Source organism: Arachis hypogaea, chromosome 7 (genome assembly GCF_003086295.3).
Source record: "Arachis hypogaea cultivar Tifrunner chromosome 7, arahy.Tifrunner.gnm2.J5K5, whole genome shotgun sequence".
Classification (NCBI taxonomy): domain Eukaryota; kingdom Viridiplantae; phylum Streptophyta; class Magnoliopsida; order Fabales; family Fabaceae; genus Arachis; species Arachis hypogaea.
In genome coordinates, this window is record NC_092042.1 from 36,060,456 (window position 1) to 36,204,634 (window position 144,179).

Below are 144,179 nucleotides of genomic sequence, written 5' to 3' on the forward strand. Positions count from 1 at the left end.
TAGCTACACCTTGCTATGGTTAGATATGGAATTAGCCACAAAGTGGCAACTCCATATCATCCACAGACAAATGGGCAAGCTGAGGTCTCTAACAGAGAGCTAAAAAGAATCCTGGAACGGACTGTGATGGCCCGAAGAAAGGATTGGGCAAAGAGCTTGGATGATGCTCTGTGGGCATACAGAACAGCATTCAAGACTCCTATAGGAACCTCTCCATACCAACTGGTGTATGGGAAGGCCTGTCATTTGCCTGTGGAACTGGAACATAAAGCCTACTGGGCAACCAGATTCCTAAACATGGATGCACAATTAGCTGGTGAAAAAAGATTGCTCCAGCTAAATGAGCTAGAGGAGTTCAGACTCAATGCCTTTGAAAATGCAAAAATCTATAAGGAAAAGGCAAAGAAATGGCATGACAAGAAGTTGTCAACCAGAGTCTTTGAGCCATGACAAAAAGTTCTGCTCTTCAACTCTAGGCTCAGACTGTTTCCAGGAAAACTCAAATCCCGGTGGAGGGGTCCGTATGTGATTACAGGAGTGTCACCATATGGATATGTTGAGCTTCAGGATATTGATTCTGACAAGAAGTTCATTGTTAATGGACAGAGAATCAAGCATTATCTTGAAGGAAACTTTGAGCAGGAGTGCTCAAAACTGAGGCTTGAGTGATTCTCAGTGAAAGTCCAGCTAAAGACAGTAAAGAAGCGCTTGCTGGGAGGCAACCCAGTCATTAGGAGGTTATATGATTAGTTCTTACAGAGGCAAATATCAAAAATGAAGGAATTCACAGAGTTACAGAAGGATTCAGCTCAAAAAGCAGAGAAAATGAGCTTACTGGCGAAAAAACGCCAGTAAGGGGCATTTTGGGCGTTAAACGCCAGAATGGGTACCATTCTGGGCGTTTAACGCCAGGAATGGTGCCATTTTGGGCGTTAAACGCCAGAATGGGCACCATTCTGGGCGTTTAACGCCAGGTGTGCAGCATCCTGGGCGTTCAGAAAAACGCCCAATGCTAAAGGCTTTCTGGCGTTTAACGCCAGCCAGGGCACCTGGCTGGGCGTTAAACGCCCAAAAGGGGTGCCATATGGGCGTTAAACGCCAGAATGAGTGCCATTCTGGGCGTTTAACTCCAGAAAGGTGGGGGGACCACAATTTTGTTTTCAAATCAGATTTTTTCAAATTTTCCTTTTCTTACCCATATTTTTCTACAAAAATACATTTCAATCTCTCATCATTCACTTTCAAACTTTCAAATATCTTAAATCATTCTTCAAATCTCTCAAATCATTCTCAAATTTTGTTCAAAAAATTCACCCTTTTTCTCAATTTCTTTCCATATCTCCTCAAATCTCCTTTCAAATTTTTCTTTTTTTTCGAAAATCTCTTCCCCCACTCTATAAATAAACGTTTGGCTCCCTCTTCCCACCACACCATTCGAATTTCCTCTTCCTCTCTCTCTCTTCTTTCTTTTCTTTTGCTTGAGGACAAGCAAACCTCTAAGTTTGGTGTGCTTTTTCGTGATCACTAAGCCAATATTCATCAAGATCATGGCTCCTAAGGGAAAACAAACCAACTCAAGAGGAAAGAAAGAGACTAATCCAAAGAATCTTTGGAATCAAGAGAAGTTCTTAACCAAAGAACATGAAGACCATTATCACAAAATAATGGGTCTGAGGTCAGTGATCCCGGAAGTTAAATTTGATCTGAAAGAAGATGAATATCCGGAGATCCAAGAGCAAATTCGAAACAGAGGATGGGAAGTTCTGACCAATCCTGAAATAAAGGTTGGAAGGAACATGGTTCAGGAATTCTACTCTAATCTGTGGCTAACAGATAAGCAAAGAATGACTGGAACTGCTTACCATACCTACAGAACCATGGTCAGAGGGCAAGTTATGTACTTCCATCTGGACAAAATAAGAGAAATCTTCAAACTACCTCAACTGCAAGATGATCCTGATTCCTTCAATAGGAGGATGGTGAGAGTAGATAAAGGGTTGGATCAAGTTCTAGAGGACATATGCCTCCCTGGGACTAAGTGGATAACCAATTCAAAGGGTGTCCCAAACCAACTCAAGAGGGGAGACCTCAAACCAATTGCAAGAGGTTGGCTAGACTTTATTGGGCGTTCCATATTGCCCACTAGCAACCGTTCTGAGGTCACCATCAAGAGAGCAGTGATGATTCATTGCATCATGCTTGGAAAAGAAGTGGAGGTCCATCATGTGATTGCTTGTGAGATCTACACAATTGCAAATAAGAATTCCACTGAAGCCAAACTGGCTTACTCAAGCTTGATTTCCTTGCTCTGTAAAGAGGCTGGGGTGAAGATGGGAGTAGATGAGTTCATACCCATTGAACACCCAATCACCAAGAAGTCAATGGAAGGAACAAGAGAAGCAGGGGCGTGAACTCCAAGAGTTGAAACGCCAAAAGCTCTCCTCTCAAGTTGAGGGAGCATCCACTTCTCAAAATCAAGGTTGTTGAGTCCTAACTCTGTGAAAACCTCTATCATTAGGAGCCTATTTTACGTTCTTATTTTGTTTTCTATTTTTATTTTTCTGTTTGGTTTCATCTTATATCTATTTTTGAGTTTTGTTCTTAATTCATAATTAATAAAATTTAGAGTTTATGCCTTAAAGATATGAATGTCCTATGAATCCATCACCTCTCTTAAATGAAAAATGCTTTAATCACAAAAGAACAAGAAGTACAGGATTTCGAAACTTATCATTGAAACTAGCTGAATTAGTTTGATGTGGTGACAATACTTTTTGCTTTTTGAATGAATGCTTGAACAGTGTATATGTCTCTTGAATTTGTTGTTTTGAGAATGTTAAAAACTGTTGGCTCTTGAAAGAATGAGGATAAAGAGAACTCTTATTGAGGATCTAAAAAATCATTAGATTGATTCTTGAAGCAAGAAAAAGCAGTGGATACAAAAAAAAAATTGTATGCTTTTTGGCATTATTTTTAGTATGTTTTTAGTATGATTTAGTTAGTTTTTAGTATATTTTTATTAGTTTTTAGCTAAAATTCACTTTTCTGGACTTTACTATGAGTTTGTGTGTTTTTCTGTGATTTCAGGTATTTTCTGGCTGAAATTGAGGGCCCGGAGCAAAAACCTGATTCTGAGACTGAAATGGACTGCAGATGCTGTTGGATTCTGACCTCCCTGCACTCGAAGTGGATTTTCTGGAGTTACAGAAGCCCAATTGGCGCGCTCTCAACGGGGTTGAAAAGTAGACATCCTGGGCTTTCCAGCAATATATGATAGTCCATACTTTGCCCAAGATTTGATGGCCCAAACCGGCGTGGCAAAACAGCCTCAGAAATTCCAGCGTTAAACGCCGGAACTGGCATAAAACTTGGAGTTAAACGCCCAAACTGGCATGAAAGCTGGCGTTTAACTCCAGAAAAGGTCTCTACACGAAAATGCTTCATTGCTCAGCCCAAGCACACACCAAGTGGACCCAGAAGTGGATTTTTACGTCATTTACTCATTTCTGTACACCCTAGGTTACTAGTTTACTATTAATAGGATCTTTTGACATTGTATCAGTACCTGATGACCTCATGACACTTTACACGTTTTCTTTGTGTACTTTCCACGGCATGAGTCTCTAAACCCCATGGTTGGGGGTGAGGAGCTCTGCTGTGTCTTGATGGATTAATGCAATTACTACTGTTTCTCATTCAATCATGCTTGCTTCCATTCTAAGATAATACTTGTTCTTAATCCGGATGAATGTGATGATCCGTGACAATCATCATCATTCTCAACTATGAATGTGTGCCTGACAACCACCTCCGTTCTACCTTAGATTAAGTAGTTATCTCTTGGGTTCTTTAACCGGAATCTTCGTGGTATAAGCTAGAACTGATGGCGGCATTCAAGAGAATCCGGAAGGTCTAAACCTTGTCTGTGGTATACTGAGTAGGATTCAATGATTGAATGACTGTGACGTGCTTCAGACTCCTGAAGGCGGGGCGTTAGTGACAGACGCAAAAAAATCACTGGATTCTATTCCGGCCTGATTGAGAACCGACAGATGAATTCCGCTATGCTGTGACAGAGCATATGCAATCGCTTTCACTGAGAGGATGGGAGGTAGCCATTGACAACGGTGAAACCCTACACACAGCTTGCCATGGAAGGAGACTTGCGTGTTTGAAGAAGAAGACAGTAGGAAGGCAGAGATTCAGAAGATGGAGCATCTCCAAACCTCAACCTGTTCTCCATTACTGAAAAACAAGTAACCATTTCATGTTCTTTTGCTTTTTACAATCAATCCTGATAATTTCTGATATCCTGACTAAGATTTACAAGATAACCATAGCTTGCTTCAAGCCGACAATCTCCGTGGGATCGACCCTTGCTCACGCAAGGTATTACTTGGATGACCCAGTGCACTTGCTGGTTAGTTGTGCGGGATTGCAAAAGTGTGATTGCAATTTCGTGCACCAGTCGTCCAAGTAATACCTTATGTGAGTAAGGGTCGATCCCACGGAGATTGTCGGCTTGAAGCAAGCTATGGTTATCTTGTAACTCTTAGTCAGGATATCAGAAATTATCAAGATTGATTGTGAAAAGCAAAAGAACATGAAATAAGTACTTGTTTTGCAGTAAGGAGAATAGTTGAGGTTTTGGAGATGCTCTGTCTTCTGAATCTCTGCTTTCCTACTGTCTTCTTCTTCAAGCACGCAAGGCTCCTTCCATGGCAAGCTGTATGCAAGGGTTTCACCGTTGTCAATGGCTACCTCCCATCCTCTCAGTGGAAATGTTCAACGCACCCTGTCACGGCACGGCTATCCATCTGTCGGTTCTCAATCAGGTTGGAATAGAATCCAGTGATTCTTTTGCGTCTGTCACTAACGCCCAGCCCTCAGGAGTTTGAAGCTCGTCACAGTCATTCAATCATTGAATCCTACTCAGAATACCACAGACAAGGTTTAGACCTTCCGGATTCTCTTGAATGCCGCCATCAGTTCTAGCCTATACCACGAAGATTCTGATTAAAGAATCCAAGAGATATCTACTTAATCTAAGGTAGAATGGAGGTGGTTGTCAGGCACACGTTCATAGTTGAGAATGATGATGAGTGTCACGGATCATCACATTCATCCGGTTTAAGAACAAGTAATATCTTAGAATGGAAGCAAGCATGATTGAATGAAAAACAGTAGTAATTGCATTAATCCATCAAGACACAGCATAGCTCCTCACCACCAACCATGGGGTTTAGAGACTCATGCCGCGGAAGGTACACAAAGAAACGTGTAAAGTGTCATCAGGTGCAGATACAATGTCAAAAGATCCTATTAATAGTAAGCTAGTAACCTAGGGTATACAGAACTGAGTAAATGACGTAAAAATCCACTTCTGGGCCCACTTGGTGTGTGCTTGGGCTGAGCAATGAAGCATTTTCGTGTAGAGACTCTTCCTGGAGTTAAACGCCAGCTTTTATGCCAGTTTGGGCGTTTAACTCCAATTTTTATGCCAGTTCCAGCGTTAAACGCTGGGAATTCTGAAGCTGACTTTGAATGCCGGTTTGGGCCATCAAATCTTGAGCAAAGTATAGACTATCATATATTGCTGGAAAGCCCAGGATGTCTACTTTCCAACGCCGTTGAGAGCGCGCCAATTGGGTATCTGTAGCTCCAGAAAATTTACTTCGAGTGCAGGGAGGTCAGAATCCAACAGCATCTGCAGTCCTTTTCAGCCTCTGAATCAGATTTTTGCTCAGGACCCTCAATTTCAGCCAGAAAATACCTGAAATCACAGAAAAACACACAAACTCATAGCAAAGTCCAGAAAAGTGAATTTTAACTAAAAACTAATAAAAATATACTAAAAACTAACTAGATCATACTAAAAACATACTAAAAACAATGCCAAAAAGCGTACAAATTATCCGCTCATCAATCACATAAAGCTTGCTTGGTACAAGTACCCTCTAATGTGCATGGTATCGTAAAGCTTCCGGGATCTTTAAGCTTCTTAGGTAAGCTTTTCAGAATGATTGCACTGCATTCTTCAGTGAGGTAAACTTTTTCAGTTTCCCTCAAATCCTTCTTATGACTTAAGATCTCTTTCATGAACTTAGCATAAGAGGCTACTTGCTCAAGTGCCTCTGCAAACGGAATCTTTATTTCAAGAGTTCTAAGATAGTCTACAAAGTGGGCAAATTACTTATCGTGTTTCGCTTGGCGGAGTTTCTGAGGATAAGGCATTTTGGCTTTGTATTCCTCAACCTTAGTTGCTACAGGTTTATTACCTACAGATGTGGGTTGAGGAGCCTTTTTAGAGGGGTTGCTATTAGCGCTTGTATGTGTCTGATCTCCCACTGGCATTTGAATGCCAGGGGTGGAAGCTAGAGTGGCGTTAGACGCCAACTCCTTACCGGTTTCTGGCGTCTGAACGCCAGAACTGTGCTTCATTTGGGTGTTCAACGCCAATTCCTTGCCTGTTTCTGGCGTTGAACGCCAGAACTGAGCATGGGTTGGGCATTCAACGCCAGCTCTCCACCCCTTTTCTGGCGTTTGAGCGCCAGAATTATTCCTCTCTGTGCTCTGAATGCCCTTAGAGGGATTTTGGGTAGCAGTTTGTTCATTTCTTGGCTTCCTGCTGCCTTGAAGTGAGGTATCTAATGTTTTCTCACTTCTTAATTGAACTGCTTGGCACTCTTCTGTTATTTGTTTTGACAATTGCTGTTCTGTTTGCTTCAACTGCACTTCCATATTCATATTAGCCATTCTTGTTTCTTGCAATATCTCTTTGAATTTGGCTAGCTGTTTTGTTAGAAAATCTAATTGCTGATTGAATTCAGTAACTTGTTCTGCAGGACTTAGTTCAGTAGTTACTGTTTTAGCCCTTCTTTCATGGAAGGTTCACTACTTAGATACAGATGCTGATTTATGCAAATGTATCAATGAGCTCTTGAGCTTCTTCAATTGTCTTTCTCATGTGTATAGATCCACCAGATGAGTGGTCTAGAGAAATCTGATCTTTCTCTGTAAGCCCATAATAAAAGATGTCTAACTGCACCCACTCTGAAAACATTTCAGAGGGGCATTTTCTTAGCACCTCTCTGTATCTCTCCCAAGTATCATAAAGGGATTCATTATCTCCTTGTTTGAAGCCTTGGATGCTCAGCCTTAGCTGTGTCATCCGTTTTGGAGAAAAATAGTGATTCAGGAATTTTTCTGACAACTGTTTCCATGTCTTTATGCTGTCCTTAGGTTGGTTATTTAACCACCTCTTAGCTTGGTCTTTTATAGCAAATAGAAATAGTAACAATCTGTAGACATCCTAATCTACTTCCTTACAATGTACTGTGTCAGCAATTTGTAAAACTGTGCCAGAAACTCTGTAGGTTCTTCTTGTGGAAGATCGGAATATTGACAACTTTGTTGCACCATGATAATGAGTTGAGGGTTCAACTCAAAACTACTGACTCCGATGGAGGGTATACAGATACTACTCCCGTATAAAGCAGTAGTGGGGTTAGCATATGACCTCAAAGTCCTTCTGGACTGTTCATTTCCACTTAGGTCCATAATGGAGAAAGCGAGATGATGTGGATTTATTTTATTATATTAAAAAAAATTATTTTCGAAATAATAAAATAGAATAAAATAAAAACCAAAATAAAAAAACAAAAAATAAAAATAAAAAAATAAAAAATTTGAAAATATTTTATAAAGATTTTCGAAAAAAGTGAGGAAAGAGAAAGTGGTTAGGATATTTTTGAAAAAGATATGATTTGAAAAATTTTGACCAAGTCAACCTAAGTAATTCGAAAATTATGAAAAATTAAAGGAAAAGATATATTTTTTATTTTTGAATTTTATGATGAAAGAGAAAAACACACAAAAGACACAAGACTTAAAATTTTTAGATCTAATGCTCCTTGTTTTTTGAAAATTTTGGAGGAAAAATACCAAGGGACACCAAACTTAAAAATTTTAAGATCAAAACACAAAGAAGACTCAAGAACACTTTGAAGACTCACAAGCACAACAAGAACAAAAGATAGAACACCAAACTTAAAATTTTTAGAAAACCACAATAAATTTTCAAAAATTAAAGAAAATTAACAAGAGAACACCAAACTTAAAATTTAGCACAAGATTTAATCAAAGAAAAATTATTTTTGAAAAATATTTTAAAAAGAAGATACCCAATTACCAAGAACACAAACCAACACTCTAACCAATTGAGCTATAAATGTAACGTATTTTAAAGAGGTATTTTTAATAATAAAAATATTTTTTGAAAACTAATATTTTGAAAAAGCACAAGAAAAACAAGAAGAGACACAAAACAAGACAAACCAAAGATCAAACAAAAAAAATTGACAAGAACAATTTGAAGATCAAGGAAAAACAAAGAACATGCAATTCGAAAATTGGAAGACAAAGAAAAGCATGCAATTGACACCAAACTTAAAATATGAAACTAAACTCAAACGAAAGACTCCAAGAAAAATTAAAAACTGATAGAGAAAAATAATATTTTTGAAAGATTTTTAAAAGGAATAATAGAAGATGCAATCCTAGTGACTCTAAACAAAAAGACAAAGTTTTCCTAATCTAAGTAACAAGATAAACCGTCAGTTGTTCAAACTCGAACAATCCCCGGCAACGGTGCCAAAAACTTGGTGCACGAAATTGCAATCACACTTTTGCAATTTGCACAACTAACCAGCAAGTGCACTGGGTCGTCCAAGTAATACCTTACGTGAGTAAGGGTCGAATCCCACGGAGATTGTTGGCTTGAAGCAAGCTATGGTTATCTTATTATTCTTAGTCAGGATATAATATCAATAATAATTTTTAGTTTTAATTGTAAAAAGTAAAAGAGCATGAAATAAATACTTATTATGCAGTAATGGAGAATATATTGGAGTTTTGGAGATGCTTTGTCCTCTGAATTCCTGCAACATAATGCTTTCTCACTTTCATAAATGCAAGGCTCCTTCCATGGCAAGTTGTATGTAGGGCATCACTGTTGTCAATGGCTACTTCCCATCCTCTCAGTGAAAATGGTCCAAATGCTCTGTCACAGCATGGCTAATCATCTGTCGGTTCTCGATCATGTCGGAATAAGATCCATTGATCCTTTTGCGTCTGTCACTACACCCAACACTCACGAGTTTTAAGCTCATCACAGTCATCCAATCCCAGAATCCTACTCGGAATACCACAGACAAGGTTTAGACTTTCCTGATTCTCAAGGATGCTGCCAATGGATTCTAGCTTATACCACTAAGATTCTGATTAAGGAATCTAAGAGATACTCATTCAATCTAATGTAGAACGGAGGTGGTTGTCAGGCACACGTTCATGGATTGAGGAAGGTGATGAGTGTCACGGATCATGACCTTCTTCATAGTGAAGCGCGAATGAACATCTTAGATAGGAACATGCGTGTTTGAATGGAAAACAGAAATAATTGCATTAATTCATCGAGACGCTGCAGAGCTCCTCACCCCCAACAATGGAGTTTAGAGACTCATGCCGTCAAAAGATACAAAATTCAAATCTAAAAATGTCATGAGATACAAAATAAGACTCTAAAAGTTGTTTAAATACTAAACTAGTAGCCTAGGTTTACAAAAAATGAGTAAACTAAAATGAATAGTGCAGAAATCCATTTCTGGGGCCCACTTGGTATGTGCTAGGGCTGAGACTTAATCTTCTCACGTGCCTGGGCTGTTTTTGGAGTCAAACGCCAGGTTGTAACCTGTTTTTGGCGTTGAACTCCAACTTGCAACCTGTTTCTGGCGCTGAACGCCAGACTACAACATGGAACTGGTGTTGAACGCCAGTTTATGTCATCTATCTTTGCACAAAGTATGGACTATTATATATTGCTGGAAAGCCCTGGATGTCTACTTTCCAACCCAATTGAGAGCGCGTCAATTGGACTCCTGTAGCTTCAAAAAAACCATTCCGAGTATCAGGGAGGTCAGAATCCAACAACATCAGCAGTCCTTTTTCAGCCTAATTCAGATTTTTTCTCAACTCCCTCAATTTCAGCCAGAAAATACCTGAAATTATAGAAAAACACAGAGACTCATAGTAAAGTCCAGAAATATAAATTTTGCTTACAAACTAATAAAAATATACTAAAAACTAACTAAAACACACTAAAATCTACATGAAATTACCCCAAAAGTGTATAAAATATCCGCTCATCAGAGTTATAACGGGGGGCGCCATGGTGGCTACAATTGCGGTGGCGCCATGGCTGGACGCAATGCATATGGCGGAAATAGCGGGCTGTTTCAGAATTTCCAATAAAAATTAAGGGTACTTCGGGTAATTTAATAAACCTAGGTCAGATCCCACTAACCACTAACCCTAATTTTCATCCCCTCGTTCATAACTCCCTTCTCTACCTCTTGTTTAAAAAAAACCCCTCTTCGTCTCTGTTCTCTCATCTCTGCAACCCAGATTTCTTCACCACACTGCCATCCATCACCGCCAGTCATCTAGCCGCCCGTCGCGCCACCCAACGCGCCGCCCGTCTCTGTGCTCTCAACACTGCTGCTCATCACCTTTTCACACTGCTGGTTTGTGCCCCTTCTTCTTTGCTCCTATCTTTTTCTTTCTTCTCTTCCCTGCTGCCCATTCTTTCTCTGCCCATTCTTTCTCAATAATCAGTGACAGTGTTAAAACTTTTCCTCCTCCATTTTTTTTTCATTCAGTATACAATGTCCACTTCTAGACATGCCCTTGATTCTAATGCTCCTACCCCTGCCTCAGCTGGTTCTACAGTTGGTGCTGCCCCTGTTGGTCCCGCTCCCACAGCTCCTATCCGTTCTAATAGAGTTGACCCAAGTTGAAAATATATTAATACGATAGAAGAAAGAAATACCAATGACACCGTATGTACTTTTTGTGGAAAAATTATGAAAGGAGGCATCACAAGGGCAAAAGAGCACTTAATGATCAAGCCTGGAAATGTTGTTGGATGTAAAATAGTTCCAAAAGATGTTATTGCTGAATTATGGGAGTATTACCATCAGAAAAAAAATCGAGGAAGACAAACTGCCACCCCGGGAAGCACCGAAGAACATAATGTCAATGTTAGGGAACTTGACTTAGAGAGTTTGGGGTTCGGATTGTCAGAGAAAGATGCTCAAGGAATTGATGAACCTCATAATCCAGCTCCAATGGCAGCAGCTAGAGGGGGTACAAGTATTACTAGAGGGGGTACAACTAGCATGAGAGGTCCAATGGACTTGTTTATTAGAAAACCTGAAACTTCCATTGCAAGAAACAAAAGAGAGAAATTGAGGCAGCTGAACATCAAGGAAGCATGTAATAAGGAAGCAGCTCGTAGAGTTCATCAATACATAGAATGGTGGTTCTACCAAGCTGGGATTCCATTGAACCCGGTAAAGTTGAAGAGTTTTCAAGAAATGTTGTGGGCTGTTGGAAGCTTTGGTCACAATTTACCTGCTCCCAGTTATCAAGCTCTAAGGGTTCCGTTGCTTAATGAGGAGTTGGATTACACCAAAGAATTGTTGAAGGGTCATAAGAACAATGAAAAAAGTATGGTTGCTCTATTATGTCAGATGCTTGGACGGATAAAAGGCAAAAGAGCATTATTAATTTTCTTGTAAACTCTCCAGCTGGGGCAACGTTTTTGAAGTCTATTGATGCTTCTGATTATGTGAAGACTGGTGAGAAATTATTTGAACTTCTTGATGATGTGGTCGAGGAAATTGATGAGCACAACGTTGTTCAAGTTGTAACTGATAATGGGAGTAATTATGTTCTTGCTGGTAAGTTGTTGATGGAGAAAAGGCCAAATTTGTTTTGGACTCCTTGTGCTACCCACTATTTGGATTTGATGCTTGAGGACATTGGGAAGTTACCATTAATTAAAAAAACCATAAAAAGGGCCATCTCGTTGGTTAGCTTCACTTATAGTCACTCTAGCACGTTAGCTATGTTGAGACACTTCACAAATGGCAAGGAGTTGGTAAGGCATGCAGTCACCCGATTTGCCACTTCATTTCTCTCTTTGGAAAGGCTTTATGAGGAGAAAGGAAATTTGAGAAGAATGTTCACCTCGGATGAATGGGCAAAGAATAAGTTGTCAAAGGAGGCAAAGGGGAGGGAGGTAACAAAGATTGTTATCATGCTATCTTTTTGTAATCATGTCAAGTACACCCTTAAGATCGTGGGCCCTCTTGTTCGGGTGCTTAGACTTGTTGATGGAGAGAAAAAGTCACAAATGGGATATATTTATGAAGCAATGGAGAAGGCAATGGAATGCATCATGAAAATATTTCTTAATGATGAGAGCAAGTACAATAATGTTTTTAAAATCATTGACAACAGATGGAATTGCCAACTTCATCGTCCGTTGCATGCAGCCGGTCATTTTCTAAATCCCGAGTTGTTTTATGACAACCCACGGATTGAGCTGGATTTAGAAGTTACAAAGGGGTGGTTTGAATGCATCACTAGATTAGTGCCAAGTCAAGCTGTGCAACAGAAGATATTGGAGGAGCAATCACTATATAAGGCCGGCTATGGACTTTTTGGATTAAATTTTGCAAAATCTCAAAGGAAAAAGATTTCACCCGATAAGATTGTTATAAATTTTACAAAGCTTTATAAATTTAGTTCGATTAAAGGCTTAGACAAATTTATTTTAATTTTATAGCATTTTGGTGGCGGACATATGGGCATGAAGCTCAAAACATGCGAGACCTTGCTATCAAGATCTTGAGCTTGACTTGTAGTGCTTCTGGATGTGAGCGCAATTGGAGTATATTTGAGCACATTCATACTAAGAAAAGAAATAGACTTGATCATGAAAGGATGGAGAGTTTGGTCTTCATAAAGTATAACCAACAACTCATCGAGAGGTACAACCTTAAAGATGAAGTTGACCCTATTGCACTCAATGATATTGATGAGTGTAATGAGTGGTTAGTGGGAGAAATTGGGACTGTCACCTTTTGAGATGATAGTGTGGATGATGCTGATTTGGTTAATCAAGATGACAATACTTTGAGTTGGAACCATATTTTTGAAGCAATGGGAGGACATGAGCCTACAACAAATACTAGAAGACAACAAAATAGAAAAAGAAAAGAACCTGCAACTACAAGAGGTGGTGCAAAAGGTGGACCAAGTGGGTTTAGGGCTGCAACTACAAGAGGTGGTGCAAAGGGTAGACCAAGTGGGTTTAGGGCTTCAAAAAAAGGAAAAGGAAAGGCAGTAATTATAGAAGAAGAAGAACCAAAATTTGAAGATGAAGAGGATTCTGAAAATGAAGAAGAATAAGAAGAAGAGATTCAATTCAATGATACCGAATCAGAGGATAATAAGGGTGCAGAAGGACATGATAATCGTGTTAATTTGGATAAATTTGATGAGAACTAAAATCTAGATATTCTATAATTTTTATGTTTTGTGTCTTATATTTTGACTTGTTTATGACTTTTGATTTACGATTTGAACTTGATGTTATGTTTATTTGCTAAATTTGCTACTATATTTGCTATATTAATTTGATATTTTATGACTAAAAAATTGCTTATATGAATAGATTTTATACTTTATTATATTTGAAATTTTTCTACATATTTTTTTGTACCTATATGTGTATTTTTTAGGTAATCTGCCATTGCCGCCATTTTCTGCAACGCCATCCGCTATAACTTTATGGCGAATTTTTGACTACCGCCATGAGCCGCCATCCACGATAAAAAACTATTATACAATTTTGTCCTTTCGATTATCAAACTTTACAAGGACACTTACAATAGAGCTAGTTCTCACGAGCCCCAAGATTTACAAGAAATCGGATGTACCAACTTTTCTACAACTACTACTATTTAGAATTTCCCATGTCCAAATGCTGTATAATCTATGTCCAGATGCTGTATAATCTCTTCACCGCTTTTTTGAATGGTAGTGGTGTTGAATGACAGTTTGGCACCGTACATATAACATGATTGAATCCTCACCTCTTCACGCTTGAACCTATACATTCAATTTTTCACAAACAAACTGCATCAATTCATTGACTACTTCTGAAAACTCACCTAGACTAAGGCATATTTTTATAAGAGAAATTTAAAAAATTGAAAAGTTTATATCAAATTAAAGGGTTGAATTAAACAAACTAGTAGAATCATCGTCGCAAAACAAGTTCAGATCATATCATGTTAATAATAATATACATGGACAGATACTTAGCACGTTCTGCTTCATCCCAAGCCAATGCTCAACTTTCAAGAGGACTCAACTTCCTTGCATGATCTTTAGCCTTCTTCTCAGACACCTTGCAATAAAAATTTATAATCAACAACCATCACCAATACAAACTTGCACAAATCAAATACAGTTAACAACACCAACAACACATCAACCTGGATTTATACAATTTCTAGTCATATCAACAAACCAACAACACATGCAACATCAGAAATTCAGAACACAATCAACAGAAGTTCAGAAGACAAACTCAGAAATTAAAATCCATTACAATTAGACAATAAAATCAGAAATCAACACAAAATTAACAAAATACCATCAACAATCAACCATATTATTTCAAAAAAAAAAAAACTCAAATCCAGAAAAATTAACTCAAAGTCAGAAGAGCAGTGGACTTGAACAACCGTCGGAAGATGAAGGTGAAAGCAAGGGTTGCTACTGTGAGTAAGCAACCATGGGAGGGAGACAGAGAGCTTGAAGAGAGAGACACGACGGCGACGAGAAGAGCTCCGAGCAGAGACGGCTTGATGATGAGGGAAGGGGCGGGCTTGATGACGAGGGCAGAGACGTTGGTGACGAGAGTAGCTCCGAGCAGATCTACCGAGGGAGGAACGTCGCCAGAGGAGAATCGAGCAACCACGAGCAGACGACGATAATAGGGTGAGGAGAAGAGGAACGTTGAGCGACGACAGCACCCTCCTGCCGAGGAGAAGAGTTCGGCGACGAAGAGTGGATGGTGGCTGGGTGCTGCTCCAAGGAGGTCTGGGGCTGGGTTCTTCACTTCAGTCTCCAGAGTTTTCAGAGAGAAAGAGAGGGGTAGGATGGTGGTATGGAGCGGCTAGGGTTTTCTCATTGTTCAGAGGGGTTTTTTTTCATATATATAAAGTTAAAACGGCAACGTTTTGAGTGTAGCTTTGAACCGGAAATTCTTAAAAAACCTGGCCGGTTCCGACGGTTCACCGGTTAACCACCAGTTTTTTACTAAACGGTTTTTGGAGTCAACCATACCGATCATATGACCGATTTTCGGTTAATTCGGTTGAATTGACCGATCTATGCTCAAAAGTATAGATGAATCATAATTAATTTTAGAAAAAAAATTAGGACCGAAGAAGTAATGGAGGAGTGCTCACTAGAGAAGACAAGGCAGCCGAGTAACAGAGACGTCCGTGAGGAGGTGATGGCTGAGCAGTTAAACGGAGGTGACGGCAAGGAGGACAAGCGAGCAGAGCGTGTTTCGCGTGAGACAGAGTGAGATCGGAGAGGGAGAGAGAGCGAGCTTGAAGAGAGAGAAGCCAAGCAGAGACATCCAGGACGGCAACAAGAACAAGACCGACGATGGTACCGTCTGTCATTACCGTCGCCGACAATCACAGAGGCAGGCTTCACGATGAACACAATACGGTAAGGAAGAGAAGAGTAGCAGCGGCTGGTGGGCTTCGCGATGAGCACAGAGAAGGTGAGGAAGAAAAGAGTGGCGGTGGCTGGGGGCCGACGGTGGCTGGTGGGGCTGGGTTCTGATAGTGGCGGCGATGTTTGTTCTGATAGGGTTTCCCTAGTGAAGGAATTGGGACTAGGTGCTAATGGGTTGAAAGGGAACCGGGACCGAGTGTTAGTTAGGGTTTCTTTTCTTCTTTTTTTTCCTTCCTAACGTCAAAACGACATAGTTTTTTATGCAAGTCACAAAACCGGATCTTTAAAAAATCCAGCCGGTTTGACCGGTTCACTGATTAACCGTCGATTTGACCTATTTTTAACCAATTTTTTGCAGAACAGTTTTGTGGATCAACCAAAACGGCCGGTCCGGTTTTCACAAAAATAAATCATGTTTCTACCCTCTTATTATTCTAAAAACTGAACAACGTTATCTTCTATGTTCAGTTTTCAGAATAATAAGAGTGTAGGATATGACAGGCACAAGAATTTGAGGATCCAATACAGCATTACTAATTTACTACTATATTCTTCATAGTTCCATTCTAGCCACAAACTTCATGACAATCTAAGACAGAATCCCCTTTTATGAACCCACTTAGCTATTCATCACGGCATCATCACCATGTTCATTAATTTCTATCAGAACTAAAAAATAAATGAACAAATTTAGGCTCTTAAAAACTTGGTCCCTTGTGGAAAATTACAATTTACAACCCAGTAAATCTAAAAGGATCACACAAACAATAAACATACTAATAAAATATTATATTTTGTAGCTAATTGTTCATCTTCATGACAATCTGCAATTCAAAAATTTCTGCTATCAATCTAATTATTAACACATCATGCCAGAGAATCAAAAGAAAGGTTATATATTTAATTAGGGCCGTTTTGGGGGCACCGAACGCTATATTATAACAAGTGCAAAAACTATAAGATGACAACAATTAAGTTGAAAGAAGCATACAGTTGGAAAGATGCATACATATATACACAAAATTGAATCAGAGAAAAACAGATCTAGAGAGAAAAAGAGAGGAACTGACTGAAGCCATTATCGACGAGGAAGTTGAAGGTGTGGTTGTCGCAGTTGTAGGTGAACTTGTTGTTGGAGGAAGGAAGCTTCTGGAGGCACTGGAATGATGGCGAGGAGAACAGGGCTGAGTAGACGTTCGCGACGTCAGAAGCTTCAGAGTTCAGAGTTCAAGACAACGCACAACTGCTTCAATCTGCGACGGTGACATCTGCTTCGATCCGTTGACAGCAGCTCCAATCCGGCATCGATTGTGGTAGTGACGGTAGAATTTGGTGCAGAAAGCTGGAAGAGAAGATTAGGGTTGAGGAGGTGTGGTGACCGCTGTGTTGTGTGGTGGGTGCTCTTCAAAATGAGTTGGGTAGGGTTCACCTTCAGTTTTTATTTTTATTTTTTTCTTTGCGCCAAAACCACGATGTTTGATGGATTTTGAGAAACCGGCACTTTCAAAAACCCGGTCGGTTCATCCGGTTTAATAATTAACCACCAGTTCAACCGATTTTTTTGTTAATTTTTTGTAGAATGGTTTTAAAAATGGACCAGACTAGCTAGATAACCGATTTTCAATTAATCCGGTTGAACCGGTAGATTCAGTCCGATTTTCATAACCTTAGTAATTATATATTATATTATATAGATTTAAATATTTTTTTCATAGCAAAATAAATCCAATATTTGTCTTCTTTCTTAAAATAAGAAGTACAACATCCCATAAAAATTAACTTGATATTAAAAGTAAAAAAAAAATTAAATTGTAAACTCTGAATTTTAAATTTAAATTATTGATATAAATTATAAAATATAATAAATAGAGAATTAAAACTTATTTAATTAACAAGAAGAACAATAATTTGTATTTAATAAAAAGTGTTTAAAGATGAGTTATAAAAATAAGTGATAATATTATCCAAATACTTCACGCGTGTATGTGCTTATATATACATACCTTCATTGTGCATACTAAAAATTAATTATGTCATTTAAGATATAACTCATTGACCAATGTATTGTTTAACTTATTTTTATTATGTACTTCTTATTATATGTATTTTATATCAATGATTAGGCCATACTTGATATATATACATATACACACTAGTTAAGGAATAATGATAAAAAAATCTTTAAGAGGAGAGTGATGAGGCTAATTGTAATTTTTTTGTTCCATTTTTTTGTAAGTTGTTCTATTTGCTGGATGCTAATTGCTGTAAGATTTTTTTTCAAATTTACTGATGGCTTGATGGCTGTAAGATTTTTTTGTTAGTCTGTTACTCTGTTTTAGTATTTTCTAATTGCTTGATGGCTCTGATAGTGCTTTACACTTTTACTGTTTTACTAGTTGCTGATGATTCCTAATTTTTTTGTTCAAATTTGCTAATGGCTTTGTTTTGTAGTTGTTGGTTTTGCTGGGTTTAGTGTTTTGGAATGTTTTTTAATGGGCTAAAGATTGTAATTGCTGCCACCGTCCGTCCATGGATCTCAGCCGCCGTCCGTGCTCTCCAACTCCTGTCTTCTTATTCTTTTTACCTGGGTTCATTGAAGATAAGATTGCTTGAATTTTTTTATTTATTTTCTAAAGCAGCTATAGATATGCTACAATTTCTTATACTTCTATTAATTAGTTCTAATTCCAAGGTCTTTGTTCTACCAACAACAGAAAACATAAACAAAAAAGAAAAAAATGGACCCTTTTTCATCCTTTGATGGAATTTTGAGACTTGAACATGAAAATTTCTGTTTTTGTGGCTTTTGTTGAAAAAAATGAGGTTCTTTATATCTGGGTCTTTTTGTATGCCATTTATGGCTGAATGTATGGTATCTGTGTTGATAACTCAGATGTTCATGTTTTTTTAGTATCAAGGCATGTTTAGCTTCTTATTTGAAAGTTTTTTATTAACTTAGATAGATAAATAAATAGATAAGAATAGAGGAAGTTGAACAAGCTAATAGATTAGCTGTTGAAAGATGTCATAGAGTTCTTAGTATTTTGTCTCAGCTAAGGGATCAAGTTCAGAATAGGAATTTAATGGTGGAAACTGGTGAAGCTGTGTTAAGGTTTAAGAAAGTTGTTTCTTTGCTTCACAATGGTTTTGGATCATGTAAGAGTGAGGAAGCTTATAAAGCTTCAAGTACCCTTCTCTCAAAGCATACTCTTAGATAACCCGAATTGCTTCAAGAACAACCATCACCTTAATCACGATCAATCAAAGAAAGTAGTATGCTACCTGAAATTTTGATAATCTTTGTTAATCTTTAAAAAAGTTTGTTGTTCTTGTGTAACTTATTATTGTGTTATTGTGATTTAATTATTGGTGTTGTTGCTGTGTAATTGTTATTGTGATTTAATTATTTTTTCTGACATTAAAGATTGATTGTTAATATTTTGATGTTTGTACTTTTTTAGAATATTGATTTATAATTTATTTAATATTTTATTATAAATGATTTTTTCGGTTGAACCATGGTTGGACCGGTTAAACTAATAAACTAATAAATCAGTGACTAGAACGGTTCGATGACCGGTCCGGTTTTCAAAACCATGCTAAAAATAGAACTTTGAGTCAGATTGATCATTTTGATGGTTAGATAACAACACATTAGCAATCAATTCAAAGCGTTTGATCTTAGATACCATTTTCACTATTAATCCATAATTATATACCCAATATTCAGTGAGAAAGCAACATAAATCACAAAATTATACTATGCTGTGATGCTGTCATAAATCATTTCATGTGACAAACAAATAGAACAATAATACAGCGTACCAAGCTCCAAAAGGCCAAAAGAAACTACCAATGAATGAAGACTTTCCTCGATTCCAAAATATTATTGATCAATAATAATTCGCACATAAATGTAATTTACACTTTAAAAACAAAGGCTCTCAAATCTGAATGGTACTTCATGAGTTCAAAAATGCATATCTTCAGGTTTTAACAAAGATTTTTGATAAAACTCGGATGACATTTTAAATGAAGCTGGATATTTTATGGCTTGCACAGTTTCAGGCAGTGCAACATCATCTTCAAACTTTGTGTTGCAGCCCCATAACCGAGTGAGAAGTCGCTGGCACTTCGGAGACGACTGTCTGAAATATGTCCGGTACCCCTCAACAACATCTTGCTTGCTTATTATGTTCTTCAATTCTTCGGCTTCCTTCTTTGATATATCAAAGATATACCTGAAAAACAATATCCTTTGTTATCATTTTCTTCAAGGTTGGTCTTCCTTACTCATCATCCACAAACTTATTATATAACTAAACGTAAAATCACCTTTTATCAAGTATCAACAATCTGACTCCACAATCGATTGCTCTCGTAGTTAAGCGAATGATCTTTCTCGAGCAGTTTTGCCAGTAACCCACTTTTGTAATTCTCAAAGGAATCATCATCAAGCCCATCCTGCAGTCAACATATAATTCCTTAGAACACAAGTCTTTTAATTTGGAAAAGAGTGGGGTGTGCCTACAATTTCTTGAGCACCCAAATCATGTCAAATTTAATGCAATTCATGAGGGAGACATTAATCTCAGAACAATGAGATAGAAGGAATCAGGAATACTAACCAACATTTCTTCAACGCCATCTATGAAGTTGTCGATTCTATCTTGCACGTAAATTGGGTCGTACTCAGATGATTGAACACAGAAACAAAACCCAAAAACACTGTACGTTAACCGTAGGCTACATTCGACAACATATCCAAGCTGCTCTTTTGTCCTGTATCCAGATACACACAAATAAATAAACAAATAAAGAAATAAAAATTAATACAACCCATAAAAAGCCATGGAAAGTGAAAACAAATTTTCATTAACAAATGTTAGACGCTCAAATGCAAGAAACTAAAATAGCATTCAATAGTCACCTCAGCTGATTGAAAAGCGGCTCATCCACAACTTCCTCAAAAAGATCAATTAAAGCTTTCAATTTGATTGATCCCAACCCAAGATCTTGCTCAATTTGAAAATATAGCTGCATGAATATTGAATACCAAATTAAGAAACAGGAGAAGTTTGTTAGAAATTTCAAAAAAACAATTATCCATGAAAAGTGACAAACAAAAATAATCCAACTGAAATTACCTCAACCACAGAATTCTTTTCTGACTTGTTCTTTACACAAACATCTCTAACTAGATTGGCACTGGATGAAAGGCAAATAACGTGCTCAGCGTGCCTCAGCTCAACGGGAAGTGGATTTACTATAAAGTTCGTCTTAAATATATTTGATATGTCAATTACTTCTTCTGAAATATTTCCATGGCATAGACCCTCAATGTATAGCTGTCCAAGGTTGATGTAAAGGAATAAATTTCAAACAATTTATTGATATAAACTAGAGAACTATAATATATCATGGAACTTATGTTTAAAAACCAAGTAATTAAAAACTAAAAAACAAAGAACAAGCTACCAAGAAGTAGCTACTTTCTTGTAAATGTAAGCATTATCAAGCTGAGACAGCAGATTCTCATACACACAAACAGAACAAGTGCATCAAACAAAGTAGTTATATTAAGTTTAGGGTTTAGGGTTTAAGGATATAACACTTCCCATGCATGTATTTTTTGAAAACATTATTCTTTTTTTTTTTTACAGAAAATAAAATAAAACTTGACAATAAAAGACTGCAAAATAGTCCAAACAATAACATATAAGATTAAATATTTCATGCCTACCTTGGAGCGAAGTTCGGGGATAAATGCAATCAAATCATCAAGAAACAAATCATTTAGATGATGCAGCTTTTCCTCAATGTCATAAAAGCTCGGCACAAAACTTGCAATCTCAAATATGACGAATGACTTAAAGGCTTCATGTTGGTATTCTTCAAAGTTCTCTTCATGTCTTCTTTTATAACCTGAACGATAATGATTGGTTCATTACAATCAACAAAGCAAACAGAACTATGGAACCGGGCAAAAAGGATAACATAGACATTTTGATAAGAGATAAAAGGAAATATGTGATGTACCTCAAATCGATTGCCAGCAGGAATAAAGGATCTAGCTACCGATAAAACTTTAGATAAGAGAACGGGAAGCTTCTCATTGAAACCATAGACCTTCAGTTCCAGTTTGTCGCCAACATAGGAGACAGAAGTTTCTAACATTGCAATACTAGCTTGCACAGATAGACACATGTTGTATGAAGTCCTTTAAAAATAAGATTTAAGGTACTACATTCACCAACAGTTTCTTAGATTGCCTAAGATGATTTAATTTTAACTCAAGCCAGATCTTATGATACAAAATTTTGTACATATAAACTAGCAGATGATATTTTGGAAAGCTGGAATGAAAAAAAAAAGTAATTAGTTGGGAGTTTGAATAGTCAGTTAAGAGTGGAAGCCCCTCTCTCTAAAAGATACCTTTCTCAATTAATCAGTTTACAAGCTTAAGGTATGAAGCTATGTAGTAAATAGAATTACCTAGTGAATCTGTTCAGAAACAAAACGTATGAAGGACAGGAAATCCTCCAAACAAGAGAGAAGTAAATAAATAACAGAAACAACAAAAAATTTCTAACTGAGCAACATCTTTTAATGGAGGATATATAATATAGACGAATGACTCTACTTTTAGTGTCAAGCAAGACAGACGATTTACCAGATATATGATTCATTCAACTCATCTTTAAGGAGGAGAATGAACAATTCAAACAATACACAACTCTGGGCATTAGCATATCCACCCTTCAAGTTAATCCGAAAATATGTCAACAGAACGTACAGAAAAATCACTTGGAATGAACTCATTTTTTGATGGAAGATGTAGCGAGGCCTCAATTTCTGGAGGATTTCTCCATAACTCCATTAAATCTTGAGCAACGTCTTCTTCAACATAACGTGAACCAAACTAAGGTTCACATTGGACACCTGAAAAGTAGCACCATCAAGTTGTTCAATCATCATGATGGAAATATAACTTCCAGATATATTTTGTTAACAATTGAGTTTAGTTATCAATTCCCAATGGTTCAACATAACAGATTAACAGTGAAAGAAATAAATAAAAGTGCCAACTAGCCAAAGGTGAAAAGATAACTCATGTTCCGACTTAAGGAACAACTTCGAAACAACCTCTACTCTCATGTTTTCTGGAATGAAAAAACCAAGAAGTTGCTTTATCAATTGCTCATCCCAAGTCTGGTAGACATAGTCACCATACATGACATGCTCTGGCGGATAAAAGAGTAAATTTTCTGCACAAGAAAATAATTCAAATAAGCCAGAAAGATATAACAAATCTGCATAGGAAGTATCTAAAATTTCAAAATATATTGCAATTGGGTTGAAAGCATAATAAATAAATGTTCAGTTTTTGCTATAAACACAAACTGATAACAATTTTTTTTTTAATCTCTATCATATGTTGCATGTTCTCCATATCCTATTGATTAACAAATAACTTAAGAAAACAACTCCAAGCAGATAAATTAGAAACCTGAGAGTTCAGCAGCATAATCATCTTGCCGTTGCTCTTCTGCAAATCTAAAATCCATTTTCCCGATGCTTTGAAGTTCTCTGAATATCCATTCTTGTGGAGGAATTTGATGCAATAACTTCAGGTATTGATAGACAAAGCCAATGATATCAAAGATCTGGGAAGTGAAATCAAAGTTAAGCCATATTGAAGAGAAGTAATTTGTAGAAATTGGAAAGCATAAGCTGATCTGAATGATCACACAAGTTAATTTACCCATCAACTAGTCAATACTGTTTTCACACTTGTCTATTGACTGAAAAATTTTAATCCAATATAATAATAATAATAATAAAGCTGAAATTGAAATAAAAATCTTATGTTTGAGGTCCCACTAAACACACTACTTGCTCTTACTCTCTTCTATCTGAAAGGCCATACAAGTGAAGAGATTATGATCACCTTTTCAACACCAGAGACAGTGAGGACCCTTTCTGATAGCTCCAAATAATTCCGCAACCCAACTCTCAAGCACATCAAGAGGGTCTACACATTTATACATAAAGCACATCACTATAAAGTACATACCAGTTTATATTGGTCTCAATCCTAATCCTGGCGTGAGCTGTTAAAACAAATAAATCTCATTTTTGTAGAAGATAAATCTATGATGAACCTAATCTTGAGACTAGTATAATTATTTCTCAACTATTAATAAATGTATAAGTGGCTGCAAACCTGCATACCCTGGTTGGCATATTGGGAATGGGAAAAAAAAAAAACTAAGCACCTTATTATTGCTGGAAGAAAAACATGACTAAAATAAAATTGTAAAACTTTAAATTGAATAATGGTGTAGGGAAGTAGGAATTCACCTCCACCAATAACAACAAGCTTCATTAATCCACCATGGTAATAATCTTTGTATAGTTTGAATATTTGCTCCCGCAAATTAACACCTTCTCCATAGCATCAACCAAGCTCTTTTTATTCCCGTCATGTACATGGAAAAGAAATGAAATAGTAATTTAATTATACAGAGAAATCTAAATATCTAATTGACCATGTAATAGCAACACTTTTATGGCATACCCCAAAAGAATCTGTTTAAAGGATGACTAATAGCAGAAGTATGGCGTTGAAGTTGTTGAAGACGGCAAGCTTCGCTTTGCAAAGCCTGGTTAAATTCTATGCTCAGTTTTGTATACCATTATGGTATACCAAAAACATTATCAGCAAACTGACCTAAGACATGAATAATGTTCTTTTTTTTCCCTTCGAAATGGAAATATGAAGTATGAACAATATTCTAATAGCAGCTATTTCAAACAAGTTCTTCCTCCAGTCCCAACACAAATTGACCCTTGCCATACAATCTTATAAGTAAGCCCAAAGAGCCCAACAAGCAGCTGGATAGAGACAACCCAAAGAAATCCCGTTACACGGAAAGAAAAGCCGCCTAAGCCGAACCTCTACCAAGCCTTGCAGATGTAACATTGCTATCAACCTGCTCCCTGACACCACACATCCACAACACGTGTTGGTGAACCATACATCTCTGTATATCTACAATCTGTACACTAGAGTGACCCTATCTTAATTCAATTATACATAAATATACACAAACAAATCATCCAAATCCAATGATCCAATTATTCAAACAGCATGAGATACACAGTTTCACAGAATCACATTATCACAATAATTATTCAATTATTCAAATTCTTATTTCTAAATTGATAAAATCAATTCTCACCGGAGAGTGGAGAGGCGAGAACGCGAGAGAGAGACGCAGAGGCAGAGTGGCACGGAGTGGCAAGAGGCGAGTGGCGAGACTGCGAGAGGCGATGACTGAGCAACGAGCCAGGCAGCCAGCGACGAGCAGCGAAGCAAGCGAGCAGGGCAGGTCAGGTCAGGAGACACCGAGACAGCAAGCCAGCGACAAGCCAGCGAAAGACTGAGAAGTACTCACTAATTTTTTTACTGAGAAGTACTCAGTAATTTTTCAAATTCTACAACTGGAAGCTATGAATCCATCCGTCCAGCAATCTTGTATTCAACCACAACTGGAAGCTCCTTTGAAAGACTGATGGTAACTAGGTTAGACAATCGTGCTGCCTTTGTGAAAGAGTTCATGTACCGCAATGCAAATGTCAAGGACACAGGCTCATTCATCTCTACAGTAGTGGCTTCTTCAGGCTGCAATATCAACCAAATACCATGCAAAACCATCAATTAGTATGTATTTCAAATTATACGAGAACTAAATTGTACAAACAATAAAGTTATGATTAAAAAAGAACAAATAAATCTCTGTTACCTTGTCCACAGAAGAGTTATGCCTGCAGACAATGTTTGCAGTTCCAATATCATCTTTTGTGGAAAACTTTACACCTTCCTTAGTAACGGAAATGACAACTACAATATTCATCGCACACTGAACAAATTGTATCAGCTAGACTATTAACTTCCAAAAGAGAACCATAAAACCCCCGAAAATTCAGAGCAAAGCAAATTACCAGTGTCACCAATACTGCAAATCCTAGCAGACTCAGTAGACGGCATTCTAACAATGGCATGGTACTCTGCCTCAGGAATTCCAAGGTGCTCACTGTCGATATCCATCAACTTCATCTCAAAATCAGAAATTTATCTTGTGCTTCAGGACATAAACAGAAAAAAAAAAAAAGAATAGTCAGATTACAAATCTTTTCAATATCCAAAACTTCATAATTCAGATCTTGAATCAAAATGTAATATTAACAGCTGCACTACCAGAAACAGATTCCAATACATGAACAAAACACAGCTGAACACTATCTTGCTTGAAATTAAACACTAAAGCTTAATTCCTGCATATAAATTTTTACAATCCTAGAAATCCAATCACCAAACACTAAATTTTGTAGCAATTCATTAACAACTGAACTCATATCAACTACAGAATCAAGATCATGCCTCTCATCCCCTTGCAGAATACTAAACTTTCAAACACACAAGAAACAATGTAATAGGTCTTCCCTTTCCAGTACAGTTTTCTAGCAAGAAAGAATCCTAAGCGTCAATAAAAAAGTTTAACGAATTAAAATAATACCATATCAAAATTAGCAACTAAAGATCAAACAGAAACAGGAAAAATGAACCATGCAGATATAAAACCCTAGAAATAATCGGACAAAATTAAAATGAAAATTGAAATCAAGATTTTTTGGGAAAATGAATAGTACTTGGGCTCTCGAATATGAAAGTGACGGTGTCGCTGCCGTCATCGCCCTTGACAGTGATGATTGTCATCATTTCCGGCGCACCGTAGCATCTTGGCCATGTTGAGATTCATCCCCATCGAGATGTTGCGGTCGCACCGTAGTGCTCGAACCCTTCAGACCGCAGTAGGAGCGCCACGAGAGCAACGTGGCTCGAGTCCATGGCCTGGAGTGAGAACCCAGTCGCAGAGCAATCGAAGTTCGCATTGTTCACGAGCTCCCTGATTGCTTCTAGAACCTTCTTCAGCAAAGAGCCTTGCACCAAACAGAGTTCCAGCCAGCATCTTGAAAATGGGGGTGTTGCAGCTTTGCAGGTTTTCTTGCTTTCTGATTTTTTATTATGTCTGAACAGAATCAGTAATCTTTTAGCTGAATTGTTACTTTAGAATTATGCAAACATGATACACAACCAAAGATGCAATTCAAAATTCAAAGTGTTATAGAGACATATCACTGAATAATTAGAACAGTCCAATCAAATCAAATGCACGTAATTCTTTAATTTTAGACCCAACAAATCAAAATCAATAAAAAATTATTATCCAAATTATCAACGATATCAACCTCAAAAATTAAAATAACATATTTAAAGTTTACTAACTAAAATTAATTTTAATTTAAATTAAATTTAAAAATTTAGGTCCAATTAAATTTAAATTAAATTCTAACAATAAAATTAAAATTAAAAAAAATTGAGTATTAAATTATAAATACATACCTTCTACTTAAGTGAACTTAACCATTTAATTCTTCAATTATCGAATTTGTCTCGTATATATCACTACGAGATGCACCTGAATACGATAAAAGAGGGAATGTAGGAGAAGAAGACATGACAAATCTCTCAGGACGTGATATTGCTTTAAGATCTCCCCCTAACATTTCCACCACTTTTTTCATTGTTGGTCTTTTTGGGGCACGGATTCAGTACGCCAACGTCTTTTGGGCACTGAAACGCCAAAAGTTTGTTTGGTTTATTGGTGCGCATTTTTATTGAGGAGTCATTAGATCTTTTATATTTTTTTAGTCCAACAGTCAAGATCATCTTAAATGTAATTTAATGTGATTGGCTAGTTAGTATTTTTTTGTAGCTTTTAAATCAGTGGAGTTACTTTGAAAATATTATTTTTTTCATAGTTATTGTTGTTATATCAAAAATATAGTGGGTTAATATTCAAAGATTAATAATATATAAATTTAAATTAATTAGAGTTAAGTATTCCCTGTTATGTTAAATGTCACCTTCACCTCCCTCTTCACCCTCAACTCCTCCCTCTTTTTCCTAATCTCCGCCACAACCTCGCGCACCCCAGCATCAACCATCTGATCGGAGACGAGCTTGAAAGAAACACAATCTAGATCTGCGCTGCGGCCGCCATCATAGTGCCCCCATCGTCAACTACTAGGCAACATTTTCATTTGCCCAGATCTGCACCGTCCCGTGCGGCGCCTTCTCTACCTTACTCTCACGTAACTATATATAAAACATTCATTAAATACCTCCATGTGAAAGTAACACAACCACTTCGAATGACAAACTATTTTCTGGCACTGACTCATCCAACAATGGCGGCACAGCCGTGGAAGAGTGTCAGGGCATGATTCAAGAGAGCTTCAAAGGTTTAAGACTTCAGTTTCTTTTCATTTAGCATCCTAAATCTTATTTTTAGATTGGGAGAAATAAAAATGGAGATTAAAAGAAAATGTAGATAAGAAGCATAAGGTTCAGCTATAAGAACTCTATTATCTAATGAGTAAACTGTAAAACTAAAACTAAAGGTGTAAGTTAATAAATTATAATATGACCCCTCTTTTTTAATATGCTTACCAAATAAACCCCAATAAAAAGTAAAATTTTTATTTGTAGATGCCTTGGCGCACCAATAAGCCAAACAAATTTTTGGCGTTTCGGTGCTCAAAGGAAACCGGCATACCGAATCCTTGCCCGTCTTTTTGATGGATCCGTTTGAATACAGTGTAAGCCCACTAACAAAATCTTTTGTATTATAATTTCATCATCTTTATCGAAAGCAAAACTTCTGTAATAAATAAAATCTTCATCTTGATCCTTATAAAGCCAATCAGGAAAGTAGGATTCACTATTATGAGATCTTCTAATATGTGGATCATCTTTTGCCCCCATCATTTCAAGAATTAACATTCCATAACTATACACATCTGACTTGCAAGAAATTCCACCATATGCTCGTCGATTAAACATTTCTGGTGCAATATAACCCGGAGTCCCTCTTATGCTAAATGTTCGCCTACTACTTTTATTATTTTTGCATATTTTAGCTAATCCAAAATCTGCAATTTTTGGACAAAACTTTTCATCAAGAAGCACATTTTGAGGTTTGATATCAAGATACAAAATTTTTGTATTACATCTTTCATGTAAGTAGTCTAATCCTTGAGCAATGCTATTTACAATATTGTACAGTTCTTTCCAATGTAAATTAGAAAAGAGAGAACTGAGAGAGGAACGTCCATGTTTATATTTATATTTGTCCAAAGAGCCATTGGACATAAATTCATAAATAAGGGTTTGTTTATTCATTTCGTAACAAAATCCCCAAAGTGAAACAATGTTCACATGAGATGTTCTGCTGATAGTAACAACTTCATTTACGAATTCTTCCACACTTCCTTTTGACTTTTTAAGTATTTTCACTGCCACTTGACTACCATCATTTAAATTTCCTTTATATACAATACCATATCTTCCTTGTTCCAATTTCTCACAAAATAAATTTGTCATCTGTTTTACTTCTGCATAAGTATATCTTTTTACCGGTGTTATAGTACGATAACTTGCTATCAAACTATCAACTTGCTTATCAATAGAAAATTTTTTTTGTCTCTTATAATAATAAACAATCACAACAAAGATGATTATAATAACACCAACACCAGCAATTGAAATACCTGCATGTATACATTGAAGTAAAAAATAATCACAAAATAGAAATTTAGATTAAAATACTATTTAAGTATCATCTTATTAAATAATTAACTGTATATTATTTATAAATTTTTAGAAAATAGGTAACAAATTAACTAATTTTACTAATCTACCAAAAAATATTAAATATATTATTTTTATACAATGATAATAAAATTTTATTATCTCCTAATAATATTATTTTAGTTAATTATAACATGTTACTTGAGAAACTTAATTAAGACTTAAACCTAATTATAAAGTTACAAAACTATTATTATTTATTTTATATTTAACAACCGAATAAACATAAAAAAAAACTATAAAGTAATTACTTTAGAGTTAAAAACACTAATGTATGGGTATTTAATAATTAATTATTTCTAAATGTATCATGTAATTTTGTAGAGAGTAAAAATATAAAATAAATATATATTATATTCAAAAGTGAAAATAATAATTTTAGTGAATAATTTTTTTTTCATAACTCAACGAATACTGTATACGGACAAATGAAATTTATATTTGTTTGGTAATGCAAATTTGCATACTAGTTAAATAAAATTTTAAAATATTTTAATTTAAAAGCACCATATTTAACAAAAAAAATATATATAGCAAACGGTAAAACTAAATACCACATCACTCGTGACAACTACATGTATTTTTAGTTTTATAATAGGACAAATTTTATTTTCCAATACTTTACTACTTTTGTATGCAATCTCTTATTTGTATAAATTTATAAGTTTAACATGTTAATTTTGTTTTGTTTTTTATTTTTGTAACTTTACCATTATTCAATATAGAAATAATAATGAGCGTACCTATGATGAAAGCAGAAGATAGCAAAATTTTAGATGAGTGAAACTGTTGAAGAAAAATATTGCCCGTTGTAATGACCATGATCTTTTTTGAAAATGGTGGAAGATTTCCCGATAGATTGTTGTTGGACACATCCAAAAACTTGAGTTGTTGTAAGCTTGTCAAACTTTCTGGTATGGACCCATTCAGTCTGTTTCCACCAAGATATAATTGACACAGATCCGTTAAATTTTTGAATGAAGGGGATATTGACCCAGTCAAATTCAAATTTGTTAAATTAACGGTTCTGATATTGCCATTATCATCACATGTAATGAAATTCCAAGCTTCAAGGCCCAGGATGATCTAAACAGAATCCATTAGACGTAAGATTTACTTCTGGAGTCCGAACTTTATTAAATAAAGGAAGAGGACCCTGCAACCAGTTGTTTTCCAACGAAACTTGATAGATTTCATTGAGCAATCCCAGAGAAGGTAGAACTACACCTGTTAATCTATTATTTGCCAGGGACAGATATTTCAAATGTTTGCAATTGGATAGGTCTGGAATAGAACCCTCAAATGAGTTCCCCTCAAGATTCACTTGAAACAATTGTGGCATAGAGGAAAGAAATTGAATTGTACCCGACAATTTATTATCCTTCGGGTGGTTGAGTTTCAATATAGTTAACCTGGTTAGTTTTGAAAAAGATTTAGGCAACACTCCTGTGAGATTATTTTCAGAGAGATCAAAATTTTGCAATACGGGAAAAGAATCAAAGATATCCGGCAAGGAGCCCTATGAGGTTTGTATTCTCGAGGTTGATGATGGTAAGGCGTGAGTTGGTGTTCAAGTTGGTGGGAAAAGTCCAAGATGAGAGGTTAGTATTGTACCTCAAGTCAAAGAGTTCCAAATTTTCTAAACCACATAAGCAATCGTGAGGAATGGAGATGAAGTTGTTGTAGGACAAATACAGATATTGGAGGTAAGAGAGATTCGAAAAAGAAGGCAAATGACCACTTAGAGAGTTGTTTCCAAGATCAAAATAGCGTAAATTAACAAGAGACTTGTTAATATCCGAAGGAATTGTTCCGTTGAGGTGCCTTGAATTGAGCTGGATCTTTTCTATATATCGAAAATTAGTGGCGGGAAAGTAACCACAAACCACACCAACCCAATCGCACATAACAGTATCATTATCGAACCAATTAGAGGGAAGATTGTGTACGGCTTCTTTAAACTTCAACAAGTACTCAGCTTCTTTGTGACTAATTTCACTATCATTATTATTAGATAATACCCGCACACACATGATAAAAAAAGGAAAGTTGCAAACATTTTGAGATGAGCCATGGGATTCACTCTCTGTTTTTTTGTTCTCTCACTCTCTGCTTTTTTTTGTTCTCTCACTCTCTGCTTTTTTTTGTTCTCTCGCAATGAAAGAGGAAGAATGCTCCTCTCCTTTTATTTTCGATTAGTTTCCATAATAGAATAAACATGCGTTTGAATGTTAAAGTTTGTTCGGCCTAAATAAACTATAATCCAATCTTGTCCTTTGGATGATTAGACTTTACAAGGACACTTAGAGCTAGTACTCACATAATGGAAATGAAGAAAACGGAGTAACAACTTTCCTGCAACTACTACTATTTAGAATTTCCCAGGTCCAAATGCTGTATAATCTCTTCACCGCTTTTTTGAATGGTAGTGGTGTTGAATGGCAGTTTGGCACCGTACATATAACATGATTGAATCCTCACCTCTTCATGCCTGAACCTATACATTCAATTTTTCACAAACAAACTGCATCAATTCATTGACTACTTCTGAAAACTCACCTAGACTAAGGCATATTTTTATAAGAGAAATTTAAAAAATTGAAAAGTTTATATCAAGTTAAAGGCTTGACATATTAAACAAACTAGTAGAATCATCGTCGCAAAACAAGTTCAGATCATATCATGTAAATAATAATATACCTGGGCATATACTTGGCACATTCTGCTTCATCCCAAGCCAATGCTCAGCTTTCAAGAGGCTCAACTTCCTTGCATGATCTTCAGCCTTCTTCTCAGACACCTTGCAAGAAGGATTCCATGATCCTTGATGACCCTCGCCAGAATGAGATTCCAATTTCCATCCCACCATTTCGGGGCATCACCGGAGTTGAAGCCCCAGAGTGAATTAGACTCCTAGTTGCCGGAGTATTGGCTCGAATCCGCGTACCGGTTCTTGAAGGCTCTTGGCTAGCATTGGTGATGCCCCGAAATGGTGGTATTTTCTTTGAAATAATATGGTTGATTGTTGATGGTATTTTGTTAATTGTGTTGATTTCTGATTTTATTGTCTAATTGTAATGGATTTTAATTTCTGAGTTTGTCATCTGAACTTCTGTTGATTGTGTTCTAAATTTCTGATGTTGCATGTGTTGTTGGTTTGTTGATAAGATAGAAATTGTATAAATACCGGTTGATGTGTTGTTGGTATTGTTAACTGTATTTGATTTGTGCATGTTTGTATTGGTGATGGTTGCTGATTATAAATTTTTATTGCAAGGTGTCTGAGAAGAAGGCTGAAGAAAGTTGAGCCCTCTTGAAAGCTGAGCATTAGCTTGGGATGAAGCAAAACGTGGTAAGTATCTGCCCAGGTATATTATTATTATTTCAGAATAATAGAGTGTAGGAACATGATTGATTTTTGTGACAGAGAGAGAAATAATAGAGATGATTGATTTTGTGACAGAGATTAAGATTTGAGAGAAAGCAAAGCTGAAAACATAAGATCTTGTGACAGAGATTAAGATTTGAGAGAAAGCAAAGCTGAAAAAATAATAGAGATCATTGATTTTGTGACAGAGATTAAGATTTGAGAGAGAAAGCAAAGCTGAAAAAATAATAGAGATGATTGTCAGAAATTAAGATTTGAGAGAAAGCAAAACTGAAACTTGCATGTGCTTGTTACATGGTATGCCCCTCCAATAAGTTAAAGAGTGAATTGTGAATATAATTATAATCAATATATTGTCCGGTTGTTACATTATTTTTTTCTCCATAATTAGTTATAAATTATTATGTTGTCTTTATTTATTTCTATTTTATTTCATCTTGCAAATTTAATTTAATATTAAACTAAAAAAGTAATAAATAATAATAATATATTTTTGAAATTAACAAATTAATTAATTATCTAACTAAAGATTAATTTTTAACCATAAGTGAAATTATTAATACCTTTTTTCTGTTATAAAAAATAAACAGAGATAAGAAATGACATTATCTAATTTATTTATATAATAGAATTTTGCAGATGGTTCAGGTTACAGTAGTCCTTGTGTCAGTTGTGTGAGGGTGAGGCACATGTTTGAGAATGAGATGACACCAATGCTAGCCAAGAGCCTTCAAGAACCGGTACGCGGATTCGAGCCAATACTCCGGCAACTAGGAGTCTAATTCATTCTGGGCTTCAACTCCGGTGAAAAAAATAATGTAACAACCGGACAATGATATATTGATTATAATTATATTCACAATTCACTCTTTAACTTATTGGAGGGGCATACCATGTAACAAGCACATGCAAGTTTCAGTTTTGCTTCCTCTCAAATCTTAAATCTTAATCTCTGACAATCATCTCTATTATTTTTTCAGCTTTGTTTTCTCTCTCAAATCTTAATCTCTGTCACAAAATCAATGATCTCTATTATTTTTTCAGCTTTGCTTTCTCTCAAATCTTAATCTCTGTCACAAGATCTTATGTTTTCAGCTTTGCTTTCTCTCAAATCTTAATCTCTGTCACAAAATCAATCATCTCTATTATTTCTCTGTCACAAAAATCAATCATGTTCCTACACTCTATTATTCTGAAATAATAATAATATACCTGGGCAGATACTTACCACGTTTTGCTTCATCCCAAGCTAATGCTCAGCTTTCAAGAGGGCTCAACTTTCTTCAGCCTTTTTCTCAGACACCTTGCAATAAAAATTTGTAATCAGCAACCATCACCAATACAAACTTGCACAAATCAAATACAGTTAACAACACCAACAACACATCAACCGGGATTTATACAATTTCTATCTTATCAACAAACCAACAACACATGCAACATCAGAAATTCAGAACACAATCAACAGAAGTTCAGATGACAAACTCAGAAATTAAAATCCATTACAATTAGACAATAAAATCAAAAATCAACACAATTAACAAAATACCATCAACAATCAACCATATTATTTCAAAAAAAAAATAACTCAAATCCAGAAAAATTAACTCAAAGTCAGAAGAGCAGTGGACTTGAACAACCGTCGGAGGATGAAGGTGAAAGCAAGGGTTGCTACTGTGAGTAAGCAACCGTGGGAGGGAGACAGAGAGCTTGAAGAGAGAGACACGATGGCGACGAGAAGAGCTCCGAGCAGAGACGGGCTTGATGATGAGGGAAGAGGCGGGCTTCATGACGAGGGCAGAGACGTTGATGACGAGAGTAGCTCCCAGCAGATCTGCCGAGGGAGGAACGTCGCCAGAGGAGGATCGAGCAACCACGAGCAGACGACGAGAATAGGGCGAGGAGAAGAGGAACGTTGAGCGACGACAGCACCCTCCTGCCGAGGAGAAGAGTTCGGCGACGAAGAGTGGATGGTGGCTGGGTGCTGCTCCAAGGAGGTTTGGGGCTGGGTTCTTCACTCCAGTCTCCAGAGTTTTTAGAGAGAAAGAGAGGGGTAGGATGGTGGTATGGAGCGGCTAGGGTTTCCTCATTGTTCATAGGGTTTTTTTTTTTCATATATATCTAAAGTTAAAACGACGACGTTTTGAGTGTAGCTTTGAACCGGAAATTCTTAAAAAACCCGGCCGGTTCCGACGGTTCACCGGTTAACTACCGGTTCAGCCGGTTCTTTTACCGGTTTTTTGCTAAACGGTTTTTGGAGTTAACTGAACCGACCATATGATCGATTTTCGGTTAATTCAGTTGAACTGGCTGATTCGGTTCGATTTTTAAAACTATGCTCAGAAGTATATATTAATCATAATTAATTTCAGAAAAAAATTAGGACTGAAGAAGTAATGGAGGAGTGCTCACTGGAGAAGACAAGGCAGCCGAGTAACAGAGACGTTCACGAGGAGGTGATGGCCGAGCAATTAAACGGAGGTGACGGCGAGGAGGACAAGCGAGCAGAGACGTTCGCGTTTCGCGTGAGACAGAGTGAGATCGGAGAGGGAGAGAGAGCGAGCTTGAAGAGAGAGAAGCCAAGCAGAGACATCCAGGACGGCAACGAGAACAAGACCGACGATGGTACCCTCTGTCACTGCCGCCGCCGACGATCACAAAGGCGGGCTTCACGAGCACATATACGGTGAGGAGGAGAAGAGTAGCGGCAGCTGGTAGGCTTCGCGACGAGCACAGAGAAGGTGAGGAAGAAGAGAGTGGCGGTGACTGGGGGGCTGACGGTGGCTGGTGGGGCTGGGGCCTAACAGTGGCGGCGGTGTTTGCTCTGATAGGGTTTGCCTAGTGAAGGAATTGGGACTAGGTGCTAATGGGTTGAAAGGGAATTGGAACTGTGTGTTAGTTAGGGTTTCTTTTCTTTTTTTTTTCTTCCTAACGTCAAAACGACGTAGTTTTTTATGCAAGTCACAAAACTGGATCTTTAAAAAATTCGGCCAGTTTGGTCGGTTCACCGGTTAACCGCCGATTTTACCTATTTTTTAACCAGGTTTTTGCAAAACGGTTTTGTAGATCAGCCGAACCGGCCGGTCTGGTCCGATTTTCACAAAAATCAATTATGTTTCTACACACTTATTATTCTGAAAACTGAACATCGTTTCTTCTATGTTCAGTTTTCAAAATAATAAGAGTGTAGGATATCACAGGCACAAGAATTTGAGAATCCAATACAGCATTACTAATTTACTATTATATTCTTCCATAGTTCCATTCTAGCCACAAACTTCACCTTCAGTTTTTGTTTTTATTTTTTATTTTTTCCGTCAAAACCACGACGTTTGATGGATTTTGAGAAACCGGCACTTTCAAAAATCCGGTCGATTCGTCCGGTTCGACAATTAACCGTCGGTTCAATCGATTTTTTTGCTAATTTGTTGTAGGATGGTTTTAGAAGTGGACCGGATTGGCTAGATGACCGATTTTCAGTTAATCCGGTAATCCGGTTGAACCGATCGATCCGATCCGATTTTCATAACCTTAGTAATTATATATTATATTATATTATATAGATTTAACTATTTTTTCCATAGCAAAATAAATCCAATATTTGTCTTCTTTCTTAAAATAAGAAGTGCAACATCCCATAAAAATTAACTTAATATTAAAAGTTAAAAAAATCCAATATTTGTCTTCTTTCTTAAAATAAGAAGTGCAAGATCCCATAAAAATTAACTTGATATTAAAAGTTAAAAAAAATTAAATTATAAACTCTGAATTTTAAATTTAAATTATTGATATAAATTATAAAATATAATAAATAGAGAATTAAAACGTATTTAATTAACAAGAAGAACAATAATTTGTATTTAATAAAAAGTGTTTAAAGAGAGTTATAAAAATAAGTGATAATATTATCCAAATACTTCACGCGTGTATGTGCTTTTAGATATATATACACATTTTCATTGTGCATACTAAAAATTAACTATGTCATTTAAGATATAACTCGTTGACAAATAATTAACTATGTCATTTAAGATATAACTCGTTCACCAATGTATTGTTTAACTTATTTTTATTATGTACTTCATATCATAGTTGTCAGAAACGAATCGGTGATCGAACCGGTCAGGTCACTGGGTCATTGGGTCACTGGTTTAACCGGTGGGTTACTGGTTGAACCGTTTGACCCGGTCCTATGTAAATAAAAAATAAAAAATAGTCAAAAGTTCAAAATTAAAATTTAAATTACATATTTTTACTAACATTTTAAAAATATAAAGTTATTTTAAAACAATATGGAACATGAATAATAAATATTTTGTTATTTTTACTCTATCATAAATATTTTAATTTTGTTTTTATATTAAAATAACTATTATTTTTAAATTTTAATCATTTATTAATTAGTTTATATCTATTATACTATTATATACTACAAATATTTATTAAAAAATAATATTAATAGATATTATATAGTTACAAAAAAATAAATGAGTGAGTTTATAATTAAAATTAAAATAAATTAAACAAAAGTAAACTATTTGATAAAAGATATCTATATGTAATATAATTTGCATTTATTTTAATAGAAAGCACGTTAGCCTGGTGGTTGTGGAGTATTTTAGTTCCTTTGAGGGTAGGGGTTCGAACCCCACCTCAAACATTTTAAAAAATTTTCACTCCCAAACGATTCGGTCGGACCGATTTTACCGAGTTTGACCGGTTCTTTTCAGATTTAACCGGTTCACACCGGTTCAACTCCTTGTGCGGTCTAAATACCGGACCGAATTGGTATAGGATCCGGTTTTCCGGTTGAACCGGCCGGTCCGGTCCGGTTCTGCTAACAATGCTTCGTATTATATGTATTTTATATCAATAATTAGGCCATACTTGATATATATACATATACACACTAGTTAAGGAATAATGATAAAAAATCTTTAAAAATTTACAAGTGTATTAATTTGATCTCCAAAAGATTCACACCTCTAATTAGTATCTAAAAATAGAACTTTGAGTCAGATTGATCATTTTGAAGGTTAGAAAACAACACATTAGCAATCAATTCAAAGCCTTTGATCTTAGATACCATTTTCACTATTAATCCATAATTATATACCCAATATTCAGTGAGAAAGCAACATAAATCACAAAATTATACTATGCTGTGATGCTGTCATAAATCATTTCATGTGACAAACAAATAGAACAATAATACAGCGTACCAAGCTCCAAAAGGCCAAACGAAACTACCAATGAATGAAGACTTTCCTCGATTCCAAAATATTATTGATCAATAATAATTCGCACATAAATGTAATTTACACTTTAAAAACAAAGGCTCTCAAATCTGAATGGTACTTCATGAGTTCAAAAATGCATATCTTCAGGTTTTAACAAAGATTTTTGATAAAACTCGGATGACATTTTAAATGAAGCTGGATATTTTATGGCTTGCACAGTTTCAGGCAGTGCAACATCATCTTCAAACTTTGTGTTGCAGCCCCATAACCGAGTGAGAAGTCGCTGGCACTTCGGAGACGACTGTCTGAAATATGTCCGGTACCCCTCAACAACATCTTGCTTGCTTATTATGTTCTTCAATTCTTCGGCTTCCTTCTTTGATATATCAAAGATATACCTGAAAAACAATATCCTTTGTTATCATTTTCTTCAAGGTTGGTCTTCCTTACTCATCATCCACAAACTTATTATATAACTAAACGTAAAATCACCTTTTATCAAGTATCAACAATCTGACTCCACAATCGATTGCTCTCGTAGTTAAGCGAATGATCTTTCTCGAGCAGTTTTGCCAGTAACCCACTTTTGTAATTCTCAAAGGAATCATCATCAAGCCCATCCTGCAGTCAACATATAATTCCTTAGAACACAAGTCTTTTAATTTGGAAAAGAGTGGGGTGTGCCTACAATTTCTTGAGCACCCAAATCATGTCAAATTTAATGCAATTCATGAGGGAGACATTAATCTCAGAACAATGAGATAGAAGGAATCAGGAATACTAACCAACATTTCTTCAACGCCATCTATGAAGTTGTCGATTCTATCTTGCACGTAAATTGGGTCGTACTCAGATGATTGAACACAGAAACAAAACCCAAAAACACTGTACGTTAACCGTAGGCTACATTCGACAACATATCCAAGCTGCTCTTTTGTCCTGTATCCAGATACACACAAATAAATAAACAAATAAAGAAATAAAAATTAATACAACCCATAAAAAGCCATGGAAAGTGAAAACAAATTTTCATTAACAAATGTTAGACGCTCAAATGCAAGAAACTAAAATAGCATTCAATAGTCACCTCAGCTGATTGAAAAGCGGCTCATCCACAACTTCCTCAAAAAGATCAATTAAAGCTTTCAATTTGATTGATCCCAACCCAAGATCTTGCTCAATTTGAAAATATAGCTGCATGAATATTGAATACCAAATTAAGAAACAGGAGAAGTTTGTTAGAAATTTCAAAAAAACAATTATCCATGAAAAGTGACAAACAAAAATAATCCAACTGAAATTACCTCAACCACAGAATTCTTTTCTGACTTGTTCTTTACACAAACATCTCTAACTAGATTGGCACTGGATGAAAGGCAAATAACGTGCTCAGCGTGCCTCAGCTCAACGGGAAGTGGATTTACTATAAAGTTCGTCTTAAATATATTTGATATGTCAATTACTTCTTCTGAAATATTTCCATGGCATAGACCCTCAATGTATAGCTGTCCAAGGTTGATGTAAAGGAATAAATTTCAAACAATTTATTGATATAAACTAGAGAACTATAATATATCATGGAACTTATGTTTAAAAACCAAGTAATTAAAAACTAAAAAACAAAGAACAAGCTACCAAGAAGTAGCTACTTTCTTGTAAATGTAAGCATTATCAAGCTGAGACAGCAGATTCTCATACACACAAACAGAACAAGTGCATCAAACAAAGTAGTTATATTAAGTTTAGGGTTTAGGGTTTAAGGATATAACACTTCCCATGCATGTATTTTTTGAAAACATTATTCTTTTTTTTTTTTACAGAAAATAAAATAAAACTTGACAATAAAAGACTGCAAAATAGTCCAAACAATAACATATAAGATTAAATATTTCATGCCTACCTTGGAGCGAAGTTCGGGGATAAATGCAATCAAATCATCAAGAAACAAATCATTTAGATGATGCAGCTTTTCCTCAATGTCATAAAAGCTCGGCACAAAACTTGCAATCTCAAATATGACGAATGACTTAAAGGCTTCATGTTGGTATTCTTCAAAGTTCTCTTCATGTCTTCTTTTATAACCTGAACGATAATGATTGGTTCATTACAATCAACAAAGCAAACAGAACTATGGAACCGGGCAAAAAGGATAACATAGACATTTTGATAAGAGATAAAAGGAAATATGTGATGTACCTCAAATCGATTGCCAGCAGGAATAAAGGATCTAGCTACCGATAAAACTTTAGATAAGAGAACGGGAAGCTTCTCATTGAAACCATAGACCTTCAGTTCCAGTTTGTCGCCAACATAGGAGACAGAAGTTTCTAACATTGCAATACTAGCTTGCACAGATAGACACATGTTGTATGAAGTCCTTTAAAAATAAGATTTAAGGTACTACATTCACCAACAGTTTCTTAGATTGCCTAAGATGATTTAATTTTAACTCAAGCCAGATCTTATGATACAAAATTTTGTACATATAAACTAGCAGATGATATTTTGGAAAGCTGGAATGAAAAAAAAAAGTAATTAGTTGGGAGTTTGAATAGTCAGTTAAGAGTGGAAGCCCCTCTCTCTAAAAGATACCTTTCTCAATTAATCAGTTTACAAGCTTAAGGTATGAAGCTATGTAGTAAATAGAATTACCTAGTGAATCTGTTCAGAAACAAAACGTATGAAGGACAGGAAATCCTCCAAACAAGAGAGAAGTAAATAAATAACAGAAACAACAAAAAATTTCTAACTGAGCAACATCTTTTAATGGAGGATATATAATATAGACGAATGACTCTACTTTTAGTGTCAAGCAAGACAGACGATTTACCAGATATATGATTCATTCAACTCATCTTTAAGGAGGAGAATGAACAATTCAAACAATACACAACTCTGGGCATTAGCATATCCACCCTTCAAGTTAATCCGAAAATATGTCAACAGAACGTACAGAAAAATCACTTGGAATGAACTCATTTTTTGATGGAAGATGTAGCGAGGCCTCAATTTCTGGAGGATTTCTCCATAACTCCATTAAATCTTGAGCAACGTCTTCTTCAACATAACGTGAACCAAACTAAGGTTCACATTGGACACCTGAAAAGTAGCACCATCAAGTTGTTCAATCATCATGATGGAAATATAACTTCCAGATATATTTTGTTAACAATTGAGTTTAGTTATCAATTCCCAATGGTTCAACATAACAGATTAACAGTGAAAGAAATAAATAAAAGTGCCAACTAGCCAAAGGTGAAAAGATAACTCATGTTCCGACTTAAGGAACAACTTCGAAACAACCTCTACTCTCATGTTTTCTGGAATGAAAAAACCAAGAAGTTGCTTTATCAATTGCTCATCCCAAGTCTGGTAGACATAGTCACCATACATGACATGCTCTGGCGGATAAAAGAGTAAATTTTCTGCACAAGAAAATAATTCAAATAAGCCAGAAAGATATAACAAATCTGCATAGGAAGTATCTAAAATTTCAAAATATATTGCAATTGGGTTGAAAGCATAATAAATAAATGTTCAGTTTTTGCTATAAACACAAACTGATAACAATTTTTTTTTTAATCTCTATCATATGTTGCATGTTCTCCATATCCTATTGATTAACAAATAACTTAAGAAAACAACTCCAAGCAGATAAATTAGAAACCTGAGAGTTCAGCAGCATAATCATCTTGCCGTTGCTCTTCTGCAAATCTAAAATCCATTTTCCCGATGCTTTGAAGTTCTCTGAATATCCATTCTTGTGGAGGAATTTGATGCAATAACTTCAGGTATTGATAGACAAAGCCAATGATATCAAAGATCTGGGAAGTGAAATCAAAGTTAAGCCATATTGAAGAGAAGTAATTTGTAGAAATTGGAAAGCATAAGCTGATCTGAATGATCACACAAGTTAATTTACCCATCAACTAGTCAATACTGTTTTCACACTTGTCTATTGACTGAAAAATTTTAATCCAATATAATAATAATAATAATAAAGCTGAAATTGAAATAAAAATCTTATGTTTGAGGTCCCACTAAACACACTACTTGCTCTTACTCTCTTCTATCTGAAAGGCCATACAAGTGAAGAGATTATGATCACCTTTTCAACACCAGAGACAGTGAGGACCCTTTCTGATAGCTCCAAATAATTCCGCAACCCAACTCTCAAGCACATCAAGAGGGTCTACACATTTATACATAAAGCACATCACTATAAAGTACATACCAGTTTATATTGGTCTCAATCCTAATCCTGGCGTGAGCTGTTAAAACAAATAAATCTCATTTTTGTAGAAGATAAATCTATGATGAACCTAATCTTGAGACTAGTATAATTATTTCTCAACTATTAATAAATGTATAAGTGGCTGCAAACCTGCATACCCTGGTTGGCATATTGGGAATGGGAAAAAAAAAAAACTAAGCACCTTATTATTGCTGGAAGAAAAACATGACTAAAATAAAATTGTAAAACTTTAAATTGAATAATGGTGTAGGGAAGTAGGAATTCACCTCCACCAATAACAACAAGCTTCATTAATCCACCATGGTAATAATCTTTGTATAGTTTGAATATTTGCTCCCGCAAATTAACACCTTCTCCATAGCATCAACCAAGCTCTTTTTATTCCCGTCATGTACATGGAAAAGAAATGAAATAGTAATTTAATTATACAGAGAAATCTAAATATCTAATTGACCATGTAATAGCAACACTTTTATGGCATACCCCAAAAGAATCTGTTTAAAGGATGACTAATAGCAGAAGTATGGCGTTGAAGTTGTTGAAGACGGCAAGCTTCGCTTTGCAAAGCCTGGTTAAATTCTATGCTCAGTTTTGTATACCATTATGGTATACCAAAAACATTATCAGCAAACTGACCTAAGACATGAATAATGTTCTTTTTTTTCCCTTCGAAATGGAAATATGAAGTATGAACAATATTCTAATAGCAGCTATTTCAAACAAGTTCTTCCTCCAGTCCCAACACAAATTGACCCTTGCCATACAATCTTATAAGTAAGCCCAAAGAGCCCAACAAGCAGCTGGATAGAGACAACCCAAAGAAATCCCGTTACACGGAAAGAAAAGCCGCCTAAGCCGAACCTCTACCAAGCCTTGCAGATGTAACATTGCTATCAACCTGCTCCCTGACACCACACATCCACAACACGTGTTGGTGAACCATACATCTCTGTATATCTACAATCTGTACACTAGAGTGACCCTATCTTAATTCAATTATACATAAATATACACAAACAAATCATCCAAATCCAATGATCCAATTATTCAAACAGCATGAGATACACAGTTTCACAGAATCACATTATCACAATAATTATTCAATTATTCAAATTCTTATTTCTAAATTGATAAAATCAATTCTCACCGGAGAGTGGAGAGGCGAGAACGCGAGAGAGAGACGCAGAGGCAGAGTGGCACGGAGTGGCAAGAGGCGAGTGGCGAGACTGCGAGAGGCGATGACTGAGCAACGAGCCAGGCAGCCAGCGACGAGCAGCGAAGCAAGCGAGCAGGGCAGGTCAGGTCAGGAGACACCGAGACAGCAAGCCAGCGACAAGCCAGCGAAAGACTGAGAAGTACTCACTAATTTTTTTACTGAGAAGTACTCAGTAATTTTTCAAATTCTACAACTGGAAGCTATGAATCCATCCGTCCAGCAATCTTGTATTCAACCACAACTGGAAGCTCCTTTGAAAGACTGATGGTAACTAGGTTAGACAATCGTGCTGCCTTTGTGAAAGAGTTCATGTACCGCAATGCAAATGTCAAGGACACAGGCTCATTCATCTCTACAGTAGTGGCTTCTTCAGGCTGCAATATCAACCAAATACCATGCAAAACCATCAATTAGTATGTATTTCAAATTATACGAGAACTAAATTGTACAAACAATAAAGTTATGATTAAAAAAGAACAAATAAATCTCTGTTACCTTGTCCACAGAAGAGTTATGCCTGCAGACAATGTTTGCAGTTCCAATATCATCTTTTGTGGAAAACTTTACACCTTCCTTAGTAACGGAAATGACAACTACAATATTCATCGCACACTGAACAAATTGTATCAGCTAGACTATTAACTTCCAAAAGAGAACCATAAAACCCCCGAAAATTCAGAGCAAAGCAAATTACCAGTGTCACCAATACTGCAAATCCTAGCAGACTCAGTAGACGGCATTCTAACAATGGCATGGTACTCTGCCTCAGGAATTCCAAGGTGCTCACTGTCGATATCCATCAACTTCATCTCAAAATCAGAAATTTATCTTGTGCTTCAGGACATAAACAGAAAAAAAAAAAAAGAATAGTCAGATTACAAATCTTTTCAATATCCAAAACTTCATAATTCAGATCTTGAATCAAAATGTAATATTAACAGCTGCACTACCAGAAACAGATTCCAATACATGAACAAAACACAGCTGAACACTATCTTGCTTGAAATTAAACACTAAAGCTTAATTCCTGCATATAAATTTTTACAATCCTAGAAATCCAATCACCAAACACTAAATTTTGTAGCAATTCATTAACAACTGAACTCATATCAACTACAGAATCAAGATCATGCCTCTCATCCCCTTGCAGAATACTAAACTTTCAAACACACAAGAAACAATGTAATAGGTCTTCCCTTTCCAGTACAGTTTTCTAGCAAGAAAGAATCCTAAGCGTCAATAAAAAAGTTTAACGAATTAAAATAATACCATATCAAAATTAGCAACTAAAGATCAAACAGAAACAGGAAAAATGAACCATGCAGATATAAAACCCTAGAAATAATCGGACAAAATTAAAATGAAAATTGAAATCAAGATTTTTTGGGAAAATGAATAGTACTTGGGCTCTCGAATATGAAAGTGACGGTGTCGCTGCCGTCATCGCCCTTGACAGTGATGATTGTCATCATTTCCGGCGCACCGTAGCATCTTGGCCATGTTGAGATTCATCCCCATCGAGATGTTGCGGTCGCACCGTAGTGCTCGAACCCTTCAGACCGCAGTAGGAGCGCCACGAGAGCAACGTGGCTCGAGTCCATGGCCTGGAGTGAGAACCCAGTCGCAGAGCAATCGAAGTTCGCATTGTTCACGAGCTCCCTGATTGCTTCTAGAACCTTCTTCAGCAAAGAGCCTTGCACCAAACAGAGTTCCAGCCAGCATCTTGAAAATGGGGGTGTTGCAGCTTTGCAGGTTTTCTTGCTTTCTGATTTTTTATTATGTCTGAACAGAATCAGTAATCTTTTAGCTGAATTGTTACTTTAGAATTATGCAAACATGATACACAACCAAAGATGCAATTCAAAATTCAAAGTGTTATAGAGACATATCACTGAATAATTAGAACAGTCCAATCAAATCAAATGCACGTAATTCTTTAATTTTAGACCCAACAAATCAAAATCAATAAAAAATTATTATCCAAATTATCAACGATATCAACCTCAAAAATTAAAATAACATATTTAAAGTTTACTAACTAAAATTAATTTTAATTTAAATTAAATTTAAAAATTTAGGTCCAATTAAATTTAAATTAAATTCTAACAATAAAATTAAAATTAAAAAAAATTGAGTATTAAATTATAAATACATACCTTCTACTTAAGTGAACTTAACCATTTAATTCTTCAATTATCGAATTTGTCTCGTATATATCACTACGAGATGCACCTGAATACGATAAAAGAGGGAATGTAGGAGAAGAAGACATGACAAATCTCTCAGGACGTGATATTGCTTTAAGATCTCCCCCTAACATTTCCACCACTTTTTTCATTGTTGGTCTTTTTGGGGCACGGATTCAGTACGCCAACGTCTTTTGGGCACTGAAACGCCAAAAGTTTGTTTGGTTTATTGGTGCGCATTTTTATTGAGGAGTCATTAGATCTTTTATATTTTTTTAGTCCAACAGTCAAGATCATCTTAAATGTAATTTAATGTGATTGGCTAGTTAGTATTTTTTTGTAGCTTTTAAATCAGTGGAGTTACTTTGAAAATATTATTTTTTTCATAGTTATTGTTGTTATATCAAAAATATAGTGGGTTAATATTCAAAGATTAATAATATATAAATTTAAATTAATTAGAGTTAAGTATTCCCTGTTATGTTAAATGTCACCTTCACCTCCCTCTTCACCCTCAACTCCTCCCTCTTTTTCCTAATCTCCGCCACAACCTCGCGCACCCCAGCATCAACCATCTGATCGGAGACGAGCTTGAAAGAAACACAATCTAGATCTGCGCTGCGGCCGCCATCATAGTGCCCCCATCGTCAACTACTAGGCAACATTTTCATTTGCCCAGATCTGCACCGTCCCGTGCGGCGCCTTCTCTACCTTACTCTCACGTAACTATATATAAAACATTCATTAAATACCTCCATGTGAAAGTAACACAACCACTTCGAATGACAAACTATTTTCTGGCACTGACTCATCCAACAATGGCGGCACAGCCGTGGAAGAGTGTCAGGGCATGATTCAAGAGAGCTTCAAAGGTTTAAGACTTCAGTTTCTTTTCATTTAGCATCCTAAATCTTATTTTTAGATTGGGAGAAATAAAAATGGAGATTAAAAGAAAATGTAGATAAGAAGCATAAGGTTCAGCTATAAGAACTCTATTATCTAATGAGTAAACTGTAAAACTAAAACTAAAGGTGTAAGTTAATAAATTATAATATGACCCCTCTTTTTTAATATGCTTACCAAATAAACCCCAATAAAAAGTAAAATTTTTATTTGTAGATGCCTTGGCGCACCAATAAGCCAAACAAATTTTTGGCGTTTCGGTGCTCAAAGGAAACCGGCATACCGAATCCTTGCCCGTCTTTTTGATGGATCCGTTTGAATACAGTGTAAGCCCACTAACAAAATCTTTTGTATTATAATTTTATCATCTTTATCGAAAGCAAAACTTCTGTAATAAATAAAATCTTCATCTTGATCCTTATAAAGCCAATCAGGAAAGTAGGATTCACTATTATGAGATCTTCTAATATGTGGATCATCTTTTGCCCCCATCATTTCAAGAATTAACATTCCATAACTATACACATCTGACTTGCAAGAAATTCCACCATATGCTCGTCGATTAAACATTTCTGGTGCAATATAACCCGGAGTCCCTCTTATGCTAAATGTTCGCCTACTACTTTTATTATTTTTGCATATTTTAGCTAATCCAAAATCTGCAATTTTTGGACAAAACTTTTCATCAAGAAGCACATTTTGAGGTTTGATATCAAGATACAAAATTTTTGTATTACATCTTTCATGTAAGTAGTCTAATCCTTGAGCAATGCTATTTACAATATTGTACAGTTCTTTCCAATGTAAATTAGAAAAGAGAGAACTGAGAGAGGAACGTCCATGTTTATATTTATATTTGTCCAAAGAGCCATTGGACATAAATTCATAAATAAGGGTTTGTTTATTCATTTCGTAACAAAATCCCCAAAGTGAAACAATGTTCACATGAGATGTTCTGCTGATAGTAACAACTTCATTTACGAATTCTTCCACACTTCCTTTTGACTTTTTAAGTATTTTCACTGCCACTTGACTACCATCATTTAAATTTCCTTTATATACAATACCATATCTTCCTTGTTCCAATTTCTCACAAAATAAATTTGTCATCTGTTTTACTTCTGCATAAGTATATCTTTTTACCGGTGTTATAGTACGATAACTTGCTATCAAACTATCAACTTGCTTATCAATAGAAAATTTTTTTTGTCTCTTATAATAATAAACAATCACAACAAAGATGATTATAATAACACCAACACCAGCAATTGAAATACCTGCATGTATACATTGAAGTAAAAAATAATCACAAAATAGAAATTTAGATTAAAATACTATTTAAGTATCATCTTATTAAATAATTAACTGTATATTATTTATAAATTTTTAGAAAATAGGTAACAAATTAACTAATTTTACTAATCTACCAAAAAATATTAAATATATTATTTTTATACAATGATAATAAAATTTTATTATCTCCTAATAATATTATTTTAGTTAATTATAACATGTTACTTGAGAAACTTAATTAAGACTTAAACCTAATTATAAAGTTACAAAACTATTATTATTTATTTTATATTTAACAACCGAATAAACATAAAAAAAAACTATAAAGTAATTACTTTAGAGTTAAAAACACTAATGTATGGGTATTTAATAATTAATTATTTCTAAATGTATCATGTAATTTTGTAGAGAGTAAAAATATAAAATAAATATATATTATATTCAAAAGTGAAAATAATAATTTTAGTGAATAATTTTTTTTTCATAACTCAACGAATACTGTATACGGACAAATGAAATTTATATTTGTTTGGTAATGCAAATTTGCATACTAGTTAAATAAAATTTTAAAATATTTTAATTTAAAAGCACCATATTTAACAAAAAAAATATATATAGCAAACGGTAAAACTAAATACCACATCACTCGTGACAACTACATGTATTTTTAGTTTTATAATAGGACAAATTTTATTTTCCAATACTTTACTACTTTTGTATGCAATCTCTTATTTGTATAAATTTATAAGTTTAACATGTTAATTTTGTTTTGTTTTTTATTTTTGTAACTTTACCATTATTCAATATAGAAATAATAATGAGCGTACCTATGATGAAAGCAGAAGATAGCAAAATTTTAGATGAGTGAAACTGTTGAAGAAAAATATTGCCCGTTGTAATGACCATGATCTTTTTTGAAAATGGTGGAAGATTTCCCGATAGATTGTTGTTGGACACATCCAAAAACTTGAGTTGTTGTAAGCTTGTCAAACTTTCTGGTATGGACCCATTCAGTCTGTTTCCACCAAGATATAATTGACACAGATCCGTTAAATTTTTGAATGAAGGGGATATTGACCCAGTCAAATTCAAATTTGTTAAATTAACGGTTCTGATATTGCCATTATCATCACATGTAATGAAATTCCAAGCTTCAAGGCCCAGGATGATCTAAACAGAATCCATTAGACGTAAGATTTACTTCTGGAGTCCGAACTTTATTAAATAAAGGAAGAGGACCCTGCAACCAGTTGTTTTCCAACGAAACTTGATAGATTTCATTGAGCAATCCCAGAGAAGGTAGAACTACACCTGTTAATCTATTATTTGCCAGGGACAGATATTTCAAATGTTTGCAATTGGATAGGTCTGGAATAGAACCCTCAAATGAGTTCCCCTCAAGATTCACTTGAAACAATTGTGGCATAGAGGAAAGAAATTGAATTGTACCCGACAATTTATTATCCTTCGGGTGGTTGAGTTTCAATATAGTTAACCTGGTTAGTTTTGAAAAAGATTTAGGCAACACTCCTGTGAGATTATTTTCAGAGAGATCAAAATTTTGCAATACGGGAAAAGAATCAAAGATATCCGGCAAGGAGCCCTATGAGGTTTGTATTCTCGAGGTTGATGATGGTAAGGCGTGAGTTGGTGTTCAAGTTGGTGGGAAAAGTCCAAGATGAGAGGTTAGTATTGTACCTCAAGTCAAAGAGTTCCAAATTTTCTAAACCACATAAGCAATCGTGAGGAATGGAGATGAAGTTGTTGTAGGACAAATACAGATATTGGAGGTAAGAGAGATTCGAAAAAGAAGGCAAATGACCACTTAGAGAGTTGTTTCCAAGATCAAAATAGCGTAAATTAACAAGAGACTTGTTAATATCCGAAGGAATTGTTCCGTTGAGGTGCCTTGAATTGAGCTGGATCTTTTCTATATATCGAAAATTAGTGGCGGGAAAGTAACCACAAACCACACCAACCCAATCGCACATAACAGTATCATTATCGAACCAATTAGAGGGAAGATTGTGTACGGCTTCTTTAAACTTCAACAAGTACTCAGCTTCTTTGTGACTAATTTCACTATCATTATTATTAGATAATACCCGCACACACATGATAAAAAAAGGAAAGTTGCAAACATTTTGAGATGAGCCATGGGATTCACTCTCTGTTTTTTTGTTCTCTCACTCTCTGCTTTTTTTTGTTCTCTCACTCTCTGCTTTTTTTTGTTCTCTCGCAATGAAAGAGGAAGAATGCTCCTCTCCTTTTATTTTCGATTAGTTTCCATAATAGAATAAACATGCGTTTGAATGTTAAAGTTTGTTCGGCCTAAATAAACTATAATCCAATCTTGTCCTTTGGATGATTAGACTTTACAAGGACACTTAGAGCTAGTACTCACATAATGGAAATGAAGAAAACGGAGTAACAACTTTCCTGCAACTACTACTATTTAGAATTTCCCAGGTCCAAATGCTGTATAATCTCTTCACCGCTTTTTTGAATGGTAGTGGTGTTGAATGGCAGTTTGGCACCGTACATATAACATGATTGAATCCTCACCTCTTCATGCCTGAACCTATACATTCAATTTTTCACAAACAAACTGCATCAATTCATTGACTACTTCTGAAAACTCACCTAGACTAAGGCATATTTTTATAAGAGAAATTTAAAAAATTGAAAAGTTTATATCAAGTTAAAGGCTTGACATATTAAACAAACTAGTAGAATCATCGTCGCAAAACAAGTTCAGATCATATCATGTAAATAATAATATACCTGGGCATATACTTGGCACATTCTGCTTCATCCCAAGCCAATGCTCAGCTTTCAAGAGGCTCAACTTCCTTGCATGATCTTCAGCCTTCTTCTCAGACACCTTGCAAGAAGGATTCCATGATCCTTGATGACCCTCGCCAGAATGAGATTCCAATTTCCATCCCACCATTTCGGGGCATCACCGGAGTTGAAGCCCCAGAGTGAATTAGACTCCTAGTTGCCGGAGTATTGGCTCGAATCCGCGTACCGGTTCTTGAAGGCTCTTGGCTAGCATTGGTGATGCCCCGAAATGGTGGTATTTTCTTTGAAATAATATGGTTGATTGTTGATGGTATTTTGTTAATTGTGTTGATTTCTGATTTTATTGTCTAATTGTAATGGATTTTAATTTCTGAGTTTGTCATCTGAACTTCTGTTGATTGTGTTCTAAATTTCTGATGTTGCATGTGTTGTTGGTTTGTTGATAAGATAGAAATTGTATAAATACCGGTTGATGTGTTGTTGGTATTGTTAACTGTATTTGATTTGTGCATGTTTGTATTGGTGATGGTTGCTGATTATAAATTTTTATTGCAAGGTGTCTGAGAAGAAGGCTGAAGAAAGTTGAGCCCTCTTGAAAGCTGAGCATTAGCTTGGGATGAAGCAAAACGTGGTAAGTATCTGCCCAGGTATATTATTATTATTTCAGAATAATAGAGTGTAGGAACATGATTGATTTTTGTGACAGAGAGAGAAATAATAGAGATGATTGATTTTGTGACAGAGATTAAGATTTGAGAGAAAGCAAAGCTGAAAACATAAGATCTTGTGACAGAGATTAAGATTTGAGAGAAAGCAAAGCTGAAAAAATAATAGAGATCATTGATTTTGTGACAGAGATTAAGATTTGAGAGAGAAAGCAAAGCTGAAAAAATAATAGAGATGATTGTCAGAAATTAAGATTTGAGAGAAAGCAAAACTGAAACTTGCATGTGCTTGTTACATGGTATGCCCCTCCAATAAGTTAAAGAGTGAATTGTGAATATAATTATAATCAATATATTGTCCGGTTGTTACATTATTTTTTTCTCCATAATTAGTTATAAATTATTATGTTGTCTTTATTTATTTCTATTTTATTTCATCTTGCAAATTTAATTTAATATTAAACTAAAAAAGTAATAAATAATAATAATATATTTTTTGAAATTAACAAATTAATTAATTATCTAACTAAAGATTAATTTTTAACCATAAGTGAAATTATTAATACCTTTTTTCTGTTATAAAAAATAAACAGAGATAAGAAATGACATTATCTAATTTATTTATATAATAGAATTTTGCAGATGGTTCAGGTTACAGTAGTCCTTGTGTCAGTTGTGTGAGGGTGAGGCACATGTTTGAGAATGAGATGACACCAATGCTAGCCAAGAGCCTTCAAGAACCGGTACGCGGATTCGAGCCAATACTCCGGCAACTAGGAGTCTAATTCATTCTGGGCTTCAACTCCGGTGAAAAAAATAATGTAACAACCGGACAATGATATATTGATTATAATTATATTCACAATTCACTCTTTAACTTATTGGAGGGGCATACCATGTAACAAGCACATGCAAGTTTCAGTTTTGCTTCCTCTCAAATCTTAAATCTTAATCTCTGACAATCATCTCTATTATTTTTTCAGCTTTGTTTTCTCTCTCAAATCTTAATCTCTGTCACAAAATCAATGATCTCTATTATTTTTTCAGCTTTGCTTTCTCTCAAATCTTAATCTCTGTCACAAGATCTTATGTTTTCAGCTTTGCTTTCTCTCAAATCTTAATCTCTGTCACAAAATCAATCATCTCTATTATTTCTCTGTCACAAAAATCAATCATGTTCCTACACTCTATTATTCTGAAATAATAATAATATACCTGGGCAGATACTTACCACGTTTTGCTTCATCCCAAGCTAATGCTCAGCTTTCAAGAGGGCTCAACTTTCTTCAGCCTTTTTCTCAGACACCTTGCAATAAAAATTTGTAATCAGCAACCATCACCAATACAAACTTGCACAAATCAAATACAGTTAACAACACCAACAACACATCAACCGGGATTTATACAATTTCTATCTTATCAACAAACCAACAACACATGCAACATCAGAAATTCAGAACACAATCAACAGAAGTTCAGATGACAAACTCAGAAATTAAAATCCATTACAATTAGACAATAAAATCAAAAATCAACACAATTAACAAAATACCATCAACAATCAACCATATTATTTCAAAAAAAAAATAACTCAAATCCAGAAAAATTAACTCAAAGTCAGAAGAGCAGTGGACTTGAACAACCGTCGGAGGATGAAGGTGAAAGCAAGGGTTGCTACTGTGAGTAAGCAACCGTGGGAGGGAGACAGAGAGCTTGAAGAGAGAGACACGATGGCGACGAGAAGAGCTCCGAGCAGAGACGGGCTTGATGATGAGGGAAGAGGCGGGCTTCATGACGAGGGCAGAGACGTTGATGACGAGAGTAGCTCCCAGCAGATCTGCCGAGGGAGGAACGTCGCCAGAGGAGGATCGAGCAACCACGAGCAGACGACGAGAATAGGGCGAGGAGAAGAGGAACGTTGAGCGACGACAGCACCCTCCTGCCGAGGAGAAGAGTTCGGCGACGAAGAGTGGATGGTGGCTGGGTGCTGCTCCAAGGAGGTTTGGGGCTGGGTTCTTCACTCCAGTCTCCAGAGTTTTTAGAGAGAAAGAGAGGGGTAGGATGGTGGTATGGAGCGGCTAGGGTTTCCTCATTGTTCATAGGGTTTTTTTTTTCATATATATCTAAAGTTAAAACGACGACGTTTTGAGTGTAGCTTTGAACCGGAAATTCTTAAAAAACCCGGCCGGTTCCGACGGTTCACCGGTTAACTACCGGTTCAGCCGGTTCTTTTACCGGTTTTTTGCTAAACGGTTTTTGGAGTTAACTGAACCGACCATATGATCGATTTTCGGTTAATTCAGTTGAACTGGCTGATTCGGTTCGATTTTTAAAACTATGCTCAGAAGTATATATTAATCATAATTAATTTCAGAAAAAAATTAGGACTGAAGAAGTAATGGAGGAGTGCTCACTGGAGAAGACAAGGCAGCCGAGTAACAGAGACGTTCACGAGGAGGTGATGGCCGAGCAATTAAACGGAGGTGACGGCGAGGAGGACAAGCGAGCAGAGACGTTCGCGTTTCGCGTGAGACAGAGTGAGATCGGAGAGGGAGAGAGAGCGAGCTTGAAGAGAGAGAAGCCAAGCAGAGACATCCAGGACGGCAACGAGAACAAGACCGACGATGGTACCCTCTGTCACTGCCGCCGCCGACGATCACAAAGGCGGGCTTCACGAGCACATATACGGTGAGGAGGAGAAGAGTAGCGGCAGCTGGTAGGCTTCGCGACGAGCACAGAGAAGGTGAGGAAGAAGAGAGTGGCGGTGACTGGGGGGCTGACGGTGGCTGGTGGGGCTGGGGCCTAACAGTGGCGGCGGTGTTTGCTCTGATAGGGTTTGCCTAGTGAAGGAATTGGGACTAGGTGCTAATGGGTTGAAAGGGAATTGGAACTGTGTGTTAGTTAGGGTTTCTTTTCTTTTTTTTTTCTTCCTAACGTCAAAACGACGTAGTTTTTTATGCAAGTCACAAAACTGGATCTTTAAAAAATTCGGCCAGTTTGGTCGGTTCACCGGTTAACCGCCGATTTTACCTATTTTTTAACCAGGTTTTTGCAAAACGGTTTTGTAGATCAGCCGAACCGGCCGGTCTGGTCCGATTTTCACAAAAATCAATTATGTTTCTACACACTTATTATTCTGAAAACTGAACATCGTTTCTTCTATGTTCAGTTTTCAAAATAATAAGAGTGTAGGATATCACAGGCACAAGAATTTGAGAATCCAATACAGCATTACTAATTTACTATTATATTCTTCCATAGTTCCATTCTAGCCACAAACTTCACCTTCAGTTTTTGTTTTTATTTTTTATTTTTTCCGTCAAAACCACGACGTTTGATGGATTTTGAGAAACCGGCACTTTCAAAAATCCGGTCGATTCGTCCGGTTCGACAATTAACCGTCGGTTCAATCGATTTTTTTGCTAATTTGTTGTAGGATGGTTTTAGAAGTGGACCGGATTGGCTAGATGACCGATTTTCAGTTAATCCGGTAATCCGGTTGAACCGATCGGTCCGATCCGATTTTCATAACCTTAGTAATTATATATTATATTATATTATATAGATTTAACTATTTTTTCCATAGCAAAATAAATCCAATATTTGTCTTCTTTCTTAAAATAAGAAGTGCAACATCCCATAAAAATTAACTTAATATTAAAAGTTAAAAAAATCCAATATTTGTCTTCTTTCTTAAAATAAGAAGTGCAAGATCCCATAAAAATTAACTTGATATTAAAAGTTAAAAAAAATTAAATTATAAACTCTGAATTTTAAATTTAAATTATTGATATAAATTATAAAATATAATAAATAGAGAATTAAAACTTATTTAATTAACAAGAAGAACAATAATTTGTATTTAATAAAAAGTGTTTAAAGAGAGTTATAAAAATAAGTGATAATATTATCCAAATACTTCACGCGTGTATGTGCTTTTAGATATATATACACATTTTCATTGTGCATACTAAAAATTAACTATGTCATTTAAGATATAACTCGTTGACAAATAATTAACTATGTCATTTAAGATATAACTCGTTCACCAATGTATTGTTTAACTTATTTTTATTATGTACTTCATATCATAGTTGTCAGAAACGAATCGGTGATCGAACCGGTCAGGTCACTGGGTCATTGGGTCACTGGTTTAACCGGTGGGTTACTGGTTGAACCGTTTGACCCGGTCCTATGTAAATAAAAAATAAAAAATAGTCAAAAGTTCAAAATTAAAATTTAAATTACATATTTTTACTAACATTTTAAAAATATAAAGTTATTTTAAAACAATATGGAACATGAATAATAAATATTTTGTTATTTTTACTCTATCATAAATATTTTAATTTTGTTTTTATATTAAAATAACTATTATTTTTAAATTTTAATCATTTATTAATTAGTTTATATCTATTATACTATTATATACTACAAATATTTATTAAAAAATAATATTAATAGATATTATATAGTTACAAAAAAATAAATGAGTGAGTTTATAATTAAAATTAAAATAAATTAAACAAAAGTAAACTATTTGATAAAAGATATCTATATGTAATATAATTTGCATTTATTTTAATAGAAAGCACGTTAGCCTGGTGGTTGTGGAGTATTTTAGTTCCTTTGAGGGTAGGGGTTCGAACCCCACCTCAAACATTTTAAAAAATTTTCACTCCCAAACGATTCGGTCGGACCGATTTTACCGAGTTTGACCGGTTCTTTCCAGATTTAACCGGTTCACACCGGTTCAACTCCTTGTGCGGTCTAAATACCGGACCGAATTGGTATAGGATCCGGTTTTCCGGTTGAACCGGCCGGTCCGGTCCGGTTCTGCTAACAATGCTTCGTATTATATGTATTTTATATCAATAATTAGGCCATACTTGATATATATACATATACACACTAGTTAAGGAATAATGATAAAAAATCTTTAAAAATTTACAAGTGTATTAATTTGATCTCCAAAAGATTCACACCTCTAATTAGTATCTAAAAATAGAACTTTGAGTCAGATTGATCATTTTGAAGGTTAGAAAACAACACATTAGCAATCAATTCAAAGCCTTTGATCTTAGATACCATTTTCACTATTAATCCATAATTATATACCCAATATTCAGTGAGAAAGCAACATAAATCACAAAATTATACTATGCTGTGATGCTGTCATAAATCATTTCATGTGACAAACAAATAGAACAATAATACAGCGTACCAAGCTCCAAAAGGCCAAACGAAACTACCAATGAATGAAGACTTTCCTCGATTCCAAAATATTATTGATCAATAATAATTCGCACATAAATGTAATTTACACTTTAAAAACAAAGGCTCTCAAATCTGAATGGTACTTCATGAGTTCAAAAATGCATATCTTCAGGTTTTAACAAAGATTTTTGATAAAACTCGGATGACATTTTAAATGAAGCTGGATATTTTATGGCTTGCACAGTTTCAGGCAGTGCAACATCATCTTCAAACTTTGTGTTGCAGCCCCATAACCGAGTGAGAAGTCGCTGGCACTTCGGAGACGACTGTCTGAAATATGTCCGGTACCCCTCAACAACATCTTGCTTGCTTATTATGTTCTTCAATTCTTCGGCTTCCTTCTTTGATATATCAAAGATATACCTGAAAAACAATATCCTTTGTTATCATTTTCTTCAAGGTTGGTCTTCCTTACTCATCATCCACAAACTTATTATATAACTAAACGTAAAATCACCTTTTATCAAGTATCAACAATCTGACTCCACAATCGATTGCTCTCGTAGTTAAGCGAATGATCTTTCTCGAGCAGTTTTGCCAGTAACCCACTTTTGTAATTCTCAAAGGAATCATCATCAAGCCCATCCTGCAGTCAACATATAATTCCTTAGAACACAAGTCTTTTAATTTGGAAAAGAGTGGGGTGTGCCTACAATTTCTTGAGCACCCAAATCATGTCAAATTTAATGCAATTCATGAGGGAGACATTAATCTCAGAACAATGAGATAGAAGGAATCAGGAATACTAACCAACATTTCTTCAACGCCATCTATGAAGTTGTCGATTCTATCTTGCACGTAAATTGGGTCGTACTCAGATGATTGAACACAGAAACAAAACCCAAAAACACTGTACGTTAACCGTAGGCTACATTCGACAACATATCCAAGCTGCTCTTTTGTCCTGTATCCAGATACACACAAATAAATAAACAAATAAAGAAATAAAAATTAATACAACCCATAAAAAGCCATGGAAAGTGAAAACAAATTTTCATTAACAAATGTTAGACGCTCAAATGCAAGAAACTAAAATAGCATTCAATAGTCACCTCAGCTGATTGAAAAGCGGCTCATCCACAACTTCCTCAAAAAGATCAATTAAAGCTTTCAATTTGATTGATCCCAACCCAAGATCTTGCTCAATTTGAAAATATAGCTGCATGAATATTGAATACCAAATTAAGAAACAGGAGAAGTTTGTTAGAAATTTCAAAAAAACAATTATCCATGAAAAGTGACAAACAAAAATAATCCAACTGAAATTACCTCAACCACAGAATTCTTTTCTGACTTGTTCTTTACACAAACATCTCTAACTAGATTGGCACTGGATGAAAGGCAAATAACGTGCTCAGCGTGCCTCAGCTCAACGGGAAGTGGATTTACTATAAAGTTCGTCTTAAATATATTTGATATGTCAATTACTTCTTCTGAAATATTTCCATGGCATAGACCCTCAATGTATAGCTGTCCAAGGTTGATGTAAAGGAATAAATTTCAAACAATTTATTGATATAAACTAGAGAACTATAATATATCATGGAACTTATGTTTAAAAACCAAGTAATTAAAAACTAAAAAACAAAGAACAAGCTACCAAGAAGTAGCTACTTTCTTGTAAATGTAAGCATTATCAAGCTGAGACAGCAGATTCTCATACACACAAACAGAACAAGTGCATCAAACAAAGTAGTTATATTAAGTTTAGGGTTTAGGGTTTAAGGATATAACACTTCCCATGCATGTATTTTTTGAAAACATTATTCTTTTTTTTTTTTACAGAAAATAAAATAAAACTTGACAATAAAAGACTGCAAAATAGTCCAAACAATAACATATAAGATTAAATATTTCATGCCTACCTTGGAGCGAAGTTCGGGGATAAATGCAATCAAATCATCAAGAAACAAATCATTTAGATGATGCAGCTTTTCCTCAATGTCATAAAAGCTCGGCACAAAACTTGCAATCTCAAATATGACGAATGACTTAAAGGCTTCATGTTGGTATTCTTCAAAGTTCTCTTCATGTCTTCTTTTATAACCTGAACGATAATGATTGGTTCATTACAATCAACAAAGCAAACAGAACTATGGAACCGGGCAAAAAGGATAACATAGACATTTTGATAAGAGATAAAAGGAAATATGTGATGTACCTCAAATCGATTGCCAGCAGGAATAAAGGATCTAGCTACCGATAAAACTTTAGATAAGAGAACGGGAAGCTTCTCATTGAAACCATAGACCTTCAGTTCCAGTTTGTCGCCAACATAGGAGACAGAAGTTTCTAACATTGCAATACTAGCTTGCACAGATAGACACATGTTGTATGAAGTCCTTTAAAAATAAGATTTAAGGTACTACATTCACCAACAGTTTCTTAGATTGCCTAAGATGATTTAATTTTAACTCAAGCCAGATCTTATGATACAAAATTTTGTACATATAAACTAGCAGATGATATTTTGGAAAGCTGGAATGAAAAAAAAAAGTAATTAGTTGGGAGTTTGAATAGTCAGTTAAGAGTGGAAGCCCCTCTCTCTAAAAGATACCTTTCTCAATTAATCAGTTTACAAGCTTAAGGTATGAAGCTATGTAGTAAATAGAATTACCTAGTGAATCTGTTCAGAAACAAAACGTATGAAGGACAGGAAATCCTCCAAACAAGAGAGAAGTAAATAAATAACAGAAACAACAAAAAATTTCTAACTGAGCAACATCTTTTAATGGAGGATATATAATATAGACGAATGACTCTACTTTTAGTGTCAAGCAAGACAGACGATTTACCAGATATATGATTCATTCAACTCATCTTTAAGGAGGAGAATGAACAATTCAAACAATACACAACTCTGGGCATTAGCATATCCACCCTTCAAGTTAATCCGAAAATATGTCAACAGAACGTACAGAAAAATCACTTGGAATGAACTCATTTTTTGATGGAAGATGTAGCGAGGCCTCAATTTCTGGAGGATTTCTCCATAACTCCATTAAATCTTGAGCAATGTCTTCTTCAACATAACGTGAACCAAACTAAGGTTCACATTGGACACCTGAAAAGTAGCACCATCAAGTTGTTCAATCATCATGATGGAAATATAACTTCCAGATATATTTTGTTAACAATTGAGTTTAGTTATCAATTCCCAATGGTTCAACATAACAGATTAACAGTGAAAGAAATAAATAAAAGTGCCAACTAGCCAAAGGTGAAAAGATAACTCATGTTCCGACTTAAGGAACAACTTCGAAACAACCTCTACTCTCATGTTTTCTGGAATGAAGAAACCAAGAAGTTGCTTTATCAATTGCTCATCCCAAGTCTGGTAGACATAGTCACCATACATGACATGCTCTGGCGGATAAAAGAGTAAATTTTCTGCACAAGAAAATAATTCAAATAAGCCAGAAAGATATAACAAATCTGCATAGGAAGTATCTAAAATTTCAAAATATATTGTAATTGGGTTGAAAGCATAATAAATAAATGTTCAGTTTTTGCTATAAACACAAACTGACAACAATTTTTTTTTTAATCTCTATCATATGTTGCATGTTCTCCATATCCTATTGATTAACAAATAACTTAAGAAAACAACTCCAAGCAGATAAATTAGAAACCTGAGAGTTCAGCAGCATAATCATCTTGCCGTTGCTCTTCTGCAAATCTAAAATCCATTTTCCCGATGCTTTGAAGTTCTCTGAATATCCATTCTTGTGGAGGAATTTGATGCAATAACTTCAGGTATTGATAGACAAAGCCAATGATATCAAAGATCTGGGAAGTGAAATCAAAGTTAAGCCATATTGAAGAGAAGTAATTTGTAGAAATTGGAAAGCATAAGCTGATCTGAATGATCACACAAGTTAATTTACCCATCAACTAGTCAATACTGTTTTCACACTTGTCTATTGACTGAAAAATTTTAATCCAATATAATAATAATAATAAGAAAGCTGAAATTGAAATAAAAATCTTATGTTTGAGGTCCCACTAAACACACTACTTGCTCTTACTCTCTTCTATCTGAAAGGCCATACAAGTGAAGAGATTATGATCACCTTTTCAACACCAGAGACAGTGAGGACCCTTTCTGATAGCTCCAAATAATTCCGCAACCCAACTCTCAAGCACATCAAGAGGGTCTACACATTTATACATAAAGCACATCACTATAAAGTATAAACATACCAGTTTATATTGGTCTCAATCCTAATCCTGGCGTGAGCTGTTAAAACAAATAAATCTCATTTTTGTAGAAGATAAATCTATGATGAACCTAATCTTGAGACTAGTATAATTATTTCTCAACTATTAATAAATGTATAAGTGGCTGCAAACCTGCATACCCTGGTTGGCATATTGGGAATGGGAAAAAAAAAAAAACTAAGCACCTTATTATTGCTGGAAGAAAAACATGACTAAAATAAAATTGTAAAACTTTAAATTGAATAATGGTGTAGGGAAGTAGGAATTCACCTCCACCAATAACAACAAGCTTCATTAATCCACCATGGTAATAATCTTTGTATAGTTTGAATATTTGCTTCCGCAAATTAACACCCTTCTCCATAGCATCAACCAAGCTCTTCTTATTCCCTTCATGTACATGGAAAAGAATGAAATAGTAATTTAATTATACAGAGAAATCTAGATATCTAATTGACCATGTAATAGCAACACTTTTATGGCATACCCCAAAAGAATCTGTTTAAAGGATGACCAATAGCAGAAGTATGGCGTTGAAGTTGTTGAAGACGGCAAGCTTCGCTTTGCAAAGCCTGGTTAAATTCTATGCTCAGTTTTGTATACCATTATGGTATACCAAAAACATTATCAGCAAACTGCAGATAAGGAGATCTGAGCGCTTTCTAAAATCATAATTAAAGTGGAAATCTGCATTATTCGACTATGATGAGACATACCTGAATCTACTGCCTGTACTTCTCGCTCCATGGCCTCCATTTTTACAAGAGGCGAGATAAAGAACTGAGAAAATCTGATAAGAGAAGAAAGACCAAAATATAAGTTTGAAAAGAAGTCTTAGCATACTTATCAAGAGGATTGGAAATTCCAAGGGCCTCTTAATATTATCAAAATTGAATCATTAGATTCATTTAGCTATGTTTAAGTGCAATAAAAACAACAAATATTGATAATAAAAATATAACCCAAATCACCAGAAAATATTTTACCGAGAAAAATGAAATGAATAAAATAATCAATATGTAGAATAAATATCACTAGATTTTATGTCTCTGGTCTTGTATTTTAACAAACATCGAGGAGGGATAATTAATTCTTATGTCCGTCTATAGGAAGTATTGTGGCATAGAATTTAGGTGTTTTGTTTAGAGAGGTAATCTCTTTGATATGTAGAGAGTAGAGTAGAGAACTTTGTACTTTTGATGCACTTTGTTAGTCCCACTTTTACAGGTGCAGAAATATTCTCTTTTTTTTTTTATTGAGTAATACCCCAAATAGGTCCCCAAGGAATTGGTCGTACGACTGATTTGTCCCCCAAAAAAATTAACTAAGTTCCCAGTCCCCAAAATTATTAAATATGTGCCATATACGTCCCTGCTCCAGGTTTAGCCGGTTAACTGAACACTCTTTCTCCTACGTGGAGGTGATAAGTATGACGTGTCAGGTTAAAGGCTTCTAGGACACGTTGGTCCTTGTACACGTGGCCAAAACGACGTCGTTTAAAGCCTTATCAAAACGACGTCGTTTTAAGTTTGACAGATTAATCCCCAAACTTTATGAAATGAATGTGTTAAAACGCAGCGTTTGAATAGGGTCCTAGGATAAAAATGCATGTCCTTCTCCCTTGGCTCTGTTAAATGACCTGAAACCCCAAACCCTTATCCAAATTTTACAAGGCAACTCTTCATCTTCCTCAACTCCGTTAACATTGAGTGTAGTCTGTAACAGTCGTTTGACGAGGCTGACGGCGACTGTGTGGTGGCGATGGACTGTCGTGCATATCGCCATTGTTGGAGGTAAGTCTTTTAATTTATTTTTTGAATTAATTCAGAGGCGAAGATTCATGTATGATGAACATGCATGTCATGTGTAGGGTAGATTAAAGATATTATTTTGCTAGTGTTGGTTAAGTCAGAGTTCTAAATTGATTTATTCTGTGACGTTTCATAGTAACATTACCGATGTAGGTGTTAAAAAATTGAATTCTGTTTTAATGCTCTTGTAATGGCTTCGTTGCTTGTTTAAGTTGTGATAGATTTTTATTTTGTTAGATTAGATGAGTGAAGACGTGATGCCCGTATTTCACCACGGTGGAAGCTTTGTGAGAGACAACACGGGAGTACTTGTGTACATCAATGGAGAAGTCAAGAAGTTTCCCCCAATGGACATTGATCTGATATGTTTCTTTGACCTGAAGAAACTTTTTTTGGACTTGGGTTACCATGACTATAAGGCAATATTTTGGTATGATCCGACTGCTACTGACCTGAAGTCTGGTCTTCACCCAGTTCATGGAGAAGAGATCAGAGATCTTCAAAAGAATAAAATGCTAAATGAGGACACTGATGAATTCTACATCTACTTTGACCATCCAATCATAGAAGATACAGAGTTCATTGATGATGATGGTGTTAGTGTTGAGGAAGTGGAAGTGCAAGAGGCTAGTGTTGAGGATGATGGTGTTGACAATGATGCAGATGTTGAGAGTTCAGATAGTGATGATGGGTATGAGTCAACAGAAGATGCATTATACAAGCCCCCACCTTCAGGATATGGTTTTTCAGATTCAAGTTCAGAGGAAGAGTTAGTTGGAGCTGGTAAGAAAGGAAAGAATAATGGGAAGAAGAAATCCAAAGTTAGTAAGCCTGTTAATGGGCCAGTTGGCAAGGGCAATGGCAAGCCAAAACGGGCAGCCATTGGAAGAGAAGAGGTAGCTGGAGCATCTGTTCAGAGAAAGAGTCATGGTGGGCCTGGCAGGCCCAGTAAGAGTGATTATGGGCCTGTTGAAAAAGATAAAGTAGTTAATGGGCCTTCTAGTGGCAACAAAAACAAAACTACACCTGCTAGTGCCAATGAGGGGCCATCGAAGTCCAAAAAACCTGCTACATTTGATGAAGAACTTGGTGTGGAGTTGTTACCTGAGTCAGACATTGAATTTGAGTATGATTCTGAACAATTTTTGACCCCGACAGACTCAAGTGATGATGGAGGAAATGGGTTTGATTGGCCTCAATTTAATCTGAGTGCAGAATTTGGGGAGGTCCAATTTCAGCTGAACATAGAGTTTGAGTCACTTGAACAATTTAAGCAGGCTCTAAAGGACTTTACCATATCAGAGGGTAGAAGAATATTTTACATGAAGAATGATAAGAGAAGGGTTAGAGCTGCTTGTATACATAGAGGCTTCATGCCTGGAAAAGAAGTGCAAAAAGCCAAGGCAAAGGCAAGAAAAGCAGATAAGGAAAAGGCAAAGTTACAGGCTACTAAAGAAGCTAATGAAAGCGAGAAAGCTAAAGGGGTGGTGGAAACGAATGAGGCTCTTCCTGAAGGTGAGAAAAACAATGAGGGACATACTACCAATGAGGTAGAAGCACAAGCTAATGCAGCAAAAAATGCAAAATGTGGAAATGAAGGTGAGAAAAATGGTGAAACAGAGAAGCATGACTGTCCCTGACTTATATACTGTGCAAAAAACTCACGATCAGGTGGATACCAAATAAAGACCTACAATCTAACTCACACCTGTGGAAGAGAGTTTGGCAGCAATATGGCAGATCAACATTGGGTAGCAAGGAAGCTAGAAAAGAGATTGTTGAGTCAGCCACGGTTGACATATGCAGAGGCATGGGATCACATGAAGGTTGATTACAATGTGATACTCAGTGATAAAATGCTGTACAGAGGACTTCGGATGGCCAGGAAAAAGTATGTTGGTAACGAGAAGGCACAATATGGCAAGCTGCGTGACTATTTGAACGAGATACACCGGTATGAGGTTATTTTATTTCAAAGACTAACATTAGAATATTGTTAGTGAATTGATAAAGAATAATATTTTTTTACATTTTATGTTAATTCTTGTTTGACAAAAATAACTTGCTGTGATATGAAATACATTAGAATATTGTTAGTGATCTTAGTGAATTCTGGTGTAATTCTGGTTTATATAGGAGCAATGAAGGTTCATCTGCACTGTTGGCAGTGGAGCCTATATCTCAATCTCCTCCATTATTTGATAAATTGTATATTTTCTTAAACGCCTGTAAAAGGGGGTTCAAGGCTAGATGTCGCCCCTTGATAGGTTTAGATGGATGCTTTCTGAAGGGTTTTTATGGGGGACAATTATTGTCAGCTGTAGGACAAGACGCGAACAATCATTTTTATGTGATTGCGTATGCAGTAGTTGAGAGTGAGACGAAGGCAAATTGGAAATGGTTTCTACAGTTGTTACAAGATGATCTTGGACAATGCACTGCCGATGGTTGGAACTTCATCAGCGATCAACAGAAGGTATCCTTGAATATGTCTTAGTGTTCGTTATGTTAACTAACTATGCATTGTATTCTTCATGGTTTAATGACTGTTAGCTATGTTTTTTGTTATCATAACAAGCATTTTAATGCATATTATTTTCTGGTCTGTTGGAACTGTAATGCAGGGTCTTCTGCCAACACTGAAGGAGGTTATGCCTAACGCCCATCACAGAAAACTGCGTTAGGCACATTTGGAAGAATTTCACAAACAAATACAAGGATACACAACTTAAGAATGTGGTCCGGGCTTGTGCCAAAAGTTCAACCGTTGCAGAGTTTAATGATAATATGCAAAGGCTGAAGAGAATGAATGAGGACGCGTGGGCTTACCTTGCAAAATTGGATCCAGGATGCTGGACTAAGTCAAAATTCAGCCACTACCCTAAACTGGACAATATCACCAATAACATGACAGAGGTGTGGAATGCCAAAATAGTATACTATAGGGGAAAACCTATACTCACAATGCTAGAGGAGCTCAAATGTTACATTATGCGAAGGATGGCACAACACAAAAAGGCCCTAAGCATGTACACTAGTATAGTTGCTCCTGTACAACAAAAAAGGATGGAAGCCATTATGAAGGACACCAAGCACTGGACTTCTCAATGGACTGGCCACAATGCTAGACAGGTATTTGAGGTGCAAATGCACAATAAGAAGCTGGGGGTGCACTTAGGTAATAGCACATGTACATGTAACATGTGGCAACTTATAGGTATAACACTCCAACTTATGCATTTTTAGTTAATATTCTTACAAACTGTATATCTAATTGTTGTTTACAATCACTTATAGGAATTTCATGTGTGCATGCCATGGCTGCTATTGCTAAGAGGGGAGACAGAGCAGACACATATGTGCACAAGTGGCTGAAGATGGATGCCTTCAGAGCAACATATGGTCATTCCATTAGCCCCGTCAACAGTAAAGAGTATTGGGAGAAGTCTGGAGAAATAAGCTCAATCCCTCCCAAGATTAAGAGGCCAATAGGGCGTCCAGTAAAGAGAAGGAGACGAGATCCAGTAGAAGACAGAACAGAGGGTAATAAGGCAAAAAAGACCTTCCAAGTCACATGCGGAAAATGTGGAGAGACTGGCCACAATGCTAAGACCTGCAAGGAAGCTCCTAAGGCTGGAACTAATCCTAAAGGAAAGGTCAAAGGAAAATCCAAGAAAAACTCAACTGCAACACAAGAAGAGGTTCAACTTTCTCAATCGGCACCAGTAGCTGAGGTATACATGAATGATACTTACATTCTTCTGCTAAATGTGTTACATTGTGTAGCTTGATATGTGTGATAACATGCTTAGGATTTAGGTTTTTGACATGAATTAGTTGTTGTGTTATAGACACCAACTTGACATATAAATTAGTAATTAGGGACCTGCTTGACTTATAGTAGCATTTCTAAAGGACCTATTTGACTTATAAAATACATCGTCAAGGGTTTAATTGTCTTAATAAATTTGCTTACTTATGAGGTTACCCAGCCTGGGGTACCAACAAATCATACTGTACCAGACATAGGAATGAATGTGAATGCTGCAACTGTAAGTATGCTTCATAATATGTTTCACTATTAATTCCTAAACATTACTTACTAATATCTTATTTTAGAATACTCATAATTTTTTACAATTCAATCAGAGAAGACAAACTCAGCCTCAGCAGCCTAGTAGACGTTCAAAGCAGACAATAATTAGCTTCAAGTTAGCATCATTATCAACTTCTAATATTCATTTAACTAAAATGAGCCATTCAAATACAATATTTTTTCAACAAAGATACAATGCCAATTGCTTAAATAACCACCACATAAATACAAAACATAATCACAACTACAAGTGCACCTATTATTACACTACTAAACAAGCTTAGAACACTGTCCTTCTTGAGTTTCGAACTATCTTCATTCCTCTTTATTAATATCTCCTCCAATTGTTTCACTCTCTCCTCCTAGCAATAATCTAAACCTGCACCAAATTCTGCACCCATGCATGTCTCCACAGAGGCCAATCTACGCCTTTCAACTATATCATCCACCAAATACCCAAAGATCTCATCAAACCATACAAAAAAATCACAATATCCTTGCTTTTCCTGCAATTAGAATAACAGAACATAAATCATCACATTAGTCTTAGTCCCCAATTATCAAAACTACAGCACCACAAAAATCCACCACTCTAAAGTACCTTAAAGTGAGGACAGCCAAAGAACAGCCTATTCAGGTTTTCTGCTGTGCGAGACCTGGATATTATGGCATATGTCCTATACTTACACTTAGGATGTTCTCCTCTTCTAATTCGCCCCCTTTGGACGCCAGTCGAACCGCTGTCAACATTGAATACATCATCCATAGTTCTCCGACCGCGTCTCCGACTTGCAACTGACATGCTGCCTCTACTCGTCATCATCTTCTTCGAAGCCAAAAACTCTCTCTCACATACTAACATACATGGGTTGGAGGCACAGGGGGTAAAAAGTGAAGACCTAATTTCATGTTCATCCCCTTTAAAACAGCGATGTCTTGTCCATATTCAAATGCTGCGTTTTAACACATTCATTTCATAAAGCTTGGTCGTTTTGGTCACGTGTACAGGGACCAACGTGTCCTGGAAGCCTTTAACCTGACACGTCACACTCATCACCTCTACGTAGGAGAGAGAGTGTTCAGTTAACCGGCTAAACCTGGAGCAGGGACGTATATGGCATATATTTAATAATTTTGGGGACTGAGGACTTAGTTAATTTTCTTGGGGGACAAATCTGTCGTACGGCCAATTCCTTGGGGACCTATTTGGGGGAATTACTCTTTTTTATTTTTTTTTATTTTATATTTTTTTGTTATAAATAATTTAGTCTAAAATTTTAAAATTTAAGTAAAAAGGACGATTTTAAACATTGGTTTTAAGCTTTAGAGACGATTTTGTATACAAGAAAAAGTTGGGGACGAAAAAAATTTTCAACCTATATCTTAAAGACTAAAATCGTACTTAACCTTTTTTAAATTAGAATTAGGTTTTTCAATATATATATATATATATATATATATATATATTATGTAAAATCACTAAAAAATCTACATTAAAAATAAATTATTAAAGATATTTAAATAAATTTAATAATTCGAGAATCCCGCACCTATTTCGAATGACTATTATTATGGTGGCTATGATGTCTAGACAACTTTAACAACACTTAAAAGTGTTGCTAAATTTTAGGTGATATTCTTTAATATTTTAGCAATTGAGTTTTATTTTTATTTTTTAAATTAAAATGTTTTTGAATATTAAAAATATTATTTCAGTTTTAGTAACACTTTTTAAGTATTGCTAAAGTTACATAACCATCGTAGTCATTATGATGATAGCAACCATAAATATGAATGAGGCATCAGCATGGCCATAATAAGGATGTCTCAATGAAATTTCTGATAATGATATTAGCTGATATATCATACATTGAAAGCAAATAATGTTTAAAGAAAAAGTATTTTTGAGGCATGGAATATTGGATACTCATATATACTATATATTTCGATATTATTGTGAACAGGGTACAGTAAGATTGCAATAGAGCAGCAAAGGATGAAATATAAGAAAGTTTTGGAAGATTATTAATCGTTCTATGCATGCATTATCCATGTAATACAACAAATAATGTTAGCCTTATATATGAAATAAAGTGTATGGATCTTACATAAACGATTCAAAGATCAATAATCTCTATGTTGACCAATAATATTTAATCGTTCCATGCAAGAATTTTATCCATCTTTCCAAGAAGGTTATATTGGTTGCAGGTTGCAACTTACAATGACTATACGAGAGAAATAATTATTAAAACTGATTCTTCGCTTACCAAATGCACAATATGCATAGATGGTTGATTTAAAGGAGGATATATATATATATATATATATAAACAAACAAAAAACAAACTGAATTACAATTATATGGCTTATACGCCGTTACAATAAAAGAGAGTGAATTAGTTTAGTATAGTGGCTTTGCTATTCAAATGAGATAAGGAAATGAAGTGAGAAATGAATTATTACCGTGTAAAAGGGTGACAAAAATTAAAAATTAACGTATGGAACTCAGAAATTGAAGGGAAAGAAGTAGAGTTGTCAAATGGACGAACCCTAGAATTTGAGTAAATTTATTATGAGTGGCGAGTTAAAATTAAAAAATAGCTGACTCTTTTTTAAACAAACCAATAAATACTCATTCAAGAAGTTTGTGTTTGAGAGAACACTGCACACTGGATTTCCTATAAGACTGAAATTCAAGAAGAGATTAAATATTTATAATTGTTAATCAACTTCCTAAACCATGCAAATGTTTTCTAACCAGATAATTGCATCAATGTATTTTTGTATTGCGAACGGAGTATTACTGAGGAAATCTGGTTGTCTTGAAGATCAACAAGCTGCAATGGACAAATGTTGCCACCTAAGTCTAATGTATTGTTCAATGCATTGTTCCTCAGTTTCCTGCAATGCAAATAACATCAATTTTTATATAACATAATAAGGGTAGGTTCAAAACAAGGATCTTATCTTAGGAACTTACACTTGCTGAATTTGAGGAATGCTGAAGAGCTTTGATGGAAGAGGACCTTCCAAGGATCCAAACTCCATAAATTATAGATAACTATAATACATGAGTTTCCCTTGGTATCTACTTATGCTATACTCATTTCTTTTTGCCTTAAAATACTTTTTACTTGTTTATTATTGTAGTTAATAATCAAGAATTAGGAGGGGATGCCATATAACCCATATTTAAATGGGACTTTCATAATTCCTTAACAAGGATTAATTACGACATATGAATGAGCTTATATTATGATCATTATATTAATTAAACACATAAAGAATACACAGTACTCGAAGACAAATATTTGTTAATACATTCTGACGACGTATTGTATGTGTTTCAAAAGGGGACCATGATGCATGGACAACTAATAATAAGTAAAAACGATCTCTCTTAAATGAGGCAAAATAGAAATTTCAACTACAATAACCCATCAAACAAATATGCCACTAAAATACAACTTCCAGCGAAGTATACAAAGACTTTATATTATATTATATATTTATATATCTATACAAGCCTATGAAAATGCAAAACGTGCATCATATGAACCTTGAAGCCAGAATGATGATCGAGATGAGTAAATATTCTTAAACATAATTGTCTCTTAAGTAAGTACAGTAAGGTACTAATAAGTCACTTACCTCTTCTTTTCTTTTGAATGTATCTGTGTTTTTAGATATAAATCCCAATAACAATTCCAACCACCAGAGCAACCACTGAACTGACTATTGGAACAACTAGCATTGCTACATTCACTGCACAGCAAGACAAAAAAAAAAAAAAAGAAAAGAACTATACTCAAGAACCAAGATACAACAGTAAAAGGTATTCAAATTTTCTTCAATCTGGAAGCTGGACCCTTAATTGGAACTGCTGTTAGAAACAAGAGACTAAGAGAGTAATCTGAAAAGTATATTATTGAGTTGTGTGGAAAGATACAATATATAAGGAGTATTTATAGGTGGTAAATGAATCAGAGCAATAAAGGCATAGAATCCTACAATTAATAGACAGATATACTAGACGATACTAATTGATCTAAATTGATTCTAATGATTCTCTAAAATCCCTCCTCAAACTCAAGTGGGAGCTAAGGATACCAACTTGAGTTTGGATAACAAAGTCCGGAAACGAGTCGGGTGATGAGCTTTCGTGAAGATATCAACAGTCTGATCTAGTGTTCCAACAGCAATGAGACGAACAGCATCAATAAGGATACGTTGCTGAACAAAGTGACAATCAATCTCAATGTGTTTGGTGCGTTCATGAAACACATCATTATAGGCAATCTGAATAGCACTTCGGTTATCACAAAAAACATTAGTAGGGGACGACTGAGGAGCACCCAAATCTTCGAGAAGCCAACAAACCGAGATAACTTTAGCAGTGGTGTCAGCGAGGGCACGGTACTCAGCTTCTGTGCTTGAGCAAGCAGTGAACGTTTGCTACTTAGCACGCCAAGAAATGAGAGTGTCGCCAAGAAAAAAACATAACCAGTAGTAGAACGACGATCAGTGGGATCACCAGCCCAATCACCATTGGAGTAAGCCTGAAGAGACAAGAGGAATGGGCAGAAAAATAAAGGCCATGAAATAGAGTGCCTTTGATGTAGCGAAGAATGCGAAGAACTGCCGCATAGTGAGTAATACGAGGAGCTGACAAGAATTGGCTAAGTACATGAACCGGATAGGCAATGTCTGGTCGGGTGACAGTCAAGTAGACGAGACCGCCAACTAACTATCGATAGAGAGTCGGATTATCCAAAACAGTGCCATCCATAGGGGTAAATCGAACATTAGGCTCAAGAGGAGTAGACTCAGTGCGACTATCTGTAATTCCAGCGCGAGCAAGAAGATCTGAAGCATACTTAGCCTGAGAGAGATAGATGCCATCATCGGTGGAGATGACCTCGAGACCAAGAAAATAGCTGAGAGAACCAAGATCTTTCATCTCAAAGGTACGATGAAGTGAGGCCTTGAGATCAGATATACCATCAACATCATCCCCAGTAATGATCATGTCATCAACATACAAAAGTAGAAGAACAACTCCACGTTCGCTTTTACGAATAAAGAGGGCATTCTCATGAGGGCTAGAAGTAAAACCAAGACTGCATATGGTAGTCCTAAACTTGTCAAACCATTCACGAGGAGCTTGCTTAAGTCCATAAAGTGCCTTGCGCAGGAGACAAACCTTATTAGAAGGACAAGGATATCCCGGAGGTGGTTTCATATAGACTCTCTTTTTCAAATCCCCATTAAGAAATTTATTCTTCACATCCATCTGACTGAGAGACCATTTTTTAACCGCGGCAATGGCAAGAAGAGCTCTAACAGACGTAAGACGAGCGACAGGGGCAAAAGTCTCTTCATAATCAATACCATATTCTTGCGTACAACCTTGAGCAACCAAGCGAGCCTTATAACGGTCAATAGAGCCATCAGAGCGATTCTTGATCTTGTATACCCATCTACTGTCCACAACTTCTTGATCAAAAGGAGGATCAACTAGATCCCAAGTGTGTGCTTTTTCAAGTGCCTGTATTTCTTCTTGCATTACTTGTTGCCAATTTGGGTTTGAGGAGGCCTCTCTGAATGTCTTAGGTTCATATTGATGAAGAATAGTAGAAAAGCAGTGGTAATCAAGAAGATGAGGAGGTGGATTCCTTACCCTAGAAGAACGAACGGGAGGAGGAGGCATGACGGTAGGAGCAGGATCATCGTCCGGTCTGGAATCATCGGGAGATGGAGAAGGCGGAAGAATAGGAGGCTGTGGAGGGTCCCTCGAGATAGAATCTGTAGAATCATCACTAGGAAAATGATCAACACTGGGGTTAGTAAACAAAGGTGACTGAGTAGTAGGAATGGACTAAAAAGATGAGAATCGAGAAAACATGTGGTGCTCCCAGAAGACAACATGACGAGATATACGAACACATTTAGAGAGAGGATCCCAACAATGATAACCCTTGTGTTCAGTGCCATAACCAAGAAAACAACACATACGAGCCCGAGGTTCAAGTTTACTATGTTCATGAGGCTGAAGAAGAACAAAATATACACAACCGAAAACTCGAAGAGAACTATAATTTGGAAAGGTATGATAAAGACGCTCAAAGGGAGTAACATTACCAAGAACAGAAGAAGGGAGTCTATTGATAACATGAACAGCAGTAAGAACGGCTTCACCCTAAGTACGCTCAGGACACGAAGAAGAAAGGAGCATTGCATGGACAGAGTCAAGAATGTGACGGTATCTGCGTTCTCTCGTGGCAGTTCCGTTTGCATTCTCTCGTGACCGTTCTATCTGCGTTCTCTCGTGGTAGTTCCGTCTGCGTTCTCTCGTGGCAATTCCGTTAGTATTTTCTCGTGGCAGTTCCGTCTGCCTTCTCTCGTGGCAGTTTCGTCTGTGTTTCCTTGTGGCAGTTCCGTCTGCATTTTCTTCCGGCAGTTTTGTTTGCACCTGTTTTATCAATTTATACAGTTTTAATTTTTCTCTTTCTTTCGTTGTTTTAAATAAGTTTCAAACTCAAGTTGTCACTTGAGTTTGAGGGGGGATGTTAGAATATAATTAGGACCAATTAGGATCAATTAGTATTATTTAGTATATCTGAATATTTATTATAGAATATTACGTTTTTATTATTAAGATTCTCTTATATAAATACCCTTCTATATTGTATCATTCCATACAACTTGAGTAGACAACTTGAATATACTCAATAATACACAAATCCTTTCTTCAGTTTAGTCTCTTGTTAGGAGATTACGTCCTTATTATTACGGTTCTCTTAGTACCTATAAATACCCTTTATATTGCATCATTTCAGAGAATTTGAGTAGACAACTTGATTATACTCAACAATACACAATTCCTTTCTCCAGTTTAGTCTCTTATTTCTATCATGGTATCAGAGCCATGGTATCCTCCTTAAAGAGGATATGTTGTTTTCTTTGCGGTGAAATCACCGTAGTTTTTGTATTTTTTTCTCTATGCCATTCTTCTTTCCCTTTTGTCACTCATTTGCTGTTTTTTCACCTCACCGACTACTAATGTTTGAATTGGTTGGTCACTGTGTGTTGCTCCCTTTGACCCAAAATCGTGTTTCTAAACTTGAGGCGGGAAGTGGGCGTTTAATGTTTTTAGCAATAAAAATTGACTGTAGAGTTTTCGATTTTAATTTGGAAAAAAGCAATGCCTTTTGCATCCATTTTATACATTAAATTCACACTATTAATTTGATTTTGGAAAGCAATTTAGATTGTTTAAATTTATCGATGAATTTGTTGTCGATATTTTAAATATAAAAATAAATGTCATGGTCGTCGATTTTAAAATAAAAGTATTTTCGCTCCCTGATTCGTCGACAATATGACGATAATTTAAAAAGGGTTTAATGTAGCATAAAAAAATCGACGATCAGGCAGTTGATTTTATTATTTTATTTTTAAATTTTGTTTTTTTTTTAATATCGACAGCAAGCCGTCAAAATCTATGGAAGAGATAGCCATCGATTTGCGTCAAGAAATGCTTTTTTTCTTGTAATGTTCGATTCGTCCAAGCTAATAAGTTAATTAAACGAGTTTACTCGTATTATTTGTTAAACTAAATTAAGAAAAAAACATTAGATAATTTTAATATTTTTATTAATTAATATACATACAAATTAAGAAGTTTTATTATACATTTCTATATCTTTATATTATTTTTTTGATACATTATATATTTGTTTTTGTATATTAGAAAATTGGAGTTTTTTAGGAAAGTATTTTTTGGACCTTATAGACCAGATAAAAAAAGAAATTAATAAAAAATATGGGGTCGGTTCACAAATATAAAAATTAAAAAGTAACATGTGGGGTAAATTTGGAGAAAATATACTTTGTTATTGTTAGAAACACACACAGAAGCCATCCGTCATCAGCATTGGGAGTATTCACATTCGTTCTTCGCAAATCCGGCACCGAGTGGACTGCGAAGCAGCACTCCGGATACATCGAGAACTCCGCCTCCTCCACCTATGACCTTCAACGCAAGCTTGTCAATGCCGTTCGTGCCGCTGATTCCTCCGGCGCCGTTCAGTCCTCTTTCTCTTTCGTTTCTCCCTCCTCTGCTGTCTTCCAGGTGGTTGTGGGTGGTGCAGTCTTCGTTGGAGGTGGTACTGTTGCTGCTGCTCATGCTGGTGGTGCTGTCGCAGAGAGTGCTGCCCCTGGTGCCGAGAAGAAAGAAGAGAAGGTCGCGGAAGAAGAAGATGAAGATTTTGGAATGTTACTCTTTGATTAAAGAATTCTCGTTTTATCTTTAGCTCACAAAAAGGTCTTTAATCTTCAATGTTATTAATTGTGTTATCGTAGTACCATTTTTTGTGTATTGGCTTGCAACAGATTTTGATACTCTTCGGTCAAATATTTTTGCTGTGATCCTAATATATTCTAATATTTATTTACCATATGTCAAAGCTAAACATGTCAATTCACAAACTTCCTAGAAATCATGATTTTCCATTGCAGCAGATATTTCTGGTTCTTGCAATTATAAATTGATCTCTATAGATGCTGCTTACTACCATCCTAAAATTTTTATTACACTCCTTACAGGCCTTACCAGATGTTCCACCAGCAATGGCCAATGTCGTTAATGGCGAAAGTGAGTTTTTGTCAAATCTTACAGTAGGAACACCATGGGAAAGCAGTTTCCAAAGAAGTAGGGAAAACTTTTGGCATCAACTCACAATTTTGTTATTTCATTAAGTGCACCAAAAAACAGAGAATTTGGTTGTATGGTGTGTGGTTAATAAAGGTGAAGCCTTTGTGATTGAAAAACACAAGCATAGTGGGCAACTAGCAAGCAGCAACGACAATCCTCGGAAACCAAAGAGCAAAGCAACGGGTTAGAAGGCGCGATATCAATGCAATTTTCGGTGGAGACCAGAGGTGACAACTGATACTAGACCGAGGGAGGGGACGGCGTGGCTGATGAGGAAGATGGCACGACATTGCGAGGAAAAAGATTGCGTTGGGGTTTCTTTCCAACTGTAAATCGGGCGGGTTTTACTCGACCCGGGTTTATTTGGCCATGATCAGAAATAAAAAAGAACATGCTAACTTTGCGCTGCAGGTGTCTACTAGCAATTTGGACACATGAAAAATTTCATATTTTTTATTATTATAACTAGCGGCGTGTCTGTTCAACTACTTTTCTATTATTTTTAGGAAATTAATTTTATTTTTTAATATATTATTCGCTCTTCAAATTTATTAGATCACTATTTTTTTATTTTAATATTGACGTGATCTTATTTATATCATATTTTAGTATTGGTGTTAATATATTATTCACCCTTTATTGTGAATAATATATATTAAATTGGCAGGATATTTTTATATATATTATTTACCCTTTATTTTTATACAGCAAAAACTAACTAACTTAATATATTATTCACCCTTTAAAATATTTTAGTATTGGTGTTAATTTATTTTAATATATTATTATTATTATTATTATTATTATTATTATTATTATTATTATTATTATTATTATTATTATTATTATTATTATTATTATTATTATTATTATTATTTGTACAAGATGTCTCTGGTACGGGTTGAGAGGTGGATCGGAAACTTGCGGGTCGAGGCGGATGCCGGATCACTTGACTGGAGCAATGGAGGGAGGTACCTGCAAAGACACTCCGACGTCCAAGTCAGAATGGATCTAAGAGGTAGAAGGTGTGAAGAATGAATAAATATCTGTAGGGACTTGGGTCCTTTATTTATAGGTGATGGGAGTTATCTTATCTTATCTTGTTTGATCAAGATAGGAAAGACATTTGAATTCAAAAGTCGGTTAGGAGTTCTAGAGGGTCGGTTTCGGGCCTTCTAGAAGAGGGAGGCGGATCGAACCGGGTTCGGGTTCGACCTTGGGTCTGGGATCCGTGGGCTGGGTCCGTAACAGTTACCCCCGCAGCGGGAGAGCGAGCAAGGTTGGTCTGTCGCTGGGAGGTGTGGTCTTGACTGCGGGCTAAGTTTTTAGTTTTTCTCGGGCGTTCGTTTGGTTCTTAGGAGGGAGATCGGTGTCTCGGCCTCGGTTTTGCTGAGGGTTCGTCTGACCGTTTTGGTTTGACGTGATTCTTCCGAGTCCACTGCGTCTGTTGCGTTCTTCGAGGCGTGCTTTATTAGTTTCTTTTTTCTGAGGGGGGCATTTAAAGCGAGGGGACGTTTTCCTCTTTTGCCCCTACGCGCCTTCCCTTGCTTAGGGTTAATTGTGTCTTTCTGCCCCCCTTTGAAACCGTTTTGGCTTTTTACTTTAGTTCCCTCGTTCATTTTTCGTTTTCTCTTCTGGAAAAAATCTCCTCTTCTTTCTGTGGTACTGCTCTCTGGTGTTGCTGCTGCTTCTGCTTTTCAAGCTTTTCCAGGCTTGTCTTTTGCATTACCAGGTTGGTGCGTCTCGCTTTTCTTGATTTTTGTTTTGTGGTGCATCTGTTGTTCTATTTTTGCTATGCATTGTTTTGTCTGTTTTCTTTCTCTTTCAATTTTTGTACTGTGTTTTGTGTTTTTGGAAGGTGGTATTCGAGTCTTGAAGGGGCTGAGCACCGTCGTGTTGGTTTAGTAGTGGCAGTGCACCACCGTGTTGGGTTGGTAGTGGTGATGATGAGGAGAGGCAGTATGAGCTCATCCTCCCGGATGCCGACGAGCGCGTTTGTTACTTGAACCTCCATTCGCCCACTGTGCCGGATTGGATGTGGGTTTACGAGTCGATGTTCACTCGGCTCGGCGTGCGGTTCCCTTTTTCTCCGTTTGTTCAGGATTTGCTGAGCCCGTGTTCCGTGGCACCGTCCCAGCTTCACCCGAATAGTTGGGCTGCCGTGCGGTCTTTTAAATTGGTGTGCCTTTATCTTGATCTTCCGGCTTCTATTCCTGTTTTCCTTTTCCTTTTCTTATGCACTCTTCCGACTAAGGAAGGGAAGCATAAGAAGGGGTATATGTCATTCCGTGCTCAGCCTCATCGCCGTATTTTTGGGTTGTTTGAGGATTCCTTTCATGGTTTCAAGAGGGAGTATTTTAAAGTGCGCCCTGTCCAGGGGCATCGCCCGTTTTGGTTGACGTCGGAGGGCGAGCGCCGGTTCCCGACATATTGGAACTTCGGTGCCGGCCCGTCAGTTTTGACTAAGGTCACTTATGATGGTCTATCTTCCGAGGATAAGGACATTGCTAGTGTCCTGTGGCATCTATTTGGCGAGCGCCCGTTAAATCCTCGAGACGTCATGGGAGATCCCGAGGCTTGTCGGACGTATATTGGTGTGTGGCTCTCTTTTTTGGTTTTTTGCTTTTTTTCTTCCTGACTTTGTAACTTGATTTTTCTTTGGCTTCTTTCAGCTGAGATGGCCGATGGTTTGACTTCTTTGGCGCAGTTGAAGGCGGAAATGGGTCGTGAGGAAGGATCGTCGTCTCCCGCTACCCCTGTTTCTAATCCCGCTGTGGATTCTCAGGCTGTTTCTCATGAGGTGGTTTCATCAGGGATAAGGGCCGACGTTCGGGCTTCGCCTGGTCCTGTGAAATCGCCTGAAGTCATCATGGTCTCGGCTGCCGAGGTTTCCCGGAAGAGAAAGAGGGCCGAAGAGCCTGGCAGTGAGACTTTTGAGGAGGAGGGTGCTGTGCCCAGTGTGATGGATCGGCGTTTTGGCGCTTCTGGGTTTATTGATCAACACTTGATTCCTGGGACGGAGCCATTTTTTGATGATTGTGATGTTTCGTTCCAGGCTAAGTCAGTGTATCGTGCCCTCCTCCGATCTGCTGTTGTTGTTCGGAAGGCCGAACCCGTGATGGCTCAGGTTGGTTTGTTGGACAAAAAACTTCGTCATTCGAATGCTGAGGTGGCTAAATTGAAGGAGCAGCTTGAGGCTGCCGAGGTCGCGAGGGAGAAAGCAGTGAAGTCTTCCGAGGAGGCTGGGGCAGAGATCCTCTGTCTTTCCGAGGTGGAGACTTCACTTCTTTCCCAACTGAGCACAGAGCGGCAAAGGGCTTTCGACGCGGGTTCTCAAGCTGCCGTGTTTCTTAGCGAGCTGGAGGTTCTGGAGGTTCTCAAGCTTTCGATTTTTCATGGATATCTGTATTTCGGGCCTGGGGGGGTGATCGGTCCCTCAGTGGTGGCCGTGTTTTTGTTCCGTATTTGAGACACTTTTGAAAGAGGAAAAATAGCTTAATGGAATTTTATTGATAGTTGGGCCTCGTTAAAATCCTCCGTCTATTGGCAGGAAAGAGTACCCGAGATTGTCACTTCTGAAATTTAATATTTGTGAAAGAGGAAGGTAAGTAAAGAAAAGACAATGATAAAAGAAAAAAAGGGGTGACCTAGGGAGGTCGGTCTAAGTGTAGTATCGTCGTAAGTTGGCGGCGTTCCATGTCCTCGGGACTTCGTTGCCGTTAAGCCGTTCGAGCTTGTATGCTCCCTTTCCGATTGTAGCCTTGATTCTGTATGGTTCTTCCCAATTGGAGGTTAGTTTTTTCCCTCTCCTAGGGTTGGGGGACCGATGTCGTTTCGTCGTAGGACGAGGTCGTCAGTTGCGAATTCTCACCGGATGACTTCGTGGTTGTATCTTAGGCTGACTCTTTGTTTTAGGGCTAGCTCTCTGAGGTGGGCTATGCTTCTTACTTCATCTGTGAGGTCTCATTCTGCTTCTTCATCGTTACCCCCGATCGTTCTCCGTGGACTGGGGTCTCCTATCTCTACTGGGATAACAGCCTCCGTGCCGTATGTTAATCGGAAGGGGTTTTCCCCGGTGGCTGTTTGGGGGGTCGTGCGGTACGACCATAAGACCGATCCGAGTTCGTCCGCCCATAGTCTTTTGGCTTCGTCGAGCCGTTTCTTGAGTCCTTTGACTATTATTTTGTTTGCGGATTCCACTTGTCCGTTCATTTGGGGGTGTTCGACTGAGCTAAAACGGTGGGATATGCATAGTCCTTTTAGGAATTCTCTAAATTTTTTGTCGGCGAATTGGGTTCCGTTGTCCGAGATGACGATCTCGAGGATCCCGAATCGGGTGACGACCTGTCGCCAGAGGAATTTTCGACATTGGGTTGCTGTGATAGAGGCTAGGGGCTCGGCCTCGATCCACTTAGTGCAGTAGTCTATGGCGACGATGAGATATCGGCGTTGGCCGTGTGCCGTGGGGAAAGGTCCAACGAGGTCGATCCCCTAGGTGCCGAATGGCTGTTCTGCCGATATGATGCTGAGTTGGTGTGGGGCAGCTTGGTGGATATTGGCGTGCCTTTGGCACTTGTTGCAAGTTTTTACTAGTTGTATGGAGTCTCGGATGACCGTGGGTCAGAAGTAGCCGGCCCGGATAATTTTTTGGGCAAGGGTTTTACCTCCGACGTGGTGGCCGCAACAACCTTCATGGATTTCACGGAGTATGTACTCCGTGTCTCCGGGCTCGACGCATTTGAGTAGGGGTTGCGAGAATCCGCGTTTGTATAGTTGTCCTGCGACGACTGTATAGTTGGCGGCTTCCCTTTTTGTCCGTTTTTCCTCTTTGGGGTCTTTGGGCAGTGTTTCTTTGAGGAGATATTGCAGGATGGGATAGGTCCATGATCCTTGGTGGGAGAGTGTCAGATAGGCGTTAGTCGTCGTGGATATGGACGGTGATTTGATGACTTCCTGAATTAGGGATTTGCTGCCGTGTCCTGGTTTAGTGCTGGCTAGTTTAGAGAGGAGGTCAGCCCTGGCATTACGTTCCCTGGGGACGTGCCGTATGGTTACCTGATTGAACTCTTCCTTTAATTTGTTAACTTTGGCAAGGTACTGTTGTAGTAGGGGATCTCGTGTTTGGTAGTCTCCGTTAATTTGGAAACTGACTACTTGTGAATCCGTGTTAATTTCCAGGACCTTTGCTCCGACTTCTTTGGCTAGGGCTAAGCCCGCCAGGAGGGCCTCGTATTCTGCTTGGTTATTTGAGACTGAGAATTTGTATCGGACTGACTGTTCAATCACGACTCCGTTTTGATTTTCGAGAATGACTCCGGCACCTCCAGAAGTGACGTTCGAGGAGCCGTCAACGTGTAGTTTCCAGGATTTGGGGGTGGAATTTCCCGGTGTCATTTCGGCGATAACGTCGGCCATGGCTTGTGCTTTGATCGTGTATTGGGGTTCGAACTTGATATCGAATTGGGATAGTTCGATGGACCATGCTAGCATTCTGCCCGCTAGGTCGGGTTTTTGTAGTAACTGTTTAACAGCTTGGTCGGTTCGAACTATCACTGGGTGGGCCTGGAAATATTGCCGTAGACGTCGGGAGGCCGTGAGGAGGGCGAAGGCTAGCTTTTCTAGGCGCGAGTAGCAGGTTTCCGTGTCTTGTAGGACTTTGCTTATGAAGTATATTGGTTTTCGTTCTTTCTTTTCGTTTTCGCGGATAAGTGCTGCCGCGAGTGCTTCTTCCGTTATGGAGAGGTACAAGTAGAGAGTCTCCTCTGTTTGGGGTTTGGCGAGGACTGGTGGTTCCGCTAGGACTTTCGTGAAATGTTGGAAAGCTTCTTCACATTCTGCATCCCATTTGAAGGGGGCTCATTTTTTCACCAGTTTGAAGAAGAGGATTGCTTTTCGAGCTGATGCTCCGAGAAAGCGAGATAGTGCTGTTAGTCGGTCGGTGAGCTTCTGGATGTCGTTTAAGTTTTTTGGACTTGTCATTTCGAGGACGGCGCGACATTTTTCTAGGTTGGCTTCAACTCCACGTTGTGTGATCATGAAGCCGAGGAACTTCCCTGCCTCTATTCCGAAAGCGCATTTTGTCGGGTTGAGTCGCATTTGGTGCTTTCGTAGTGTGTTCATTATGACCTTGAGGTCGCTGATGAGTTGATCGCCGGAGTCGGTCTTGGCGAGCATGTCGTCTATGTAGACTTCTAGTTTTGTTCCGGACAGGTCTCGAAATATTTTGTTAAGGAGCCTTTCGTAGGTGGCTCCGATGACTGTGTAGCAGTACGTTCCATCGGGGGTGATGAAAGCCATTTTTTCCTTGTCGGGTCGGTGCATAGGTATTTGGTTATAGCCAGAATATGCGTCCATGAAGCTGAGGTATCGGTGTTCGGATGCGGCATCCGCCAATCCGTCGATGTTTGGCAGGGGAACGGCGTCTTTTGGACAGACTTTGTTGAGGTCCGTGTAGTCGACGTACATTCGCCACTTCCCGGTGGACTTTTTTACCAGTACGACGTTTGCTAACCACATCGTGTAAGGTAGTTCTCGGATGAAGTTTGCTTCAAGTAGGGCTTGTACTTGTCTCTTGACCTCGGCCGCTTGGTCTGACGACATTTTACGTTTCCTTTGTGCCACGGGTTTGGCCTTGGGGTCTACGGCTAGTCGGTGGGGCATTAGGTCGGGGTCTATCCCCGGCATGTCGGCCGGCGTAAAAGCGAACAAATCTCTGTTTTGTTTCAAGAATTGGGAAAGGTCTTCTTTGAGGTTATATGGGAGGTTCTTGTTGATGAATGTGTATTCGTCCTTGGTTTGCCCTACTTGTAGTTTTTCCATGTCGCCTTCCGGTTCCGGCCTAGGTTGGCTCTTGTCGGGCGTCCAGGTCGGCGAGGAATATCCCAGCCGCATCGCGGGATATTTTCCGTAAAGCCAGGCTGGTGTTGTTGCATTCTGCCGCGACTTCCCGGTCTCCATGGATGGTTCCGATGGAGCCGTCCTCCATTATGAACTTCATAAGGAGGTATTTGGTAAAGATGATGGCCGAGAAGTCATTGATTGTTTTTCTCCCGAGGATGACGTTGTAAGCGGTGGAGTCTTTTAGGACCACGAATTCAGATAGAATTGTCATCCGTTGGTTGCCCGTTCCTATGGTGAGGGGGAGGGTGATGGAACCTTCTGGTTTGAGAAAGTTGTCCCTGAGTCCCCTGACGCCGTTGCGGTGTGTTTGAAGATTTTCGTTGCGGAGCCTGAGCTTGTTGAAGGCTCCTCAGAAAAGGATGTTGGAGTCTGCGCCGGTGTCCATCAGTATTCTCCGGACGAGTCCCCTTCCGATTCTTGCCGAGATGACGAAGGGGGCATCTTCAGCCGAGGTGCCGTGCTGGCAGTCCTCGGGTAGGAAAGTTATCGTTTTACCGATGGTGGTGGTTGGGGCTTTATCCTTGACGGCCAGGATTTTGAGGTCCTTTTTAAGTGTTGTTTTCGATTTACCTGATACGTCCTTGCCCGTGATAACGTTTACTATTATGGTTGGGTCATCTTCTGGGCTTTCTCTGAGGGTTTGTTTTTGCGTCCTCGGGTTGCGCCCTTCTTTTTCTGGTGACCTATCTCTTTCCACGCGCTTTGGTTCTCTGATGATTTTGGCGAACTCTGGGAGTTTGCCGTCCCTTATGGCTTGTTCGAGGGCGTCCTTAAGGTCAAAACAGTCTTGTGTTCTGTGCCCGTATCCTCGGTAGTAGTCGCAAAAAAAGGTTTTGTTGCCGCCCGTTCTTTCTTTTAGTTGTCGGGCTTTTGGGATGATACCTCTGTCCGTTATTTGGTAGTATATCTCGGTAATTGGAGCTGTTAGGGGCGTGTAATTAGAGAATTTGCAGATTCTTGGCGGTCGGCTTGTATTTGTCAATTTGGGGTGGTCCCTTTGATTTTCCCTGGGTGGTGGGTTATGTCGGGGCGCCGAGTTGCCCTGTTGTGTGTTGCCGTGTTGTCGTTTGTTGGTGGCGATGACCTGGCTGAATTCCTCGTCATTGATGTAATCTTTGGCGACGTTTTGGATCTCGTGCATGGTCCATACTGGTTTGGTGGTAAGGTGTTTGCGAAAATCTTCGTTCATGAGCCCGTTGGTTAGGCAGAGGCTTGCGACGGAATCCGTGAGTCCGTCGACTGTTAGGCATTCATCGTTGAAGCGGTCGAGGTACTTCCTTGTGGATTCTTCTTGTTTTTGCGTGACCCCTAATAGGCTGATGGGGTGTTTAGCTTTAGTGATTCTAGTCGTGAACTGGGCCATGAATTTTTGTGTTATGTCGTGGAAACCGGCTATGGATCCGTTTGGGAGGGCGTTGAACCATTTGATAGCCGGTCCGGCTAGGGTTACCGGGAAGGCCCAGCATTGGACTGCGTTGGCCGCTCCTTCTAGGTTCATCCTGGCCTCGAAGGCCGTTAGATGTTCTTGGGGATCCTTGGTTCCGTCGTACTTCATGTCAGTGGGTTTATCGAAACCTTTAGGGAGTCTTGCCCTTAAGATCCTTTCTGGGAAAGGTGTAGCTCCCATTATTGTGTGGTCGTTCCTTGTGTGTTTGGTATCTCGATGTCGTCGATCTTTGTCCGAGTCATCCTGTCGACTCAGATCTCGGGAAGTGCTGCGGTTGTGTCTTTTGCTGTATCGCCGTTCTGGCGATTTCTTTAGCCCGTGGTTGCGCGAGGTGCTACGACCGTCTCTCCTATTGTGTTGCCGAGTCGGCGATCCGCCATGGCGAGATTTTGGCCTGGAAGTTACATGGCTTCCGTGTTCGTTGTTGTGTCTTTCCTTGGTGACCAATTTGCCTTCAAGTTCCTGAACCCGGAGGCAGAGATCTTGGATGATTTGTGCCGCTTTGTCCCCCGTTTTCTCAGGGTGTCGCGGTTCCGTGATGATATGATCGTTTGCGTGGTGGATAGTACTTGCTATCCTTGCTTGGTTTGTGACCTCTTGATGTTCTGGGGTCGGATTCTTTGGTCGAGAGTCCTCCCGGCTTGAGGAGGCTTCTTCCAGTGCGTCCCCCGTTCTGGTTTTAGTCGGCGCAAGGTCCCCACAGACTGCGCCAATGTACAAGATGTCTCTGGTACGGGTTGAGAGGTGGATCGGAAATTTGCGGGTCGAGGCGGATGCCGGATCACTTGACTGGAGCAATGGAGGAGGTACTTGTAAAGACACTCCGACGCCCAAGTCAGAATGGATCTAAGAGGTAGAAGGTGTGAAGAATGAATGAATACCTGTAGGGACTTGGGTCCTTTATTTATAGGTGATGGGAGTTATCTTATCTTATCTTGTTTGATCAAGATAGGGAAGACGTTTGAATTCAAAAGTCGGTTAGGAGTTCTAGAAGGCCGGTTTCGGGCCTTCTAGAAGAGGGAGGCGGATCGAACCCGGGAACCGGGTTCGGGTTCGACCTTGGGTCTGGAATCCGTGGATCGGGTCCGTAACATTATTATTATTATTATTATTATTATTATTATTATTATTATTATTATTGTTATTATTATTATTATTATTATTATTATTATTATTATTATTGTTATTGTTATTGTATTATTATTATTATTATTGTTATTGTTATTGTTATTATTATTATTGTTATTATTATTATTATTATTATTATTATTATTATTGTTATTGTTATTGTTATTGTTATTGTTGGTATAATGTTGGATGATGATTTGGAGAGAGTTTTCTGTCATAGTCTGAATGCTATACAATTCTTATTGATTTTTTGTTTGAGTAATTTTTTTATTATTTTTGTAAAAACAAAAAAAATATCTAAATCATTTTATCAATAATTTGTGTTATATTTTATTTTGTTTATAATTATAAGATATTTTGATAAAAAATATATTGTGTGTTTATTCTGTTTGACACCGAATTCATATACATATTTTTACTACCCACATATCGTTTAATGAATATATATGTTTTATTAACTAAATATACAAAATATTAATAATATATTTTTTGTTGTAAAATAAAAATAAAGGCCAAATATAAATTTATATGTAATAAGTCCAAACACAAATAAACTATGTTAAAACTGTTGGCTCTTGAACGAATGATGGGAAAAGAGAACTGTTATTGAGGATCTGAAAAATCATCAAATTGATTCTTGAAGCAAGAAAGAGCAGTGAATAATCCAAAAAAAAATGAAAAAGAAAAGAAAGAAATAAAGTTGTGAGTTCTGAGTTCTGAGTCCCTATGGATGCCAATCATTCTAAACTTCAAAGGATAAAGTGAGATGCCAAAACTGTTCAGAAGCAAAAAGCTACTAGTCCCGCTCATCTAATTGGAGCTAAGTTTCTTTGATATTTTGGAGTCTATAGTATATTCTCTTCTTTTTATTTTGATTTTCAGTTGCTTGGGGACAAGCAACAATTTAAGTTTGGTGTTGTGATGAGCGGATAATTTATATGCTTTTTGGCATTGTTTTTAGTATGTTTTTAATATGTTTTAGTTAGTTTTTATTACATTTTTATTAGTTTTTAGTTAAAATTCACTTTTCTGGGCTTTACTATGAGTTTGTGTATTTTTTTGTGATTTCAGGTATTTTCTGGCTGAAATTGAGGGTCCTGAGCAAAAATCTGATTCAGAGGCTGAAAAGGACTGCAGATGCTGTTGGATTCTGACCTCCCTGCACTCGAAGTAGATTTTCTGGAGCTACAGAAGCCCAATTGGCACGCTCTCAACGGCGTTGGAAAGTAGACATCCTGGGCTTTCCAGCAATGTATAATAGTCCAAACTTTGCCCAAGATTTGATGGCCCAAACTGGCGTTACAAATCAGTTTCAGAATTCCCGGCGTTTAACGCCAGAACTGGCATAAGAATTGGAGTTAAACGCCTAAACTGGCATAAAAGTTGGCGTTTAACTCCAGAAAAAGTCTCTACACATAAAAGCTTCAATGCTCAGCCCAAGCACACACCAAGTGGACCCCGGAAGTGGATTTTTACGTCATTTACTCATTTCTGTATACCCTAGGCTACTAGTTCACTATTAATAGGATCTTTTGACATTGTATCTGTACCTTATGACACTTTACACGTTTCTCATTGTATTTTCTATAGCATGAGTCTCTAAACCCCATGGTTGGGGGTGAGGAGCTCTGCTGTGTCTTGATGGATTAATGCAATTACTACTGTTTTTCATTCTGTCACGCTTGTTTCTATTCTAAGATATCACTTGTTCTTCAACCTGATGAATGTGATGATCCGTGACACTCATCATCATTCTCGCCTATGAACGTGTGCCTGACAACCACCTCCGTTCTACTTTAGATTGAGTGAATATCTCTTGGATTCCTTAATCAGAATCTTCGTGGTATAAGCTAGAATTGATGGCGGCATTCAAGAGAATCCGGAAGGTCTAAACCTTGTCTGTGGTATTCTGAGTAGGATTCAAGGATGGAATGACTGTGACGAGTTTCAAACTCCTGAGGGCTGGGCGTTAGTGACAGACGCAAAAGAATCACTGGATTCTATTCCAACCCGATTGAGAACCGACAGATGATTAGCCGTGCTGTGACAGAGCGCGTTGAACATTTTCACTGAGAGGATGGGAGGTAGCCATTGACAACGGTGAAACCCTACATACAGCTTGCCATGGAAGGAGTCTTGCGTGCTTGAAGAAGAAGACAGTAGGAAAGCAGAGATTCAGAAGATAAAGCATCTCCAAAACCTCAACCTGTTCTCCATTACTGCAAAACAAGTACTTATTTCATGTTCTTTTACTTTTTACAATCAACCTCGATAATTATTGATATCCTGACTAAGAGTTACAAGATAACCATAGCTTGCTTCAAGCTGACAATCTCCGTGGGATCGACCCTTACTCACGTAAGGTATTACTTGGACGACCCAGTGCACTTGCTGGTTAGTTGTGCGGAATTGCAAAAGTGTGATTGCAATTTCGTGCACCAAGTTTTTGGTGCCGTTGCCGGGGATTGTTTGAGTTTGGACAACTGACGGCTTATCTTGTTGCTTAGATTAGGACTGTTTTATTTTTGTTGGTTTAGAGTCTTTTATTTGAGTCTAGTTTCATATTTTAAGTTTGGTGTCAATTGCATGTTCTTAGTCCTTTCTTGTTCTTTAAAAATTCTAAGTTTGGTGTCTTCTTTGTGTTTTCCTTTAAGATTTTCGAAAATTTGTGTTTGATTTTCTAAAAATTTTAAGTTTGGTGTCATTTTGTTGTTTTTCTCTTTCCTCTTTTCAAAAATCAAATCTTTTTCAAAGTAATTTTCAATCATATCTCTTCAATTGCTAATTTCAAATCTTTTTAATTAACTAATTGATTCAGTTTTCAATTTGCTTTGATCTTATTCTCTTTTAATTTTCGAAATTTTATTTTATTTTCCATTTATTTTATTTTAATTTTTTTCGGTCACCTTAAAAAAAAATTATTTTTACTTTGCTTGTGAATTCATATCATATTCCCTTTCTCCATCATGGACCTAAGTGGAATTGAGCAATCCAGAAGGACTCTGGGGTCATATGCTAACCCCATTACAGCTGCATATGGGAGTAGCATCTGTATACCTCCCATCAAAGCAAGCAGCTTTGAGCTAAATCCTCAACTCATTATCATGGTGCAGCAAAATTGTCAGTATTCCGGTCTTCCACAGGAAGAACCTACTGAGTTTCTAGCACAGTTCTTACAAATTACTGACACAGTACGTGATAAAGAGGTGGATCAGGATGTCTACAGACTATTACTGTTTCCATTTGCTGTAAAAGATCAAGCTAAGAGGTGGTTGAATAACCAACCTACAGCAAGCATAAAGACATGGAAACAGTTATCAGACAAATTCCTGAATCAATTTTACCCTCCAAAAAGGATGACACAGCTAAGGCTGGACATCCAAGGCTTTAAACAAGAGGATAATGAATCCCTTTATAATGCCTGGGAGAGGTATAGAGGTATGCTAAGAAAATGTCCCTCTGAAATGTTTTCAGAGTGGGTACAGTTAGACATCTTCTACTATGGGCTTACAGAAAAAGCTCAGATGTCTTTAGACCACTCAGCTGGTGGATCTATACACATGAGGAAGACAATTGAAGAGGCTCAAGAGCTTATAGATACTATTGCTAGAAATCAACATTTGTACTCTAGCAATGAGTTCTCTACAAAGGAGGAAGTTATGGCAGTAGCCACTGATCCTAATCCTCAAGAACAGATGGTTGAGCTTAATCAGCAATTACACCTGATGACAAAACAGTTAGCAGAGTTTAAAGAGATGCTCCAAGAAACTAAAATTGCTAACAAGAACATAGAATCCCAGTTGAATCAGGCAAAACAGCAGCTATCTAAACAGATAACGGAAGAATGCCAAGCAGTTCAACTGAGGAGTGGGAAGACATTGAATAACACTGCTCAAAGTAGCAAAAAGCCAAATAAGGAACAATTGACAGAGGATAACCAAACCACTGTCCAAAATCCCTCTGAGGACAGTAAGAGCCCAGAGAGGAATACTTTTGGCGTTCAAACGCCAGAAAAGGGGGGAAAACTGGCGTTAAACGCCCATTCCCTGCCCAGTTCTGGCGTTCAAACGCCAGAGAAGGGAGAAAAGTTGGCGTTAAACGCCCAATATTCACCCAATCCTGGCGTTCAAACGCCAATGGAGGATCAGACACCTGAGAGTGCTGATAATAACCCCTCTAAAAAGGCTTCTCCAACCACTTCTGTAAGGAATAAACATGCAGCAACTAAGGTTGAAGAATATAAAGCCAAGATGTCTTATCCTCAGAAACTTCGCCAAGCGGAGCAGGATAAGCAATTTGCCCGTTTTGCAGACTATCTAAGGACTCTTGAAATAAAGATTCCATTTGCAAAGGCACTTGAGCAAATACCTTCTTATGCTAAGTTCATGAAAGAGATCTTAAGTCATAAGAAGGATTGGAGAGAAACTGAAAAAGTATTTCTCACTGAAGAATGCAGTGCAGTCATTCTGAAAAGCTTACCAGAAAAGCTTCAAGATCCAGGAAGCTTTATGATACCATGCACATTAGAAGGTGCTTGCACCAAGACAGCCCTGTGTGACCTTGGAGCAAGTATCAATCTAATACCTGCATCCACTATCAGAAAGCTTGGGTTGACTGAAGAAGTCAAACCAACCCAGATATGCCTCCAACTTGCTGATGGCTCCATTAAATATCCATCAAGCATAATTGAGGACATGATTGTCAAAGTTGGGCCATTCGCCTTTCCAACTGACTTTGTAGTGCTGGAAATGGAGGAGCACAAGAGTGCAACTCTCATTCTAGGAAGACCTTTCCTAGCAACTGGACGAACTCTCATTGATGTACAAAAAGGAGAAGTAACCCTGAGAGTCAATGAGGATGAGTTCAAGTTGAATGCTGTAAAAGCTATGCAGCATCCAGACACACCAAATGACTGCATGGCTGCTGACATTATTGACTCTTTGGTGGAAGAGATCAATATGACTGAACGTCTAGAATCAGAGCTAGAGGACATCTTCAAAGATGTTCAGCCTGATTTGGAGGAATCAGAGAGAATAATAGAACCTCTGAAAATCCCTCAAGAAGAAGAGAAATCTCCCAAAACAGAGCTCAAACCATTACCACCATCCCTGAAATATGCATTTCTGGGAGAAGGTGATACCTTTCCTGTAATCATAAGCTCTGCTTTAAATCCACAGGAAGAGAAAGCACTGATTCAAGTGCTAAGGACACACAAGACAACTCTTGGGTGGTCCATAAGTGATCTTAAGGGCATTAGCCCAGCAAGATGCATGCACAAGATCCTATTGGAGGATAATGCCAAACCAGTGGTTCTACCACAAAGGCGGCTAAATCCAGCCATGAAGGAAGTGGTGCAGAAAGAGGTCACTAAATTACTAGAGGCTGGGATCATTTATCATATTTCTAATAGCCCCTGGGTGAGCCCTGTCCAAGTTGTCCCCAAGAAGGGAGGCATGACAGTAGTTCATAATGAAAAAAATGAACTGGTTCCTACAAGAACAGTCACAGGGTGGCGTATGTGTATTGACTACAGAAGGCTCAATACAGCCACCAGAAAGGATCATTTTCCTTTACCATTCATAGACCAAATGCTAGAAAGACTAGCTGGTCATGATTATTACTGCTTTTTGGATGGTTATTCGGGTTACAACCAAATTGCAGTAGATCCTCAAGACCAAGAGAAAACAGCATTTACTTGCCCTTCTGGCATGTTTGCCTACAGGAGAATGCCTTTTGGTCTGTGTAATGCTCCTGCAACCTTTCAGAGATGCATGTTATCCATCTTCTCTGATATGGTGGAGAAATTCCTGGAAGTCTTTATGGATGACTTCTCAGTATATGGAGACTCATTCAGCTCCTGTCTTAACCACCTAGCACTTGTCCTGAAAAGGTGCCAAGAGACTAACCTGGTTTTAAACTGGGAGAAATGTCACTTTATGGTGACTGAAGGAATTGTCCTTGGGCACAAAATTTCAAGTAGGGGAATAGAGGTGGATAAGGCAAAGGTAGAGGTAATTGAAAAATTACCACCACATGCCAATGTTAAGGCAATCAGAAGCTTTCTGGGACACGCAGGATTCTACAGAAGGTTTATAAAGGATTTTTCAAAAATTGCTAAACCTCTGAGCAACCTGCTAGCTGCCGACACACCATTTGTGTTTGACACACAGTGTCTGCAGGCATTTGAGACCCTGAAAGCCAAGCTGGTCACAGCACCAGTTATCTCTGCACCAGACTGGACATTGCCATTCGAACTAATGTGTGATGCCAGTGACCATGCCATTGGTGCAATATTGGGACAGAGGCATAACAAGTTTCTGCACGTCATTTATTATGCCAGCCGTGTTCTAAATGATGCACAGAAGAATTACACAACTACAGAAAAAGAGTTACTTGCAGTGGTCTATGCGATTGACAAGTTTAGATCCTATCTAGTGGGATCAAAGGTGATTGTGTACACTGACCATGCTGCTCTTAAGTACTTACTCACAAAGCAGGATTCAAAACCCAGGCTCATAAGATGGGTGTTGCTTCTGCAAGAGTTTGATATAGAAATAAGAGACAGAAAAGGGACAGAGAACCAAGTGGCTGATCATCTGTCCCGAATAGAACCAGTAGCTGGGGCGTCCCTCCCTTCTACTGAGATCTCTGAGACTTTCCCAGATGAGCAACTCTTTGCCATTAAGGAAGCTCCATGGTTTGCAGATATTGTAAATTACAAAGCTGTGAGGTTCATACCCCAGGAGTACAGCAGGGTGCAAAGAAAGAAATTAATTTCAGATGCCAAGTACTACCTATGGGATGAGCCATATCTCTTTAAGAGATGTGCAGACGGAATGATCCGAAGATGTGTATCCAGAGAGGAAGCACAAAGGATCCTATGGCACTGCCATGGATCACAGTATGGGGGACATTTTGGAAGTGAGCGAACAGCCACTAAGGTCCTCCAATGTGGCTTCTACTGGCCTACTCTCTATAGAGATGCCCGAGAGTTTGTGCGTAACTGTGACAGCTGCCAAAGAGATGGTAACTTACCTCACGGATACGCCATGCCTCAACAAGGGATCTTAGAGATTGAGTTGTTTGATGTATGGGGGATTGACTTCATGGGTCCGTTCCCACCATCATACTCAAACACTTACATTCTGGTGGCAGTGGACTATGTATCTAAGTGGGTAGAAGCAATTGCTACACCCACTAATGATACTAAGACCGTGCTGAAATTCCTCCAGAAACACATCTTCAGCAGATTTGGTGTTCCCGGAGTCATAATCAGTGATGGGGGTACTCATTTCTGCAATAAACAGCTGTACTCTGCTATGGTCCGATATGGAATTAGCCACAAAGTGGCAATCCCATATCATCCACAGACAAATGGGCAAGCTGAAGTCTCTAACAGAGAGTTAAAAAAAATCCTAGAACGGACTGTAATTGCCCGTAGAAAGGATTGGGCAAAGAGCTTGGATGATGCTCTGTGGGCATACAGAACAGCATTCAAGACTCCAATAGGAACCTCTCCATACCAACTTGTGTATGGCAAGGCCTGTCATCTGCCTGTGGAACTGGAACATAAAGCCTACTGGGCAACCAGATTCCTAAACCTGGATGCTAAGTTAGCTGGTGAAAAAAGATTGCTCCAGCTAAATGCGCTAGATGAATTTAGACTCAGTGCCTTTGAAAATGCTAAAATTTATAAGGAAAAGGCAAAGAAGTGGCATGACAAGAAGTTGTCATCCAGAGTCTTTGAGCCAGGACAAAAAGTTCTGCTCTTCAACTCTAGGCTCAGATTGTTCTCAGGAAAACTTAAATCCCGTTGGAGGGGTCCGTATGTGATTACAGGAGTATCACCATATGGATATATTGAGCTTCAGGATACTGATTCTGACAAGAAGTTCATTGTTAATGGACAGAGGATCAAGCATTATCTTGAAAGCAATTTTGAGCTGGAATGCTCAAAACTGAGGCTGGAATTATCCTCAGTGAAGGTCCAGCTAAAGACAATAAAGAAGCGCTTGCTGGGAGGCAACCCAGTCATTAGCAGGTTATATGTTTTGTTTCTATAAGGGCAACTATCAAAATTGAAGGAATTCACAGAGTTACAGAAGGATTCAGTGCAAAAAGCAGAGGAAAAGAGGTTGCTGGCAAAAAAATGCCAGTAAGGGGTACTTTGGGCGTTAAACGCCAGAATGGGCACCATTCTGGGCGTTTAACGCCAGGCGTGCAGCATCCTGGGCGTTTAGCAAAATGCCCAGTGACAAAGGGAATTCTGGCGTTTAACGCCAGCCAGGGTACCTGGCTGGGCGTTAAACGCCCACAAAGGCCAACAAATGGGCGTTAAACGCCAGAATGGATACCATTCTGGGCGTTTAACGCCAGAAAGGTGGGGGACAGAGATTTTGCTTTCTGATTAAAATTTTTCAAACTTTCCTTTTTTGATCCATACTTTTCTACATAAACACATTTCAAACTTTCATCATTCACTTTCAAATTTTCAAAAATTAAAATCATTCTTCAAATCTCTCTCAAATCCTTCCCAAATCTTCTTCAAAAACTGAAATTTTTCTCAAATTCTCTCCATATCTTCTCAAATCTCCTTCAAAATTTTCGAAATCTCTCCTCCCTTCCTTATAAATACACGTTCGGCCACCCCTTTCTCCCCACCATTCGAATTTGCTCTCCTCCTCTCTCTCCTCTCTCATTTCTTTTGCTTGAGGACAAGCAAACCTCTAAGTTTGGTGTGCTTTTCCGTGATCACTAAGCCAAGATTTATCAAGATCATGGCTCCTAAGGGAAAACAAACCAATTTAAGAGGCAAGAAAGAGAATAATCCAAAGAGTCTTTGGAATCAAGAGAAGTTCTTAACCAAAGAACATGAAGACCATTATCACAAAATAATGGGTCTGAAGTCAGTGATCTTGGAAGTCAAATTCGATCTAAAAGAAGATGAATATCCGGGGATCCAAGAGCAAATTCGAAACAGAGGATGGGAAGTTCTAACCAATCCTGAGATAAAGGTTGGAAGAAATATGGTTCAGGAATTCTACTCAAATCTGTGGCTGACAGATAAGCAGAGAATGACTGGAACTGCTTTCCATACTTACAGAACCATGGTCAGAGGGAAGGTTATCTACTTCCATCTGGACAAAATAAGAGAGGTCTTCAAATTGCCTCAACTGGAAGATGATCCTGAATCCTTTAATAGGAGAATGGTGAGAGCAGATAAGGGGTTGGATCAAGTTCTAGAGGACATTTGCCTCCCTGGAACTAAGTGGATAACCAATTCAAAAGGTGTCCCAAACCAACTCAAGAGGGGAGACCTCAAACCAATTGCAAGAGGCTGGCTAGACTTTATTGGGCGCTCCATATTGCCCACTAGCAACCGTTCTGAGGTCACTATCAAGAGAGCAGTGATGATTCACTGCATTATGCTTGGAAAAGAAGTGGAGGTTCATCATCTGATTGCTTGTGAGATCTACACAATTGCAAATAAGAATTCCACTGAAGCCAAACTGGCTTACCCAAGCTTGATCTCCTTGCTCTGTAAAGAGGCTGGGGTGAAGATAGGAGTAGATGAATTCATACCCATTGAACACCCAATCACCAAGAAGTCAATAGAAGGACAAATGCAAGACAACTCTATCAAAAAGAGGGCGCAGGAGTTCCTCCCTGAATTTCCTGAAATTGACTACTGGGCCAGCCTAGAAGCATCTATCACCAAGTTGCAAGAAACTATGGAGCAACTTAAGGAAGAACAGCAGAATCAGAACTGCATGTTCTGTAAATTGCTGAAGGAACAAGAGAAGCAGGGGCGTGAGCTTCAAGAGTTGAAACGCCAAAAGTTCTCCCCTCAAATTGAGGGAGCATCCACTTCTCAAAATCAAGGTTGTTGAGTCCTAACTCTGTGATAACCTCTATCATTAGGAGCTTATTAAAATATTTGTTTTCTATTACTACTAGTCTTATCTTATATCTATTTCTGAGTCTTGTTCTTAATTCATGATTAATAAAATTTAGAGTTCATGTCTTAAAGCTATGAATGTCCTATGAATCCATCACCTCTCTTAAATGAAAAGTGCTTTAATCACAAAAAAACAAGAAGTACAAGATTTCGAATTCATCTTTGAAACTAGTTGAATTAGTTTGATGTGGTGACAATACTTTTTATTTTCTGAATGAATGCTTGAACAGTGCATATGTCTTTTGAATTTGTTGTTTTAAGAATGTTAAAACTGTTGGCTCTTGAACGAATGATGGGAAAGGAGAACTGTTATTGAGGATCTGAAAAATCATCAAATTGATTCTTGAAGCAAGAAAGAGCAGTGAATAATCCAAAAAAAAAATGAAAAAGAAAAGAAAGAAATAAAGTTGTGATCCAAGGCAAAAAGAGTGTGCTTAAGAACCCTGGACACCTCTAATTGGGGACTCTAGCAAAGCTGAGTCACAATCTGAAAAGGTTCACCCAATTATGTGTCTGTGGCATGTATGTATCCAGTGGTAATACTGGAAGACAGAGTGCTTTCTCTTTAGGGGGTTCACTCAACAAGAAGAATGCCTTTGAGAAAGCCATAGATGTCATTGAAACTGTAGCTGAGAATGACTACTTCTATGCTTCAGAAAGAGGCCAAAAGAAGGGGGTGCTGGAACTCAATTCTATGGATGCCCTGTTGGCACAAAACAAGGCAATTGCAGCACAATTGGCAGCCTTAACCAAGAAAATGGAAAACAATCAAGTTGCAGTTGTCCAAGCTCAAGCACCACCCCAAGAAGGAAATGAACCAGAAGTTGAATGTAAGCAAGCAAACTATGTGCATAACCCTTCTCGACCACCATATGACCCTAACTCCAAGACATATAACCCAGGATGGAAGAACCACCCAAATTTTGGGTGGGGGAACCAAAAAAATCACAATCAAGATCACAACAAACCATACCAAGCCAATCAATACCAGAATCACAACTCCAACCATCAGTCAAATAACAACAGACCTTACCACAATCTGCTTCACACATCATATCCTTCCAACCAGCAAACACACCACCACCAAGACACACTAACCCCAACCTCACAACCATGTGAAATCAAGGGTAACTTTGAGAGAGTAGAGGCCGCAATAGCACAGCTATCATCACAGCTCATAGGGGCCATTTCCACGCTCTTGGAAAGGCAAGCACAAGCTGAAAAGAAGATAGATGCCAACCAAGAAGAATACAGGTCGAATTTAAAGAACCAAGGTGCAGCAATCTCAAAACTAGAAGCACAAGTGGGGTTCTTATCCAAGCAAATCCCAATGCCTACACACACATTTTCAAGTGACACCATGGCCAACCCAAGAGGGGAGTGCAAAGCCATCACACTTAGAAGTGGAAAAGTGGTAGAAGAGGCCACCCCAAACCAGGAGAACCACGAAAAAGAAGCTACAGAAAAGCCTGAAAATAGGAAGAAAGAAGAGGTCCCTAGCCCATCTTCACCAAAGCCAATCTTGAAGCTTTATGTACCAAAGGCACCATACCCACAAAGGCTAAGGAAGGATGGGAAGGATAGCCAGTTTTCCAGATTTTTGGAAATCTTCAAAAAGCTCCAAATTAACATACCATTTGCTGAGGCACTGGAGTAAATGCCCCTCTACGCAAAGTTCCTGAAGGAGCTCATGACAAGAAAAAGAAACTGGGGAGAAAAAGTGACTGTAGTCCTAAGTGAGGAGTGTAGTGCCATCATACAAAAGAAACTCTCCAAGAAAATGAAGGACCCAGGGAGTTTCCAAATCCCCTGCATCATAGGGGATATCACTATTGAAAAGGCTTTATGTGACTTGGGGGCTAGCATCAATCTCATGTCCTTGAACATGATGAGGAGGATGAGAATTGAGGAAGCCAAACCAACAAGAATGGCACTCCAACTAGCTGACAGGACATTAAAGTTTCCACATGGAGTGGTGGAAGATTTGTTGGTGAAGGTGGGAGAATTCATCTTCCTAGTTGACTTTGTTGTGCTGGATATGGAAAAAGAGGCAAACACTTCAATTATCCTAGGAAGGCCATTCCTAGCTACTGCTGTAGCCATTATTGATGTGCAAAAAGGAGAACTAGTCTTGAGACTATATGAGGAAAAGATGGTCTTCAACATCTTCAAGGCAATGAGTTATCCCAAGGAAGAAAAAGGAGAATGCAAGATGGTGGACACCATAGAACAAATAGTCCAAGGAGTCTTGGAAGAAGAGCAATATGAAAGAAGTATGGAATTGGAGCAACAAGCACCACATGAAGAACCACCACAAGGAAGCATGGAAAGTTCAATCATGACAACCCGCACAGACAACAATGGAGAAGAGGAACCAAAACTAGAGCTAAAAACCTACCTCCAAGCTTGAAATATGCCTATCTAGGTGACAACAGCACTTACCCAGTGATCATCAACTCAAGCTTGAGTAAGAGCAAGAAGAGGAGTTCATCCAAGTGCTAAAACAACACAAGGATGATATAAGCTGGACACTCACAGACTTAAAAGGGATCAGCCCTTCAATGTGTATGCACAAGATCCTACTTGAGGAGGGTGCTAAGCCTTCAAGGCAACAACAAAGAAGGTTGAATCCAACCATGAATGAGGTAGTCCATAAGGAAGTGTTGAAGTTGTGGCAAGCTGGGGTGATCTACCCCATCTCAGAAAGCCCTTGGGTGAGCCCAGTACAAGTAGTTCCAAAGAAAGGAGGAGTCAATATTGTACCAATTGAGAAGAAAGAGCTGATACCAACAATAACAGTGACTGGTTGGCGTATGTACATCGACTACAGGAAGCTCAATGAAGCCACCAGGAAGGACCACTTCCCCCCTACCATTCTTGGACCAAATTCTTGAGAGGCTGGCTGGACATGAATACTACTGCTTTCTTAACAGTTATTCGGGTTACAACCAAATAGTTGTGGACCCAAAGGACTAGTAGAAAACTTCATTTACTTGTCCATACGGTGTCTTTGCTTACAGGAGGATGCCCTTTGGACTGTGCAATGCACCTGCAACATTCCAAAGGTGCATGCTCTCCATATTTTTAGACATGATTGAAAGATTTATTGGGGTGTTTATGGATGACTTCTCTGTATTTGGTAACTGATGAGCGGATATTTTATACGCTTTTTAGGGGTAATTACATGTAGATTTTAGTATATTTTAGTTAGTGTTTAGTATATTTTTATTAGTTTTTAGGCAAAATTCATATTTCTGGACTTTACTATGAGTTTGTGTATTTTTCTGTGATTTCAGGTATTTTCTAGCTGAAATTGAGGGAGCTGAGCAAAAATCTGATCTAGGCTAAAAAAGGACTACTAATGCTGTTGGATTCTGACCTCCCTGTACTCGGAATGGATTTTTTGGAGATACAAGAGTTCAATTGGCACGCTCTCAATTGGGTTGGAAAGTAGACATCCAGGGTTTTCCAGCAATATATTATAGTCCATACTTTGCGCAAAGATAGACGACGTAAACTGGCGTTCAACGCCAGTTCTATGTTGCAGTCTAGCGTTCAGCGCCAGAAATAGGTTGCAAGTTGGACTTCAACGCCAGAAACAGGTTACAACTTGGCGTTCAACTCTAGAAACAGTCCAGGCACATGAGAAGCTTAAGTCTTAGCCCCAGCACACACCAAGTGGGCCCCAGAAGTGGATTTCTGCACCAATTATCTTAGTTTACTCGTTTTCTGTAAACTTAGGTTACTATTTAGTATTTAAACAACTTTTAGAGACTTATTTTTTATCTCATGACATTTTAGATCTGAATTTCATACTCTTTGACGGCATGAGTCTCTAAACTCCATTGTTGGGGGTGAGGAGCTTTGCAGCGTCTCGATGAATTAATGCAATTATTTCTGTTTTCCATTCAAACACGCTTGTCCCTATATAAGATGTTCATTCGCGCTTCACTATGAAAAAAGTGATGATCCGTGACACTCATCACCTTCCTCAATCCATGAACGTGTGCCTGACAACCACCTCCATTCAACATCAGATTGAATGAGTATCTCTTAGATTTCTTAATCAGAATCTTCGTGGTATAAGCAGGAATTGATGGCGGCATTCATGAGAATCCAGAAAGTCTAAACCTTGTCTGTGGTATTCCGAGTAGGATTCAAGGAATGAATGACTGTGACGAGCTTCAAACTTGCGATTGTTGGGCATGGTGACAGACACAAAAGGATCAATGGATCCTATTCCGACATGATCGAGAACCAACAGATGATTAGCCGTGCTGTGATAGAACATTTGGACCATTTTCACTGAGAGGATGGGAAGTAGCCATTGAAAACGGTAACACCCTACATACAGCTTGCCATAGGAGGCGCCTTGCGTGTGTGAAGAGGAGGACAAGAGAAAAGCTGAAATTTAGAAGACAAAGCATCTCCAAAACTCCAACATATTCTCCATTACTGCTTAACAAGTATTTATTTTATGCCCTATTCACTGTTTACGAAACTAAAGAACCCTATTGGTATCCTGACTAAGATTAATAAGATAACCATAGCTTGCTTCAAGCCAACAATCTAATCTTCGTGGGATTCGACCCTTACTCACGTAAGGTATTACTTGGACGACCCAGTGCACTTGCTGATTAGTTGTGCGAAGCTGTGAAAAATAGTCCATTAATATTGGCATACACAATTTCGTGCACCAAGTTTTTGGCACCGTTGCCGGGGATTGTTTGAGTTTGAACAACTGACGGTCATTCTTGTTACTTAGATTAGGAAAAATTGGTCTTTTTGGTTTAGAGTCACTAGGATTGCATCTTCTATTATTCCTTTTAAAAATTTTTCAAAAATATTATTTTTCTTTAATTGAATTTTCATTTTTTTTAGATTAGTGTCATGTTCTAAGTTTGGTGTCAATTGCATGCTTTTCTTTGTCTTTCAATTTTCGAATTGCATGTTCATTGTTCTTTCTTGGTCTTCAAGTTGTTCTTGTTTATTTTTCTTGTTTGATATTTAGTTTTTCTTGTTTTGTGTTTTTCCTTGTTTTTCTTGTGATTTTCGAAAATTTCAAAAAGATTTTTCTTTTAGAAAATATTTTTTCCTTCATAGCTCAGTTGGTTAGAACGTTGGCTTATGTTTTTTGGTATCTTCTTTTCAAAAATAATTTTTCTTTGATTAAATCTTGCGTAAAATTTTAAGTTTGGTGTTTTCTTGTTAATTTTCTTTTAGTTTTTGAAAATTTGCTTTAGTTTTCTAAAAATTTTTAAGTTTGGTGTTCTTGTTGTGTTCTTGAGTCCAAGTCTTTGAATTTTTGTTCTTCGTTTTCTTGTGAATCTTCAAAGTGTTCTTGAGTCTCTCTTGTGTTTTGATCTTAAAATTTTTAAGTTTGGTGTTCCTTGGTGTTTTCCCTCCAAAATTTTTGAAAACAAGGAACATTAGATCTAAAAAATTTTAAGTCTTTTGTCTTTTGTGTGTTTTTCTATTTCATCATAAAAATTTCAAAAAAAAAATATATCTTTTCCTTTAATTACTCATTATTTTCAAATCCTTTTGGTTTACTTCGTCAAATATTTTTTAAAAATCATATCTTTTTCAAAACTTCCTAACCATTTTTTCTCTCTCTTCAATTTTCGAAAATTATATCCAAAATTTTTCAAATCTTTTCAAATAATTAATTATTTTTGTTTTCAATTTTTTGTTTTGGTTTTCTAATTTTCAAATTTTTATTTAATTTTCCATTTATTTTATTTTATCCTTTTAATTTTCGATATTCAAAAAAAATTTTAAATCCACATCATCTCCCTTTCTCCATCATGGAACTAAGTGGAAATGAACAATCCAGAAGGACTCTGGGGTCATATGCTAACCCCACTATTGCTTCATATGGGAGTAGTATCTGTATACCCTCCATCGGAGTCAGTAGTTTTGAGTTGAATCCTCAGCTCATTATCATGGTGCAGCAAAGTTGCTAGTATTCCGGTCTTCCACAGGAAGAACCTACAGAGTTTCTGGCACAGTTTTTACAAATTGCTGACACAGTACATGATAAGAAAATAGATCAAGATGTCTATAGATTATTATTGTTTTCATTTGCTGTAAAAGACCAAGCTAAGAGGTGGTTAAATAACCAACCTAAAGACAGCATAAAGACATGGAAACAGCTATCAGAAAAATTCATGAATCACTATTTTCCTCCAAAATGGATGACACAGCTAAGATTGAGCATCCAAGGCTTTAAACAAGGAGATAATGAATTCCTTTATGATGCCTGGGAGAGATACAGAGAGATGCTAAGAAAATGCCCCTCTGAAATGTTTTCAAAGTGGGTGCAGTTAGACATCTTCTACTATCGGCTTACAGAAAGAGCTCAGATTTCTCTAGACCACTCACCTGGTGGATCTATACACATGAGAAAGACAATAGAAGAAGCTCAAGAGCTTATTGATACAGTTGCTGGAAATCAGCATCTGTACCTAAGCATTGAATCTTCCATCAACAAAGAGGCTAAAACAGTAACTGTTGAACTCAGTCCTGCAGATCAAGCTGCTGAATTCAATCAGAAATTAGATTTTCTAACAAAACAGTTAGCCAAATTCAAGGAGATACTACAAGAAACAAGAATGGCTAATATGAATATGGAAGTACAGTTGAAGCAAACAAAACAGTAGTTATCAAAACAAATAATAGAAGAGTGCCAAGCAGTTCAATTAAGAAGTGAAAAAACATTAAATACCTCACTTCAAGGTAGCAGGAAGCCAAGAAATGAGAAAACCACCCAAAATCCATCTGAGGACAATAAGAGCCCAGAGAGGAATAATTCTAGCGCTCAAACGCCAGAAAATGGGTGGAAAGCTGGCGTTGAACGGCCAAATCATGCTCAGTCCTGGCGTTCAACGCCAGAAACAAGCAAGGAATTGGCGTTGAACGCCTAAAGGAAGCACAGTTCTGGCGTTCAGATTCCAGAAACAGGTAAGGAGCTGGCGTCTAATGCCATTCCAGCTTCTACCCCTGGCATTCAAACGCTAGTGGAAGATCAGACACATACAAGTGCTGATAGCAACCCCTCTAAAAAGGCTTCTCAACCCACATCTGTAGATAATAAACCTGCAGTAACTAAAGTTGAAGAATACAAAGCCAAAATGCTTTATCCTCAGAAACTCTGCCAAGCGGAACAGGATAAGCAATTTGCTCGCTTTGCAGACTATCTCAAGACTCTTGAAATAAAGATTCCATTTGCAGAGGTACCTGAGCAAATACCCTCTTATGCTAAGTTTATGAAAGAGATCTTAAGTCATAAGAAGGATTGGAGGGAAACTGAAAAAGTTTACCTCACTAAATAATGCAGTGCAGTCATTCTGAAAAGCTTACCTGAGAAGCTTAAAGATCCCAGAAGCTTTACGATACCATGCACATTAGAGGGTACTTGTACCAAGCAAGTTTTATGTGATCTTGGGGCAAGTATTAACCTAATACCTACATCCACTATCAGAAAGCTTGGTTTAACTGAAGAAGTCAAACCAATCCAGATATGTCTCAAACTTGCTGATGGCTCCATTAAATACCCATCAGGTGTGATTGAAGACATGATTGTCAATGTTGGGCCATTTGCCTTTCCCACTGACTTTGTGGCGCTAGAAATGGAGGAGCACAAGAGTACAAATCTCATTCTAGGACGACCTTTCCTAGCAGCTGAACCCTCATTGACGTCCAAAAGGGGGAAGTAACCCTGAGAGTCAATGAGGATGAGTTTAAGTTGAATGTTGTCAAAGTTATGCAGCATCCAGACACCCCAAATGACTGCATGAGCATTGATATTATTGACTCTTTGGTTAAAGAGGTCAATATGACTGAGAGTCTCAAATCAGAGCTAGAGGATATCTTTAAAGATGCTCGGCCTGATCTGGAGGAACCAAAGAAAATAATAGAACCTCTGAAAATCCCTCAGGAAGAGTGATAAACCCCGATTTTGTGGTTTATCTTGTGCTTATTTTGGGGGATTTTATCACATTTTCTCACATTTATTCAATGAAATAGCATGGTTTTGCAATTCTCCCTTGATTTGTGCTTAAATGTGAAAACATGCTTTTTAGGCCCTAAAATTGGTGATTTTAATTCACTACTAAATCTTGCTTTCTATAGCTTGCTCTTCATCTAACAATCAACAAAAATTTAATGCACCAATACACAAATCAAGAGGTCTTTTAAGGGTTGTAATGGGGTTAGGGTCAAGGTAGGATTGTATCTGGCCAAGTGGACTAAAATCTGAATCCTTAATTAACATAAACTTTCCACCTAACTTAAGACAATCCATTTAATTAAAATACAAAATCTAACTTCCCATTAACTGTGTTTACTACATATTTATGCATTCCAAGTTTTGAGTACAGCTCATATGCATTGATTTCATTATTTATTTTGGGGCATTTTGTCCCATTTTATTAATTGCTCTTTTCTTTTTCTTTTTCACTTTTTTTTTTATTTTTCTCAATGCATATGATTAAAGTATTGAATGCAATAACATGTGCTCAACCATTATTTTGCACATTTTCACTAAAATATACAACACCCAATTATTCAAACCAAATATTTTCAAATCCAACTTCCCCACACTTAAATCATGAGTACTTTTACTAGTCTAAGCTAACCAAGGATTCAAATTAAGGACATTATTGTTTTCCGCTTAGAGTTAATAATGAGCTAAAGTAAAGAACAAATGGGTAAGATAGGCTCAAATTAGTTTGCAAAGGATAATGGAAAGGGTAAGGCCATATGGGTATGTAAGCTTAGTGAAACAAGGCCTCAATCATATAAGTTCATGCATACATCAAATAATGGAAATATAGAATTAAGCAAGACAAAGATCACAATTTTAGAGAGAAAAACACACACCAAAAATAAAATATTGGTCGATAAAATGCAACCAATCAAATAGGCTCAAAATCTCACTGGTTTTGTGTGTTCGAGCTTTAAACCATGTTCCAAAATAAGAATTCTTCAAACAAGTTTTTCAAAAAGTTTTATTCAAATTAGTGAAATACTATAAAAATTTCTTGAAAAAGAAAACATTACTTTAACCAAGTGGTAAAATATGCACAAAAAAAAAAAAATAAACATGCAATTGAACATGCAAATACAACAATGAAAAACAAAAATATTTTGTGTTTCTTGTTTGAGTCTTGAGTCAATTTTTAAATTTGGTGTCAATTGCATATTTTAAAAATTATCTTGCATTTTTTGAAAATTCATGCATTCATAGTGTTCTACATGATCTTCAAGTTGTTCTTGGTAAGTCTTCTTGTTTGATCTTGATGTTTTCTTGTTTTGTATCTTTTGTTGTTTTTCATATGCATTTTTCGTTTGTTAGAGTCCATGCATTAAAGATTTCTAAGTTTGGTGTCTTGCATATTTTCTTTGCATCAAAAATTTTTCAAAATTATGTTCTTGATGTTCATCATGATCTTCAAAGTATTCTTGGTGTTCATCTTGACATTCATAGTGTTCTTGCATGCATCATGTGTTTTGATCCAAAATTTAATGTTTTGGGTCATTTTTATGTTTTTCTTTCTCATCATTAAAAATTCAAAAATAAAAAAATATCTTTTCCTTTTTTCTCTCCTAATTTTTGAAAATTTGAGTTGACTTAGTCAAAAATTTTTTAAAATTAGTTGTTTCTTACAAGTCAAGTCAAATTTTCAATTTTAAAAATCTTATCTTTTTAAAACCTTTTTCAAAAATCATATCTTTTCCATTTTTCTTATTATTTTCGAAAAATTTTAAAAATCTTTTTTCAAATTATTTTCAAAATCTTTTTCTTATCTTTATATCATATTTTCGAAATTACACTAACAAGTAATATGATTGATTCAAAAATTTGAAGTTTGTTACTTTCTTGTTAAGAAAGGTTCAATCTTTAAATTCTAGAATCCTATCTTTTTAGTTTCTTGTTAGTTAAGTAATTAATTTTTAATTTTAAAATTTTTAAAATCTTTTTCAACCATATCTTTTTATCATATCTTTTTATCTTATCTTTCTATCATATCTTTTTCAAAAGTTTATCTTTTCCAAAAATTTGATTTCAAAATATCTTATCTTATCTTCTTATCTTTTCAAATTTGATTTTAATATCTTTTCCAACTAACTATTTGACTTTTTGTTTGTTTCTTATCTTTTTCAAAACCACCTAACTACTTTTCCCTTTCTAATTTTCGAAAATATCTCATCTCTTTTTCAAAAATTCTTCTTAATTGTTTTAAATTTTAATTTTAATCATATCTTATCTTTAATTTTCGAAAATCACTAACTACTTTTTCAAAATTATTTTCGAATTCCCTCTTTCTTCTCTTCTTCTTTTTTTTTTATTTATTTAATAACACTTCTCTTCATCCTAAAATTCGAACCCCCCCTCTCTCTGAGTTCGAATTTTCCTATTCTCCTTCCTATTCTTCTTCTACTAATAATAAGGATCCTCTTTGTCCAAATATAGAGGATTCCTCTTCCTTTTTCTTTTTCTCTTCTCTTTCATATGAGCAGGAATAAGAAAAAAGGAACTCTTGTTGAAGCTGAACCTGAACCTGAAAGGACTTTGAAGAGGAAACTAAGAGAAGCTAAATTACAACAATCCAGAGGCAACCTTTCTGAAATTTTCGAACAAGAGAAGGAGATGGTAGCCAAACCCAACAATAATTATGCAAGGAGGATGCTTGGTGACTTCACTAAACCAACGTCCGAATTTGATGAAAGAAGCATCTCAATTCCTGCCATTGGGGCTAAGAATTTTGAGCTGAAACCTCAATTAGTTGCTTTAATGCAACAGAACTGCAAGTTTCATGGACTTCCATCTGAAGATCCTAATTAGTTTTTAACTGAGTTCTTGTAGATTTGTGAGACTGTTAAGACGAATGGAGTAGATCATGAAGTCTACAGGCTCATGCTTTTCCCTTTTGCTGTATGAGACAGAGCTAGAACATGGTTGGACTCACAACCTAAAGATAGCCTGGACTCCTGGGATAAGCTGGTCACGGCCTTTTTGGATAAATTCTTTCCTCCTCAAAAGCTGAGCAAGCTTAGAGTGGATGTTCATACCTTCAAGCAAAAAGATGGTAAATCCCTCTATGAAGCTTGGGAAAGATACAAGCAGATGACCAAAAAGTGTCCTTCTGACATGTTTTCAGAATGGACCATATTGGATATATTCTATTATGGTCTATCTGAGTTTTCCAAGATGTCATTGGACCATTCTGCAAGTGGATCCATTCACCTAAAGAAAACGCCTGCAGAAGCTCAAGAACTTATTGATATGGTTGCAAATAACCAATTCATGTAAACTTCTGATAGGAATTCCGTGAATAGTGGGATGCCTTAGAGGAAGGGAGTTCTTGAAATTGATGCTCTGAATGCCATATTGGCTCAGAACAAAGTGTTGACTCAGCAAGTCAACATGATCTCTCAAAGTCTGAATGGATGGCAAAATGCATCCAACAGTACTAAAGAAGCAGCTTCTGAAGAAGCTTATGATCCTGAGAACACTGCAATGGCAGAGGTTAATTACATGGGTGAACCTTATGGAAACACCTATAATTCATCATGGAGAAATCATCCAAATTTCTCATGGAAGGTTCAACAAAAGCCTTAACAAGGCTTTAATAATGGTGGAAGAAACAGGCTCAGCAATAGCAAGCCTTTTCCATCATCTTCTCAGCAATAGACAGAGAATTCTGAATAGAGCCCCTCTAACTTAGCAAATATAGTCTCGGATCTGTCTAAAGCCACCTTAAGTTTCATGAGTGAAACAAGGTCCTCCATTAGAAATTTGGAAGCACAAGTGGGCCAGCTGAGCAAGAAAGTTATTGAAACTCCTCCCAGTATTCTCCCAAGCAATACAGAAGAGAATCCAAAAGGAGAGTGCAAGGCCATTGATGTAATCAATATGGCCAAATGCACAAGGGAGGAGAAGGACGAAAATCCTAGTGAGGAAGACCTCCTAGGGCGTCTTTCAAACAAGAAGGAGTTCCCTATTGAGGACCTAAAGGAATCTGAGGCTCATATAGAGACCATAGAGGTTCCATTAAATCTCCTTCTACCATTCATGAGCTTTGAAGACTATTCTTCCTCAGAAGAGGATGAAGATGTAACTGGAGAGCAAGTTGCTCAATATCTAGGAGCTATCATGAAGCTGAATGCCAAGTTGTTTGGTAATGAGACTTGGGAAGGTGAACCTCCCTTGCTCATTAGTGAACTAGATACATGGATTCAGAAAACTTTACCTCAAAAGAGACAAGATCCTGGTAAATTCTTAATACCCTATACCATAGGCACCATGACCTTTAACAAGGCTCTGTGTGACCTAGGGTCAGGCATAAATCTTATGCCACTCTCTGTAATGCAGAAACTAGGGATCATTGAGATACAGCCTGCCTTATTCTCATTACGATTGGCAGACAAGTCAGTAAGACAAGCTTATGGATTAGTAGAGGATGTGTTAGTAATGGTTGAAGGCCTTTACATCCCTGCTAATTTCATAATCTTAGACACTAGGAAGGAAGAAGATTAATGCATCATCCCTGGAAGACTCTTCCTAGCCACACCAGAAGCTGTGATTGATGTTAACAGAGGAGAATTAGTCCTTCAATTGAATGGGGACTACCTGGTGTTTAAAGCTCAAGGACCTTCCTCTGCAACCATGGAGAGGAAGCACGAAAAGCTTCTCTCAGTACAAAGTCAAAAAGAGCCCCCACAGTCAAACCTTAAGTTTGGTGTTGGGAGGCCACAACCAAACTCTAAGTTTGGTGTTGGGAGGCCCTCATCATGCTCTGAACATCTGTGAGGCTCCATGAGAGCCCACTGTCAAGCTAGTGACATTAAAAGAGCACTTGTTGGGAGGCAACCCAATTTTTATTTATCTAATTTTAATTTCATTTTATTGTTATTTTGTGTCTTAGTAGGTTCATGATCATGTGGAGTCACAAAAAAAAATTAAAATTAAAAACAGAATCAAAAACAGCAGAAGAAAAATCACACCCTGGAGGAAGAACTTACTGGCGTTTAAACGCCAGTAAGGTGCATCTGGCTGGCGTTCAACGCCAGAACGGAGCATGGATCTGGCGTTGAACGCCAGAAATAAGCAACATCCTAGCGTTTGGACGCCAGGAATATGCCTTGAGGAAAGCTGGCCCTGAATGCCAGTAACAAGCATGGAACTGGCGTTCAACGCCAGAAACATGCTGCGTCTGGGCGTTGAATGCCCAGAACGTGCATCACTTCGGCGTTTAAATGCCAGAATGGTATGCTAAGGCATTTTACATGCCTAATTGGTGCAGGGATGTAAATCCTTGACACCTCAGGATCTGTGGACCCCACAGGATCATCTCAGGATCTGAGGACCCCACAGGATTCCCATATAACATATTCCCACCTTACCTCCTAATAATCCTATAACACACTTTCCCAAAAACCCTTCACCAATCACCTCAATCTCTCTTCCCAATTACCCCCTTCACCACTCACATCCATCCACTCTTCCCCATAAACCCCACCTACCTTCAAAATTCAAAACTCTTTCCCACCCAAACCCACCCTAAATGGCCGAACCTACCCTCCCTCCCCTCCCTATATAAACCTCTCCATTCTTCTTCTTTTTCACACAACACAACCCCCTATTCTATACCTTGGCCGAATCCATCTTCCTTCACTCTCCTCCTTATTTTCTTCTTCTTCTTCTTCTCTTCTTTCTTCTCTTGCTTGAGGGTGAGCAATATTTTAAGTTTGGTGTGGTAAAATCAAAAGCTTTTTGTTTTTCCATTACCATCAATGGCACCTAAGGCCGGAGAATTCTCTAGAAAAGGGAAAGGGAAGACAAAAGCTTCCACCTCTGAGTCATGGGAGATGGAAAGATTCATCTCCAAAAGCCATCAAGACCACTTCTATGATGTTATGGCAAAGAAGAAGGTTATCCCTGAGGTCCCTTTCAAGCTCAAGAAAAATGAGTATCCGGAGATCCGACATGAGATCCGAAGAAGAGGTTGGGAAGTTCTAACCAACCTCATTCAACAAGTCGGAATCTTAATGGTTCAAGAGTTCTATGCCAATGCATGGATCACTAGGAACCATGATCAAAGTGTGAATCCGAATCCAAAGAATTATCTTACAATGGTTCGGGGGAAATACTTAGATTTTAGTCCGGAAAATATGAGGTTGGCATTCAACTTGCCCATGATGCAAGGAGATGAACGCCCCTACACTAGAAGGGTCAACTTTGATCAAAGGTTGGACCAAGTCCTTATGGACATATGTATGGAAGGAGCTCAATGGAAAAGAGACTCCAAAGGCAAGCCAGTTCAACTAAGAAGACTGGACCTCAAGCCTGTGGCTAGAGGATGGTTGGAGTTCATCCAACGCTCTATCATCCCTACTAGCAACCGATCCGAAGTTACTGTTGATCGGGCCATCATGGTTCATAGCATCATGATTGGAGAGGAAGCAGAAGTTCATGAAGTTATCTCTTTTGAATTCTACAAAATAGCCGAAAAATCCTCCACCATGGCAAGGCTAGCTTTTCCTCATCTTATTTGCCATCTATGTTACTCAGCTGGAGTTATCATAGAAGGAAACATCCTCATTAAAGAGGATAAGCCCATCACCAAGAAGAGGATGAAGCAAACAAGAGAGACCCTCCATGGATCTCAAGAGATGCATGAGGAGGCTCATTATCAAGAAATCCCTGAGATGCCTTAAGGGATGCACTTTCCTCCCAACAACTATTGGGAACAACTCAACACTTCCCTAGAAGATTTGAGTTACAATGTGGAACAATTAAGGGTGGAACATCAAGAGCACTCCATCATTCTCCATGAAATTAGAGAAGCCCAAAGAGCAATGAGGGAGGAGCAACAAAGGCAAGGAAGGGACATAGAGGAGCTTAGGGACATTGTTGGTCCTTCAAGAAGAAGACGCCACTAAGGTGGATTCATTCCTTGTTCTTATTTTTCTGCTGTTCGGTTTTTATGTTATATGTTCATCTATGTTTTGTGTCATTACTCCATGATCATTAGTAGTTAGTAACTATATCTTAAAGTTATGAATAATTCCATTAATCCTTCACCTCTCTTAAATGAAAAATGTTTTAATTCAAAAGAACAAGAAGTACATGAATTTCGAATTCATCCTTGAATTTAGTTTAATAATATTTCTGAATGAATGCTTGAACAATGCATATTTTTGATCTTGTTGTTTATGAATGTTAAAATTGTTGGCTCTTGAAAGAATGATGAATAAAGAGAAATATTATTGATAATCTGAAAAATCATAAAATTGATTTTTGAAGCAAGAAAAAGCAGTGAAAAAAGCAAAAGCGTGTGAAAAAAAAAAGACAAGAAAATGGCGAAAAAAATAGAAAGAAAAAAGAAAAATCAAGTAGAAAAAGCCAATAACCCTTAAAACCAAAAGACAAGGGTAAAAAGGATCCAAGGCTTTGAGCATCAATGGATAGGAGGGCCCATGGAAATAAAATCCAGGCCTAAGCGGCTAAATCAAGCTGTCCCTAACCATGTGCTTGTGTTATGAAGGTCCAAGTGAAAAGCTTGAGACTGAGTGGTTAAAGTCGTGATCCAAAGCAAAAGAGTGTGCTTAAGAGCTCTGGACACCTCTAACTGGGGACTCTAGCAAAGCTGAGTCACAATCTGAAAAGGTTCACCAGTTTTGTGTCTGTGGCATTTATGTATCCGGTGGTAATACTAGAAAACAAAGTGCTTAGGGCCACGGTCAAGACTCATAAGTAGCTGTGTTCAAGAATCAACAAACTTAACTAGGAGAATCAATCAACACTATCTGAACTCTGAGTTCCTAGAGATGCCAATCATTCTAAACTTCAAAGGAAAAAGTGACGCCAAAACTGTTCAGAAGCAAAAAGCTACAAGTCCCGCTCATCTAATTAGAATTAATATTCATTGATATTTTGGGATTTATAGTATATTCTTTTCTTTTTATCCTATTTGATTTTCAGTTGCTTGGGGACAAGCAACAATTTAAGTTTGGTGTTGTGATGAGCAGATAATTTATACGCTTTTTGGCATTGTTTTTAGGTAGTTTTTTGTATGATCTAGTTACTTTTAGTGATGTTTTCATTAGTTTTTATGCTAAATTCACATTTCTGGACTTTACTATGAGTTTGTGTGTTTTTCTGTAATTTCAAGTATTTTCTTGCTGAAATTGAGGGACTTGAGCAAAACTCTGATAGGAGGCTGAAAAAGGACTGCTGATGTTGGTGGAATCTGACCTCACTGCACTCGAAATAGATTTTATGGAGCTACAGAACTTCAAATGGCGCGCTCTTAACGGCGTTGGAAAGTAGACATCTAGAGATTTCCAGAAATATATAATAGTCCATACTTTGTTCGAGATTTGATGACGTAAATTGGCGCTCAACGCCAGTTCCATGTTGCTGTCTAGAGTCAAACGCCAGAAACACGTCACGAACCAGAGTTGAATGCCCAAAACACGTTACAACTTGGCGTTCAACTCCAAGATAAGCCTCAGCTCGTGGATAGATCAAGCTCAGTCCAAACACACACCAAGTGTGTCCCGGAGGTGGATTTATGCATCAATTACTTACTTCTATAAACCTTAGTAGCTAGTCTAGTATAAATAGGATAACTTACTATTGTATTAGAAGTCTTTTGACTGTTAAGTCTTTGACCATTCGGTCTCTTGACCACATTTGGGGGCTGGCCATGCGGCCATGCCTGAACCTTTCACTTATTTATTTTCAATGGTGGAGTTTCTACACACCATAGATTAAGGGTGTGGAGCTCTGCTGTACCTCAAGTTTTAATGCAATTACTACTCTTTTCCATCCAATTTGATTTATTCCTGTTCTAAGATATTCATTGCACTTCAACTTGATGAATGTGATGATCCATGACACTCATCATCATTCTCAACTATGAACGCGCGTGACTGACAACCACTTTCGTTCTACCTTAGGCCGGACGAATATCTCTTGGATTCCTTAATCAGAATCTTCGTGGTATAAGCTAGAATTGATGGCGGCATTCATGGAAATCCGGAAAGTCTAACCTTGTCTGTGGTATTCCGAGTAGGATTCCGGGATTGAATGACTGTGACGAGCTTCAAACTCCTGAAGGCTGGGCGTTAGTGATAGACGCAAAAGAATCACTGGATTCTATTCCAACCTTATTGAGAACCGACAGATGATTAGCCGTGCGGTGACAGAGCATTTGGACATTTTTCACTGAGAGGATGGGATGTAGCCATTGACAACGGTGATGCCCTACATACAACTTGCCATAGAAAGGAGTGATGAAAAACTAAAAGGAGGAAGTGGGAAAGCAGAGATTCAAAAGGAGCACAGCATCTCCATATGCCTATCTGAAATTCCCACAATTAATTTACATAAGTATTTCTATCCTATTTTATTTATCTTTTATTTATCTAATCCAATCACATTTGATTCTACCTGACTGGGATTTACAAGATGACCATAGCTTACTTCATACGAACAATCTCTGTGGGATCGACCCTTACTCACGTAAGGTTTATTACTTGGACGACCCAGTACACTTGTTGGTTAGTTGAACAGAGTTGTGGAAAGAAAGTGCTAAGTTAATAGATGCATATACCAAAGAGACATTGTTGATGATCACAATTTTGTCCACCACTAGCCATGTGTTAGAACCTGAATCGGTTCAGTTAAGAGAAGATTTGACGCTTCAAGTGGCTCCGGTCAGAATTGATGATACTAGTATCAAACGGTTGCATGGGAAAGAGGTTTCATTAGTCAAAGTGGCATGGAGTCGAGACGGTGTTGAGGAACACACTTGGGAACTTGAGTCGGTGATGCGAACGGATTATCCGCACTTATTCTCAGGTAATTGCATTTGAATTTTGTGGGCAAAATTCCCAATTAGGTGGGTGGTGCACGAAATTGCAATCACACTTTTGCAACTCCGCACAACTAACCAGCAAGTGTACTGGGTCGTCCAAGTAATACCTTGCGTGAGCAAGGGTCGATCCCACAGAGATTGTCGGCTTGAAGCAAGCTATGGTTGTCTTGTAAATCTTAGTCAGGATATCAGAAATTATCAGGATTGATGGTGAAAAGCAAAAGAACATGAAATGGTTACTTGTTTTGCAGTAGTGGAGAATAGGTTGAGGTTTGGAGATGCTCCATCTTCTGAATCTCTGCTTTCCTACTGTCTTCTTCTTCAAACACGCAAGTCTCCTTCCATGGCAAGCTGTATGTAGGGTTTCACCGTTGTCAATGGCTACCTCCCATCCTCTCAGTGAAAGCGATTGCATATGCTCTGTCACAGCATAGCGGAATTCATCTGTCGGTTCTCAATCAGGCCGGAATAGAATCCAATGATTCTTTTGCGTCTGTCACTAACGCCCCGCCTTCAGGAGATTGAAGCACGTCACAGTCATTCAATCATTGAATCCTACTCAGAATACCACAGACAAGGTTTAGACCTTCCGGATTCTCTTGAATGCCGCCATCAATTCTAGCTTATACCACGAAGATTCCGGTTAAAGAATCCAAGAGATAACTACTTAATCTAAGATAGAACGGAGGTGGTTGTCAAGCACGCGTTCATGGTTGAGAATGATGATGATTGTCACGGATCATCACATTCATCCGGATTAAGAACAAGTATTATCTTAGAATGGAAGCAAGCATGATTGAATGAAAAACAGTAGTAATTGCATTAATCCATCAAGACACAGCAGAGCTCCTCACCCCCAACCATGGGGTTTAGAGACTCATGCCGTGGAAAGTACACAAAGAAAGGTGTAAAGTGTCATGAGGTCATAAGGTACAAGATACAATGTCAAAAGATCCTATTAATAGTAAACTAGTAGCCTAGGGTGTACAGAAATGAGTAAATGACGTAAAAATCCACTTTCGGGTCCACTTGGTGTGTGCTTGGGCTGAGCATTGAAGCTTTTATGTGTAGAGACGTTTTCTGGAGTTAAACGCCAGTTCTCATGCCAGTTTGGGCGTTTAACTCCAAGTTTTATGCCAGTTCCGGCGTTTAACGCTGGAATTTCTGTGGGTGACTTTGAGCGCCAGTTTGGGCCATCAAATCTTGGGCAAAGTATGGACTATCATATATTGCTGGAAAGCCCAGGATGTCTACTTTCCAATGCCGTTGAGAGCGCGCCAATTAGGCTTCTGTAGCTCCAGAAAATCCACTTCGAGTGCAGGGAGGTCAGAATCCAACAGCATCTGCAGTCCTTTTTGGTCTCGGAATCAGATTTTTGCTCAGGACCCTCAATTTCAGCCAGAAAATACCTGAAATCACAGAAAAACACACAAACTCATAGTAAAGTCCAGAAAAGTGAATTTTAGCTAAAAACTAATAAAAATATACTAAAAACTAACTAGATTATACTAAAAACATACTAAAAACAATGCCAAAAAGCATACAAATTATCCGCTCATCACAACACCAAACTTAAATTGTTGCTTGTCCCCAAGCAACTGAAAATCAAAATAGGATAAAAAGAAGAGAATATACTATAGACTCCAAAATATCAAGGAAACATAGCTCCAATTAGATGAGCGGGACTAGTAGCTTTTTGCCTCCGAACAGTTTTGGCATCTCACTCTATCCCTTGAGGTTCAGAATGATTGGCATCTATAAGAACTCAGAACTCAGATAGTGTTATTGATTCTCTTAGTTGAGCATAATGATTCTTGAACATAGCTAGTGTATGAGTCTTGGCTGTGGCCCAAAGCACTCTGTCTTCCAGTATTACCACCGGATACATTCATGCCACAGACACATAATTGGGTGAACCTTTTCAGATTGTGACTCAGCTTTGCTAAAGTCCCCAATTAGAGGTGTCCAAGGTTCTTAAGCACACTCTTGTTGCCTTGAATCACAACTTTATTTCTTTCTTTTTCTTTTTCTTTTCTTCTTCTCTTTTCTTTTTTTTTTTTCGAATTTTTTTTTGTATCCACTGCTTTTTCTTGCTTCAAGAATCAGTCTAATGATTTTTAGATCCTCAATAACAGTTCTCTTTTTCCTCCTTCTTTCAAGAGCCAACAATTTTTTTAACATTCTCAAAACAACAAATTCAAGAGACATATGCACTGTTCAAGCATTCATTCAGAAAGCAAAAAGTATTGTCACCACATCAAACTAATTCAACTAGTTTCAATGATAAATTTTGAAATCCTGTACTTCTTGTTCTTTTGTGATTAAAGCATTTTTCATTTAAGAGAGGTGATGGATTCATAGGACATTCATATCTTTAAGGCATAAAATTTCAATTTTATTAATTTAAAATAAGACTCAAAAATAGATATAAAATGAAACTAAAAAAAACGAAAAATAAAAACAAAACAAAGGGAAAAAAAACGCAAACATAGGCTCCTAAGGATAGAGGTTTTCACAGAGTTAGGACTCAACAACCTTGATTTTGAGAAGTGGATGCTCCCTCAGCTTGAGAGGAGAACTTTTGGCGTTTCAACTCTTGGAGTTCACGCCCCTGCTTCTCTTGTTCCTTCAGCAATTTGCAGAGCATGCAGTTCTGATTCTGCTGTTCTTCCTTCAGTTGCTCCATAGTCTCTTGCAGCTTGGAGATGGATGCTTCTAGGCTGGTCCAGTAGTCAATTCTTGGGAATTCAGGGAGGAATTCCTGCGCCCTCCTCTTGATAGAGTTGTCTTGCACTTGTCCTTCCATTGACTTCTTGGTGATTGGGTGTTCAATGGGTATGAACTCATCTACTCCCATCTTCACCCCAGCCTCTTTACAGAGCAAGGAGATCAAGCTTGGGTAAGCCAGTTTGGCTTCAGTGGAATTCTTATTTGCAATTGTATAGATCTCACAAGCAATCACATGATGGACCTCCACTTCTCTTCCAAGCATAATGCAATGAATCATCACTGCCCTCTTGATGGTGACCTCAGAACGGTTGCTAGTGGGTAATATGGAACGCCCAATAAAGTCTAGCCAACCTCTTGCAATTGGTTTGAGGTCTCCCCTCTTGAGTTGGTTTGGGACACCCTTTGAATTGGTTATCCACTTAGTTCCAGGGAGGCATATGTCCTCTAGAACTTGATCCAACCCTTTATCTACTCTCACCATCCTCCTATTAAAGGAGTCAGGATCATCTTGCAGTTGAGGTAGTTTGAAGATTTCTCTTATTTTGTCCAGATGGAAGTACATAACTTTCCCTCTGACCATGGTTCTGTAGGTATGGTAAGCAGTTCCAGTCATTCTCTGCTTATCTGTTAGCCACAGATTAGAGTAGAATTCCTGAACCATGTTCCTTCCAACCTTTATTTCAGGATTGGTCAGAACTTCCCATCCTCTGTTTCGAATTTGCTCTTGGATCTCCGGATATTCATCTTCTTTCAGATCAAATTTAACTTCCGGGATCACTGACCTCAGACCCATTATTTTGTGATAATGGTCTTCATGTTCTTTGGTTAAGAACTTCTCTTGATTCCAAAGATTCTTTGGATTATTCTCTTTCTTGCCTCTTAAATTGGTTTGTTTTCCTTTAGGAGCCATGATATTGATGAATCTTGGCTTAGTGATCACGGAAAAGCACACCAAACTTAGAGGTTTGCTTGTCCTCAAGCAAAAGAAAAGAAAGAAGAGAGAGAGAGGAAGAGGAAATTCGAATGGTGTGGGTAAAGGGGGTTCCAAACGTGAATTTATAAGGGTGGGGAGAAGAGATTTCGAAAAAATAAAAATTTGAAAGGAGATTTGAGAAGATATGGAGAAAAATTGAGAAAAGGGTGAGTTTTTGAAGAAGATTTGGGATTAATTTGAAATAGATTTGAAGAATGGTTTTGATTTGTGAAGATTTGAAAGTGAATGATGAAAGGTTGAAGTGCATTTATGTAGAAGAGTATGGGTAAAAAGAGGAAAGTTTGAAAAAATTTGAGTTGAAAACAAAAATGCGGTCCCCCCACCTTTCTGGCGTTAAACGCCCAGAATGGCACTCATTCTGGCGTTTAACGCCCAATTGGCACCCCTATTGGGCGTTTAACGCCCAGCCAGGTGCCCTGGCTGGCGTTAAACGCCAGAAAGCCTTTGTCACTGGGCGTTTTTCAAAACGCCCAGGATGCCGCACACCTGGCGTTAAACGCCCAGAATGGTGCCCATTCTGGCGTTTAACGCCCAAAATGGCACCATTCCTGGCGTTAAACGCCCAGAATGGTACCCATTCTGGCGTTTAACGCCCAAAATGCCCCTTACTGGCGTTTTTTCGCCAGTAAGCTCATTTTCTCTGCTTTTTGAGCTGAATCCTTCGGTAACTCTGTGAATTCCTTCATTTTTGATACTTGCCTCTGTAAGAACAATTCTTACAACCTCCTAATGACTGGGTTGCCTCCCAGCAAGCGCTTCTTTACTGTCTTTAGCTGGACTTTCACTGAGAATCACTCAAGCCTCAGTTTTGAGCATTCCTGCTCAAAGTTTCCTTCAAGATAGTGTTTGATTCTCTGTCCATTAACAATGAACTTCTTGTCAGAATCAATATCCTGAAGCTCAACATATCCATATGGTGACACTCCTGTAATCCCATACGGACCCCTCCAACGGGATTTGAGTTTTCCTGGAAACAGTCTGAGCCTAGAGTTGAAGAGCAGAACTTTTTGTCCTGGCTCAAAGACTCTGGTTGACAACTTCTTGTCATGCCATTTCTTTGCCTTTTCCTTATAAATTTTTGCATTTTCAAAGGCATTGAGTCTGAACTCCTCTAGCTCATTTAGCTGGAGCAATCTTTTTTCACCAGCTAACTGTGCATCCATGTTTAGGAATCTGGTTGCCCAGTAGGCTTTATGTTCCAGTTCCACAGGCAAATGACAGGCCTTGCCATACACCAATTGGTATGGAGAGGTTCCTATAGGAGTCTTGAATGCTGTTCTGTATGCCCACAGAGCATCATCCAAGCTCTTTGCCCAATCCTTTCTTCGGGCCATCACAGTCCGTTCTAGGATTCTTTTTAGTTCTCTGTTAGAGACCTCAGCTTGCCCATTTGTCTGTGGATGATACGGAGTTGCCACTTTGTGGCTAATTCCATATCTAACTATAGCAAGGTGTAGCTGTTTATTGCAGAAATGAGTGCCCCCATCACTGATTAGGACTCTGGGCACTCCAAACCTGCTGAAAATGTTTTTCTGGAGGAATTTCAGTACAGTCTTTGTATCATTAGTGGGTGTAGCAATTGCTTCTACCCACTTAGATACATAGTCCACTGCCACCAGAATGTAAGTGTTTGAGTATGATGGTGGGAATGGCCCCATGAAGTCAATTCCCCATACATCAAACAATTCTATCTCTAATATCCCTTGTTGAGGCATGGCATATCCATGAGGCAGGTTACCAGCTCTTTGGCAACTGTCACAGTTACGCACAAACTCTCGGGAATCTTTATAGAGAGTAGGCCAGTAGAAGCCACATTGGAGGACTTTAGTGGCTGTTCGCTCACTTCCAAAATGTCCTCCATACTGTGATCCATGGCAGTGCCATAGGATCCTTTGTGCTTTTTCTCTGGGTACACACCTGCGGATCACTCCGTCAGCACATCTCTTAAAGAGATATGGTTCATCCCAGAGGTAATACTTGGCATCTGAAATTAATTTCTTTCTTTGCACATTGCTGTACTCCTTGGGTATGAACCTCACAGCTTTATACTTTGCAATATCTGCAAACCATGGAGCTTCCTGAATGGCAAAGAGTTGCTCATCTGGGAAAGTCTCAGAGATCTCAGTAGGAGGGAGGGACGCCCCAGCTACTGGTTCTATTCGGGACAGATGATCAGCTACTTGGTTCTCTGTCCCTTTTCTGTCTCTTATTTCTATATCAAACTCTTGCAGAAGCAACACCCATCTGATGAGCCTGGGTTTTGAATCCTGCTTTGTGAGTAGATATTTAAGAGCAGCATGGTCAGTGTACACAACCACCTTGGATCCCACTAGATAGGATCTAAACTTGTCAATGGCATAGACCACTGCAAGTAACTCTTTTTCTGTGGTTGTGTAGTTCTTCTGTGCGTCATTTAGAACACGGCTGGCATAGTAAATGACGTGCAGAAGCTTGTTATGCCTCTGTCCCAACACTGCACCAATGGCATGGTCACTGGCATCACACATTAGTTCAAATGGCAATGTCCAATCTGGTGCAGAGATGACTGGTGCTGTGACCAGCTTAGCTTTCAGGGTCTCAAACGCCTGCAGACACTGTGTGTCAAACACAAATGGTGTGTCAGCAGCTAACAGGTTACTCAGAGGTTTTGCAATTTTTGAAAAATCTTTTATAAACCTTCTGTAGAATCCTGCATGCCCCAGAAAGCTTCTGATTGCCTTAACATTGGCAGGTGGTGGTAATTTTTCAATTACCTCTACCTTTGCCTTATCCACCTCTATTCCCCTGCTTGAGATTTTGTGCCCAAGGACTATTCCTTCAGTCACCATAAAGTGACATTTCTCCCAGTTTAAAACCAGGTTAGTCTCTTGGCATCTTTTCAAGACAAGTGCTAGGTGATTAAGACAGGAGCTGAATGAGTCTCCATATACTGAAAAGTCATCCATGAAGACTTCCAGAAATTTCTCTACCATATCTGAGAAGATAGAGAGCATGCACCTCTGAAAGGTTGCAGGTGCATTGCACAGACCAAAAGGCATTCTCCTGTAGGCAAACACGCCAGAAGGGCAAGTGAATGCTGTTTCCTCTTGGTCCTGAGGGTCTACTGCAATTTGGTTGTAGCCTGAATAGCCATCCAAAAAGCAGTAATAATCATGGCCAGCTAGTCTTTCTAGCATTTGGTCTATGAATGGTAAAGGAAAATGATCCTTTCTGGTGGCTGTATTGAGCCTTCTGTAGTCAATACACATGCGCCACCCTGTGACTGTCCTTGTAGGAACCAGTTCATTATTTTCATTATGAACCACTGTCATGCCTCCCTTTTTAGGAACAACTTGGACAGGGCTCACCCAGGGGCTATCAGAAATAGGATAAATAATCCCAGCCTCTAGTAATTTAGTGACCTCCTTCTGCACCACCTCTTTCATGGCAGGATTTAGCCTCCTCTGTGGCTGGACCACTGGTTTGGCATTATCCTCCAGTAGGATCTTGTGCATGCATCTAGCTGGGCTAATGCCCTTAAGATCACTTATGGACCACCCAAGAGCTGTCTTGTGTGTCCTTAGCACTTGAATCAGTGCTTCCTCTTCCTGTGAATTTAAAGCAGAGCTTATAATCACTGGAAAAGTGTCACTCTCTCCCAGAAATGCATATTTTAGGGATGGTGGTAGTGGTTTGAGTTCAGGCTTGGGAGGCTTATCCTCCTCCTGAGGAATTTTCGAAAATTCCTTTGCCTCCTCTAGTTCTTCTTGATCAGTTTGAGCATCCTTGAAGATGGCCTCAAGCTCTGATTCTAGGCTTTCAGTCATATTGATCTCTTCTACCAGAGAGTCAATAATGTCAGCGCCCATGCAGTCATTTGGTGTGTCTGGATGCTGCATGGCTTTTACAGCATTCAACTTGAACTCATCCTCATTGACCCTCAAGGTTACTTCCCCTTTTTGTACATCAATGAGAGTTCGTCCAGTTGCTAGGAAGGGTCTTCCTAGAATGAGAGTTGCACTCTTGTGCTCCTCCATTTCCAGCACCACAAAGTCAGTTGGAAAGGCAAATGGCCCAACCTTGACAATCATGTCCTCAATTATGCCTGATGGGTATTTAATGGAGCCATCAGCAAGTTGGAGGCATATCCGGGTTGGTTTGACTTCTCCAGTCAACCCACGCTTTCTGATAGTGGATGCAGGTATTAGATTGATGCTTGCTCCAAGATCACATAGGGCTGTCTTGGTGCAAGCACCTTCTAATGTGCATGGTATCATAAAGCTCCCTGGATCTTGAAGCTTTTCTGGTAAGCTTTTTAGAATGACTGCACTGCATTCTTCAGTGAGAAACACTTTTTCAGTTTCTCTCCAATCCTTCTTATGACTTAAGATTTCTTTCATGAATTTAGCATAAGAGGGTATTTGCTCAAGTGCCTCTGCAAACGGAATCTTTATTTCAAGAGTCCTTAGATAGTCTGCAAAGCGGGCAAATTGCTTATCCTGTTCCGCTTGGCGGAGTTTTTGAGGATAAGGCATCTTGGCTTTATATTCTTCAACCTTAGATGCTGCAGGTTTATTCCTTACAGAAGTGGTTGAAGAAGCCTTGTTAGAGGGATTACTGTCAGCACTCTCAGGTGTCTGATTCTCCCTAGGCGTTTGAACGCCAGGATTGGGAGGAAATTGGGCGTTTAACGCCAACTTTTCCCCCTTTTCTGGCGTTTGGACGCCAGAACTGGGCAAGGAATGGGCGTTTAACGCCAGCTTTCCTTCCCTTTCTGGCGTCTGAACGCTAGTGACATTCCTCTCTGGGCTCTTGCTGTCCTCAGAGGGATTTTGAACAGGAGTTTGGTTGTCCTCTGTCAATTGTTCCTTGTTTGGCTTTTTACTCTTTTGAGCAGTGTTATTCAGGGTCTTCCCACTCCTCAATTGAACTGCTTGACATTCCTCTGTTATCTGTTTAGATAATTGCTGTTTTGCTTGATTCAACTGCAGTTCTATGCTCTTGTTAGCAACTTTAGTTTCATGGAGCATCTCTTTAAAGTCTGCTAACTGTTCTGTCATCAGGAGCAATTGTTGATTAAGCTCATTTATCTGTTCTTGAGGATTAGGGTCAGAGACTACTGCCATGGCTTCCTCTTTTGGAGAGAACTCATTGCTAGAATACAAATATTGGTTTCTAGCAACAGTGTCTATAAGCTCTTGAGCTTCTTCAATTGTCTTCCTCATGTGTATAGATCCACCAGCTGAGTGGTCTAAAGACATCTGAGCTTTTTCTGTAAGCCCATAGTAGAAAATGTCTAACTGTACCCACTCTGAAAACATTTCAGAGGGACATTTCCTTAGCATACCTCTATACCTCTCCCAGGCATTATAAAGGGATTCATTATCCTCTTGTTTAAAGCCTTGGATGTCCAGCCTTAGCTGTGTCATCCTTTTAGGAGGGTAAAAGTGATTCAGGAATTTGTCTGACAACTGTTTCCATGTCTTTATGCTTGCTGTAGGTTGGTTATTCAACCACCTTTTAGCTTGATCTTTTACAGCAAATGGAAACAGTAATAGTCTGTAGACATCCTGATCTACCTCTTTATCATGTACTGTGTCAGCAATTTGCAGAAATTGTGCCAGAAACTCAGTAGGTTCTTCCTGTGGAAGACCGGAATACTGGCAATTTTGCTGCACTATGATAATGAGTTGAGGATTTAGTTCAAAGCTGCTTGCTTTGATGGGAGGTGTACAGATGCTACTCCCATATGCAGTTGTAATGGGGTTAGCATATGACCCCAGAGTCCTTTTGGACTGATTAATCCCACTTAAGTCCATAATGGACAAAAGGGAAGTGATAATGATTGCAAAGAGATAAATTTTGTTGTTTTTTTTTTTGAATTTACGAAAAATAAAATAAATAAGACAAAATAAAATTAAAATAAAAAATCGAAAATCAAAAAGAAAATAAGATCAAAGCAAATTGAAAACTGAATCAATGAGTTAATTAAAAAGATTTTGAAAATAGCAATTAGAAAGATATGATTGAAAAGTTTTTATGAAAAAGATTTGATTTTGAAAAGAGGAAAGAGAAAAACACAAAAAGACACCAAACTTAAAATTTTAGAAAATCAAACACACAGTTTTCGAAAATTTTTAAAGGAGAAAAACACAAAGAGGACACCAAACTTAGAATTTTTATAAATCAAAAAGGGACTAAGAACATGCAAAAATCGAAAATTAAAAGAAAAACAAAAGCATGCAATTGACACCAAACTTAGAATATGAAACTAGACTCAACTAAAAGACTCTAAACCAACAAAAATAAAAAAATCCTAATCTAAGCAACAAGACAAGCCGTCAGTTGTCCAAACTCAACAATCCCCGGCAACGGCGCCAAAAACTTGGTGCACGAAATTGCAATCACACTTTTGCAACTCCGCACAACTAACCAGCAAGTGTACTGGGTCGTCCAAGTAATACCTTGCGTGAGCAAGGGTCGATCCCACAGAGATTGTCGGCTTGAAGCAAGCTATGGTTGTCTTGTAAATCTTAGTCAGGATATCAGAAATTATCAGGATTGATGGTGAAAAGCAAAAGAACATGAAATGGTTACTTGTTTTGCAGTAGTGGAGAATAGGTTGAGGTTTGGAGATGCTCCATCTTCTGAATCTCTGCTTTCCTACTGTCTTCTTCTTCAAACACGCAAGTCTCCTTCCATGGCAAGATGTATGTAGGGTTTCACCGTTGTCAATGGCTACCTCCCATCCTCTCAGTGAAAGCGATTGCATATGCTCTGTCACAGCATAGCGGAATTCATCTGTCGGTTCTCAATCAGGCCGGAATAGAATCCAATGATTCTTTTGCGTCTGTCACTAACGCCCCGCCTTCAGGAGATTGAAGCACGTCACAGTCATTCAATCATTGAATCCTACTCAGAATACCACAGACAAGGTTTAGACCTTCCGGATTCTCTTGAATGCCGCCATCAATTCTAGCTTATACCACGAAGATTCCGGTTAAAGAATCCAAGAGATAACTACTTAATCTAAGATAGAACGGAGGTGGTTGTCAAGCACGCGTTCATGGTTGAGAATGATGATGATTGTCACGGATCATCACATTCATCCGGATTAAGAACAAGTATTATCTTAGAATGGAAGCAAGCATGATTGAATGAAAAACAGTAGTAATTGCATTAATCCATCAAGACACAGCAGAGCTCCTCACCCCCAACCATGGGGTTTAGAGACTCATGCCGTGGAAAGTACACAAAGAAAGGTGTAAAGTGTCATGAGGTCATAAGGTACAAGATACAATGTCAAAAGATCCTATTAATAGTAAACTAGTAGCCTAGGGTGTACAGAAATGAGTAAATGACGTAAAACTCCACTTCCGGGTCCACTTGGTGTGTGCTTGGGCTGAGCATTGAAGCTTTTATGTGTAGAGACGTTTTCTGGAGTTAAACGCCAGTTCTCATGCCAGTTTGGGCGTTTAACTCCAAGTTTTATGCCAGTTCCGGCGTTTAACGCTGGAATTTCTGTGGGTGACTTTGAGCGCCGGTTTGGGCCATCAAATCTTGGGCAAAGTATGGACTATCATATATTGCTGGAAAGCCCAGGATGTCTACTTTCCAATGCCGTTGAGAGCGCACCAATTGGGCTTCTGTAGCTCCAGAAAATCCACTTCGAGTGCAGGGAGGTCAGAATCCAACAGCATCTGCAGTCCTTTTTGGTCTCGGAATCAGATTTTTGCTCAGGACCCTCAATTTCAGCCAGAAAATACCTGAAATCACAGAAAAACACACAAACTCATAGTAAAGTCCAGAAAAGTGAATTTTAGCTAAAAACTAATAAAAATATACTAAAAACTAACTAGATTATACTAAAAACATACTAAAAACAATGCCAAAAAGCATACAAATTATCCGCTCATCAGTGGGTAGAATGTAAGATCCGGTTAATTAACGGCTAATTAACCCATAAATGAGAATTTATTCTAGAAAGCCCAAAATGTGATTTTTATGGCTAAATGTGATAGAGGAGATTGAGACGGAAATTTTGGTACCAATTTTATAGAATTCGGACCAAGATTGGACCGAACGGGCCAAACCGGGCCAACCGGACCTAAAGTGGGCCCTTGGCCCAACATAACTAAACCAAAACCCTAGTTTTCAGCACTCTCTTTCCTCACTTATCACTCTTACACGCTAAAATTGGAGGCACAAGAGGGAAGAACACTCTCTCAAGTTCTCTCCCTTGGTTGATCTTCAAACCACCATAACTTTTGATCTAGAGCTCCGATTGCCGCACCGTTTATGGCCACACGTTCACCGCAGAGAGCTCTACAAAAACCCATACAATCAATCTTGAGATAAGCCACGTTTTGCTCTTCGAATTCCTAGCCTTGATTTCGAGTTTCATGAGCAAAAATGTTGAGATTTTGGGCTCTTTGATGTTATAGGACCCAACTCTCTTGAAGGAGAAGGTTAATCTTGTCTCCTTGGACCTTGGGTGTGGTAAGATTCTCAACCCTAGTGTAATTTGTTGTTCTATGATGTTTAGGTATTGAGATGTTGTGTATGGGTATGATGATTATGGCTTAGGTTGTGTATGTGTGAATATTGGAGCTTGATTGGTGATATTGAAAAGCTTGAAAAGGGTTTGGTGGTGAAAAATCTGTTCTTGAAGGTGTTGAGACCTTGAGAGCTTGAGGAAAAAGTGGTTTGGAAGTGCTCCAGTTGAGCTTGGGAAATCGGCTAAGGTATGGTTTTGGTTTCCCGTATCTAATATGTAATGTGGTAGAGAAATACTTAGGCTAGAGAGTTATGGTGTGCGCGGGCGCGCCGATGTGCTGCACCCAATGCCTAGCCATTTTCCAGAGAGTTGTGCCAGAAATTGTGCCTGGGGCGCGAGAGCACCCACGCGTAAGCGTGGCTGACGCGTGCGCGTCGCTTGGTTATTTATCAATCCACGCGTTAGCGTGCATGACGCATACGCGTCGATGAGTTTTGTGGCCATTGACAAACCCCATTTGTAGGGTTTATCTTGTATTGATTTTAGGGGATTTTATCACCTTTCACCCACATTTACCCAATGAATTAGCATGGTTTTGTATATTCTTCTTTAATTGTGCTTAAGAGTGAAAACATGCTTTTTAGGTCTTAAAATAGCTAAATTTAATTCACCTTGATTCTATTAGATGCCTTGATATGTTTGTTAAGTGATTTCAGATTTAGGAGGCAAAGATTGGATCAAGGGAATGAAGAAAAAGCATGTAAAGTTGGAGAACTCATGAAGAAATGAAAGAACCGGAAAGTTGTCAAGCCGACCTCTTCGCACTTAATTGACAGTAACTTGAGCTACAGAGGTCCAAATGATGCGGTTCCAGTTGGGTTGGAAAGCTAACATCCGGGGCTTCGAAATAATATAAATTTTGCCATATGTTGCTTCACGTTCAGGGGCGCGCACTCGCACTTTGCGCGCGCGCGTCGATTCTGTCCGTGGCCCACTTTAATGAAATCGTCCCCAGCGGTTTTAGGAGCCTTGTGGGCCCAATCCAACTCATTTCTGATGCTATTTAAGTCAAGTATTGAAGGGGAATCAAGATACTTTAGATACTTTTGATCATTAGCTTAGTTTTAGGAGTTAGAGTTAGTTTTAGAGAGAGAAGCTCTCACTTCTCTCTAGGATTAGGAATTAGGGTTAGATTAGGATCTCATAATTCTAGGTTTAATTCAAGTCTCCTTCTACTTCTACTTTAAAGTGGTGATTGCTACACTTTGGTTCTTCTTTCTATCCCTATCCTCTTGTTGTAATTTCTCTTATTTTGTTTCTAGGTTTTGTAATTGAGATATTCTTGTTCTTTTGTTTTCTTTTAATAATGCAATTTAAGATCATTCATATGATTATGATGTTGTTGATTGTTGTTTTGTTAATTCTTTGTAATTGTTAGTTGTTGATTCCTTTTATTCTTACAAATAAAAATTCTTTCTTTCATTACCCTCCAAGTGTTTGATGAAATGTTTGAGAGGATGTTAGAGTAGGATTTTATGTTCTTGGCTTGAGAAGGTAACTTAGGATTTCTTGAGTCACTAGTGTCCAATTGATTGCTAGTTGATAGCCATTAACTCTAGCCTTCATTAATCCAATTAGTGGAAAGCTAGGACTTATGGACTAGGATTGATATAACTCACTTGACTTTCCTTTGTTAATTGATTTAAGGATGACTAAGTGGGATTAATCCTTGCAACTACCATACTTGTGGCTAGTGATAATGATGAAGACCCTTGACAACCAAATCTTGCCAAGACCATTTTGTTAATAAAGTTTTCTTACCATTTACTATTCATGTTTCTCCTCTAAAACCCCAAATATAACTCACAACCAATAACAAAACACTTTATTGTAAATCCTAGGGAGAACGACCCGAGGTTTAAATACTTCGGTTTATAGATTTTAGGGGTTTGTACTTGTGACAAACAAATTTTTGTATGAGAGGATTATTGTTGGTTTAGAGACTATACTTCGACGAGATTTCATTTGTAAAATTCTAAACCGTCAAAAATCCAATCGTCAAAATGGCGCCGTTGCCGGGGATTGCAATGGTGTTGTGTTATTGGTTATTGTATATATGTGAATATTGTGAATAGCTTGATTTTTGGATTGCTTGCTAGTTTTTGCTAGTCTTAGTATTTTGTTTCATTATTTCTTATTAGTTTTTGTTCCTTATTTTCTCTTTCCATTATGAATTCTTATTTTGGCTATGAGTGTGATTACAACTATGTTGTAGGTGATGAGGACTATAATGGAGATATGTATCAAGGATGGGACAACCAAAGGTGGGAGGAGCCATATGCATATGATCAATCTTCTTGGCAACAACCTCCCCCAATGAACTATGAAGAAGAGCCATTCCATGATGCATACCAATCAAATGGCTATGGTGAATCTCCTTGTGACTTTCAAGAACCACCACCATATGCTTATGAGTCATATCCTCAACATGACCCTCAACCACACTCACAAGCCTATTTTCAACAAACACCTCCATATGACCATGATCCTTACCCACCATATCAACCTCCTTTTGAACCATATGAGCCATACATGGAACCACAATTCCAAGATTACTACTCCCAAGAACCACCTCAATACACACCACCACCTTACCAAGAAGAACCACCTTCCTATAATGAACCCTTTCTCCAAAATGATGAACCCTCCCATCCACCCCAATCCCTAATGGATGAAACCCTCGGTGTTCTTCTTCAAGGACAAGAGGAGATGACAAGGGATGTGCAACAATTCATGACCGCCTTGGATGAGGTGGTAAACCGGCTAGCATCCCAACTTTTGGACACTCAAGAAACTCCCATAGCTACATGTGGAGAATCTAAAGAGGAGCATAGCTTAAAGGAGAGATTGGAGACTCTGGTGGAGAAGGAGGAAGGCTACTTTGTGTTAGAACAATTGGAGGAGCCCATGGTTATTGAAGAAAAGGAAGAAGTGGTTGTAGACTTAGGAGATGTTGAAAGTCCATGGGAATGTAACATCATGGAGCATCTTTCCAAGAAGCTTGAAATTGATGTTGAAGAGGGTGCGCAACCTCCAAAGCATATCATTGAAGACTTGGAAGAAGCCTATCAAGAGATGGATTCAATCATGGACGAATTCCTCTCTACAATCGAATCCTCTCCCATTGGACATGAAGTTGAAAATATAAAAGAGTGCGCACAACCCCCCAAGGAAGACAAAAATAGCTTGGTATATATTGAAATTGAAGAATATGAAGAGGTTGATCAAGAGATGAATTCACTCATCAATAAATTCCTATTAAAAGTTGAATCAACCCCCATCGAACAAAATGTCCGCACCAAGCCATGTAACAAAAGGGGAAAGGTTGAAATTGAAGAAGCTTGTGAAGAGGTGGAAACAATCAAAGAGGAGCACAAGGAGGTAGATCTTGCATTGTCTAAGTGTGGGGAAGCCTCCCTTCCCAAGTCACCATCTAACACAACATTCAAGTGGGTAAAACTCTTATCCCTAAGCCTTACTTTCTCACTTGAATATGGTTTAATTGAAAACGATGGTCAACTTAGAGCTCTTTGTGGAGTCAAAAGTATAAGAGAGTTGTGTAGTGGTTGGAAACATCATTCTAAGCTCATGACGGTTGTAAGCTCAAAATTCAAGAGCAATGGTTGGTGTGGAACCAAATGGCATGGGTCTAGGAAGTTGTTTGGAAGCTTCTTTGAGAATTCCAAGGCCATACCACCCGGATGGAATAATGACGATCAATTTAAGGACGGGTGTCAAAACAAAGTGTGGGATCCCAGATCGCACAATGAAAATCAAATTTGGGAGCTCATGGTTTGTGGAGAACTCCATCAAAGCTTGAAGATATTGAAATTGAAGAATGGAGCTTATTGGAGATTCAAGCATTGGTGGAAGTTCCAAGATGAGTACAAGCACAAGCCACCTTGAGAAGAGCTCCCCATAAGTCCAACTTAAGGACTTAAACTAAAAGTGCTAGGTGGGAGACACCCCACCATGGTAAACTCTTTCCATCCTCTTTTAGTTTTGTTTAATAAGTGATTTGAGTTGCCATTGTAGGTAGATTTTCATTTCATATTGATTTGTTGGTAAAGATTGGTTGTTAGTATGTTGTATTCATTAGTAGTAGATGAATAAATCCTAAAATCAAATTGCATTTATGTGAATTGTTTGATATGTGATTGAATAAAGAAGAGTTTTGGACATTATAGGGAGCTCTTGGGCATTTTTTTCTGCTTTCTGGGCAAAAAAAAAAAGGCCATCGGCGCGTAAGCACGCTGTGCGCGCGCGCGCACATTGCACTTCTGCAACTTCCGGTACAAAAACCAGAGAGTTGTGCGCGCGTTGTGCCCGCATTGTGCTGGGAGCCCAACCTCATCCACGCGTGAGCGCGCTGTGCGCGCACACTTACGACATAGGGTCAGAAGAGCTTCGAGTCTCAACCTGAAGCACGTGGTGGCTAGCCACTGCTTTCTCCCAGGGAAACTCTCATCTCCAACAGTGGAAGTGCAACATTCACAATTCATTCAACAGCATATATGCATTTATACTTAGCCATAATCATGGCCCCGCCGTAACACGGCAATAATCTAGCCATCTGGCTCACGGTTAAATCCATAACCAGCCAATTCATTAACAATTACGGGCCTTCGGCCCATGGCATAACAAGCACTTCCACCACCATCCTCCGCATCTCACATAATCATGCTTGATCCTCATTGATCATTCATTTTTCCCTTGCTTCACTCACAAGTTACCACATCTCCTAGCTCCTTTTCTCATTGCTAGGCATATCATAATGATTTAAGACATAAATGGTGAGATCGGAGGCTTAGAAGTATGAGATTTGGCTTTTAAAACGCAAAAATCAACTTTGGGATGAAAACAGGGCCGCGCGTACGCGTACTCCACGCGCACGCGTGGATGGCTGACGATTGGATTTTTGACGGTTTAGAATTTTACAAATGAAATCTCGTCGAAGTATAGTCTCTAAACCAACAATAATCCTCTTATACAAAAATTTGTTTGTCACAAGTACAAACCCCTAAAATCTATAAACCGAAGTATTTAAACCTCGGGTCGTTCTCCCTAGGATTTACAATAAAGTGTTTTGTTATTGGTTGTGAGTTATATTTGGGTTTTTAGAGGAGAAACATGAATAGTAAATGGTAAGAAAACTTTATTAACAAAATGGTCTTGGCAAGATTTGGTTGTCAAGGGTCTTCATCATTATCACTAGCCACAAGTATGGTAGTTGCAAGGATTAATCCCACTTAGTCATCCTTAAATCAATTAACAAAGGAAAGTCAAGTGAGTTATATCAATCCTACTCCATAAGTCCTAGCTTTCCACTAATTGGATTAATGAAGGCTAGAGTTAATGGCTATCAACTAGCAATCAATTGGACACTAGTGACTCAAGAAATCCTAAGTTACCTTCTCAAGCCAAGAACATAAAATCCTACTCTAACATCCTCTCAAGCATTTCATCAAACACTTGGAGGGTAATGAAAGAAAGCATTTTTATTTGTAAGAATAAAAGGAATCAACAACTAACAATTACAAAGAATTAACAAAACAACAATCAACAACATCACAATCATATGATGAGTATAACTCGAGTTGGGGATGCACAATAGAGGGACACTATGTGATATCATCAGCCACTAGTGACCGGCATGCATCATATGCATACTATGTGAATTGATTGAGATTGCATATTTGACTGCATATTACCTGCTATTTGTCTAAATGCCTTATTTGTTCCTATATGTATAATTCTTGTTTGGTATAACTGTGTTTGCTATATTATACTCCTGCTGGTGGTTGGGAGGTTTGAAGGAATTGGAAAGGGAAGTATTATTTAGACTGAAGAATCTTTAGTCAGATGTCCTTTATGGTTTAGCTTGTTTATAAGCTTTGAATCATCTGGAGGAAGTTCTAGGATTGCCTTCGGCTTTCCTCTATTATTATGTATTATATATGTGGAAGCTGTTACCATGCTGGGGACCTTTGGTTCTCACCCATGCGGATTTTGTGGTTTTCAGATGCAGGACGTGACGTTTCCCGCTGAGGCATGCTGGAGACTTCTAGATTTGCGAAGATCCTTTGTTCTCGAACTATGTTTTGGTTTATATGTTTTGCTTAGATACTTTTATCTCCATTAAATAATACAAACTGTGATAACTCTTCTAATGGGAGATTTTGGAGAATAGATTTTTTGTATTTGTGTCCCTTTGGGGTTTTCCTTATTTTATCATATGTATATATTGCTATGCTCGGACCGGTTATCTTCACAGCCGGATTTTAAGTCTTGATATTCCTGTTTTTGACACTCTTTTGTATATATATAATCTCGCGTTGGTTTATCCTTGTTCGTTACGTTATCGATCGGAGTGTTGCGCTTTCGAGTTGCGATTTTTGTTTACCCCTTTTTCTACAAAGGCTCCTAGTTATAATCAATCATTCATACTACTATACGTACTGAATTTTTATTTTAGAGGTCGTAATACCTTGCCATCTCTGAATTATAACTTAAGCATAAGACTCTGTATGGTAGGGTGTTACATTTGTCATTTCGCCCAAGGATTTGGCAAGAGCAGTGGTCTTGCTACTAGAGGATACTTTATTCATGGTTTTTGGGCGGTTGACTCTCCGTCTAGCATGTTGGTTGGACTCGGCCAAGTTGCCAATGAGTTGCCATGCTTCCTCCGTCGTCTTATATTTAGACAAAGAACCATTGCTAGAGGAATCCAAAAGAGTCCTATCTTGTTCTTGCATCCCTTGGCATATGTAACCGAGCAACACTTGAGTGTCAATCATGTGGTTGGGGCATGCATCAAGAAATTTGTGAAATCGCTCCCAATACTCGCATAGGGGTTTCGTTTCACCTTGCACAATGCATGAGATCTCCTTTCTAAGCTTGTCCATTCTTTCCGGGGGCAAGAATTTTTCTAAGAACCCTATTCTAAGCAAGTCCCAATTGGAAATAACCTCACTAGGTAGAGTGTAGAACCATTCTTTAGCTTTATCTTCAAGAGAGAATGGGAAGGCAAACAGCCATATAGCAACTTCATTGGATCCTTCCCGTCTAGTTGTTGAGCATATACCATGAAAATCATTGAGGTGTCGAATAGGATCTTGTGTGGGAAGTCCATGGAACTTAGGTAGGAGGTGAATCAAAGCAGTCTTGAGTTCAAAATTCGCGTTCAAGTTGGGATGAAGCACATGAACGGGTTGAAGAACATAATCTGGTGCACCCGCTTCCTTGAGAGTAACTCTCCTCAGAGCGGCCATGGTGTTGGTACCTAGATCAAAAGAAGAATTATTAGTAGTATTAATGGAGGGATAGTTAGTGCCTTCTTCGAATGATAGTTCGAAATTCACTTCGGGTAAGGTTGGTGAATTAGTAGGAACTTTTTCACCTTCCCCAAAGGTTAACCGCCTCCGAGATTGCCTTATGTGAAACAAAGTTCGTTCAATTTCTGGGTCAAATGGAGCTAAGCTCGGATTCGGTTGTGAACGCGTCATGCAATGAAGGGAGTATAAAGCTCATTGCAACAAGTGGAATTAATCAATCAAACAAAGAAGCAATCAAGAGAAAATGCAAGTATATACATATACACATATTTACACTAAGCAATAACATGGCACACATAAGCAAATCCCCGGCAACGGCGCCATTTTGATAAACGAAATTTTGTATGTCGATATAGAATCTAGTAGTGAATACAATCGTGAGTATAGTCTAATCAACACTCAAATCTCACATCAAACAATTCTACAATCTACAATCGAGAGTATTAATCTCCCGAGTCGTCCTCCCTTGGAATTGCTATAGAATGCATGTTATTGATTAGGAAGCTTTTGTTGTGATTTTTGAAGATCGGTGTACTAATTCAAGCTAGCAAAAGTAGATGACAAACAATCAATATTAAAGGACTTGGCCAAGGGTTAACATTGGAAATTCTATCACTATAGTTTCCGTCAATGATGATAACAATTAAGTCTTGCTTCACTTAGTTGACCTCTAATTATAGAGGAGATTCAAGTGAAAGTAATTAGCTTGAGTCACAATTCCTAGCTTCACCCTAAGGGAGTCTAGCTTTAGTGCACTCCAAACCAATTAGCAACTCTTAATTCTCAATCAACAATTGACATCCACTATTCAAGTCTTTCTAACGGTTCAAACCCTAAGCCAAGTGAAAGACTTTTACTCCATAACAAGTGTTGGCATTTTATCAAACATTTGGTGAGCATTCATAAGAGGCATTATGAAATTAAAATGAAGAATTGAATTCAAGAGATCTAGATCACACAATCATCAACAATTGAACAATTACAAGTAATGGATATGAAAGTACCTCAAGTCACTAGTTCCAAATCCAAGTAACAAAGTCAAAGTTAGATCCAAAGTGAGAGGATCAAAGAACACAAATTGAGAAATAGAGAATAGGAGAAGAGTAGATCTACTAATTGCATCAAAATAAAAGTGTATTACAATGGATCTCACCAAGAGAATCAAAGGATAATTGCAATGGAGAATGAAATCTTAGAGAGAAGTTGGAGGTTCTCTCTCTACCCAAAATGTAACCAACTCTAGAAAAATATCTAAGAAAGTGTCCAAAATGAATGAATCCCCTAAACCCCTCAATCCTTGGCCTTTTTAAGCATTTTTCCGCCAAAACTCTTCCCCAAAATAGGGTTTCTAACTGCCTCCACGCGCTGGTCATGTGCCTCTTAAAAAATTAGGTGTGGCAATCGGCGCGTATGCACATAACACGCGTACACGTCCCTAGGGCATTTGCAATCTGCCCGCAGGCGTAATGTGTGCGGGCGCGTCCATAAGGATCATGGCCTAGCCGCTAAATGCGCCGGCTCGTAGCTTGGCTCCTGGCTTTGGCTTTGGTTGCACGAATCTGTGTGGACACGCCATGTGCGCGCACGCGCCGCTGCTGAAATTTCCAAAGCTCAATTTCCCATGCTCCTTTCCTTTGTACATGCTCCCATTCTCTCCCCCAAGTCATCCTTACCCTATAAACTCTGAAACCACTTAACACACGGGTCACGGTATCGAATGGCACTAGAGGAGGATTAAAAATATATCTAATTTTGTGCAAAAGAGGCATGTTTTCATCTATGAGGCAAAGTTGGGAAAGGAACACAAAATCATGTATTTTCATATGAAAAGTGTGTAGGATCATTGATAAAACCCTGGAAATCAATACAAGATAATATATTAATAAAATCTTCGTCAATAATGGTATGATCATATATTATTATAGCATTATGATATTATTTGTGTCGACCATACGAAGTATATTATTCCTTGTCATTGCACCACCGTTACTCAAGGGTGGCGCACTTAGATCTTGGCGTTGCCAACGCCAATGCCACCATTGCCATCATTGTTTGGGCTGGCGCCTTTTCTTATGGGCATTGCAAACGCCCACTATCCTCTAGTGTTGGCGTTCTTTCAGATAACGCCCGTGTACCTTGGCATTACCAATGCCAAAAATTAGTATACTCCAGCGGTCAGAGTGTGTCGAAGGTGTTACCCTTGAGGGTGCTTTTATTGTGGGCGTTAACAATGCCTTGCTCAATTACTTCCAAGCATGCTTTGCTTCACATTGATTTCCTATGGAACATTAAACAAAATACAGTGCATTAAAGATTGATATTCCACGAATTAATACAAGATGAACTAACATATTTAAGTGCAAAACAATCCTCTTGATTAAACATTCACTTAGTATCATTCATTGCATCAGATTTCACTTGCATATTCATGGAATAGTGATGAAAGAATTTATGCCTGTCTAGAATTTCTCAATAGAAAAGAAATATTTTTGTTGCAATCATAGTCTAGACCAACAATGGATTTTCCATCAGAGTTTAATTTCAATTGTCACAAGTGAAAACCAATAAAAATACCGAGAGTATTAGACGTTGGGTCGTCTCTCAAAGGAATTGCAGTGATGTATGCATAATAAAATACTGAAAAAACATTCAAGGCAAGGATTGAGAATTAAGGTCTTCTATCCAAGTCATTAGTTATAATATAATAATTACCAAGAATTAAGCCTATTCCGTTATCTACAACATCGGGTGAAGATCAAGTAGGCCTAGCTAATCCCAATCCATAAGTAGCATCAATGGAAACAAGATTAACTAGCAACTCTAGATCACCAATCTAAATTGGGTATCAATGACTTAATATGACCTAATTTCTCTTTCCAAGCCAAGAATGAAAAAATCTACTCTAAAATCCAACCAAGCATTCTATCAAACACTTGGAAGGCATAAATGGCAAGCATATTAAAATAGCAAGAAATAATAAAATCTAAAACTATCAAATGCAAGAAAGTAACAATAATGACTCAATCAAAGTATAGTTTTAGTTTTACTTGGGTTCGATTGGCAAGTATAGTTTTAGTTTTAATTTACACTTCATCTCTTCCATCTCATGTACTTTTTCTCTAAGCTATGAGTAGCTAAACTCCCTCTCATTGGGAAAACAGAAAAAAAAACTTAGCATAAGACTCTGTGTGGTAGGGTGTTACACTGGTAGTTCTACGGAATCTTGATTTGTAAATTCCATATCAAGTCCCTCCTAGAGGTTGACAATAGAGAAACAAGAGTTTATATTGTAGTTTGATATTTAATGATTGGATTTTTGATGGTATAGAATTTCACTATTGAAGTCTCGTTGCAAGTATAGTTTCTAAACCAATCAAAAATCCTTTCATACAAAAGATTGTTTGTCACAAGTAACAAACCCCTAATTTTATAAACCGAAGTATTCAAACCTCGGGTCGTTCTCCCTAGGAATTACAATAAAGTGCCTTGTTATTGGTTAGAAATGTGTTTTGGGGTTTTGGATAAGAAGCATGAAAGTAAATGGCAATGAAAATAAACTAACAACTATAAAAGGCTCTTGGCAAGGTATGAAAATTAGAAGTCCTATCCTAGTTATCCTTCTCAATTGTGATGAGAATTGTTCATTTCTACCACTTAGTTAACCCTTACTAAATAAAGAAAAGTCAAGTGGATGAATTGACTTGAGCCACAAGTCCTAGCCAACTCCCAAGGAAAGACTAGCTTTAGTGCACTCCAAACCAATTAGCAATCTCTCCAATTACCAATGAACAAAGGAATTAGATAACTCAAGAGTCACTAATTACTCTACCAAGGCCAAGAGGAACAAAAGCTACACTAAAATCCAACCAAGCATTTCATCAAACACTTGGAAGGCACAAAAGAAAAGCATAGTAAATTGACAACAAGAATGAAATCTAACAACAATTATTGAAAGGAATTAACAATAACAATCAAAAGAAACACTTTTATTATGAATTACCTTGATTGAATTGAAAGAAAAATGGAAGGAGCAAGAGTGGATCTACAACAAAGTATAAGAACAACATAAAAAAAAAATTACAACAAAAGAATAGAAGAATGAGGAATTGAGAGATAGAAGTAGAAGAAAGCATGAATCTAAATCTAGATCTAAGAACTAATCCTAATCCTAATCGTAATCCTAGAGAGAATCTAGAAACTACTTCTAAAACTAAACAAAAACTAATGGTAACTAACTTCTCCATCCCTCTTCAATCCTTGGCTTAAATAGCATCAGAAATGAGTTGGATTGGACCCACAAAGCTTCTAAAATCGCTGGCCACAAGTTGCATTAAGTGGGTCATGTGCCATCATCGATGCATCCGCGTACTGTGCGCGTGCGTGCCCCTATGCTCGATTCGACTATAACAAATCTTATATCGTTTCAAAGCCCCGGATGTTAGCTTTCCAACCCAGCTGGAACCGTATCATTTGGACCTCTGTAGCTCAAGTTATGGTCGATTAAGTGCGAAGAGGTCGGCTTAATAGCTTTTGCGTTTCCTTTATTTCTCCATGAGTTCCTCATTTCTACATGCTTTTCTTTCATTCCCTTGGTCCAATCCTTGCCTCCTAAATCTTAAATCACTTAGCAAACATATCAAGGCATCTAATGGAATCAAAGAGAATTAGATTTAGCTATTTTAAGTCCTAAAAAGCATGTTTTCACTCTTAAGCACAAATAAAGGAGAAGTTATAAAACCATGCTATTTCATTGAATAAATGTGGGTAAAAGGTGATAAAATCCCCTAAAATCAATACAAGATAAACCCTACAAATGGGTTTTATCAATCTCCCCACACTTAAACCAAGCATGTCCTCATGCTTAAACCAAGAATGAAGTAAGGGATGGCATTTATTCAATGGAAACTAACTAAATGCAATCTACCTATATGCAACTATCTACATGAATGCAATTGCTTGGTCAAAATAAATCAATTCCCAAGAAGCATATATGCACAAGGGCTAAGGAATAACAAGTCTAATCCACAATTGAATTGAGTTATTAAATATTTTTACAAACTTGCATGAAAGTTGATGATTATAGATGGAAACATGTAATTGAGTATCAAACCCTCACCGGATGTTTTTGCGCTCTATTCGCTCAAGTGTTTAGGGTTAACTCTCTCAATTCTCCTCTATTTCATGCTTTCTAAGATTTGTTTTTCTTCTAACAATCGACATTTATTTCATGCATGTCATACAATTATCATGAGGTCTTGTCCTTAGGTTGTAATGGGGTTAGGGTCAAGGTAGGATGCATATTTGGTTAAGTGAGCTTGAGATTTGAATCTTTGATAAGCTTAGACTTCCCACCTAACCTATGACATCCTATACAATTAAGTTCTAACCTAACTACCCATTTTCACTTTTTTCACATACTCATGCATTTTCTTTTCATTTCACAACACTTATGCATTGACCCTTATTGGGCTTGCTTTGGGGCATTTTGTCCCCTTTTTATTAATTTTTCTTCTTTTTCTATATATATATATTTTTTTCTTTTCCATATTATTTTTTTTCTTTTTCTTTTCTTTTTCTTATTTTTTTTATATACAGGAGCATCAATGCATAAGGTTTTACATTTGATCAATACATGAGTATGTACCCAATTCCCAATATTTTCAATAACAATACAAAACGTATCCTTTTATTCACCCAATGTCCCAAGGTTCCCACACTTGAATGATGCTCACATACACTAGCCTAAGCTAATCAAAGATCCAAATAAGGACTTTTATTGTTTTTCGCTTTAAGGCTTGTAATGTGCTAAATTAAGAACAAAGTGGGTTAATCGTAGGCTCAAATTTAGCTAACAATGGAAGATAAAAGGTAAGGCCATTTGGGTAAGTGAGCTAATGAAATGATGGCCTCAATCATATAAATGCATGAATACACAAAATAATGGACATAAAGAATCGAACAAATCAAAGATTACATTCATAGAAAGAGAATAATGCACACAAGAAGGAAAATAAGTGGTTATAAGATGTAACCACACCATTAGGCTCAAATCTCACAAGCTTGTGTTCTTAGCTCCAAACATGATCCACAAGATATATAATTCAAGCAAGTTCTATGAAAGGTTTTCACTCAAATCAATTGGTGTGCCCTATAGATAGAAATTTTGAAAAATTTCATTATTTTGACTAAGCTTATTGTGTATACATATGCAAAACTAAGAAAATGCAAGTAAAAATCCTAAAATCCTAGAATGAAATGCAAAAGTGTTGGGATTAGAAATTTGTCACCCAAAATCGCCGACCAAGGATAAAGAAAAGAAAATGAGCTTGCAACACATGACACTCAAATAAAGCTTATGAACAAAATAACAGTCAAGGATAAAGGAATAATGAGAGGTCATAGCAGTATGTTACTTGAAGCTCGAAGGAGACTTTCTAGGCTTAAGAGTCAATAAGAAGTGAGTGTTTGCATACCCACATAAAACCCAATGAACTACCAATAATACTCTGCTAGCATGAACATCCTCTTCCATTTCATTCTTTCTTCTCAATAAGTCCTTTCTTGCTTGGGGACAAGCAAGTTTTAAGTTTGGTGTTGTGATGACAAGTCATCTTAGCCTAGTTTCACTAGCCTTTTTCTTTTGTTTTCAATTGAATTATGCACTTTCTTGAGCCATAAGCAAGCCAATGGGGTAGATTTTCATGTTTCCTTTGATTTAATCAACCATAGATGAATTAATGCAATTTCATGAGGTTTTATGCTATAATTGTCACATATTATGAAAGAATGAATATCTCATGATTTTGAGCATAGCTTTGATGTGTTTGGTTGATTAATGATAGGAGAAGAAAGCTTGGAGAAAGGTTGAAGCAAGAAGGAATGGCTAGGAGGAATAACTTGTCAATTAAGACGGATTGAAGAATAACTTGTCAGGTCCTGTGAGTGAAGTGATTAAGTGACAGTGGGGTGAACTATAAATCATATGCTCATGTAAGTACTTCAGTGCTCACTAGTCCCTACATCTTGGGAGTCTTAGGTCTTAGGATTTTCATCCAAATGGTATCATGGAGATCTTCTTTATATGTAATCCTTTTGAAGCAGCTTATAGTTTCTTTGCTTTGGCCTTGACTCTAAGTGTCATGTCTCAAAGCGGCTCTTTAGATAAGCTTTCAATCAATACTCCTAAACCAGTTGGTTTTAAGGTATTAGGTGTTAAAGCACCCCTAAGGATTTACTTGCTCAAGCCTCTCTCCTTGACACAACTCAACCACAAGCATTTACTAGGCTAACAACTCTTTGAGTTTTGTTTCTTCTTTCCTTTTCTGCCTAGTAATTGATGCTCAGAGCCTTGGGCCATAAGGGAGTGCTTTTGCACTTGAGCCTAGCCTTGACTTCTAAGTGTTTTGTTTTCAAGCTTTTGGCTCGATACATAAACACCACAAGCACTTAGCAAATAAATTGCCATTGGTACTCAGAGCCTTCAGCTTTCTCATTCTTTCCCATTTTTTTTTGCTTCTTGGATCAATAAATGTTTGAGAATCTCCACAATACTTCTTTGGACTCCATGTCTTGCCTATGAGCTCCCATGCAAGTTTTCATAAGCATGCAACCTCAATACATAATCACACAACTAGAACCACCACTTCTCCTAATCTTTTGCTTGCCTCAAAATTGTTTAATTCCTCAATCCTTCTTTTAAAAGAACTTTCATGCGATGCATTTTGTTTTTTTGAATATTGAGTGCAAACAAGTTTTGAAGAGAAAAATGTTGTGAATGATCAAGCATCTTGCTTATTGAATTGCAGAAAAACTATACTAGACAGAAGGATAGATAAGGGTGTGGTATTACTTTCAATCATAGCAGTGTTTGATGTAAAACAATCACTTAACAATACAACCTTTTGGAGTTCACTTGCTTTCCTTCTTCTCGTCATCATCATTGCTGGCCTTCCCATTCATCTTTCATCTCTTTGGTTGATGATGCTTAATCTCTCCAATGGTTAGTCTGCATGATTTATTTGTGGGCTTTTGAACTTACTTTGGTGTGGGAACACCAAACTTAGTACCTTGCCAATGGTTCTCATGCATCAAATTAACCATGTGTGAAACTCTTTTTCTTTTTTTTTTCAAAAGCAATAAAACTGAAAACTAGGAAACAACAAAATAGTTAACTAGTTCATCCAATATGCTTGAAGCCAGCATTATGCAGAAAGTGGGAATGTGTTTTCTGATGGGATTTTGGTGGGACACCAAACTTAGAATCCTTCATTCTCCTTTATATTGTTTTGGTGTGCAACACCAAACTTAACTTCTTGCAATCTAGATAAAACTAATTAACCTTTTTATTGAAATAGATATGAAAAGATGGTTACCTCCGGTTGGGTTGCCTCCCAACAAGCGCTCTTTTATTGTCACTAGCTTGACATCCTCTGTGATTGCTTTCAGTAGGTATGCTCATGAAAAGTAAGAAAAATTCATGCTCAAATGATCATAGCTTATTGAATTTAAAATGACATGAATCTTAGATCATGGGTTGCCTCCCATGGAGCGCTCTTTTATTGTCACTAGCTTGACATTTGAGCTTTCTTTTATGGTGGTTGGTACTTGTAGTGCCTCAACTTGTCTCCCCTGACTGTGATCCTCTTCTTTGTTCTCTGGTGTTCAATTTCAGCGTGCTCCAATGAGAGTATGTTGCTGACAGTGTAATAGTCATCAGTCTGTTGGCTTGATCCCAGTTGTTGATATATCAGTTGCACTTTGTCACCTTTGGAAAGCCCCTCTGTTGGAATCTTCCTGTTCTTCCAACCCCTTTTTGTTTTGTTTCTGCGTTTCATCCTTTCTTTTATTGATCTTTCTTCTCTGGCCATAGGCTTACCTTGGGAATCTCTCTTCTCAGTGGCTAATACTCCAATATTCTCTTGGGGTTCTTCATCAGTCTGCACAATCCTTTGCCTTGGAGTGTTGCTGTGAATCACCTTGTCACTTTCTTCCTTTAACTGTGATTCTTCCCTGTCAAGTTCCATATAGTCTCTTTTCTCATTACTAGACTGTGCTTCTGGTAACACCTTCAGAGTGACACTCTTATCATGCATTCTGAGAGTTAATTCTCCTTCCTCCACATCTATGATAGCCCTAGCAGTGGCTAAGAATGGCCTTCCCAGTATAATAGAGTCATCATCATCCTCATCTGAATCTAGAACCACAAAATCAGCAGGGTATATGAAATTGTCCACCTTGACCAAAAGGTTTTCAACCACACCCATGGGGTATACCATTGACTTATCTACCAGTTCTAGAGACATCTGCACCGGTTTAACTTCCTCTAAACGCTGTTTTCTCACCAAGGAAGACGGTATTAAGTTAATACTTGCTCCTAGATCACACATTGCTTTAGTTATGGTCAATTCCCCAATGGTGCAAGGTAACAAGAAGCTCCCTGGGTCCTCAAGCTTAGGAGGAAGCCCTTTTTGAATCAAGGCTCTGCATTCCTCAGTAAGCAATATGGTTTCTTTCTCATCCCAACTTTTTTTTTTATTGATAAGCTCCTTCAGGAACTTGGCATACAAAGGCATTTGCTCAAGTGCTTCAGCCAAGGGAATATTGATCTCCAGCTTCTTGAAGATTTACAGGAATTTGTGAAAATGTTGGTCCTTAGTTCCTTTGTTGAACCTCTGGGGATATGGCAGTGGAGGTGTGATGCTCTTTTCTACTTGCTGCTGCCCCTGAGTCACTTCTTTTAAACTGTGTGGTTGGTTGTCCTTCTCTTTGAGTTTCTCAGTGCTCTTGCTTGGCATCACTTCTTGATCATTGGCTTCATCTGCCTTTGCTTGCTCCTCCTCTTCTATTGGCCCTTTGCTGCTTTCTGCTTGCTTCTTTGTAGTGTCATTGTTGCTCATCAATGTTCTCCCGCTCCTTAATTGTATTGCCTTGCATTCCTCCCTAGGATTTGGGATTGTGTCACTGGGCAGTGAGCTTGAAGGTCTCTCAGTAGAAATTTGCTTGGAGATTTGCCCGATTTGCCTCTCTAGGCTCTTCATGGAAGCCTCATGGTTTTTGGTTATCATCTCCTGGTATTTCATCATTTTGTCTATCAAGGTCTCCAGGTTAGTGAGTCTTTAGGATTCAGGTGGTGCTTGTAGTGGGTTGTGAGATGTGAGTGGTGTATGGTGGGCATTTTGGTTAGTGGGTTGGTTATTGGATTGGTACTGGTTGAGGTTGGGGTAGTTGTTTTGAGGTTTTCTGTAAGTGTTTTGGTTAGTTTGATGCTAGTTGTAGTTTTGATTGTTTCTTGAATTATTTTGGTTTGAGTTCCTCTGCCATGTTTGTTGGTTTTGGTTGTGACTATCTCCCCATCCGAGGTTGGGGTGATTCTTCCATGAGGGGTTGTAAGTATCACCATAGACTTCATTTGGACTAGAATGCATGTACTGGACTTGTTCTTGCTGTTGCTCCTCTTGTATTTCTTCATTCTGTCCCCATGTTGTTGATGGTTGGCTAGTGTTAACTGCTGCAACTTGGAGGCTATCAATCCTCTTGGTCATTTGCTCAAATTGTTGTTGAATTTGTTGCTGCATCATCTTATTTTGAGCCAAGATTGAGTCCACTCCTTCTAGCTCCATTACTCCTCTCCTTTGTGATGGTTGGCGGTTTCTTTGATGAGCAAAGAAATATTGGTTGTTAGCCACCATATCAATGAGATTTTGAGCCTCCTCTGCAGTTTTCATGAGTTACAGAGAACCTCCAGCTGAATGATCCAAAGCTTCCTGGGATTTCAATGTTAAGCCCTCATAGAAATTCTGTAGCTTATCCCACTCAGTGAACATTTCAGGAGGACATTTCCTGATTAGAGCTTTATATCTCTCCCATGCCTCATGGATGGGTTCAGCCTCCATTTGTGTAAATGTTTGTACCTCTGTCTTCAACCTTATGATCCTTTGAGGTGGGTAAAATTTGGCAAGGAACTTGGTTACCAAATCATCGCAATTGTTGATGCTGTCTCTTGGAAAAGATTCCAACCATTGAGTGGCCTTGTCCCTGAGAGAAAATGGGAATAGCAATAGCTTGTAGCTGTCAGGAGGCACACCATTAGTTTTGACAGTGTTACAAATCCTCAAGAAAGTGGATAGGTGTTGGTTCGGGTCTTCAAGTGGTCCTCCACCAAAAGAGCAATTATTTTGAACCAAAGTGATGAGTTGTGGCTTTAGTTCAAAATTGTTTGCATTGACATTTGGAGCTAAGATGCTGCTTCCACAATGTCTAGGATTTGCAAAGGTATAGGAGGCCAAAACTCTCCTCTGGGGTGGGTTGTTATTGTTGTTGTCTGCTCCACCAGGTGGATTGGTTGAATGTTCCTCCATATCTTGGAATTCTTCTTCGGATTCCTCTTCTCCAACAATATTTTTCCCTCTTTCAGCTCTTCTTAACCTCCTAAGAGTTCTTTCGTCTTGTTCATGAAAGATGGGTGTGGTTCTCCTTGTACCTGACATACAAGCAGAACATAAGGAACGCACAAACCAGTGATACTTCAATCTACTGCTAGAATGAAGTTTTAGTTAGCTTAAGCAAAAATTCAAACAGTTAGTGGGTTAATCAAAAATTAAAGAAACAGTGCTTGATCTAGATCTCCACTTCACTTAATCATTGTCAATCTAATCAATCCCCGGCAACGGCACCAAAAACTTGATGTGCGGAAAACGATCCGACACAAAACTCACCGGCAAGTGCACCGGGTCACATCAAG

At 37.9% G+C, this 144,179-nt stretch overlaps 7 protein-coding genes, 4 long non-coding RNA genes and 5 pseudogenes across 13 annotated transcripts; 3 read left to right on the forward strand and 13 right to left on the reverse strand.

Annotated features, from left to right (window-relative positions):
- The first annotated feature begins 10,919 nt into the window (after nt 1-10,919).
- LOC112701377 (uncharacterized) lies at nt 10,920-12,990 on the forward strand. Its single transcript, XM_025752143.1, has 3 exons — nt 10,920-11,565; nt 11,646-12,398; nt 12,689-12,990. Exons 1-3 carry the CDS (start codon nt 10,920-10,922, stop codon nt 12,988-12,990), a joined length of 1,701 nt encoding a protein of 566 aa, XP_025607928.1.
- A 754-nt stretch (nt 12,991-13,744) lies between these two features.
- LOC112702936 (uncharacterized) lies at nt 13,745-17,140 on the reverse strand. Of its 2 annotated transcripts, none has more exons than XR_011863904.1 (3): nt 16,737-17,140; nt 14,217-14,317; nt 13,745-14,016 (listed from the first exon to the last, which is right to left on the reverse strand). It is a non-coding gene; the product is annotated as an uncharacterized lncRNA (long non-coding RNA). The 2 variants fall into 2 exon arrangements; XR_011863905.1 differs by lacking the exon at nt 16,737-17,140 and adding an exon at nt 14,626-15,107.
- Nucleotides 17,141-19,516: 2,376 nt separating this feature from the next.
- On the reverse strand, nt 19,517-23,899 carry LOC112701378 (nardilysin-like; annotated as a pseudogene).
- On the reverse strand, nt 22,062-26,800 carry LOC140173137 (proliferating cell nuclear antigen-like; annotated as a pseudogene).
- A 1,533-nt stretch (nt 26,801-28,333) lies between these two features.
- Nucleotides 28,334-29,179, reverse strand: LOC140174342 (PR5-like receptor kinase). Its single transcript, XM_072198782.1, has one exon. It carries the CDS (start codon nt 29,177-29,179, stop codon nt 28,334-28,336), a length of 846 nt encoding a protein of 281 aa, XP_072054883.1.
- Nucleotides 29,180-31,425: 2,246 nt separating this feature from the next.
- Nucleotides 31,426-33,228, reverse strand: LOC112702938 (uncharacterized). Its single transcript, XR_003154372.3, has 2 exons — nt 32,147-33,228; nt 31,426-31,943 (listed from the first exon to the last, which is right to left on the reverse strand). It is a non-coding gene; the product is annotated as an uncharacterized lncRNA (long non-coding RNA).
- A 199-nt stretch (nt 33,229-33,427) lies between these two features.
- LOC112702939 (uncharacterized) lies at nt 33,428-34,925 on the reverse strand. The gene is made up of 3 exons (XR_011863906.1): nt 34,443-34,925; nt 34,063-34,137; nt 33,428-33,955 (listed from the first exon to the last, which is right to left on the reverse strand). It is a non-coding gene; the product is annotated as an uncharacterized lncRNA (long non-coding RNA).
- A 3,156-nt stretch (nt 34,926-38,081) lies between these two features.
- LOC112701381 (nardilysin-like) lies at nt 38,082-42,464 on the reverse strand (annotated as a pseudogene).
- Nucleotides 40,627-45,365, reverse strand: LOC112702941 (proliferating cell nuclear antigen-like; annotated as a pseudogene).
- Nucleotides 45,366-46,898: 1,533 nt separating this feature from the next.
- On the reverse strand, nt 46,899-47,744 carry LOC140172925 (PR5-like receptor kinase). The gene has a single exon (XM_072198783.1). The coding sequence runs from the start codon at nt 47,742-47,744 to the stop codon at nt 46,899-46,901; it is 846 nt and encodes a 281-aa protein (XP_072054884.1).
- A 2,246-nt stretch (nt 47,745-49,990) lies between these two features.
- On the reverse strand, nt 49,991-52,061 carry LOC112702942 (uncharacterized). The gene is made up of 2 exons (XR_003154375.3): nt 50,712-52,061; nt 49,991-50,508 (listed from the first exon to the last, which is right to left on the reverse strand). It is a non-coding gene; the product is annotated as an uncharacterized lncRNA (long non-coding RNA).
- Nucleotides 52,062-56,646: 4,585 nt separating this feature from the next.
- LOC112701383 (nardilysin-like) lies at nt 56,647-60,364 on the reverse strand (annotated as a pseudogene).
- LOC140173130 (nardilysin-like) lies at nt 59,192-62,030 on the reverse strand. 2 transcript variants are annotated; one of them, XM_072199391.1, is made up of 8 exons: nt 61,882-62,030; nt 61,612-61,685; nt 61,383-61,478; nt 61,166-61,285; nt 60,748-60,831; nt 60,307-60,463; nt 59,943-60,064; nt 59,192-59,738 (listed from the first exon to the last, which is right to left on the reverse strand). In XM_072199391.1, the coding sequence occupies exons 2-5, from the start codon at nt 61,649-61,651 to the stop codon at nt 60,752-60,754; spliced, it is 336 nt and encodes a 111-aa protein (XP_072055492.1). In that variant the 5' UTR covers nt 61,652-61,685; nt 61,882-62,030; the 3' UTR covers nt 59,192-59,738; nt 59,943-60,064; nt 60,307-60,463; nt 60,748-60,751. The 2 variants fall into 2 exon arrangements, with proteins under 2 accessions (XP_072055492.1, XP_072055491.1); XM_072199390.1 differs by lacking the exon at nt 61,882-62,030 and having other exon boundaries at nt 61,612-61,869.
- Nucleotides 62,031-65,493: 3,463 nt separating this feature from the next.
- Nucleotides 65,494-66,525, forward strand: LOC114924249 (uncharacterized). Its single transcript, XM_029288158.1, has 3 exons — nt 65,494-65,884; nt 66,004-66,440; nt 66,493-66,525. Exons 1-3 carry the CDS (start codon nt 65,494-65,496, stop codon nt 66,523-66,525), a joined length of 861 nt encoding a protein of 286 aa, XP_029143991.1.
- Nucleotides 66,526-74,630: 8,105 nt separating this feature from the next.
- On the forward strand, nt 74,631-75,098 carry LOC112701384 (large ribosomal subunit protein P3z-like). The gene is made up of 2 exons (XM_025752147.2): nt 74,631-74,635; nt 74,723-75,098. Exons 1-2 carry the CDS (start codon nt 74,631-74,633, stop codon nt 75,096-75,098), a joined length of 381 nt encoding a protein of 126 aa, XP_025607932.1.
- Nucleotides 75,099-79,484: 4,386 nt separating this feature from the next.
- Nucleotides 79,485-81,011, reverse strand: LOC140174343 (uncharacterized). Its single transcript, XM_072198784.1, has 2 exons — nt 80,186-81,011; nt 79,485-79,747 (listed from the first exon to the last, which is right to left on the reverse strand). Exons 1-2 carry the CDS (start codon nt 81,009-81,011, stop codon nt 79,485-79,487), a joined length of 1,089 nt encoding a protein of 362 aa, XP_072054885.1.
- Between the last annotated feature and the right edge of the window lie 63,168 nt (nt 81,012-144,179).

Bases quoted from the DNA above. Each gene is read 5' to 3' on its own strand.
- LOC112701377 (XM_025752143.1), top strand. From the start codon at position 10,920: ATGAAAGGAGGCATCACAAGGGCAAAAGAGCACTTAATGATCAAGCCT. The intron at 11,566-11,645 runs GTATGGTTGCTC...TAAACTCTCCAG, and splicing joins TCATAAGAACAATGAAAAAA to CTGGGGCAACGTTTTTGAAG. The intron at 12,399-12,688 runs GTCATTTTCTAA...TTAATTTTATAG, and splicing joins TCGTCCGTTGCATGCAGCCG to CATTTTGGTGGCGGACATAT.
- LOC140174342 (XM_072198782.1), bottom strand. From the start codon at position 29,179: ATGACAAATTTATTTTGTGAGAAATTGGAACAAGGAAGATATGGTATT.
- LOC140172925 (XM_072198783.1), bottom strand. From the start codon at position 47,744: ATGACAAATTTATTTTGTGAGAAATTGGAACAAGGAAGATATGGTATT.
- LOC140173130 (XM_072199391.1), bottom strand. From the start codon at position 61,651: ATGGAGGCCATGGAGCGAGAAGTACAGGCAGTAGATTCAG. The intron at 61,286-61,382 runs GTATGCCATAAA...ATGTACATGAAG, and splicing joins TTTAAACAGATTCTTTTGGG to GGAATAAGAAGAGCTTGGTT. The intron at 60,832-61,165 runs GTGAATTCCTAC...ATAAATGTGTAG, and splicing joins GCTTGTTGTTATTGGTGGAG to ACCCTCTTGATGTGCTTGAG.
- LOC114924249 (XM_029288158.1), top strand. From the start codon at position 65,494: ATGCAAAGGCTGAAGAGAATGAATGAGGACGCGTGGGCTTACCTTGCA. The intron at 65,885-66,003 runs GTAATAGCACAT...AATCACTTATAG, and splicing joins GAAGCTGGGGGTGCACTTAG to GAATTTCATGTGTGCATGCC. The intron at 66,441-66,492 runs GTATACATGAAT...TACATTGTGTAG, and splicing joins AATCGGCACCAGTAGCTGAG to CTTGATATGTGTGATAACAT.
- LOC140174343 (XM_072198784.1), bottom strand. From the start codon at position 81,011: ATGCTAGCATGGTCCATCGAACTATCCCAATTCGATATCAAGTTCGAA. The intron at 79,748-80,185 runs GTAAAACCCTTG...GTTTTAGCTCAG, and splicing joins TTGCGGCCACCACGTCGGAG to TCGAACACCCCCAAATGAAC.